The sequence below is a fragment of the Drosophila suzukii genome, chromosome 3 (genome assembly GCF_043229965.1).
Source record: "Drosophila suzukii chromosome 3, CBGP_Dsuzu_IsoJpt1.0, whole genome shotgun sequence".
Classification (NCBI taxonomy): domain Eukaryota; kingdom Metazoa; phylum Arthropoda; class Insecta; order Diptera; family Drosophilidae; genus Drosophila; species Drosophila suzukii.
Window position 1 is genome coordinate 60,495,021 of NC_092082.1, and position 144,179 is coordinate 60,639,199.

The following is a 144,179-nucleotide window of genomic DNA, read 5'->3' on the forward strand; positions in this document are numbered from 1 at the left end:
AAACAAATTTAACTGAAATGTATTGGTCTAGTCAATACCTATCGATTGGTCCAAAAAAAAATTTGCCACGCCCACTCTAACGCCCATAACGCTTAAATCTGTATACCGCCAGTAGGTGGCGCATTTTAATCTCGCTTTGCTACTTGCATATAATGGCGTAAAAGTGGGCGTGGCAAACTTTTATGGGTCAATCAATAGGTTTTGACGAGGCTTAGGCGGTTTGTGGGCGTTAGAGTGGGCATGGCACCCTGCTGAAACAAACTTGCGCTGCGCTAGAAGCTCAGGAATCTATATACTTAATCTTAACTCCCCAGCTTTTGTAGTTTCCGTCCGTTCATCCGGACGGACAGACAGACGGACAGACGGATCAAGAATATATATACTTTATGGGGTCGGAAACGCTTCCTTCTGCCTGTTACATACTTTCCGACGAACCCTTTTACCCTACGAGTAACGGGTATAAAAACCACATATTTTGTTGTGGGGCAAAATATAACAAATTTTTCGTTTTTATTTTTAAGAAATTAAAATATTGGTGTTTGTGGTGATTTTAGAGAAAAAAATACACAAAAACGAAGTCAAACAGTCAACTACAGCTGGAGATATAGATTTATAATTCGAGGTACTTCTTGAAAGCTGGCGTTTTTATATTAAATTTTATAAAATTTTAGCTAAAAATAAAATTTTTTTTCAGCCAAACGTTTTAGTCAATTTAAATTTGTAATCCAAATGTGCTGCGTTTGTTGACAAGCAAAAAACAAATCAATTGGAGCAAACAAGAAAATTCTTGTCACAATTCTGGTGCACAAAGAACTTAAATTAAAAACAAGGAAGAACGCTATAATCGAGTACCTCGACTATCAGATACCCCTTACTCAGCTAAAGGGACCAAAGGGAAATGGAGATATGCAAGCAGCAAAGCGAGATTAAAATTCGCCACCTACCGGCGGTAGACGGATTTAAGCGTTATGGGCGTTAGAAAGGGCGTGTTAAATTTTTTTTTGGATCAATCGATAGGTATTGACGAGACCAATACATTTTTTATCTAGCACGAAAATTGTGGGCGTCACAGGCTTGGGAATGTGGGCGTTAAAGTGGGCGTGGTAAACTTTTTTTTGGGTCAATCGATAGGTATTGATGAGAACAATGCATTTGAGTTAACATTTTAATTCTAGCATCAAAACTGTAAGAGCCACAGTTTTGGCGTTTTGTGGGCGTAAGAGTGGGCGTGGCAATCTTCACGCCAAATCTCAATAGCCTAGCTCTTAGCGAGATCTCAGCGTTCAACCGGACAGACGGACATGGCTAGATCGACTCTGCTAGTGATCCTGATCAAGAATATATGTATGTATATACTTTACTCGGAAACGCTTCCTTCTGCCTGTTACATACTTTCCGACGAATATAGTATACGCATTTGCTCTACGAGTTACGGGTATAACAAGAAAGGCAAGCCGAAGTTTGTATACCCTTGCAGTTATAAGAACACCATGTTAATTTTTTAAGGATTGTTGCTAGCTTCAGTGATATTTAAAAACATTTCACATACTCAGCCCCAACACCACGTCAAGCATTTTTTAAAATAATTATTTCATTATTTCTCTGACCGTTTCTTTGACAGGTATATGTTAGAGTCATCCGATTTTTATTAAATTTTATTCGAAATTCTTAAAAATACAAAAAATGATATTCCCAATAGTATAAGATAATATTAAAAAAAAATTTCGATGCTATAATTTGTTTCATATTATTTTCCCACCAATTTCCGATCGTTCCTATGGCAGCTATATGACACAGTCGTCCGATTTTGATAAAATTAAGTTCGAAGTTCAGAACTAATTAAAAAATGTTATTTCCAAGCGTAGGTGGTTATAAGTTAAAAAACACCATACATATAATTTATAAAATTTCTTTATTCCGATTATTCCTATGGGACCTATAAGATATAGTGGTCCGATCCGGCTGGTTCTGACTTATTTACTACCTGCAAAAGAAATAAGAATTTTGGGAAAGTTTCAGCCCGATAGCTTTAAAACTGAGAGACTAGTTTGCGTAGAAACGGAAGGACAGACGGACATGGCTAGATCGACTCGGGGTCGGAAACGTCTTCTTCACTGCGTTGCAAACTTCTGACTGAAATCATAATACCCTCTGCAAGGGTATAACAAGAGAAAACGCTATTGTCGATGGCCTCGACTATTAAATACCCGTTACTCAGCTTACGGGAGTGCGAGAGGGATGGATATATGTATGCTTAAAGCAAATCTGCTTTTTTTAAACTAACACACCTAGGATAAAGCCCCACCTAGCGCCACCTATCTTCTTCTTTTAAAGCGCCACCTAAATGGTGTGTTAGTGAAAACAGCTAATTTGCTGCATGTGTTGTGCAATTTTGATTGAACTGCAAAATAATGATTTTTAATTGGATATAACTTTTAAATGACTAGATGGGAATTGATAGTAAGAACAAACTGTCATTTAAATTTTAAAAAAATGTTACAAAATGTGGGCGCTAGACGGGTTGCAGTTGTTTGTGGGTGTTAGAGCGGGCGTGGCACCCTGCTGAAACCAACTTGCGCTGCACAGTGGTCGCTGCCATAGGTCATAAATGAAAAAATTGATTTTGAGCTATTCCAACGAACAGCTTTTCGAACAGCTGATTGTCCAAACTTAACGACACAATACCGTTTGTTTTGCAATTCTAAAGGGACTCTCTAAAAGTAGAACGAAAAGATCGAGCACGTGTTTACGTATTTGCAATTTGCCAGCAGTGAAGTGCAACAGCCCAAATTTAAAAAAGGGAAATTAATTTAAAAAAACCCGTAAAATCAATAGAACTCAAATGAATATTGTTCATAGTGGTATATACTTTATTTATACAGATAAATATATAAATATTTTGTTCTGTGTCTTGTCTATATCTATTTTTAAAGAAGTGCGTCTTTTTTAGTTTGTATTTGTTGTCCATTACAAAGTTTAGGTAAAGATTTAAGTGTTTTCCCCCCGTTGCCCCCCAATAAAGTACACATTATATTATTTATTAATATTTTTAGATTATAAAAATGTTTACTTCAGCTGCGAAAACCTGCGTCTGCACATGTGCCATTGCAAAATTCAACATAACCTCTTTTATTTTTCAGCAGCTCTATCTGGGAGGGACGCACTTTTTTGTTCTGTGTCTGTTATGTTGTTGTTGCCGTTGTAGTTTGTTGTTGTTTTTGCGTTATTTGTTATGTGTTTTATGTTTCTAGATTATTTTGTTGTTTTATTATTTAATTATTACTTATAACCAAAAATCAACGCTACTAGAGTCAACTAATTCATTACTTAATGAAACAATTTAAAAAGAATATGACTTTGTTTTGTTGTTTGTTTTCCACATTAAAAATATTTGTATATATCTTAAGCTTTTTGTCTGTTATCTGAGAGGGTGTGCGTGGGGGTGGAAACAGGTAATCACACCCGTACATGTAGGTATTATAGATCTAGGTTGTTAAATAACTTACAGTAAAAATATCAGCCTGAATTTATGAATTTACTGAATTTATGACTGCTTTCTCCAGTAAGCGCAATTACTATGAAATCGTTCCCAAGGAAGCTACAGGATATAGTTGTACGATCTGGTCAATTTTTTTTACTATATATTTATAATATTTTGATAGATTTTTGGTGAAAGTTTCATAGCGATAGCACATCTAGAAGTATTTATGGCCGCGGCTCCATACAAGCCCGACCACAGTGCGCTGCACAGACAGAGAATCTGTATGCTAAGTCCCAACATTCTAGCTCTTGTAGTTTCAGCGTTCATAAGGACAAACGGAAATGGCTAGATCGACTCGGCTAGTGATCCTGCGATATACGCGAAATTATAAAATAATATAGGAATTATATTCTTAAGAGTAGAAGTTAATATGTCAAAAAACACCAAAGCTACATTTTTTTCGATTTAAAATCATTTAAATCATTAAAATTTAATCATCCCTATGGGAGCTATAGGATACAGTTGTCCGAACCAGCTCGTTCCGACTTATATACTACCTGCAATAGAAATAAGTCTTTTGGGAGTTTTCATCCCGGTAGCTTTAAAACTGAGAGACTAGTTGGCGTAGAAACGGACGGACAGACGGACATGGCTAGATCGACTCGTCAACTGATGCTGATCAAGAATATATGGTTTATTTCAGCATGGTTCACACAAACGTCCATAGCGCTTAAACTGCCTAGCGCCCACATTTTTGAAGATTTTTTAAAAGCGTAAATGGGATTTTTATTTGATTATCAAGATCCATCTACGTGTCAAATCGGACCTTTTTTTAAAAAGATAAAAGCAAATAAAAGTATCGACGCTAGGTGGCCCGTGGTGTGGAATCTTGGAAACAGTCGTTTTGCTGCTTGCGTATCTTCATCTCTCTCGCACTGCTCTTAGCTGAGTAACGGGTACCTGGTTGTCGGGGCCTTCGACTATAGATTTCTGTCGTGTTTTAAAATCATTTCTTCATCTTTTTGCTATAACAAAAATCTTTGGATCCCATTAACTTCTTAACGCCGCTTTCACTACTCGGATAGTTTTGTTTAAATCAAGCGCCAAACACTCCCACGACTATCAAATTCAAAATTTATACACATCTTTACGAAAAAGAAAAGATTTTCACAGGGTATGCTTAAGATTTTGTCGGCTAATGCCCTTGAAATAAAATTATTACTGATCTGCACTTGCCCAGAGGTCAATGTTACTGTTACTATTTTTTTGACTTTTTTAAATCGGGTTGAAGTCTGGCGACTGCGCGGGCAACTCCAAGTCGTTAACGTTGTTGATCGCATACCAGGATCAAGCTTTCCTGCTCGCATTCTCTGTGTCATTATCCTGCTGAAGGATAAAAAACAAAGGCATTTCGAACTCCGTTTATGGTAGCACAACAGTTTCCAAAACATCGACGTAGACATTTTGATACAAGTTATTTATACAGTGGAGCCCAAACAAATACAATGAGGTTGTATGCGTAATCCGAAGACGCATGTCGAAGCCACTCGAGCGTTTACAGCGTCTGCAGAGGAACTCTCAAGACTTGCGAGTCAGGACAGTCACTGATTATCCTGACCCTACACTTAGCTGAGTAACGGGTATCCAATAGTCGAGGACTATAGCGTTCTCTTTTGTTCCATTTTTTATTTAAAGTAAAAAACTTAAAGCTATCAAGTAGTAATAACACTTTTTGTTTTATATGTTAAGGGATCAAAAAAGAGTTTGCCAACTTACAGACCTCTCCCCTGCAAATAATAATGCGATATTTAATAAGTTTATGTTTTCAGTTTTTATTTATATATTCATTGCTTCTAGCAGAGAATAAAATTCACAATTGAAATACAAAATCAATTTAAAAAACAAGTGACAGTGTAACGCGATTTTTAATAACTCGAAACGATTGCTATTTCACAGACAAAAGAACAACACAAGGAAAGTATACATGTTTTATTATTCGCCGAGCTTTCCATGTTTTTATTTGCCTTAATTGACACAGTAATTGTCTTATATTTGAACAGGCATTGAAGATGAAACCAATTATTACATAGGGAACAAATAAATAGATAAAGTTAATCCAGTTTGATACTTCGTAATGCTAGGGTTACAAAATATGTGTATATTATAACTGGTATTTCAGTTTGACTTATACATATATGGATATTTTTAGCTTAGCATACACGCCGAATGGGAGGTTACATTAGAACTAGGCTATCTTAGAGCGGTTACAAAATATATCTTATGTTAGAGACATGGATGCAAATCTTACCTAATATTTCATTTTTTAGGTTCCCATTTAAAAGTAATAACGATTGTCTTTAGAAAACTAAATTCACGTATGCGATGCTTATTTCATAAATATTATTAAGTCTCCGCTATATTTACTAATTCCCACACAACCTAAATTCTAATTATTTCTTTGATTTTTTTAAGGAACATCGAGTACACATATTTCTTAGTAGTACATATTTCTAAGTTTAGTTTAGTTGAAAGCCCACACGAGTGACACAAAATGTATTCTGGACTAAAGGCATTATACCCGTTACTCGAAGAGTAAAAGCGTATATTAGATTCGCCAGAAAGTATGTAACAGGTAGAAGGAAGCGTTTTCGACCCCATAAAGTATATATATTCTTGATCAGGATCACTAGCCGAGTCGATCTAGCCATGTCCGTCTGTCCGTGAGATTGCTGAGGTTTTATGCCACCTACATGCCAAAACTAATGTAAATTGAAATTGATTTTATTGGTCAAAGCAACCGTGGCGCTCGTATCGGTGGTGTTCATTTTATTTGAACAGTCGACTACAGCATTTCTTGTTTTTTTAGTTCAGACCGCTCTAGAAAAGTTATCCTCCCCAGCCATTTAAGAGACTTAAGAAAATATTTGTTTTTACCGAAACAAATTCTTTTTCAATTTAATATATAAAAGAGGCTATCTTCGGCAAGCCCAAGATATATACGTTTGCAGCTAAAATCAAAAATTGGCTTTAATATCTTGCGTTTAATACATCCCTAATATAAAAAATTACAAAAATTTCTTAACACTTTTTTTCTTGCCAGTACTAAAAGTAGGTTTTGGACCTAGAAAGAAACTTTGAAATTCGATGATAAGATTACCATGGCTGACAGCGGCATTGTTTTTTCATGTAAATTCATAAGAATTCGCGGTCCCACGAGAATACCTTTTTCGCGAAATAAACTAGAGTACTGCCACCAACCGTAAGAGAAATAAAACTTTTGAGAAAGTTTCATCCAGAAAGCATTAGAACCGTTGGACGTATGTATGTGCAGAAACGGATGCACTGACAATAGAACATGACTTAATCGACAATCCTTCTCAAGAATACTCATACTGTACTGGATTGCAGCTTTTAGACTAATAAAACGACCAATACAACTAATCACGGACAATAAAAATAGCAGGGAACATATTTTGTAAAATAACTTCAATAGTTATAAACTTTAAATTAAATAACTTTTATTGCGAATTATAAGTTATTTGAACATTTGAAAGAGTCTTCGAGTAAGCGACTTTCGAGTTGAGAAAACTTCAGCTGTATATAGCTTCGCTTTTTCATTTCATTGCCCTTACAACACTTTAAAATGTACATTTCTTCTTCATACAAAAAAATCCAAGCCAATATAATAGTAAAACGGTCCCCAACCATTGCCCATCAAATAGATACCCTTACGTAATACGTAAGCCTAAGGATTACTATAAAAAAGAGTTATGAAACTATTAAAAAAGGTAGAATGGATTGATGCTAAGCAACTATTTTTATAATTATCCAACCAATAAAATGTAGTTATTATAAATTTATACCCATCAAGTTGATAAGTTTATTAATTCAATACATGTATATGTCAAGTTGACAAAGTAATTTGTAAGCACCATAAAAAAGTAGTTTTCAAATTTTTAATTTTCCGATTTTTCATTATTCCCATGTAATCAATTTAATGAACATTAATATTATTTTGATTCACATGAGTAATCATTTGGCTGACCCCCCAACCCCCTGTGTGATTACGTAGAACAATTGGATTGGCATATTAAAAAGTTTTAAGTTTTATAAAATAAGCAATTTACTTTAAATGTAAATGTAATGTAATCACCGTTGATTATAATAAAAAAACGTGACCTGTTTATTTTGTTATTGCAATAGTAAATAGTTGATTTACTATCAGAAATAGTTTGTCATTCCCAACTGGGTCTACGACGAGACCATTTAAACTGCAAAGCAAAACTCCGAAAAGAAAAGACTTTACTTAAAACATATGTTTTCTAAACTCGTCAACATACTTCCTCACCAGCTGGAAGTCACTGTGCAAATTTCAAAGTGCAATTAGAAATTAATTTTTTATTTTGCTTATAAATAACCTTGCTACAGTGACGTATCTATGAATTTAATTAATAATTTGATAAATTTTATATTCAATTCAAAAATAAACTTAACTGTATTTCATGAGTTGGTGGGTAACTATAAAAATAGTTATTTAACTACAATCCATGGTTTGGGTGTATTCTACCCCTTTCACATGTACATTATTATTTTTTATAGTAACCCTTAAATTTTCGTATTGCGTAAGAGTTACTATTTGATGGGTAAATTTGACAATTCGATGGTTGGAGACCGCTTTACTATTATATTGGACAATTTTACTAATCGATTATTTGTTTGTAGAAAAACGTACATATTACGTATTTTATTTGGCATAACGCTGATTTTGCCAATGAACAAAAAAGAGTGAGTTGTTCATCTTGAACTAATTTTTAACTAAATTGTACTTTCGTTTGCAGTTGGAACCAAACTGGTGCGCATCGAGGTACTTTGCTTTCCACATCACAACATTTTTAAATCGTTACCATTTACTTTCTCACTTGACACTTTGGGGCTGGGAAAAATCGTTTGGGAAATGCAATCCGTGTGTAATTTTTTACTATGTCACGTCTGGCTCTTCACTTCCGAAAGATTTGATTTTCACAGACCTGTTCCGAGCCTCACTTTCGAAAAAAACAGCACGGATTCGAATTTCCCCCTGTTGTTACAATGCCAACGCAAAGCATGAAAATGAATTGTCTAAAAATTCTTCGCTATAGCTTTGTATGCAAATGCTGCTTTTATCATAGTACTTGATGTTTAATGTTCATATGGTAAGAATTTACTAATGGACTGCAATTTGTGTATATTGTTTGTTTCTTGGATGTTATGATTTAAAAGTATACATCGTGTATGTATACATTTATGTTTGTATACATACATTGTATACACAAAATAAAATCGGGTCTTTGTCGAAAAACGAAGGCAAAGTTAAGTTCGGCAATTTTCCTTAGAAAATTACCCAACACGCAAACAAATTTGATTATGTGCATGGGAAATCCCACAATGCTAACGAACTCACTTCCGAGTGAAAACAGGAGCAGGCCTAAATATTTTGACAACGCATCTGTTATGAAAGTGACAATGGAGCATGGTGTAAACCACCTTTCCCCTATACGATATCCCGTCCACTCACACACTCGCACATCCAAACTGGGTTTGGATGAGACCTAAAGCTTAGATGGGCCTCCCTTCTTGGGGGCCTTAGATTGTGCCCTATCTGCTCAGCAGCTGATCCACATTGAGGGTTAGTTCTGGGCCTGGATGGGTGCCATTATTGTTGTTGGCCGCACCTTGGGACTGGAAGTCACTGTAGTTCGCACTATTGTTGCTGAGGGCATAAACCCCATTCAACGTCCTGGAAGGGGCCGGCGATGTGGGGGCGGAGAGCTGGGGCGGACTTAAGGGCGGCAGCGGCGGCGACCGCGCCTCCAGGGTCGAGGGCGGGCTGCGGTTGAGGTTGCTGTCGAGGCTACTGTGGTGCTGCGAGGAGGCCGGGGACAGCGGGATTTCCTCAATCTTCTCCAGGTCCTGGGTGATCGAGGCGGAGTTTTGCTTGTGGGCCCGCGTTAGCGTTCCCTTCGGACTTCGGGAGGTGTCGTGCAACAGGGGTATGTCCAGCATGGAGCTCTTCACCACCCCACCACCACCCCCCACCAAGGCCGCGTAAGTGGTGGCCTGCAGGGAGTGCTGGTGGTGCTGCTGCTCTCCCTTCGCGTGCTGGTCGTCGCGATCCAAGCTGAACTGCCGACGCAGCAGACGAGTGGAGCCGGGCTTGCTGTCGAATCGTGCGGCTCCTCCCCCACAACCACTACCGGTTCCGACCATCGAGGGGCAGGTGCCGCCCGCCCCCTGCCCACTTCCCGTTCCGCCCCCCGCACTGTTATAAAGGTACTTCCCATCGTAGAACTGTGTTAGATTACTCTCGCTGGGACTTAGGCATTTGTAATGGTTGTAGGGCGAACTGAGGTCCATCATCTCCTCTATCTTTTTGTACAGGCGGGAACTGGATCCTCCAGTGGAATTTGGCAACCGGTTGAAGCTGTTCGGGTTGAGCAGATTATCCGGCGTTAGTTCGGAGAGCTTGCGCGACTGTGGACTCGTACTGCTGGGCGTTATTTTTCCTGGAAACTCCGGACAGAGGGTCGCATTTGGGCTGATTGTGTTGGTGGAGTTGGAGTCCAGGGAGTACGAGTTGGGAAGATTGGCCCCGGAACCTAGATCCGCGTTGGTGGGTGGAGTTATCTCGACCTTTACCTCTACGGATTCCCCAGCCAGGGAGGAGCTCTGCGAAGATGAAGGATTCGTGCTCGTCCGAGATTTGTTGGCCTGAGCTTTCAAGGTTATTGAGTTGCGGATCAGGGACTCATCCAAGCTGTGGAGAAATATTAATGTGGGACTACTATTATAGCTAAAATACAAGAAGCTTTAACATACCCGTGCGACTCCCTTATATAATTTGTGAAATGCATGTGTTGAAAAGTAAACATTTGATTAGATCACAAATATCTTAGTTAATTCATAAATGATATAGACAGCATAAACAACTATTTATTTTTTTAAATTCTTAACATAAGGTTGATTCCCCTAAATGTTTCGATATTTTTGATATTGATATTAATATTATTATATTAATAACTAGATGGTTACATATTAAAGTTGAGATATTTGTTTAAAATAATTTTTGATGTTCTTTCTATATTATTTTACAAAAGTTAAGACAGACCTTAAAAAAAGGATCCTCTTCGAAATTATTAAAACCTACGAGGCTTAGGTTTCAACCGACAGTTTGTATCACAACTTTTTAAATTATATGACTTATTATTGATTAATTTATTAAGGTTTGTGTCTTTTCTTACTTTTAATTAAATTTAAAAGTAAAAGAGTTTTTGAAAAGCTTATTGGAGAAAACAGTAATACATCGATTTAGCTTTTCACTTTTGTACCGAGCTGGGTTGGTTAGTTTAGTATTGGAAAAAAAAACAGGAAAGGAAGTTTACTTAGGCAAGCCGAAGCTTGTATACCCTTGCAGCAAAAATTATTAAATTTAAAAATACAAAAAATGATATTCCCAATAGTATAAGATAATATGTCAGAAAACACCGAAGCTATAATTTGTTTCATATTATTTTCCCACCAGTTTTCCGATCGTTCCTATGGCAGCAATATGATATAGTCGTCCGATTTTGATCAAATAAAATTCTAAATTCAGAACTAATTAAAAAAAGTTATTTCCAAGCGTAGGAGGTTTCATGTTAAAAAACACCGAAGCTGTAATTTGTTTTATATTATTTACCCACAAATTTTCCGATCGTTTCTATGGCAGCTATATGATAGAGTCGTCTGATTTTGATAAAATAGTAATAACTAGTTTGCGTAGAAACGGACGGACAGACGGACATGGCTAGATCGACTCGCCTAGTCAAGCTGATCAAGAATATGTATACTTTATGTGGTCGGAAACGTCTCCTTCACTGTTCATAAAGCTTTAGTTCCTATATTAAGTAATAAGCAAGTGACGTAGAATTTTAGGTAGCTTGGCGCGCTGTTCTGTGTTGGTTTTAGTTCTACTCTTTTTAAAAAGTAAGAAAAGGGTTTAAAAAATCTATTTCTGCAAGTTATCTAGATTACAACCAAAATTATTACATACTGTTTTTTTTAATATTTCATTTACTTTACTTTTTAGTGATAATTACTAAGATTCGGGAGTTGTAGAACTTTAGGTATAGATTTTAAAAGTAAAATTTTTGAGAATGTGCGCAAAACTGCACTTTTATACTAACTAAGTTTAATCAGAATTAAATACTCTACAAGGTTGAACAGTAGTTCAATTAAAGTTTTTAGTTTTTATGAGGTTAGAACTTACACACGATTATACGAGCACAAAAATCAATTAATACAATATGAAGGTCACAAACTCAACTTAAAAACCCTTCTGATTGCGCTGTTTCAAAAACTGTACTATTTATTTTAACACTTTTTGACAACTTAAACTTTTAAGTTTTTTTTTTTTAATTGGCAACTTACCACCGTTGCCACCTCGTTGAAATACAAACATGCTTTGACAGCTGATAACCTAACAGTGATGCACACAAACCAATGTCTAACGACTTTAAAAAAATGGGTTTTGGACAAACAAAAGTGTTTAAACTACCCATAGTGCGATGGGAGTTATGGGAATTAAAAGATTTATTTCTCTATGACGCAACGCATTTCCATAGAGTTTTTTTTGGAAACCACGTCTTGGAAACCGGTAGACTCGCTTACTGAAAAAGTTTCTAAACGTTTTTTTTACAAATTCAACATTTCAAAAGCAAACAGAATAGTAGGAGATTTTATTTTTTTTTCTCATTTTAAAAACTAAAACCCCCAGAAAAAACACTACATTCGTTTTTTTTTAATTTGTAGAAAACTAATTTTTATCAAATTCCTTTGTTTAAGCACTATATTTTAAGACACACCAACAGATTATGATGATTTTGTACCAGCTATGATGTGCACCGTTATAAAAAAGTTATGAATGCTTGTTGCTGACCCAAAAACCATATGAAAAATTACTTTACATTTGTTCATGCTTACCCAATAGGTGGTGGTACCGGCAGCGGCTTATCGAATCCCTTTTTTCCCAGCAGCCAAAAGGTGTTCATCATGCCCTTGCCCTTAATGTCGATGAGGCCCCTTGGTTCGATGGCATAGCCACCGCGAGTCTCCAGACGATCCCTTGTCTCCTGGGACATATGGATGCGCCAGGAGGATCCTAAAATATAGATTTTATTCTCAAAAAGTGTGACCATCAAGAAAAGTCCGTCTGCAATTACCGGTTGACTCCATTCGGGATGCCGTGTTGACTGTGTCCCCGAATAAACAGTACCTAGGCATCGTAAGACCAACCACTCCGGCACAACAGGGTCCCGTGTGGAGACCAATCCTCAGTTGGAGTGGAACTCCCGGCAGATGTTTCACGTTGAAGCGACCACTCTGGTGCAGCAGGTCCAAGGCCATGGTAGCTATCTGCTCGGCATGATCGGGTATTTTCACGGGAAGCCCGCTCACCACCATATATGCATCGCCTATTGTCTCAACCTAACAAAGAAGTGGGAAATTAATTTAATAAACTCTCATCACTCTTATTTTCTCAACTTATAATTATAATTGACTGTCATTAGAAAAATAAATAGCTGGCACATATAATATTAGGGAGAGGGTTACAAAATCCTCAAAAATGTGGGCGTTCGACAGAATTTAGCGTTATGGGGGCTTGAGGGAGTTAGAGTACGCGTGGCACTCCCCTGAAACAAACTTGCGCTGCGTAAGAGTTCAAAGAATCTGTATATTTAATCCCAACTTTTTAGATCTTATGGTTTCCAAGATCTTAGCTTTCATAAGGCCGGACGGACATGGCTAGTTTGACTCGGCTACTGATCCCTATCAAAAATATATATTCTTTATAGGGTCGGAAAAGGTTCTTTCTACCTTTTACGTACTTTCCGACGAATCTAATATACCCTTTTACTCTGCGAATAAATGGTATAATAAGGGAGCACGCTTTAGTTGAGAGCTTCGACTGTTAGATACCCGTTACTCAGCTAAAGAGTGCGCAAAGGAGATACAGCTGTTCCTTACAAGCCGAACCCCTATTTTAGGTACACATTTATTAAAGTATACTATTGAAAATCTATATCTCCGGTTTTTGTATTTATTTCTCTTAAACCTCTACTTTTAAACACAAATGTTCTAATTTGTTTTAATTTTCTTGAAAAGAAAAAAAATTTTTACTTAAAAAAAGTTTTTTAGTTTTGCTCACAAAACATTTTTTTTTTTTTAATTTTTAATATAAGTCCCCGATTGTCACCTACAATGCCCTCAGAGGGCATTTCACATTAAATTCAATATCTTAAACACAAACAAACAATTGTTGATGACAAGTGGAGAAAAAAGTATAAATTAAGAGATAAATGTTGTATTAATTTGTTTTTATTTTATTTAATTTGTCCTTTTTTGTTCCACAGTGTTATATGTTCTTAATAAGGATCACTAGCCGAATGAAAGTAAAAACGCAGATATCTCGAAAACTGTAAAAGTTAGAAATAGGCAAGCAGATTCTAGAGATTCTTTCGCAGCGCAAGTGCCTTTCAGCAGGTGGCCACGCCCACCCTAACGCCCATAGTGCCAACTCCTGCCTTGCGCTCACATGTAAATGGGATTTTGATTTGGTTATCAATAATATTATTTTTTACTTGCCAAATCGTTCAAATCGAACCAACCATTTAAAAATTATAAGCAAATTATAAACAATCTCTCTCGCACTCCACCAACCTTCGTAAGGGGTATCGCCGCCACCGAATATAGCGCTCTCTCTTGTTTTTATTGAAAAGCCCAAATATTTCGGGTTATTTGTGGATTACCTCCTTATTCCTACGGCTGTTTCCGGAAGCCTTTCATCCTTTCCATAGCCAATAGGCCATCCGGTCGACCCAATGTTTATGATATCGTCCTTAATATAGACTTAAATCTCGTGCTTTAGGCCTTCAGTCGTCTCTGGCTGATTGCTATACCCCTTATTCTTGATGGCACCCCACAAAACCTGCTCCATCTACCCTCTTCCCTCGCCAGGAAGCGTAAAAAAATGTCTAGTTCAAAAAGCATCTGCTATCACACACTCTCCTCATGCACTTCATCACTCCGCGTTTTGTCGTTCAGTGATTAGAATAGTTTACCCGAAATGCTCCAAGAAGAATGATGGTAGTTCCTGGTAGTGGTAGACCCCTAGATCACAAAAAAAAACGCAGTGTTGTGAAACTTCTGTTCTTAACGTTCTTAAAATAGAGAATTGATAAAAACTACTTAAGCACATAAACATAATATTTAACTATACCTATACCGAAAAATGCGTATTTGTAATTGTTAAACAGTTTTAGCGATATTGCCGAAATTTCCAGATAAAAAAGTTTCACAACTCTGCCTAGGGGAATATTATGAACCCCTTGAGTTGGTCAATACTGAAAGTCAATTTTTTTACTTCTGTTTTGTGGTCTAGGGTAGGGGTCCAAATCTACAATGAACTACCATCATCCTTCTTCGAGCATTTTTAAAATATTATTTTGTAAACAAGTGTTAAGCATGTTAATCAATCGAATTACCCCCACCTTGCGATATTTGCATTTGTGTTGCGTTATTAAAACCGAATATCTTACCTTATAAACATTATAGGCATTGATCGTGGCATCGAAAATCGTGTAGAGATCGTTGAGCAAATCTACAACCTGTACAGGGCTGCAATGTGCGGCGATTGTTGTAAAACCAACAATGTCGCTAAAGTATATGGTCACGTCCGAAAATTCTTCCGGGTCGACGGCCAAGCCCATCTTCAATTTTTCAGCAACGGAGCTGAGCACAAGAGTTACAAGGTATATTTAGAATTTATACTTTTATATTGATTAGTTGGACAATGGCGGGAGCTTACCTTGGCAACATGCGATTCAGCAGCTGCTCAGTCTTCTTTCGTTCAATGTCCAGTTGTTCGGTGCGTTCCCGAATCAACTCCTCCAGGTTGTTTGAGTATTTCTCGAGCATTTGAAACATTGTGTCAACAAAATTTACCTTCCGACCATGGTTCAGCATTTTAAAGCGTTCGTAAACGCTTAGAGGCGAGAATGAAATATAACAATAATAAACTAATTGCAAATTGTATATAAAATATATTTCCTAGTTCTTACTTTCCACCTAAACAAATCAGAACCATAAAAAAGGAAGAGAAAATGCTATAGTCGTATAGTCGCACTAGGGGCTTTGGAGATAAAAATATATTCAAAGAATAAAACCACGAAAAACCACGCTACTCGTAGAGTAAAAGGGTATACTAGATTCGTCGGAAAGTATGTAACAGGCAGAAGGAAGCGTTTCCGACCCCATAAAGTATATATGTTCTTGATCAGGATCACTAGCCGAGTCGATCTAGGCATGTCCGTCTGTCCATATGAACGCTGAGATCTCGGAATCTATTGGGATTTGGCATGCAGATTCCTGAACTTCTTGCGCAGCGCAATTTTGTTTCATCAGGGTGCCACGCCCACTCTATCGCCCACAAACAGTTTTGATGCTAGAATAACAATTTTAACCGAAATGTATTGTTGTCATCAATACCTATTGATTGACCCAATAAAAAGTTTGGCACGCCCACTTTAGCGCCCAAAAACTTCAAATAATCGTAAGTCTGAACGCGGACATCTTGGAAACTATCAAAGATAGACAATTGGGATTTCAGATTTAGATTCCGTAGCCTTGTACGAAGCTCCAGTTTGTTACGCGAATATGCCTCGCTCATTCTAACGCACACAAACCGCCCAAACCTGTGGCGCCCACAATTTTCATGCTAGATAAAACATTTTAACTGATCTTTTTTAGTCTCGTCAATACCTATCGATTGATCCAAAAAAAGTTTAAACTCTAACGCCCACAACAGTTAAATCCGTCTACCGCCCACAAAACCATATATTAAGATCGCGGGTAGGTGGCGCATTTCAATCTCGCTTTGTGCCTTGCATATCTCCATTTCCCTTTGGTCCCTTTAGCTGAATAAAGGGTCTCTGACAGTCGAGGTACTCGACTATAGCGTTCTTCCTTGTATTTAAATCACACTTTTTAAAAGAGGCTTTTAACTTGTTTGGTATCTGATTTTTACATCTTCTTTGGTTGGTCGGCTTAGCCCCACCCTCCCCCACATTTTCCATGACAACATTTAAAAATGTGGTTATTACTTACGAGTTGAAATCGGGACGCATGTCGGGCTGCTCGGCCCAGCACTGACGCATAATATTTATTGCCTCCGGCGGAGCTGCTCCCTTGGAGACAGAGGGCCGAATCAGAGGAGGAGGTTTCTTGATTTTGGCTATTATTTCCTCTGGAGCCAGGGAGAGCATACAGTAGGGCTCTCCCCTCACTACCACCTCTTGCATGATGATTCCGAAGGAGTATACATCTCCGAGTTGGGTCCCCAACTGAATACGTCCGTGCTGGTGGTGATGGTGATGATGCTGTTGAAAGTGCTTCATGCTCCGAAGAAGTTCTGGAGCTGTCCACAACAGTTCCTTGGCACTTCTGGGCCTTGGCGGCAGTCCCTGCGATTCGTAAAAAGAGTTCAAGCCGTAGTCGGTGATCTTCAAGACCCATCTGGCATCCACTACGCAGTTTCTAGAGGTCAAGGCTCCATGAACCCTCAAGGGAGAGGTGTGTAGGTATCGCATGCCCCTCACCAGGTCGGTAAGTAAGCTCAAACGGAAAGACCAGTCCAGTTTGATCTCATCCATGATTAGCACATCCTGTAGCGATCCCCTCGAGCAGTAATCGAAAACCATGGCTGTGCGATTGGGATCGGATAGCCATCCAATTAACGGATTGATGTTTTCATGCCTGAGACCATGGGCCATCACGAGTAGATCCATCGCTTTGGTGCGCAACTCCGAGGAACCGTTCATATGTACCTCCTTGAGCTGCACGAGATCACCATTATATCGAGCTCTCATGTCCAGGTGGGCAGGATTGTGCCTGGCCAAACTGCCCGTGGCGGAGGATGCGCGTTTCCCATTTGCTGTTGATGCGATGGCTCCAGCTGAACTTCCCGGAGCAGCTGCACCCGGAATTACGAATCCTAAATTTTTTAGGGATCCTATGGAGCCTTTGAGGAGATCCGGCTTATCTACTTCCGGCCCACCGAACTCCTGCAGCTGCTGCAGCCAACAACAGAGCATGGCCTCTATGCCCTCATCAACCTAAAATCCGATGGAATATTTTAGAATAATATATAAAAAGTGGAGCGAGGATGTAGAAAGAGGTTTGTAATTTTGCTCACCCTTCGAGAATTCACGGGGAAAACGAAGTCGCTGGCGGAAAGCACTATCTTGTTGGGTCCCTTGGAGAGACGTTTACGTAAGAAGTAGTTCCTGCAGGAGTTAGAAATTTTATGGAATTAAACAACTTGTTAACATTTCTTCAATCTAACTGGGTAATCCATAAACTGAAGAGTTGATTCAACACAAAATTTCAGCAAATAAGGAAATTACCCTAAATGGTTCCTGTTAAAACTTAATAGAGCTGTGACTAGTTTCAGCCTTTGTAATAGTTTTTTAGCATATGCTAATAATAAAGTAAGAGAATAACTAAAAATATACTTTCTATCAGAACAAAATGATTAGAGCATTTGGTTGGTTTCATTTCCAATTTTTACCAATGGTAACTTTCTTTTCATTGCAAAGTGGTCGGATGGACTTAAAAAAATCTTTTCTCTCGCTAACGACCCACTCTATAGACCCATATACATAAGAGCCCTACTGCAAGCTAAACTGTATATGTACCTACTGGAACGTTTAAACTAAAATGAAGTCGTCAATCGACTTACCTCATGGTAATCCCTGCAGCCACAATACCCGCCAGGATAACGACAAGGAGGAACACGCAGATCGCCGCGATTGTCCAGCAGATGGCGCCGCACTGCCACAAAAGGACGCTGCTGACCAGCAGCCACTCGTCGTATCCTGGCTGTACAGAGTGGGTGATGTAGGTGTCCCTCGCTCCGCCCCCAGAACCACCCTCTTGCCTCCCTCCTTCACTCTCCAGGATGAGCAGAGGTCGGCACTTGTATCCGGCCGACTTGACATCCCAAACGATGTCCAGCACCACGAAATCGTATTTGGGACTCGCTTTCAGTGTGTTCGATTGGGTGGCAGTATCTACAACCGTGTCATAGAGTGGAAAGAGGTTGCGATACGGGTACAGTTTCTCCAGGCTGGCATGGCGATGGCCATTGGGCGGTGGTGTAGTGATGTTTCCATTTTCAACATTTCCGAGGGGTGGGCGAAAATTCCGCATTGTTGCCATCAGTCCGGCCGCATTCAGAAAGTGTCGATGTCTATCGCTTAGCAGAGTCAGCACCAACAGATTGCTGCTGACCCTTCCGGCCGGAGAGCTCGAGTTACCTCCAAAGCCGCCGTTCTCTGACCCACTGATCCGTGCCAATCGTTTGTAGAACCGATGCTGGATGTCCAATGAGCTGGCCGCCATGTCGATAAGTAGAATTTTGGTGTTCTGTCTTGAGGGCCCCGAATCCACCGCATCCTTCTTGGCCTGCTTCGCCCACTCCACCTCAATGCTGGTTAGCATACGTATGGCACTCGCATCGTTCAGCGGAGCGGTGATAATAATTGCTGAAAGGCGAACCGAAGTGCAATCAGCATTTGCTTTTTTTAGGTAAAATTATTCGCAAAGTTAAAGTCAATGGAGTAAAGGACATTTTTGGGTGTTCAGAAACCATACATATGGGCCGTTCTTTTACAACCCGAACGTATTTCACAAGAAATATTTTTTTAACATATTTGATTTACCTGAATCTTTTTTTTCACATTTTGACTATTCGATAATTAGGTAAACACGTGTATCAGGGCTATTGTCGTTTCTGTTTCTGAGGCTTTTAACAGTCTGTCTCGCAAACCCTATTAGATGCTTATGGCCATAAGTAAAAGAGTGAGCGGGATGAGTGACAGTGCTGCCATTTTGTCCTTCTTCCGGGCGGACTTGTCCATTTTTAAACTGCCTCAGACGAAAAAAATGAAGCATTCCCTGTCCGAAAGTCTGTCCTTTTTTCTATTCAAACAGAATTTAATTTTTTTTAATATAGACCTTTGGGTATCGTTCGATAGTTCTGAATAGCTATCAGTGTACCGTTTTGTGTTTGTAGTATGGTCAGAGTACACTTGCACCCATCACTATTTCTGTTCAATTTCAAGATGGGTAAGCCCATTTCTAATTAAAAGTTCAGTTAATCATGGTTAAAGCAATTTAATAACTGGAAGCATTGCAAATGTACACAAATCTATTTTCACCAACAGACAAGTTTATCTTTCCACCTACGCCAAAGGATGAAGTTTGTGTGCAGGAAGCACTATCCATTGGAGATTTGTCGGAAATATGTTAAGGTCATCTTGAAGCAACCGAAGATGGCGAAATTATTGACTCGGTCACCAAACTAATATAGGTCCTGTGCTTTAAATTAAAAATTTAAAATATTTTCAGTGCTCTACCATAATAAAAAATTAAATTTAGTAATGATTTACCTTTGTCCGTAATTTTGTCCTATTTTAATAATTGTTGTCTTTTTTTGTACGATTTCTCAAGCTGAGTAATGGCAGTACTGTTGAAAAACACAAACAACATTTCTATATCTTTTAAACAAAAAAAGGCTCTAATTTAAAAAAAACAGATTGTAGGTAACATACTGGGGCGTATATTAAAATTGAAAAAAATTTTAAGACTTTTATTAAATTTCATTTGGTTTTGATTTTTAAGAAATTAAACAATTAGTGTTTTCATTTTGATAGAGGTTTTACTCAGTTACAATCGGATAACTTTAGCTGGAGATATTGATTTTCAGATAGTATTCTTTAAAATTTTGAGTATATTTTCAAACTTTAAAAATTTCTAACTAAAGAATAATTTAAAGTGTTTTCTTTTGGTTCACTGCAGATTTACCAGGCACCAGCAGATACGGTACTCACCTTTGCCCGGCTTATCCTTTGAATGCAGGTCACGTATTGTCCTGCGAATTTCGATGCGATACGGTACATGCAAGTTGGCGGCTATGGCCAGTCCTAGACCCCAATTGTCGTCTGAAAAATACACAGAGGGAGAGGGTGTGAGGCGAATAAGGCGTTGGATGTCGAAATTAAATTGCGTTTTTGTGGCACGTAAAGACCCGGCGTCATATGTGTCCTGGATGTCGCTCAATGCACCCCCTCTTAGCACCCACATCAACTGTTGTGCTCATAATGAGCGTTTTCATTAGATTTTTGTGGTTCGCTATAGCCGAGTGTCTTGTCTATCATACGAGTATACCTGTTAATCAGCAATTTACCTTCCTAGGTAATGGACCGACTTAATCTATCTTGGCACACTAATAGATATTGACATATTAAATCAAACAAAAGTATACTCAAAAGAAATCGATAAAAAAGACACGAGCTAAATCCGCATGTCGAACTTAACTCTAGCTTCAAAAATGTAGGTGCCATACAGAAATAAGGCTTACGGGCGTTTGTGGGCGTGCCAAGTAAAATCTATCATTTACATTACATACATGTACCGCCCAGTGCAAAATTTTTTTTGCTTAGACACATGACATATTTAATTTGTTACTTTAATTTATGAGTGCGAGCGAGTCAGGAATAACTTTAATTCGCCGCACAATTATTGCGACAGCTGTCTACGGAAATTGATTCCAGTAATTTCAATATTAAGGCTAGACACAATATCTAGACATACTGTATGAAAAGTGCTGTTACGGTACAAACCTACCTAAATAGGCAGCACTATACACATAATAACTTAATATTATTTTCATTAATTAATTAGAAGCGCGCAAAAAGAAAATAATTAGTTATCTGTCAACTGGTTGTTTGTGATATTTGAATTATGAAAAAGCTGTGATTGGATAAAATAATAAAATACGGTGTGCAGGGTTTAGCCATAGGCTTCTGCGCGAAATAAATGGTGAAGATGGAAAACTATACAATCGATTGTGTCTCTTTTGCTTTTTTACAGTCTAGCGATGGTGCATCCCAAATATAAGGTGCATTTTGCACAACATCAATGAGTCAATTAATGTCGTCGTTCCGGCAGAAAACCGTTTAAGTCGCTTTAACTATTTATTTGCAAGTCTTGGGAAAAGTAAGTGTTACCGTGAGTAATGAAAATTCTTTAAAAATATTTTAAAAAACTAAGCAAAAGTTCGCTTAATGGGGAAAATTAAACTTATCTAGGTACTGTCATTCGAATTCGCATGGGTCGCAACTCATCTTATTGATGCTAGAAATGGAATGTGTCATCCCTGCCATAGACCAATAAGAAAACATTTACTTATAACTTAAATACCCGGTAATTGCTCATGTGATGTTCATAAACCAATTTATGTTTTTTCTTCTGCTAAAAAGACCGATTTCTTATAAAAAATTTTAGAAGAAATGTTACGTTTTTGGAGTCCCGCTAAGTGACGCCCACCTTTGTATACCTGTACTCGTAGAGTAAAAGATAAAGTCTTCGGAAAGAAGAAAGCGTTTCCCACTCCACTCCCAGGAAAAACAAGAAAGGAAGTTAACTTCGGCAAGCCGAAGTTTGTATACCCTTGCAGTTATAATTATTAAATTGTAAAATACAAAAAATGATATTCCTAATAGTGTAAGATAATATGTCAAAAAAGACCGTAGCTATAATATGTTTCATATTATTTTCCCACCAATTTTATGATAAAACCATTCGATTTTAATAAAATTAACTTCGAAATTCAGAACTAATTGAAAAATGTTATTTCCAACCGTAAGAGGTTGTATGTTAAAAAACACCGAAGCTATAATTCGCTTCTTATTATTTTCCCACCAAATTTCCGATCGTTCCTATGGCAGCTATATGATATAGTTTTCCGATTTTGATAAAATTTAATTCAAAATTCAAAACTAATAAAAAAAATGTTATTTCCAAGCTTAGGAGGTTATATGTTAAAAAACACCGAAGCTATAATTTTTTTCACGATTATTTCTATGGGAGCTATAAGATATAGTGGTCCGATCCGGCCGGTTCCGACTTATACACTACCTGCAAAAAAAAGACTTTTGGGAAAGTTTCAGCCCGATAGCTTTAAAACTAAGAGACTAGTTTGCGTAGAATCGGACGGACAGACGGACATGGCTAGATCGACTCGTCTAGTCATGCTGATCAAAAATATATATACTTTATGGGGTCGGAAACGTCTCCTTCACTGCGTTGCAAACTTCTGACTGAAATCAATATACCCTCTTCAAGGGTATAAAAGTGGGTATTTTTTAGTTAACACATCAACTACGAAAAAGACCTAAAATCATTTTTAGAAATATGGTACATTCCGACCCTACAACCAGAAAATATTAGGATTACTTTTTACGTAACAAATGAACTATGAACTTAAAATAGACTAAAATCTTTTTAAGAAATATATTTTTTTTACTTTTCAGGTTAATGGTAGACTTCATTTGTATGCCAATAATTACTTAAATTAAGTCCATATGTCCTAGAATTCTAGTGCTATAGAATTAAAAACAAGGAAGAACGCTATAGTCGAGTACCTCGACTATCAGATACCCGTTACTCAGCTAAAGGAACCAAAGGGAAATGGAGATATTCAAGCATCAAAGCAAGATTGAAATGCGCCACCTACCGGCGGTAGACAGATTTAAGCGTTATGGGCGTTAGAGTGGGCGTGGCAAACTTTTTTTTAGGTCAATCGATAGGTATTGACGAGAACAATACATTTCAGTTAAAAATTTTATTCTAGCATCAAAACTGTAGGAGCCACAGTTTTGGGCGGTTTGTGGGCGTTAGAGTGGGCGTGGCACTCTACTAAAATAAACTTGCGCTGCGCAGGAATCTCAGGAATCTGCATGCCTAATCCCAGTATTGTAGCTTGTATAGTTTCCGAGATCTCAGCGTTCATACGGACAGACGGACATGGCTAGATCGACTCGGCTAGTGATCCTGATCAAGAACATATATACTTTATGGGGTCGGAAACCCTTCCGTCTGCCTGTTACATACTTTCCGACGAATCTAGTATACCCTTTTACTCTACATTTAGTACTTATTTTGGTAACTTTTCGAAATAAAAATGTTTGTCCATGTGGGTTTGCATGAATCCCTTTTATTACCCGTTACTCGTATAGTAAAAGGGTATATTGTATTCGGGGAAAAGTATGTATCAGGTAGAAGGAAGCGCCTCCGACGATAAAGTATATATATTTTTGATTCGGATCACTAGCCGTGTGATCGCCGTGATCTCGGAAACTATACGAGCTAGAGAGTTGCGATTTTATATTTCTCAATTTCGTACGCAAGTTTTTTACACGAACATGCCACATTACATTAAATTACCTTTCCATTGATGGCTAGATCGACTCGGCTAGTGATCCTGATCAAGAATATATATACTTTATGGGGTCGGAAACGCTTCCTTCTGCCTGTTACATACTTTCCCACGAATCTAGTATACCCTTTTACTCTACGAGTAACGGGTATAAAAATACTTATGCCTACTATTGTAGGCAGTGTTTAACCGAATGTGTAGGGTAAGAATAGACGGTACTAAATTCATTTAATAACACTAAATGTATGCGAGTTTAGAATGATAAAACTGTTACTTTTAATAGCCTCAGCTCTTAACTTATAACTCAATTTTAAATTGCTTTAAACATACTTTTTCCGAACAACTCTAATAAAATTTGCAGTGACAGTTACGGAATCCAGGTTTTTGTGGTTTCTGGGCCGGCTCAATCGCACCTTGCTCCACTTGGGTCTTGGCTCCCTCGGGAGGCACATCCAGGTCAGTCATGAAGCCGCAGTGCTTCCGCGCTTCCCTGGGACAAGGACATTTGTCCACACTGGCACCGGCCACTCCGGCATTGTACTCCTGCTCGGTGGTCGGCGGTCTGAGAATGTACTTATTGGGATTGCAGGCCATAACCCTCCAGTTGGGATGCGGCGCCAAGTAATCAATTCCCTTTTCTAGAATCTCCTTGGCTAATCTCTTGCAGGCAATTGGATTATCCACAGCGGCCATCAGACGACTGTCAAATCTTTTCTCTTCCTCCGCCTGGATGCGCTTCATCTCGGTGATTTGTGCATCCAAATCCGCCTTATATCGGATCTGGCGGCACACAATCATTTGATGAGTGACCTCCGGATGAACAAACCGGTTCTCCATCATTTTGTTCTCCCGAAGCTCAGCATCAGACCGGATTCTGCGTTCGTAGTCCTCGCAGACCTGTTTCCGGAGGGCATCGTAGCACTTCTCCGCAGCCTCCCGTTTCACCCGAACCCTTTCGGTGATGTTGACCTTTGTGCACATGTCCAACTGGTAGAGATCGGCGGTGCGCTCGTCCATCATCTTCTCGATTCCGAGTTCGAGCGATTGCATGCGTCTGAGGTAGGCCAGGTATTCCAAAGTAGCTCGGTTGAGGTCCTTCTTGGACTGGGCAATCCGGGCACGAGCTTCCGCTTCCAGACGCTCCGTTTCCCGGCAGAAGGCCAGGTGGTCGGCCCTGTCCGCCTCCCACTCCGCCAGACGGGCGCACCTCTTTCGCTCTATCTCCTTGAGCAGCTCGGCCTGGTAGGCCAGCTGGTCCAATGGAGCGGGCTGGTGTTCCTTCTCGAACTCCTCCAGGCGGATCTCCTCCAGCAGGGCGTTTAGAACGCGCTCTTCCTCGTCCCGCTCCGCCTCCGCCTCCTTGCGTTTCTCCTCGTGCTCGGCTACCTGGATGGCCAGGACATGATTCACCTGTTCCTGCATCTGATGGCGTCGCAGGTTCTCCTCCGCCTGGTTACAGTCGAACTGGGCCCACCGGCGGCGATTCAGCTCTAGCCAATACTGGTCCTGCTGGCACTCACGCCGCTTCTTCCGCTGGTTCTCCAGAATTTGCTCCTCTTGGACAATCTTTGTCTCCACGAGATCCTGCTGCCGCAGAGCCTCCCGGATCTCGTAGCAGTCGAGCATAACCTGCTGGATGTGCTTCTCCTCCAGAAACTTCTTTTGCTGCTTGGCCACTTGCTCCTTGATGGCGTGCAAGTGCTCCTTTCGCTCCTTGATGTCCTGGTCGATTCGGGTCTTCACCGTGTTCGAGAACTCCTCCTCGTAGCGCTTGTCCTCCTCGTCCAACATTTTCTTCAGCCTCTGGCTGCGTTCCTGCAGCTCGGCTGCGGCCACCTGTTTTGCCTTGGTCACCAAGAGGCCGATCTGCGTGTGCAGACTTTTGCGGTCCGTCCGCGTGATAAAGTTGAAGTGGTCCGCACCACGTCCGGAGTTCTGCATCTGGACTATCGAAATTAACAAACCTAAATATGTATACAAGGAAGACAGTGAAAATGCTCTGGTAATTTCAAAGGTGAGTGTAGGATCTGTTCCAAAGGTTTTGGTGACGGAAAATTCAGAACGATGGGACGGCCGTTTCGTGTATCGAAATATTATTTTCATTAAATTTAGCACTGCAATAACGCACAATTGATTAGTTACCCGTAAGTTCATTTATTTATTCCTTCCAATGCAAGGCAAAATAAAAACGGAATACTAAGAAGACTGAATAAAAGACTGGGTAACATGTTGATGTCTCCATTTGATGAATGTTAATGTAAAGAAAATTCCCACTAAGTACATTTTGCAGCGCATTTGCGTAACTTAAATTAAATTATGATTATAGAGTTATATATTTAGAAGTATTTAAGTTTATGTGACTCAGCAAGACATACGAGTACTTGGGCTCCTTCTATTACCTTAATAGCAGTGCAGCTGACAACACGCTAATTAACTGAAATGTAAGCTGAAATCCTTGCCAAAACTAGAAGTCAGTCACGTGAAAACGAAAAGGGGTCAAATGCCTGGTTTTTCCGTGAGGACGGGAAAATGAATTGTAACAGAGGATAAAGACTTTTTCAAAAAGAAAGATAGTTGGGCCAACTTTAACCGCCAAAGCTGCAAAATCAACGAAATGCAGCAGAATTTAGCTTAAGTAGTAATTGAGTAATTGTTGAAAGATATTTTAAAAAAAGGCAAAGTTCTAAAATATTGAGTGTTCAATGTTGTTAAAAATTTTAAATTTCAATGTTATGAGTAACGGATTGGGTAAATTCTTATCGGCACCATGCGTAGAGTACAAAATTGGTTTATGTATATTTGTAAAATGTACAATACTTTTCCAAAGTGTAACACGTGACTTTATTGTAGGGTGGAGGCGTGACGCGGAGTTCCTTCTCCAAGTTCATGTTTGCCCAAGTGCAAAATTGTGCGATTTCGCAGCGCAGCAGAAACTGGAAGGACGAAGATGGAACGGAGGCTAGGACCATATCCTGCGGTGCCTCAGCTGAAGGCTTAGCCATATGCACTCCGCCCGCGATTTTCTTTTTGTTTCCATTCCGACAGTGCCGCATTCAAGCTCACATTGTGTGGTTGAATTTTCAGGCAATTTGCATAGCTCTCCGCGAGCAATAACAAAATGTCATAACTGCTGGCAAAGATAACCAATTTTCGCGTGCCGGTGGAATAAGTAGCTGCAGCTTTTTCAAGCAAAGACAGCCTTTCAACACATAACCTTTTTTATATTAACTGCAAACTCTTGTGAGGTTAATTTCCCGCATTTCTATGTACCGCCCAGGTTCTTAATACACACACACTCCCATCGGTGTGTGACTATGGGAAAAGCGCATATTTAACGCCAACTGTCTGCTGCATTTACACTCATGCATTTGTGCAAGGCACTCTCATACGAACGCAGATGAGTGCTCTTCTTGCCTTATTTGCATTTGTGCTTTTTCATTTTATGCATTTTAATATTCATGCGCTTGACTCAAAATTTAAATTGCGGCGCGTTCACTCGTAGCTGCTGCTGCATGTGTGTTTTTCTACACAAATTCCCGCCATACATATGCGGCCAAAAAATTAGTTATTTCATTTTAAAAACAGAGAGAGAGCTCTATAGTTGAAGGACTCGACTATCAAAAACCCGTTACTCAGCTAAGGGGAGTGCGAAGGAGATGAAGATAAGCAAGTAGCAAGGCGACTGTTCACAAGATGGAACACCCTGCAACAGCGCCACCTAGTGTCGTGTTTGATGCGGACGGACAGACGGACATGGCAAGTTCAACTCTGATATGGGTCCTGATCAAGTATATATACACATTATGGGGTCGGAATCGCGTCCTTCTACCTGTAATATACATTTTCCCCAACACTGGATGTCGAGCTGTGCAAGTTGGCGTCCAACACTTCGATGGGAAACTTCTATCGAGGACAGCAGAAGGACTCCCGTGTGGTGATGCAAAGCTAAAGGAGGCATCCGAGTACAGCGTGATCGGTCATTTATTGCTAAGTCCTCGAAATTTTCTTATATTTGAACCGAAATATATATAAAGTAAAATTTAAAACAAACTTATGGATTTTTAATATTTATTAAAATACAAGATGCAAAAAGTTAAAACAAAACTGGTTAATAATGATACTACCAACATATCAATCTGATATGAAAGAATATCAGTATGATATGAAAGTTTGATATGAATGAATATCAGTTTTATATAAATTGAATTTTCAAAATACCATACTGGTATTAAAAACACCATAGTATGGTCACAAATTTGATATGTGGGCATATATTAATGGTATGAAAAATATCGTATTGATATGTTCGAAAATATCAATTTGATATTTTCCAAAATATCAATATTACATGGCAACATGAACCAAAATTGACACGCAAAAATACCCGAATAATGACCAGTTTTGAAATTTTTTTTATCTGTATAGATATGTTCTTGATCGGGATCACTAGCCGAGTCGATCTAGCCATGTCCGTCTGTCCGTATGAACGCTGAGATCTTGGAAACTATAAGAGCTAGAATGGTGGTACATGGCATGCAGATCCTTGGGCTTCCTGCGCAGCGCAACTTTGTTTCAGCAGGGTGACATAACACTAAAACCCGTCCACCGTCCACATTTTTAAAACTTTTTTTACAATTAAAATGAGATTTGGTTCTTCTTATCAATACCCATATACATGCCAAAAAGGATTGAAATCGGACTAGTCATTAACACTCACTAATACGTCACAAAGCCTTTTGGGCCGTTAATAACGCTGCGTTATAGACTGGCGCTTTAAAAGAAGTAGGTAGGTGGCGCTATAGGCTAGGTGTGTTAGTGAAAAAATCAGAGTTGCTTTAATCATATCTCCATCCCTCTCGCACTCCCTTAAGCTGAGTAAAGGGTATCTAATAGTTAAGGCCATCTCTTGTTTTTGATGAAAAATATTCGTTATACCATGTAAAACGGTAAAATTCAGTTATAAGGCTATAAGTATACAAATTATTACAAATGGGCTGATTTTTTACAACCCGAACACATTTTTGGGATTACATTTTTGAATTGCCTTACAATTTTTTTCACCTATACTATTCAGTAAATAAGTATCAGGACTTGGCCAAAGAAAATTATTTTTATAACCGTTACTCGTAGAGTGAAAGGGTATATTGAATTCTGGGAAAAGTATGTAACAGGCAGATGGAAGCGTTTTCGACCCCATAAAGTTCATATATTCCTGAAGAGGATCACTAGCCGAGTCGATCTAGCCATGTCCGTCCGTCCGCCTGCCTGTCCGTCTGTGCGTGTGAACGTTGTGATCTCGGAAACGATACGTGTTAAAGGGATACGATTTCAGATTTGGGCTCCTTATTTTCGCAAGTTTGTTACGTCATGCCACGCCTACTCTGACGCACACAAACCGCCCAAAACTGTGGCTAGAAAAAAATGTTCACTGAAATGTATAGTTATCGTCAATACCTTTCGATCGACCTAAAATTTGTTAACGCCCACTCTAATGCCCAAAAGCCGCCCACAAACTTCGAAAAAATCGTAAATTTGAACGCTGATATCTCGGAGCCATCAAATTGGGATTTCAGATATAGATTCCCTTTGCTTTGCTTGCAGTGCAAGTATTTTACGCGAAAATGCCACCCTCACTCCGTCCAAAACTGTGGCGCCAACAGTTTTCATGCTAGAAATAAATTTTAGATAAAGTGTATTAGTCTCGTCAATACCTATCGATTGAACTAGCTGAGTAACGGGTATCTGATCGTCGAGGCATTCGGCTGTAGCGTTCTTCCTTGTTTGTTTTTAAGAAATTTAATTGTTTCTAACAAGACCTCTGATTTCTTCTAGGAACGCACGATGCATCAAGCAGTCTGCTCCCACTCAGTATTACTAGAGGCTTAAGACCATGCGTGGATCCACGGGGGATATAGGGTATAGATCCCCCCACTCCAGTTAAAAAGTACACTCAGAAAAAAATCAAGTATTTCGTGCTTGAACCTAGTATTTTCGGTGTCAAAACTTCGCCAAGCATGGAAAATACAGAACGCGAGAACGAAATACTACTTTCGAGCACGAATTTTCAAGACCCAAAATTCTAGATTTAAGAACCTTTCGGTCTTGAATCTAGTATGAATAATTCTTAAATCAAGTCATATTTGGACTAAAAACAAGAACGATTTAATAATAAAGTAAAAAGTTGCAGGCATGATTTAAGGACGAATAATTCTTAAATCAGTATATAAATATAATGAAATTAAAATGAGTTTTTATTTTATGCTAGTAAGAGAAATATGTATTGGAAACTGAAACGAAATAATCGGGATATATATAAATAATAATAATATTTTAAGTTTACTTACGACTTGCCGTTCACGGCCATTAAAACTGTCTAATTTATGCGCCTTATATACCGAGTACTTTCAGAATAAACAGTTGGGAATTATTAGAGTTGGCAGACATTAAAAATATAAAAAGTGCTCAATATGAGAATTTTTTGAGCACGAACTTTCTTAAATGTTAAGCATGCCATTTTTCTTAAATCAAGGCTGTTTGTACTTGTTTTTAGCACGGTGTTTTTCCCTGAGTGTATATGTAATATGTATTCTATTCCAAATTATTGATTTCTACTTAACAACCCCCACAACCAAATTCTGGATCCGCCACTGCTTACGGCCATTTTCTCATAATTTCCCAAACGTGCTCTTTAATATTTAAGCCCGGGCTTTGTGGAGGTGAACATATTTTTCGGGGAGCATAATACAGTAGTCAATCCTTCACGATATGGGCCCTATGCTCAGGATCATTGTTCTGTTGGAAAATTCATTCAACTCGACGAAGACCAAATTTAATACTCTCAAGGCTACAACTGCTCCCCACTATAGAAAAATTAGCCCTAAAAAGTATTTTCAAGTTGACCTGCCTCGTATTTAAGACGAATTCTTTGTTTAAAAAACTTTTGCCGCTTAACGACTATTTTTTGGCCGATTTTCTATATTGATACAATTATTTCCATGTAAAAAGATTTGGGTTAAAGATCTAGCCATGTTCATATGTTCGTATGATAAAAGCTTAGGCAGCTCAGGTTTGTTTCAGCGGAATGTCACGCCCATAACGTTAAAATCTGTCTGGCGTTTTTTAAAATCCGATTTTCTCCGATCCCAAATTTTTGTACAAAACCAAAATTAGATAAGGCCTAAATTGAATCATAAATGTAGCTAAATACCTGCTAGATCTTAATAAAAAATAAAAGTTCTTTAGACTAATTTTCAAAAATTAGTAAAAACAAGTTAATACACCCCTTATCAGGATTTTAAATTTGCGAAAACTAACCGTCCCAAAAATCATTGGAAATTTGCGAGACACAATTATATAGTATCCGCTAAAAATGTGTCTTGAAGAAACAGGGCTGTTGTTTCTGCCTCAACTGTAAAAATAAATATATAGAGAAAAGCTGAATGCACTGAATGTTGTTTCTGTGGGCAGCGAACTTGGTCAGTCAAGCTTTGTTATTTACAATGAAACCACCAGCATTGGCACCACATAAAAAATGCACCTCCTAAAGAAACAAGTGGAATGAGAAAGCTGCATTTAAAATTTCAAAATATAGCAGATGCCGCAGATTCAGCGGTACTTCTCCATTGCAGGCGGGTAAACAAAATAAATGCGACGTGCTGCGCTTTTAGCCTCAGTTAAGGTTAGTTAGAAAGTTATTTGTTCTTGGTTTTTGTTTGTTTTCGCTTTGCTGCCACAAAAAACAGAACATCGAAACCAAAAATATGTTGGTGAAAATGCGCAGAAGAACAGATAAATGCAGGGCTGGTAAATAAATTGGCCAACGCCATAAAAGGGAGGGAAGATGAATTGGGTGGGTGCTTAATAGAACCGCATCCATTTATCTAAGCTGCGCCACGTTTTTTTCCCCCTGAAATGAAACCAACGCGTGCCACACATGGCGTATAAGATAGGAATTTGCATAGGCATACGCCATAGGAAAATGTTAACACTTCATTGGCTTGAGTAATTGCAAGCTCTGAGCAGGCTGTGGAAAGTTTGCAGTCAAGTGAAATGCGGGAGATCTTGGTAGCCAACTCTCACTTCACAGGCCAAGCTAACCCCTACCACTGGCCACTAAATTATCATTATCAACTTGTTTGTTCATCAGAAAAGGAACTTTGGGTTTACAGATGGCTCCGCACACATGTCCCATCAAACGGCGCTCAACAGAACTACCAAAAAGGAAGCTAACTTCGGCAAGCAGAAGTACCCATGCAGGCCGTTCCTATGGGAGCAAAGTATAATTATGTTACATCTTAATTTAACAGTATAAAACGACTTTTGTATTATTTTGACATTTTTATACCCTTGCAGAGGGTATATTGATTTCAGTCAGAAGTTTGCAACGCAGTGAAGGAGATGTTACCGACCCCATAAAGTATATATATTCTTGATCAGCATGACTAGATGAGTCAATCTAGCCATGTCCGTCTGTCCGTCCGTTTCTACGCAAACTAGTCTCTCAGTTTTAAAGCAATCGGTCTGAAAATTTCCCAAAATCCTTATATCTTTTGCAGGTAGTATATAAGTCGGAACCAGCCGGATCGGACAACTATATCTTATAGCTCCCATAGAAATAATCGAAAAAAAAATTCAAAAAAATTATATCTTTGGTGTTTTTTATCATATAACCTCCTAAGCTTGGAAACAACATTTTTTATATAGTTTTGAATTTCGTATTTAATTTTATCAAAATCGGACGCCTATATCATATAGCTGCCATAGGAGCGATCGGGAAAATTATATGAAACAAATTATAGCTTCGGTGTTTTTAACATACAACTTCCTACGCTTGGAAATAACATTTTTTAATTATTTCTGAATTTTGAATTTAATATTATCAAAATCGGACGACTGTATCATATACATAGCTGCCATAGGAACAATCGTAAAATTGGTGGGAAAATAATATCAAACATATTATAGCTACCGTCTTTTTTGACATATTATCTTATACAATTGGGAATATCATTTCTTGTATTTTTAAATTTATTAATTTTAACTGCAAGGGTATACAAGCTTCGGCTTGCCGAAGCTAACTTCCTTTCTTGTTTTTCGATCGTTCCAATGGCAGCTACACATTCCAGAAAAAGTGTGTGTACAAACATGTTCTGCCACTTTGGTATAAAAAAAGTTAGAAATTATTCTTTTATTACTTACAAAATGTCATGATCTTCAATCAGAACAAGAAAGAACGATATAGCATAGTAAGTCGACTATTAGATACCCGTTACTCAGCTAAAGAGAGCAAAAGAGAGATTTCAATATATGGTTATGCGGGCGGCAGACAGACGTTTGTTGGCGTTCGAGTGGACGTGGCACACTTTTTTAGGCCAATTTATAGATGTTTACGAGACAAATACATTTTTAGCTAAATTTTTTTCCCTGCATGAAAACTGTGGGCGCCACTGTTTTGGGCGGTTTGTGGGAGTCAGAGTGGGCGTGGCCTGTTCTCAAATCTCAACCTCATCACAGCGTTTACACGAACAGTCGGACAGACGGACTCGCCTTGTGATCCTGGTCAAGAATATATACTTTATGGGGTCGGAGACGTTTCCTTCTACCTGTTACATTATTTTCCCCGAATAAAGTATTCTCATTTTACTTTTACTTACGAGTACGGGCAAAAAGGTAAGCGTTCAAGTTATTTTTCCTATAAAAATCCGTATTATATTTAAATTTAATACGAAGTTGGGATACCTTTTACGTTTTACCACTTTACTTAACAAATTTGCCATTGACTGGACCAATTTTGTTGCATCCTCTACCGAGATTTTATTCCATTTCTCGTCATTGACTTTTTTAAGCATATCCTTGGATGTAACGGTGTGTAGTCGGATCCAGCGCTCCAAGAGGTCCCACAAATGCTCAATGTGATTGAGATCTGGGGATAACGGTGGCGAATTTCAATGGTTTTTCACAATGTTTAGGGTCGTTGTCAGGTTGGAACTAAAAGTCATTCTGCAGTCCCAGTATGGAGTACATTTTCTTTAAGGATGTTGATAAATACTTTGTGATGTTGGTTCAATGAAAACAAGATTACCAACTCCACTGGGCGTCATACATCCATAAACCATAATGCCGCAACCATCGTGTTTAACAACCACCACTCTTTAGCCACACATGGGGCCGTAAGCTTGTTCCGAATAAGAAAAACTTGCTTTCCTCGCTACAAATCAGAACTCCCGGGGAATATTACGGATTTATCTGCGAGTTCAATACGTTTAATATTGTTGACTGCTGATATGAGTGGTTACTTCTTGACAGAACGGCTATTACAGCCTTCTTTCTTCAGAATTTTACATACAGTGTCCTCATGAAGAGCCTTATTAAACTTGTGCTTAATATCCTTGCAATTTGGGAAGCTCTTTTTTTTTGAATTGTCTTCAAAACGCTTCGCACGCTTTGGTCGTCTACCAGAGCGGGGTTTTGAATCACAGGTACCAGATGAACTGTGATTTCTAGGACCCTTTTAACAGAAGAGTGTGGTTTGCCAGCTATGCCGCCTATTTCCCGAAGCGATTTCCCTTCGTCACGTACTTTTACTATGAGCTTTTGATACCGTTAAGTGTCATTTCTTGCTTTTGTAAGCATACTTTTTCTGGTTGATAATAAGGACATTTTGTACCTTTCTAGTTGGATTTTGATAAGTGCCAGAAGTTAATGAGTTACTTCAAATGGAAGCTTATAGCGTTTCCGACCTCATAGAGTATATATATTCTAGATCAGCATCACTAGCCGAGTCGATCTAGCCATGTCCGTCTGTCTGTCCGTACGTATAAACGCCATCGAAAACTATAAAAGCTAGATAGTTGAGATTTTAGATTTAGATTTCTAAGCTTCGTACGCAGCGCAAGTTTATTAACATTAACAAGGAAGAAAGCTATAGTCGAGTACCTCGACTATCAGATACCCGATATTCAGCTAAAGAGACCAAAGGGAAATAGAGATATGAAAGCAGCAAAGCGAAGCAAAGATTGAAATGCGCTACGATCTCAGTATAAAGTAATGTGGGCGGTAGACAGATTTATTGTACTTTTTTCGGGTTAATCGATAGGTATTGACGAGACTAATATTGTTCGTTCCCAAGGGTGCTCAACATGACCAGCACCCAACAAATTAAGCAGAAGCCACGTTGGGATCAGTATTAGGCGCTCAGTAGCGCCCAATGCAGATGAGAGTTTCTGATCAGCACATTATATGTCTCACACTCAAAAAAAAAATCACCATAAATATTAGAAAATCGCCAGTGATTTCAAAACGCCATTGAATTAAGAAATATTTTCTTGATTATAGAAAAAATACCTACAATTTAAGGAATTAGCCATAATTTTTTTTTTTTGTAATGAAGAAGAGGAAGAATCGCAATTTTTTTCTATAACTAATGGCGAATTTTTCTTGTTTTTTTTCTTGAAATAATGGTAAATTCTTACTTAAATTTAGGAAAGAAATACCCATATTTTAAGAGAAAATGACTTTTTTTATACATTTTGATGGTGGTCTAGATGGTAAAGACGTCCGGTCAATAAACAATCGAACAAAAGTACCTGGTTCGAGCCCCCGCCACGGCAAGTGTACCCTTTGTTTATTTATTTTTCTTTTTTTTTTAATTTATGTTTTTTTTATTCTTATTAGTTTCACTTTTCTATTTACCAAAATGTTTAAACGGTTGTTAAAAAGGTTTAGATTAGAATAAACGTTATTGGTATGCGGAAAGCTGGACCAAAAACACCTTAGCCCTCTTTAATCATTGTATGACAAGAAGCAAAAACATAAATTAAAAAAAAAAAAAAAAATAAATAAACAAAGGGTACACTTGCCGTGGCGTGGGCTCGAACCAGGTACTTTTGTTCGATTGTTTATTGACCGGACGTCTTTACCAGCTAGACCACCATCAAAATGTATAAAAAAAAGTCACTTTCTCTTAAAATATGGGTATTTCTTTCCTAAATTTAAGTAAGAATTAACCATTATTTCAAGAAAAAAAATCAAGAAAAATTCGCCATTAGTTCAAGAAAAAAATGCTATTCTTCCTCTTCTTCATTACAAAACAAGGAAGAACGCTATAGTCGAGTACCTCGACTATCAGATACCCGTTACTCAGCTATATGGAGATATGCAAGCAGCAAAGCGAGATTAAAATGCGCCTCCTACCGGCGGTGTACAGATTTAAGCGTTATGGGCGTTAGAGTGGGCGTGGCAAATTTTGTTTTGGATCAATCGATAGGTATCGACGAGACCAATACATTTCAGTTAAAATTTTTTATCTAGCATGAAAATTGTGGGCGTCACAGGTTTTCGCGGTTTGTGGGCGTTAAAGTGGGCGTGGCATGAAAATTGTGGGCGTCACAGGGTTTTGCGGTTTGTGGGCGTTAAAGTGGGCGTGGCAAACTTTTTTTTGGGTCAATCGATAGGTATTGATGACAACATTACATTTCAGTTAAAATTTTCTATCTAGCATCAAAACTGTAGGAGCCACAGTTTTGGGCGGTTTGTGGGCGTTAGAGTGGGCGTGGCAGTCTACTGAAACAAACTTGCGCTGCGTAGGAAGCTCAGGAATCTGCACGCCAAATCTCAATAGCCTAGCTCCCATAGTTTCCGAGATCTCAGCGTTCATCCGGACAGACGGACAGACGGACAGACGGACAGACGGACATGGCTAGATCGACTCGGCTAGTGATCCTGATCAAGAATATATATACTTTATGGGGTCGGAAACGCTTCCTTCTGCCTGTTACATACTTTCCGACGAATCTAGTATACCCTTTTACTCTACGAGTAACGGGTATAAAAATTATGGCGAATTCCTTAAATTGTAGTCATTTTTTCTATAATCAAGAAAATATTTCTTAATTCAATGGTGTTTTAAAATCACGGGCGATTTTCTAATATTTATGGTGATTTTTTTTTTGAGTGTGTCTACTTCGGTTAGGCACAAACAAATAAATTTCAGTTAACATTTTTTTCTAGTATGAGAATTGTGGGCGCCACTGGCTTAGGTTTGTGGGCGTGGCAATCTTTTCTTTGGATTTTCAGTTATAATTTTGTATCTAGCATGAAAATTGTGGTCGCACAGGTTTCGGCGGCTTGTGGGCGTTAGAGTGGGCGTGTCATATTTGCGTAACAAACTTGCACTGAGTACATGGCTACGGAATCTAAATCTGAAATCCCAATTCTCAATCATTGATAGTTTCCGAGATATCCGCGTTCATATTAACGATTTTTTTTAAGTTTGTGGGCGTTAAAATGGGCGTGGTAAACATTTTTTTGGGTCAATCGATAGGTATTGATGATAACAATACATTTCAGTTACAATTTTTATTCTAGCATCAAAACTGTAGGATCCACAGTTTTGGGCGGTTTGTGGGCGTTAGAGTGGGCGTGGCACTTTGCTGAAGCAAACTTGCGCTGCGCAGGAATCTCAGGAATCTGCATGCCTAATCCCAGTATTGTAGCTCTTATAGATTCAGAGATCTCAGCGTTCATACGGACAGACGGAAAGACGGACATGACTAGATCGACTCGCCTTGAGATCTTGATCAATGATATATACACTTTATAGGGTGGGAATAGCTTCATTCTACCTAATACATACTTTTCGACGATTACAATACACCCTTTCACTATACGGATAATGGGTATACAATTTAAGCTATAATTTACTCAGCAAGGTTTCCCAAAAAACGGGGGATAGGGGCAGAGCATTCTTTATATACAATTGGACATTTTCGATTGTTAGCAGCACAGCATTAGGCCCATAAGAACTTCGAACTCAGAACTTATAATTAAGTTAACATTCGTGCGTGGGGTTTTGTGGTTGATGAAAACTTGCAGCATACTTTGTAGTTTTATTACTTTTAACAGTTTTCATTGTTAATTGGGGTGGGGGGTGAAAAAGTTGGTGCAGTCCATCGAAACGCAATTAAAGTTGCAAATTGCTTTTATTCGTATACACAATTTACATAATGCAGTCGATACAATCTTCGAGCAGAAAACTACAGCCGTGCTCAGCATGGTCCATTGATTGGATTTTTCTTGTTGTCGCCGCTTTCGTCATCAGTTTGATTCGCCAAACGTACAAAGATCGCACGAAGATAAGATGAAATGAAAATTGCATGTTTACTTCAGCTTTCAGGACAAAGTCAAAGTGAAAGTCAAACCAATCAGGGCAAATGCTGGCCGAATAAAACGCAGGCAAATGGCTTGCCGTGGGTCACTTTTTATGGTCCACCATAAGCTGTCAATTAGGGTAAAGCAAACCGTAAACAAGACACGAAAGCAGCTCTTACTAATTATGTCGTCATAAAACCAAATGTTGATGGGCGTTACCCAAAAAAGGCCGGCCTTTCCGGCCCGTCATGTTAATTGTTAAGCAGTTTTAACGCTGATGAGTGTGTCCTGCAGGATCCTTGGTTAATGGGGTTTTTATAAGCAGAGATGTTGCAGCACACTTCATCAAAATTGTTTTAGTCCACGTGGGGGTGTATTACAGGGTATTGATCTTTTTTTCCACTCAACAAGTTTTGTAAAACCAAATTCTAGAACCGCCACTGGTATAAATCTTCCTTTTCCAATTTTGCAAGACACCGGTACTAAAGGTAACATCGTTCCTTCACCTCCCATAACGCATTTTCAGATGTGGGGCTCCTCTGTGTGAACTTGACAGGGTCACGTCCTACAGATACCGAATCGTCTAGCATCACTGCTTTATTAAAATGTCATATAAGTATCAGTAATTCTTTAAAATACCTTTCCTAAAGTCATGAATATGTTTCCGTCCTATTTCTACATAATCCTTAACAATCTTTTTAAAAAACAATAATAAAACTGACTTATATAATAGTTCAGTAAGCCCATTCCATCGCATTGGCGATTTGATCCATTAAATAGTTACTTTACGTAATATATTAACGTAAGGGTTACTGTATAAATATATTTATAACTATAGTTATGTAACTTTAGAATGTAGAATGTAGAATGGTCCCAAACCATCGATTGTAGTTAAATAATTATTTTGTTTATTTAGCCACCCATAAAACATGGTTAGTGAAATTAATTACAGTTAATAAATAAGAATTAATAAACTTAATTAGATTCATCACTGTAACATAGTAATTAATACATAAAATAAGAGAAAACGCTTCGATTATTAGATACCAGTTATTCCGCTAAAGGGAGTTCGAGCGGTGGAGATATGTGTGCAGCAGATTGGTTGTTTCCCAGACTGCTTACCACACCAGCCCGCCACCTAGCGTCTATTCCCTTATGTGCTTTAGTTTACAATATAATATTTTGAAAATACCCCAAGAAGGATGAAGTGGAATTGGACTTATAGATTACAAAAGAGAAGCCTTTTCCAAAAGATAAAATTTGCAATTATAAAATCTTAGGAGGAACTTTACATTGTACTTCTTTAAAAATTTATTATTTCACTTACAAAATGTTTATTTTAAGTTATTAAAAGATGTGATGACAAGCGATTACTAAGTTGATATTTTTGTTAGCTTTTGAGTTTGTGCATTTATTACCTTTCTTCATATTTTGCCTTTTCTTTCTGCCTTTTCTATAAGTCTACTCTCAGAAAATAGAATTACCTAAAAAGTGCCCAAATTACCTTACATTTTAGGAATTATAACCAATAAAGCGAGCTACCTTCCTTGACCTGTCTTACCTTATACACAAAAAATTATATCACAAAATTAAACATTTTAGGCAAAAAATTAGGTAAATTATTACCTAAAAATGATTGAAATTTTTGGATATTTTTTAGTAACTTAATAGGCTATTTCAGTGTTGTAAACTATATATTAACGTTTTAGTCAAGACCAAATAGTTTTCAGCAGATCATTCTGTGCTCGATTAATTTAAAATTGATTGCCGGCGGCTCCTAACTGGTATTTGCTTAACTAATTGGGCAACATGCGAGAAATTAAGACATGACGTCACTGGCGGGGTTTCGCCTTATTCGCGGCGGTTTCCGAGTTAAATTTCAAATGCAGAGTCAACTTAATGGGGCTCTGTTGCCCTTTCTAGTCCTTCCATATAACCAACATATCCACTTTACCGCGCTATCTTTCTGTGCCTGTCAGCGTTTGTGCAAACACTCAGCAGGCAACCCACCCAGCGTTAATCATAATAATGTCACCACTAATTGCATTGCGTATACGCACACGTGTACTTAGAGTTACAAACAGCCAGCGACAAGCACCTACCCCTCGCCCACATTCTTCGTCTCGTTCCCTTCTAATTCCGGATGACCCCACATTTGGCTTTAAATGGGTCGAGTTCCCCTACCGCTGTCTGAGCTCAACGGCAAATGTGTTTATTTAACATTTAGGCAACCAGCATTCGCTTCCGACTCAGAACGTTAAAGAGCAGTATATTTAAGTGATTAGAGACATAAAAGAGATGTATATTTCATGTACTCATTTACCAGAGATTAGTCATTTCACACGATGATTGACTAATTTTATTTGTTTGTTATAATATTTTTAAAAAGGTGCGTTTGCCATTGTTTTTTTGGCTTTTTTAGTAATTTGCATCAAGAAAAGTGTTGCTATAGCAAGTTATAAATAACTTGGTTTGCAAAGCGCAGAGCAACTGGTGATAAATTTAATACAAAAAGGGTGATTATACTTATACTGGTCTAAAAAAAAGAGGTTAAAGTAGGGTGAAAGTGGTATTTACTTACCGCCGACATAGATATCAACTTGTGACCAGTTCAACTTGGTGGAAATGCTTTGCACGGCCAGGGAAATTGCTTCTAGTGATGGAAGAAAATTGCTGGAGATCTGTGAACACGAGATAGGTATAAGAACTAAGAACTAAGAACTAAGAACTAAGAACTAATTACTAAAGATTTTCTGCCCAGTCTCTTGCTTTGAAGTGGTATAAATGAACAACCGCAAGCTTCCGACCCCTAGCAGCTCTATTAACATAACTCTCCACTGCCTTCAACCCTAGATTCCCATTGTGTTTACTCTGTTGTTGGCTCTTTGCCCTCCCATACCTACTTATTCCAGTTCCACACTTTAAAACCTTTTCTCTCTGTGGGCTGCAAATGAAAATCAAAACACGAACTCTAGTGCTCAGCTGCCTTGTTTGTTAAAGTGAAACAAATTAAATCCACAAGCAATTAAAGTATTGTAAGGAATGGGAAGACAGGAAGGGAAATTCCTACTTGGAAGAAGGCAATGAAAAACGGTGTGTACTTTCCATTTGCGAATTTAGTAGGTGTGGAGACTTAGACGGCACTGCAAAGGTAAAGGGCCTTATGGATTTAAGAATATACTGCAAATTATGTTCTTCGATAATTGAGTCAAATTACTCCCTCTACGGTTCCATCTGCTGCCTTGAAATCAACATTTTTCAAAGTTGCCTTGATAGGCATTCCCAGGGATCTTCTGCCGACACCTTCTTTAACCCAATGACTTGACTTCAAAGTTGCATTAATATCGAAATATAAATAAGAAAGTGCGAACTAGTGTGTCGAATAAGTAATTTTTAGACACTGTGTTTATTTTCTCTCATGTAATATCATGGTTAATAGAAAAGGCTCGTGTTGGTAGAAGCCCTAATATTTTGCTGAAGCAGGCCGAATGAGAACATTTTTGATAGTGTATTTATTTTGTGAACACATATTTCTTCGCAAAAGTTAATATCAAAACTTTGGTTTGTTGAAGGTGCGAACGTCACTATTACCCCATTAAGAGGTGTGTTTGGTTGATATGGACATAACAATTTTAAAAAGAAATTAAAGTTTTTTAAAACAAGTGATGATATAGTAACAGACTTTTAAAACTCGGATAAATAGCGCGTTGAATTTGTAGTATGTTAACACCAAATGCATTTTTTCTTTTACATTTATGTGTCTACGTTTTGATGATCCCTTTTTTAAAAGATGTAATTTATATTTTGAACTTTTCTATGACTTTTCCTTTAATACCTTTAAAAACAAATACATAAACTTTAAATGAGCTGAAGAAATATAACCCTTATAAGTAAAATTTTACACCAAATCTTTAAGTCGCTATACTATCCAAGACCTCTGGTCCCTAAATGGTAAATACGTAACAACAAAAACCATTTAAGTTATAGCTTAAAACACTTTTAATCTTTTAGAGTGGTATTGTAAGGAAATGAAAACGATTCGACGTTACTGAATCGTGTACATATATGGCAAATTTCAGACGATTTGCTTATGATTTTCCAAATTAACTAATATACGCTCCAAGTCAAATGGCGCACAAATAAACTTGCAACATGACCGTTGACAATTCAATCACGTTTAATCAGAGCATTAGAGCAGACATCGGACTTTAATCAATAATTCTGTCCGACTCCAATATATTTTCGTCTCCTTTTCGTGCCCCTCCATAACAATCATCGTCGTGCCCAAGCATAAAGGGTCCTTGTTGGGGGTTGGTTGGAAAAATTCGATTTTCCATTGGCATTGATAAGGGGCAGTTCTGAGGGGGAGAGGGGACTCTGTTTAGTCAATTGCCGGCAGAGACCTAGTTATAAGTTGGCTTTTGTACCTTTTGACCTTTTTTCTAGGCCGGCATTTGGTTAGCGTTCCTCCATCTGTTTAGACTTGATTTCAGTTTGAGCCTGGCAGGGCAGCTGCCGGTTGTATGGTCGTTTGGCTGCATCATTATTTTTACAGACGTAATAAATTGAAAACCGTTTGAAAAAATTCGTGTCGGGGCTTGGACACATACAATTTTGTACAAAATTGAATTTCAAATGCAACAACAAGGGAAACAGCATTATTAGCGCCGGAAGCAATCAGAGAGACAATTTTTAACAGAAGGCTTCGAGGCTTAAAGGTTTCCAATGATTTTTCACATTTTTGTACCCGTTACTCGTAGAGTTTTTAGAGCATTTTATTCGGGGAAGAGTATGTAACACGTAGAAGGAAGAGAGTCGAGTCGATCTAGTGATCGTGAACACTTTGATCTCGGAAACTTTAAGAGCTAGGGGGATGAGAATTCAGATTTCAGCGCAGGTTTGTTACGCTAATGTGCCACGCCAACTCTAGCGCCCACAAATCGCCAAAAACTATAGCTCGTACAGTTATAGTGCTAGAAAAAATTTTATCTGAAATATATTGGTCTCGTCAATACCTATTGATTGCCCTAAACATAAGTTTGCAACGCCCACTCAAGCCTACACAAAAGCCCATAATGTTTAAATCTGTCTATTGCACACATTAACATATATTGAAATCCGCTATAGGTGGCGCTTTACAATCGCTCTTTGCTGCTTGTATATTCCATTTCCCTTTTGCTCCCTAAAGCTGAGTTATGGGAATATGATGGTCGAGACGCTCGACTATAGCGTTCTTCCTTATTGCTATTTTTTCCTTGTTTCATTTCTTCATAATGGACAAATCAATTTATTAAGCAAAATGACGTCGATTTTTTGGCCAACTGGTCATATATATACAATGTGGAACTGAATGGTGTCCATTTTGAAAATAAAAGAAGCAATCATTTTAGCAGTATAAATGATTTGGAGAGTGAGTCTGACACAGTTACGGATTTTAGTTAATTTACGAAGGCCAAATTCAAAGGAAACCGTTAATTATTATTAGCAGCCTGAGCGAAGTTTGCTTTGCTTTTATATACTATAGAAACTCTAAATTTTTATTAAAACTGTAAAATTTATCAGTAACACAAAATAATATTTCTATTAAATAATGTCTTTATTAATTAATTATTACCATCTTTTTTAATTTGCATAAATTTTAAACAACTAATTATTTTTATTATAAAGATTTTTTTCTCCATGTATAAAAAACCTCTTGTTATTGGTTTTTGGGCCACTGTTTCTTTGGCCACCAATAAATTGTGCCAAAGTTCGAAAAAGTCCATTTACTTTCATTCGTGTCCAAGGGAAGCAGACAGTCAGAGGCATCGGATGCTCGGGTAACGCAGCAGATTGTTAAAACAATTGCAACAATTTGGCATCGAAGTGCATTTCGGAAGTCTATTGACACAACGTGACCAGCCATCGTACACGGAGCATTTACTGGTATTACACCCCTTAGAGTCCCCTTGTGCTCTATGTCAATTTTCGCCTCTAAGCCGTTGTCTGCTAATTGCACCTCGGAAAATAAAGGGAATTGCGGGGAAACTGGACTTTATTTTGGTTTTATTGTTTGGGCTTCGTTTTATGGCGCGGACAAATTGTTTAACGTTTAATCAGTTTAATTAATTTGCCCAGCAGAAGGAAATACAAACATATACATTTTTTTTGTCAAGCAGCGGAAAATTAGTTTTCCTTCCGCTTTTTCTTTCCCGTTTTCTTGATTTATTTGTTGTTCCTCGGCATTTACTTACAGGTGAATTGCTGCTGCCCCTCAGACGAAATGTTATGCAAGGATCCAAAAAAGAATAAACATTAATCACAGCTCAGCCAATATTTGACGTTTGCAGGCCTCTTTGGATTTTCCAGTGAGCAGAGGAAGGAAAGATACTGCCACCTCCACCTGTGCAAAAACCAGATGTTTGGCTTATCCCCATTCAACTCAAGCGACCTCTTTTGCAGCTGTATTATATATTTTTGCTGTGTATATCTTTGGCTGCTTTACAATTCGCTACACACAACAGCTTTGTAAACTTATTCACATGTTAATAATTTGGATGGGGCGTGTGCATATCTATACGAAACATTTCAATTCGTTTTTTGTGGTGACTTCTATGTCTGCTCTTTAAGAAAGAAGATATCTATGTGGGCTTATTATGTGCTAAATGTATTTCGTTAAAGGGTTAACAAATCCGGGAGCTATATTTACATTTAACATACCCTTTAGTCGTTAAACCCTTTAAATAAACTTTTTAACAGTTTTTAAACACCTTAGGAGCCACGAGACAAACTGTACTTCACTTGTGGAATTTTTTAAGGATTTTAGAAAAAAGTAAATGGGCTTTTGTTTTTATTTTGAATGTCAATCTAAGTGCCAAACATTTTTCAAATCGATCCCTTCACTAAAAAGTTATAAACAAATGAAGTGCGCGATCTTGGCTACAGTCGATTTGCTGCTTGCATATCTCCATCTCTCTCGCGCTCTTCTTAGCTTAAGAACAGGTATTTGATAGTCGATGGCATCGACTAAAACGTTCCCTCTTGTTTTAAAACAGATAACTGTTATAGTCCTTGGTTTAAATAAGTACTAAAAACGTTTTCAGTGCTGGTCAAACGTTACCTTTTACATAACATTTCGAATTCCCTGTCCAATTAAAAAGTACGAACTTCTTAGTCCTCAAGCGTAAAACTCAATTTCTTGTGAGAATTTCATCACCGACAGCTGGTAAATTTCGGATTTTTATTCATTTTCAATAAGAAATGACCAACAGCTGCCCTTGTGAGATAAAAATTAATGGGGAAATTACTTATTTTTTGAGGGCCGTCATTATTATCAATATACAATAAAAGAAAGGCACAACTTTGGCGACGGGCACTTATTCTGCTGTCATTTAACCGAGGATAAATTGCTGGGACATGCGGCTGCAACAAACCCATTAAGATTCCACAGAAGGAGCAAACTACGATGAAGTTTTGGCCTACATTAGACAGCTCTTTTTCAGGCCAAGAGAGGCAGATAGCATTTTTATTGTGTGGAAAAGTGGCAACGAACATTGAGGTGATATAAAGTTACACACAGCAGGAGCAGCAGAAGGAGGGCCACAGCTGACTGACTGTCCAAAATGGGTGTCATCTTGGCTAACACACACAAATCACAAGCGCACGTGCTGCCTTTGGCAAATTGTTTTCACTCTCCCCTAAGCACATGGCAATTTCAGCAGTTTTCATCCTCAGTTGTGCCGTCTTGTGCCAAATTGAATGCGATTTGAATTACGAAATGGTAGGTTGAGGGATTTTTTGTTTCTTGTCATTTATGTGATGTTTATTTTAATGTAAGGCCAATTTTTTTTAGTGCTTGGCAAATATTCAAGGTGACAGCTTTGGTTAAAGCTATGGAAGAACATTCGTTTCTTTCAAAGAAAGATATCATAATTTGGGTACCCGTCACTCGTGGAGTAAAAGTGTATAGTATATTTGTGGAAGAGTATGTAACAAGTAGAAGGAATCGTTTCCGACCCCATAAGGTATATATATCTTTGATCAGGAGCACTAGTCAGTCGATCTAGTCTCTCAGTCCGTATTTCCGCATTTAATTTTTTTCCCAGCCGATCATGCGACCGGATCCAACTCCCAAGGTCTTTTTATATTTTGTACCTTTGGATAATTTTTATGTGATTGTATCCGTTATATTATAGCGTCTAGTTCCCACAAATTTTAATGTTTTGTAAAAATGTAAATGAGATGCTGTTCTCTATCAATATCCATCTGTATGCAAAAAGTTAAAATTCCAATCTGACCATTCAATAAAAGGTTATAACCAAATAATATTAAATAATCAAACAAAAACACCTCTTTACGAGGTAAGGGGTCGTGGCGATCACGCACCATCAACATACAAAAGTTCTGATATCGACTTTAGTGACGGATAATGCTTGCACATTCGACTAAATAAATACATTTTTAAATACATGCATGCATATATTCTATAGCTCCCATAGGAACGAACAAAAAAATGTTAAGAAATTTTAAGTTTGGTGTTTTTTAACATATAAAATTCTACTCTTGGGAATATCATTCTTTAAATATTTTAGAATTTTAACTAAATTTAAAAAAAATCGTAATATACCATATAGCTGTCTTAGGAACGATCGGACGATAAATAATACAAAGACCGTTATATTTCGTTTTCGGCAAACATATACGTCAGTAAATTGAAATGGGACGTTATCTTTATATTTCTGTATCTAGTTTTTAGTTTTCTAAAAATCGGAAAGCTCTTCATCTACAGTGCTTCTACGGAAACGACATGCAGGGGTATGGAAAATTCGGCTTGCTGAAATTAGTTTCCTTTCTTGTCCTAAAAATCAGTTATAAAATGGGAGTTTCATTCACTTTTGCTGTAATACTCATATATGAGGTATGGTAATAGTATTATATAAAATTATTTGTGCTTTTAATAACTTATATGCCAAAAATTCTAAATGCTTCCCTTTTAATTAAAAAAATCTAACAAGAATTTGATCTCAACAAATTACTGCTGCATAGTTTTGGACAATCAAGTAAGCAATGAAGTGTTTTTCATAATGAGCTGAAAGGGGTTGCACTTTTTCGTTTGAACCAATTTTGAGAAAATACTCAAAGTGGTTTAAACAAAAACTTATTGCTACAACTCTAAATACTGTATATTCACACAATTTCAGTATAGAAAGAGTGTTTAGCAAATTGAATTATCTTTTCAGAGACATGAAACACAACTCTGAAGAGATACATTGTTGAAATGAAAAGAATATGTGAGTTAAATTTTCCCTTAATCCGAATTCATTTTGCTAAATATTAATTTAAATTAGCATACGGAGCAAAAATAACTTAAAGTTCGAATTGGTATGTGTGCCAACAGTAAAGTTCGTAAAAGCGATCGTGGCTGAGCGGTTAGGACATCCGCCTGTACTGCGTGAGGTTGCTGAATCATTGAATCATTGGAGAGGTACATATGTGATTTGTTTCGTAAGTATAAAACACAATTTTATCTACTAAAATTTATGGTGTAAGATTATACAAAATAATTATGGTTGACTAATAGTCAACAAAAAGACTTGATTATGGTTTATGAACATTACATATTTAATTTGTGTATAACTTATACTTGATATTCATTAACAAAGATTATCGGATAATATTTGTACGAATCATAAAAAATCACTTCATTCTATAGAAAATTTTATAAAATTCCTTTTATTTTTAAAATTCAGAATGGGTACGAGAAGACATCATAAATTCTTAGTTTAAGAACATTTTATGCTTGATTTTGATCAAAAATGTTTCCAGATTAAGAATGCTTGTTTAAGAGTGCCAAACTTCAAGTCCGCTTTCTTCCTCATATTCATGTATTATAAAATTCAAAATGTTTTACATAAGGGGAGTATTTAACTACAGAATTACTTTTATTTCATAAATGTGTCTATTAAAACTTATTTTTTTAAATCAAAATACCAAAAAAAAAGATGATTTTGCCCGAACAAAAGTATTTGCACACTTTTTTCCTTAAAACTTAACCGACTTGGTTTTTTTTGCTAATTAACCTTTTTTACCTGTAAAGAAAAAAAATTTGGGAAGGTCTTATCTTCTTTTGCTGTTTCTCGTGGTAACCACTTAATGTTAATAATAGCAACTGAATAAACAGCTAAAAATCCCCAACATTACGATAAAAATCGTTAAAAAAAATAATCACTTTCGGACATTTTTAGGTCTATTACTTTGACGGCTGTTGCAGGACTATTATCTCTGAGTAAGCTCCTCGGCCCATTTGGTAATTTATTGGTTTATTAGACTTCTTTTGCTTAACAGTTTGAGCTCGACTTTCGTAAATTAAATCATCGAGACAGCTGAAGTCAGTTCATAATAATTTACGACTTTGAAGGCAATAAAGACCGATAGCTTTAGGCTGCCAGAATTTGGTGTGCTTTGCACAACCTGGTAAAGCCGTATAAAGTATTTTGACTGCTTGTTAAACGGTTTTATTTCTGAAGGTGCTTTTCCCCTTCTGACCATTAAGGCCTCGCTTTTGGCCACGTATGTGCAGTACTTTGTTGGGCCAACTTTTTGAATATTTGAGCTGTTCCTAAGTGGCAAACTCTTTGGGGCGCTAGCCTTTTCATGGGCAACTCTCTCTCGCGAAATAAAGGACGGAAAATATTGGAGAAAATGTGCGAAGCGAGAGGGTTTCATGCAAAATAAGCATCATTGAATTTATTATGATTTTTATGTAAATTGCAGCATCACCAAAGGACGGGAGATGAATGCAATTAATGTGGGAAGCGACGCAAAAAGGTTTTATGTCCCTGCCACTTACCCTAACGAAGGGCTTTTACCAGGTTGTATGAAAGGTCACCCTCTGCTTTCCCAGATTTCCTACTTTGTATGTATATCCGCATGTATTTTTACACCACCTGCCTTAGCTTGAAGTCGGATCTCCCAAAGAAATTCTAAGAGATATGACTTAGCTGCGGATAGCTGTGGCTTGCAAACAATATTAACAAGTTTGAATATGCAAGAAAGCAGTAAATTCGCTAAAAAATTTAAACGGTTAGAAACTGTTAGACTCAGGGAAAAATCTTTTTATAAATAATAGGTATTTTGTTGTGAAATCAAGAACGAACGATAGCAAAAGTTCAGCAAACGCGAAAAAAAACTTCACATTAAGTATGAATATTTCAATATTATGGTTTTGAGAACGAACGTTCTTGATAAATAGACTAATCGAAATAAGTAACACACAATATGGTTTTAAGAACGGACAATTCTTAACTTAAGAAAGAAAAATTCTTAATTTTAGAACACTTGTGCTTAACATTTTTCAAGGAATAATTTTAGTTTACAGTTAAGCAAGTACTAAATTTATTTTATGTACAGGAAATCGTTTTGCATAGATAAAAGAGATAGTTAGAAAAAAACTTTAATCCCGACCTTGGTAAGAACCTGAGGTCGCTCGCACTGCAGACGCCTTTACGTTCGCTTCTAAAACAGCGCTATCTAAACTAAGCACAACTACTCTCGTCCAAAGGAATAGCATACCAGTTCTATTTATTTTTATTTAAACATTTTTGTTCACGGTTTTAGTAAATAAAACATACAACTATTTTAAAGTATTTCAAAAATACACTAAACAAGATAATTTTAAGCTAAAGTTTCATTTTATTTAACTACCATATATGTTCAACGAAAACAAAATATAACGGTCTATGTATTACTTTGAAATTAATTGTCCGATCGTTCCAATGGCAGCTATTTGATGAAGTCGTCCGATTTGATTTATATTTTATTCAAAATTCTTAAATATTAAGGGAGTGATATACCCAATAGTAGAAGGTAACATGTCACAAACACCAAAGTTAAAATTGTTTCATTTAAAAAAATATTATTTTGATCATTCCTATTGGAGTTGTAGGATATAGTTGTCCTATCTAGATCGTTCCGACTTATACCTTGCAACAGAAATAAGACTTTTGGAGACTTGTCTGCGTAGAAACGGACAGACGGACATGGCTAGATCGACTCGCCTAGTGATGCTGATCAAGAATACATATACTTAACGGGGTCGAAAACGTCTCTTCACTCCGTTGCAAACTTCTGACTGAAATTATTATACAAGGCTAAAAAAGTGAGAGTTGTATTCACTTTTGCTGTACTACTTACATACTTTCCGTTGGCAAGGCCACGTCTACTTCGTTGCTGAATCCCGTACTTATTTATAGAAATATTTTTTCTTGGAATTTAAAAAATGTTTGCGGGCTTTTAATAATTAATTTACAACAAAAAGTATAAGTCGATGACAAACTTTTAAACGTTTTTATTTTACTTAAAAAATATCTAATAAGAATTTTATTCATTCAAGGTATGCAAGAAATGTTTTTTATACTGAACTGAATTGGGTTGCATTTTTTATCGCTCAATAACTCCCAAATGGTAGTTCTTATGACAAAAAGCGGTATCTGAAGGAATCTAAAGGGCTATATAGCTTGAAATTTTCAAAGATATCGTTTGATCGAATTTTGAGATAGAAGACAAAAAGTGGTTGAAAAAACATTTCGCCAAAACTTTAAATTTATTGTACTGGAGAATATGGCAGGGTGATTAGCATATATAGCTTTTACCTCAAAAACTAAAAGCCCTTAAAATCTCTATATTTTTATTTGATTTTCCGCTAAACCAACGGGTTTTTCCCAAAGTCGCAAAACAAAAGTTTTCATATCGAGCTTCATAATAAAGCCATGAGGACCTCAAGACCCTAAATCTAACAAGAAAGGAAGTTAACTTCGGCAAGCCGAAGCTTGTACACCCTTGCAGTTATAATTATTAAATTTAAAATTACAAAAAATTATATATCCCAATAGTATAAGATAATATGTCAGAAAACACCGAAGCTATAATTTGTTTCATATTCTTTTCCAACCAATTTTCCGATCGTTCCTATGGCAGCTATATGATATAATCGTCCGATTTTGATAAAATTTAATTCGAAATTAAAAACGAGTTAAAAATTTTCAAGCTTAAGAGGTTATATGTTAAAAAACACCAAATATATCATTTTATTTTTGCGATTATTCCTATGGGAGCTATAAGACATAGTTGTCCGATCCGGCTGGTTCCGACTTATATACTACCTGCAAAAGATATAAGACTTTTGGGAAAGTTTCAGCCCGGTAGCTTTAAAACTGAGAGACTAGTTTGCGTAGAAACGGACGGACAGACGGCCAGGCGGACAGACGGACATGGCTATATCGACTCGTCTAGTCATGCTGATCAAGAATGTATATACTTTATGGGGTCGGAAACGACTCTTTCACTGCGTTGCAAACTTCTGACTGAAATCATTATACCCTCTGCAAGGGTATAAAAAGGGATTCATACAAACCAACAAACAAAGGGGACAAACATTTTCATTTTGGAATAACTTTCAAGCGGAGAATTGGTTTTTTACAAGTGGTGTGGTGGTGTTTTCCAAATTTGCTCTTATCAAGATAAGCAATCTTTTTACTTTTTGCAATTTATTTCGATTGGTGCATCACTAGATCACTGGGGTATTTCAACTTTGCGGCTATATATAGTATTCCCCTCCGCACACTCTCCTGGTGCGCGTTCGTCACTACGTGGACTGCCGTCTAAGTACAAATGCTTGTCATGTTACATTTTTTACCTGAAGAAATCGCGTCCAGTCAATTTTTTGCACACTTTTTCCTGATCCTTGCATCCCACTCTCCCGGCTGTCTGTCAGGCTCGTCATTGATTTAACACTTGTTGCAGTCCTTTTTCCTGTTGTTTGCATCGAACCATTGATGCAGTTTCTCCTGCAACGCTCTTTTATTGGATGTCCATGATTGATTGATGTTTACGCGGTTCGGCATCGCCCACCGATGGGTTCTCGTGGGATGCCTATGGTTTTCAAAGGAGGGACAAAATTGAATTTTTGCATTTTGGGTGAATCCTGATCAAACTTTTGGCCTGCACATTTTTTCTATTGTAATTCGACTTGACTGACCTCGCACAGATAGAATTTGGGTGTTGCGTGTGGCTGAGTGTCTTTCAATCTAGCACACACGGTCTGCTTATGGTAAGATTACCATTTCAAAGTCATGCAAAAGTAAAATCCATTGTGAGTCAACAGAGAACAACACATTTAAGTGCAGCGTCTGAATTTCCCTCTCTTTGTTTGTTGCTATGGAGTTTACCAAAACTTGCAGCACATCTGTCAACATGCAACCACACACCCCAATCCCCTTTTAAAGTTTTGCCCGATGTATTCCTGTTTTATAAAAGCTACCATTACCACCCCTGCGTAATACCTCGCACTAAATTGCAAAGAAAATTGAGCTTTGTTTGCCAGCATCATCATCTAAAGCAGCAGCATCATAAGCACGGTAGATGGAGGGGGAGCTGGAATTGGCTTATTTATTATGATGATGCCATGTTTAGGTCAATGCACCGTCTGATATCCCGCCCTCTTCTTTTTAGGGATCGCCCCCATGTGGTAAACATTTATTTCAATAACAGCGTGAAAGATAAAGGACATAATCCTAATATTACCGGCAGGGTTCAAAATGCTATGCTATATTTGTAGGTTTTAATATTTGGTATTGCAATTTGCTAAGGCTAGAATGGCTCAAATTCCAAGAGTCACAGTTCCCAAACGCCTGAGGCTAAGCACATTTAAGATAACACTTTACTTTGACATAATTGTAAGAATTTGAGATTCCTCAACTTTTGAGAATTACACATGATCAGGAAAATTCACGTTTAGAGAGTGAAAAACTAAAACTCAGTTCGGAGCAGGGAACTCTTTAGGTTTTATCGAACGCGCCGAAAAATATGCAACTCCAATTTGTGGAAGATAACAACTTCTTTGGTACAAAAGAACACAGTTCGGAACTGAAATAACAATAAATAACACTGTGGAAAATGTTGTGTGTCTTGAAATGTGACCACAATTTTGACTTCATATGCAAAAAGCACACATCGAAATTAGCCAAAGCACGTTTAGGTGTCTCTGGCTTAGATCGCAAGTTTATCTGGGTATGGACAAAATAAACTAAAATGCCAAACCTAATTTTTTAAAATGTTCATCTAGGGCGTTAAAAATCGAAAACATAACATTTTTTCGTTATATATTTCGCGTATCCTCAACATGTGATCAGTCTTCTTCTTCTTCTTCAATATTACAATGGGTTTAAAAGTTAACATAAAAATTTAAGACTATAAGACCAAATTAAACTAAATGGTAGGAAGGAAATATACCGACAAACAGTCAGATAAACTAAGTATCGATCATCCGAATGTTGTTCAGGTATACTAATTCAAAAACTAACAATGTGAAATTAATTGACTTTTTAAAAACTTCTGATATCGAACAAAAACACCTTTTAAGGAGGTTAATAACTACACTCAAGGCGCATGCATAGTGTTAATGCCCGTGGCCGGATACCGTTGTCGAATGAGAAAAATTTTGAAAGTGTATTTATTTAGTGGATTGTTACGTTTTCGTTACAAAAGTTGATATCAGAACTGTATGTTGATGTTGGTGCGATCGTTACTAGTTTTTGTTGTTATATAAAGTTTATATTTTCTTCACTAGCCGATTCGATCTAGCCATCTCAAACTGAAATCTCGGAAACCATTAATGATGAAAAGTTTGTTTCAGCGGAACTCCACGTCCACGACGGTAAAGTCTGCCCAGCGCCCAAATTTTTTAAAATTCTGTAAAAACGTAATGAGATTTGCTTTTGTTTATCAATACCCGTCAACATGCCAATAACTACAGTCGGACCATTCATTAAAGACTTAAAAGCAATTAAAGTTTTCGCAGCTAGGTGGAGCAGTTAACGAAAGCGGAACCATACTTATTATCCGAATGTGCCACGCCCAAACTAACGCCGACAAACCGCCTAACACTGTGAGTCCTACGGTTCTAACTTAAGTGTTTCGGTTTCGTCATACCTCTCTATTAACACTAACGCTCACGTCCACAAACGGCCACTATCTGAGCCCACATTTTTAAGTATTTTGTGATAATAAATATGGAATTTTGTTTTGATTACAAAGGTTGACGGTGAGATCTCGGAAACTATAAAAGCTAAAAGGTCGGCAATAAGCCGGCATATTCTACAGATTCTCGCGCAGCCCAATTCGATTCAGCAAACACACCCAATCTAACGTCTAAAATCACCCATATTGCTAAATTCTATGTGGGTCCCACATTTTAAAAGATTTTATTTTAGTGTAAATTGAAATTGATTTTATTAATCAACCAACTATGTTAAACAAGCTTCGGAAAGGTAGGTAGTACCGCTAACGACCGCTAGGTGACGTGATGTGGTGGTAGTCGGTGGGGGAGTGTGCTAATCGAAATGCCCTGGAATTTTGTTTTGTTTGAAGCAGAGTAGGCGACTACTATATTTAAAAGAAAAAATGAGAATCTACTGTGATGGTCGAAAGAGAAAAGATAAAAAAAAGATTTTCTTCTCAAAAGTTGGTATCAGAACTTTTGTTTGTTTAAGGTGCGATCGTCACTAGATTTTTACCTCATTAAGCCTGGTATTTTTCAAGTTTTGCTTGTGTCCGGGTCTTATTTACTATATATGAAAGCAAGATAGAACGCCATAGGCGACGGCTTCGACTGTCAGATACCAATGTATTCAGATATCAATGTAGTTTTTCCTTCAAATTTAGTTTTCACAGCCATGGTTAGGCAATCCTTGCTGGGAATACCATCCTCCGATTCCCCGCCACAACCAACTGGTCATATCAGTTTGAGACAGAACCGATGTCATCGTTATTATTGATGCAGCTCTCAGCTTACTTTGCAATTGTCAATTGTCAAACTGATTGAGTGAAAGGCAAATGCTCAGTGGGACAACAGGAGGTTATGGTTGGGGATGTCTGCTACTGCAAGTGTTTGAATCCACACTTTTGCCTTGATAAACTGCAGTGCCAGCTGACGGACTGAATGAGTGACTCACTGCATGAACAAGTGACTGACTGTCCCATCTCTGACTTGACGGACCGAATCGACTGACTAAGATAAATGGCAAAGTCGTTTCAGATTGGCAATACATAGGTGCCGGGGAGCGTATCTTTTAACGCTCAACCCCCGCCAAAAGCCGCAGTGGATTGAAAAGCAGCATTAATCTTCATTAGCCAGTTATCAAGCTTTATCGGGAGGATTACAAATTGTATTGTGCACTCATATACATTCTTATCAATAATCGCCCCGAAAACCCATTTACTCGTAAAAAGGTTTTCATTAAAAACTATTATGGCTAAATGTAAACCGGATTTCCTTATTTTTAAAGGGTATTTACTTTTGAAACATGGGTTTACTTTCTTAGAGTTCTGATAAGTTCAATAAAATATTTATACATGGTTAAATGGATTTTGGCCGTCACAAACTTTAGCGATTTGCGACATAAGCAGCTGGCGGCTGTGATATTAATTACTCATAACTTTTAAGTTAATGATCCGATTTTAACCGTTTTTGGAATGTAGATGGGTATTTTTAAGTATATCTAAACGTCACGTTACACGTTTAGAAATTTAATTATCAAATATCAAACGACTTGGCTAGATCGACTAGGCAGTCAGGATTACTGTCAAGAATTTATATGCTTTACAAGGTCAGAAAAGCTTTTTCTTACCTGCAACATTCTTGTCGATGAATACACTACTCTCTTTTACTTCACAAGTAACGGGTATAAAATAGGGGACTCAAATTATGTAATTCATGTAGTTGTATGTTGTATGCTCTATTCCTGTTGGCAACCACCGCGTTTAGCTGACGCTTCTAGTTCCAGCGATTCCGCTTAAAATGCATTTCCATAGGGATCCCGTCCCAAGACGGTGGCAGTTTGCAAATTTTCGCAGTGTCCGCAGGACCAGGGAACGGTCCATGGAAAAGGGACTGGGAGGGTGGCAAAAAGCATCAATTGCAACTTTTGTGCGGCATTTGTGTCGCTGATTTAAGGCAGGTCCCCACGGTCACAACGTGGGTAGGCGTATTTTGTTGCACATGCATCGCATAAATATTGCACAGCGCATCACACTTAATTGCAAGTTGTGTAACTTTGTCGTCGTTCCCCTGGTCCGTTGTTGGTTGCCGTTGCCGGTTAAGAGTTAAGAGCCGCGTCGGGAACGGCTTGACTTTTATTCGTTTATTTTACCGGCTGCGTGAATTCTTATGTATACCAGAACCGTGCCTAGGAATTGGTTGAAGGGGAAGGCACGAGTTCGAACCCACGAAATGACAATGTATATTGTATTCGTCCGAAAGTATTTAAAAGGTAGAAACAAAACAAAATCCCATTTACACTTTTACAAAATCTTTAAAAATGTGGGTAGATAGATTATACTGTTACTGGCGTTTAAGGGCGTTAAAATGGGCATGGATATTTTTTGTACGGCAATCGGTAGATATTGACGAAACCAATACATTTCAGTTCAAATTTTTGTTCTATAATCAAAACTGTGACCACCAGAGCTGTTGTGCTTATGTTTAATCCAACACTGTAGACTTTAACTTAACCACAGTTTTGGGAACCTACACCTGAAATCCGAACTCTCTAACCTTTAGTTTTCGAGATCGCAGCGTTCACACGGACAGACGGACTGAACGTCAGGGCTAGATCGACTACCATAGTGGATTGTTACATACTTTTCCCCGAACACAATATACTCTCTTACTCTACGAATTTAGAAGTGTAACTGTAAGTATTTAAAAAAAGACCTTCATTCGCTTTTTCTGATTGCCTTTTAAATTGAGTTTAAAATGTTTCTTATTTTAAGAACGTTCGTTTTAAATTTGAGAACGTACGTTTTAAATTTGAGAGCTTTCGTTCTCAAGTTATTCGTTTTTTCTAGGTGTACATACATATATTCTCCATAAGGATTCCTAGCCCAGACGATCAAGTCTGTCCGTATGAAAGCTGAGATCTGGGAAACTATTAAAGATAGGATGTTGAAATCAAGCATACATATGCCACGGGGGGATGCAGACCTAGTTTGTTTCGGAGAGACGGATACCCACTCTAACGCCTCTTAACTTTTGCCCTGTTTCAATTATATGTAGATATTCGAGATGTTAACATGACAATTTGTAAATATCGACACATTATCGATACAGATATTTTTTAAATATCAGAAAACCCAATGTATAAACTAACAAGGTTAAATGCTTAAGCGAAAAAGATGAGTCAGGAACAAAAGATCGTTAAATTAGCTATTTAATCCATTTATATAATATACGAAACTGACGGTATATGTAAACACTTACAAGAATATACCTTTGTCCTTTTTTTTGTCCTGTTTTAATTTTTGTTTTACTTTATTCTGATTTTTTTGGCATCTTTAGAATAACACATGTCAAAGTGGCAGTGGAAATGTGAGGCCTGACACGTGCTTAAAACAGCAAGCAACTTGTTGAGTGCACATTATTATGGTGAAATACTAAAGAACATTATAACCACAAGCATCATCCTCAATGAAACGGGCCTTATGCTATTTTTCCTTTCACCCATCTGTCTATTGATTTGCCCGTGGCCAATTTCTAAGCAGAACTCTAAGCCGTACCAGTTGTCAATCATTTCCTTACAGTTTGTCACACTTTTTCAGGGCGCACAGATTTTCATTAATAACTTTGTTGACATTCTCAACAAGTTAAAAAACTTTTGGAAGCATTTCGCTCAGCACTTGTCAATCAATTGTCAAGAAAGAAATTGTATGCCAGTCAGACGGGCCAAAAAATATGCAAAAGTAACGAGCAGAACTTTATGTTGCACAACTTTGTGTGACAGTTGCCCAAGGCAGAAGCATGCGGGAGCAGTGGCTAGCGGATCAAGCCTGATGTTGCAACTAAATTAGGAAGTTGGCAAGACTTTGGCGGGAAGGTGAAAAAGGGGCCACACTTGCCGCAAAAAGTAATTTCATGCCTACGTTGACTTTCGTCTACAATTTTCCGGCATATTTTGGATAGTTTCATCTTCCCCGCCTCTAACCTACAAAACTCTTATTTTCCTTGAACCTTTGGCTCGGTTTTCCATTTCCTGTTTTCCTACAAGCCACAGCAAACAGCCACGGAATTGACTTGATGAACTTTTGGAAAATTGCAAATTGCTGCAGCAAAATGCCAGCGGCTCTCAAAACCATGTTAATCTCTATTTCGCTATATATTTGACTGCACGGTTCATGCAGTTATACCTGAATAACATTACAAGCCTGTATGAATATCGAGTAGTAACAAAATGAAATGAAAACAAGGAAGAACGCTATAGTCGAGTACCTCGACTATCAGATACCCGTTACTCAGCTAATGGGACCAAAGGGAAATGAAGATATGCAAGCAGCAAAGCGATATTGAAATGCGCCGCCTACCGGCGGTAGACAGATTTAAGCGTTATGGGCGTTAGAGTGGGCGTGGCAAACTATTTTTGGACCAATCGATAGGTATTGACGAGACTAATAAATTTCAGTTAACATTTTTTATCTAGCATGAAAATTGTGGGCTTGGGCGCCTTGTGGGCGTTAAAGTGAGCGTGGCATATTCGCGTAACAAACTTGCGCTGCGTACAAGGCTACGCAATCTAAATCTGAAAACCCAATTATCTATCTTTGAAAGTTTTCGAGATAACCGCGTTCATACTTACGATTTGTTGAAGTCTGTGGGCGGTTTGTGCAGTGTAATCAGAACAAAATCCCATTTACACTTTACAAAATATAAAAAAGCGTGGTCTTAGGGTTTGGGCGTTAGGGTGGGCGTGGCACCCTGCTGAAATAAACTTGCGCCGCGCGAGAAGCTCTAGAAGCTGCATGCCATACCCCAAATTTTTAGCTTATAAAATGTCGTCAGATTTCTACATTAATTAAATTCGAAATCTTAAAATATTGCTATACTTCAGAAAAGAAGAGAGTGTGATTAAAACAACGAAGCTATAATTGGTCGCGTTAAACAGAACAACATGATCCATGATCAAAAAGTTAACGACCAGGTAAACTTGACGAACTTCATTATGACAACTGCAAGGCTCTATGATTTTCGGCACAGAGTTGAGCTGTCAAGCTGGGTTGTTTTCAGTATTGCATAATCCATTAAGGCTTAAGTAAAACGCAAAGACAGCTGTCATTAAAAGTTCGTGTACTCCTACTTTAAGCGATTGTCCTCCACTTAAAATATTCCCAAAAAATTCTTCTTGTGATTCAGCGGTCTTTAAGTAAGGACATACTCACTTTCATTCGCGGACAGGGCCACAGGACGACGGTTTTATTGAAATCGAGGGCCAGTTGTTCAGCAACCTGATGGCAGTGACCCGAGAAGCTACGGGCGTCGTTCCACCGAGTATCTGAAGTTCCGTCGGATGATGAGGAGGCCCCATCGCCCGCTGACAACTGATTCGCCTTGGAGTCCTGCTGATGATGGCGATGGGGCTCCTGCTCCCGCTTTTGCTGCTGCAAATGCTGCTGACGTGGCTGGCTGGGCGGGTCAACGTCCACATTCGCATACGAACTCCAGGCCCCTGTGCCCCCTTGGACCTTGTTCACATCCACGTTAAGGTCCAAGTTCACGTCGCTGTCTACATTAATGCCCGCATTTAAAGTCCTTACAACGCTCGTGTATTTGGGCAGCTCGAGTAATTTAATGAAGCCACTTAAATCTGTGCGCCGTCGTCGACATCGTCGTCATCATCAGGAAGGGCGAAAAGAAAGAGAAACATTTAATGTGGCGTATAAAAAACTTCTGCATATTTAAGATGACTTGGAGGGGGTTTTCTGCGAGTGTATGTGGGCATGCGCTTAAGCGGTGTAGTAACTGTAACTGCTGATGAAGGCAGCCATGCTCACAGCGCACTCTGTCTGCAACGTTAGCAGTTTACCACTGCCTTCTGGCCAGTGATGAAAAATCTCCAACTTTTTCCGCCCCACAATATTTTTTTTCAATGTAATGTTTTTAGCGATAAAATCAAGTCAGTTTTATCTTAGTACAATTCGTCAATTCAAAATTATGGTTAAATATTTTCAAAATTGAATCAGATAGCACTACCATTATTAGGATAAGCCCAAGGGGTTACAAAAATAATTTATTCAACTCCCAAGAGTCCGAAAAAGTCATTGGAATTATGAGTCATGATAATGAACTTTAAGTTACATTAGCCTTCAACTATAAAATAATTTTACTGTCTCCCACAGATTCACACAGAGAATTATCTACTTTCGCGGTCCCGCAACTTCTTCAGTTAATGATTTTTAGGATTGGTTCTATGGAACTAAACGTTGATTGTTCGTTCGGTCATTTTTATATGTAAAAAGTTAAGATAACAAATGTTGACCTCATACAGGGCTAACGTCTCCAACTCGCAGACATATTTTCAAACCCCTTTTTTTAATTTTTAAGAAAATATTTACATCTTCCTAAACCCATCAAATTCTAATATATATTTGGCTTTAAAAAGACTAAACTGCTATATCTCTTCTGAGGCTGGCCCTTTTGTGGGCTCCAAGTGCCTCTCTGTGGGTTTTGCCATGGCCGCCAACGGCTGCCATTGCAAGTAACTGGCCAAGTATCCGACAAGGGGACAGAGTTATGAGGGCCAGAGATTCTCGGGCCCTTGCACCGAAAGTTCTTGACAGGGGACCAACCGTCCGGGAGTTATTTCTGAGGTATGGTAACTATTAGGAACTTAAGATATCTGGGAGATTTGAAGCCCGTAAAATGCTGCTCATGAGCTGAGTCCTTCTAGCCGGCAGCTTAACAACTTTTCTCGGCGAGTAATGATCTCTGAAAATTAAAACTTTGCCTTACAAACCCTCAACTTATGTTCGTGAATATTTATGCCGAATTAGGTTTGCCCAAGTGATTAGCTATTTAAATAAATTTGGCCTTAGATCGCGATAAGCAGAAAGTTAATTCAGACTCTCGCACTTCCCCTTGAAAAAGTTTTCTACCCTGCGAGCACTTTCTTTATCTGGCTATTTGCCTTATTATTTAACTTGCTTTCTAGCGCTTAGTTCTTTTGAGTTATTTCCAGAGTGAGCTCGGGCATCTACACACGGCCAACTTTGTCGTTTACTTAGTTGGCGCCAGAGTTTTTGCCGATTGCTACAATTTTCTTGTTGTTCGCACAGCGAGTAGGTTAAGTTTGATATCTTTAAGTTACAGGGCTTCTCGAAGGTGGCATTAATAACAGGCAAAACAAGCTGGCTACCACAGCCATTTAAATTGATTTAAGTGCCCGACTAGAAATTGAATATGCAAACCAATATCGTAACTTTTTCTTTCCGTACAAATGAATTTCATTGCCGTAATTTAACATGACTGAAATGGATTCTAGTTGCATGTGGCCGTATGCCATTCGGCTTTCTTCCTTGCCCCAGTTGTAATTTATGTCCGTAGAAAGGTCTGCGAGTTTATTTGCTGACCACCATTGGCAACGGCACAAAAGCGGCTAAAGTGGTCCATATACTGCTTTTTGCCCCAGGACAAATTGAAAAAAGACTTTGTCAGGGAAATAGTTGCATAACGTTCTTATTGTACAAAAAAGCTTACAAAGGGCGGTGTGGATTGATTGGATGCCTACACAGGTTGCAGGTTGTGTAAGTTCGAACAAAAGTCTGTGCGTTGCTGTTGCACTCCCCATGCTGTCCAATTATTCTGAAAATTGAAATCCCAGCAGCAACATCTGCTAATCCTTTTAGAGCTCAGGCTGCTTTCTTTTGGCATGAAACCATTGACTTTCAAAATGTTAGGTTCAAACCGGAAATTGTAGGTTGTCACTAGCAGGGAGCAATGCCCAGCAAAGACAGCTAAAATAAGATGGAACTTTTTTCGTAATTAAAGAAATAACTTTTACTGCAAAACGCGCGAAATCTTGATGTCTTTTTTCCGTTTCCCTTAGGCAAATAAAAAGGCCGAGGACAGGACGTGCTAAAATTAGTTTAAATTGGCACGAGAAAAATAAGGGCTATTAGTGGAAAAGGGAAAGACAGCGAAAGGAGGAAACGGAATCAAAGCATTATGCATGTAAATTGGGTTTGCAGACAGTTGAAACCCAACGCCTTCTAAAGTCTGCAAAAGATAAGTCATTTGGAGTGGCTCCTCCAGTCTAGATAACTTCAACTTTAATTCATTCGCTTGATTTGTATTTCCTCACTCAATTAGCAAAGTTTCCCATAACTTCCGCCCTGTTGGCTGCCAGCAAACATTTACCCCCAGCAAACAGCCGGCCAGGCCAATTCATCTTCATAAACTGCCACCTTCAGCCCCCGGCTCATGTGGAATTTTTCAAACGGAAAAAGAGGGAAACTTGAGCATCAGGCACACACAAATCATCGATAAAACACGATGTCTAAATGCATGTTGGCAGGGATTTCCAGGGCTGTGGCAACAAAGAAGGCAAACAAGGCTGCTTGGCCTGCCTCTGATGGGTTTGTTTTTCGGCTTGTGTGTACTCACCCACATCACGTAGAAAATCGACGCTGACATCAGATAAATGCAGTTGAAAGAAGTCGAGGAAATTCTGAAAGCCCTGTTGCACATGCGTCATGTCAACGTGCAGCGAAGAAGGTATTAAAACGGCCATTCGTTGACTAAGATGTCGCTCTTGCTGCTGCTGTTGCTGCTGTCGTCTTTGGCGTTGCTGTCCCAGTTGCTGTTGCTGTTGCTGATGCTGATGCTGATGTTGCTGTTGCTGCTGATGTTGCTGTTGCTGCTGTTGCTGTTGCTGTTGCTGTTGCGTTTGCTGTTGCTGCTGATGTTGCTGTTGCTGTTGCTGCTGATGTTGCTGTTGCTGCTGAAGTTGCTGTTGCTGCTGATGTGGCTGTTGCTGTTGCTTTTGCTGTTGTTGTTGCTGTTGCTGTCCCAGTTGCTGTTGCTGTTGCTGCTGCTGCCTCTGACGTTTCTGACGAGCAGCCTCACGCGCATTACGTGGACTCTGCGTTTGTGTTGCTGTCGGCCAAATTGAATTGCTGTTGCCGCTGAGTGTTGCTGCCGCTGCTGTCGCTGGGGAGGTCCGCGTGGCCGCAACTGATTTTGTAGATGGCGTTGTAGCGAAATCTGTCGCTGTCTTGGCCGCTGACAGGACAAGGACACCCGCCGCTTCTGGCCGGAAGGAGGAGGAGGAGGGGGAGGATGGGGTGGGACTCGAGCCGAAAGCTAAGAAGGCTGCGCGGGGGGAATTGAGAAAGAAGAAGGCTGTCAACAGCAGAAATAATTTAGCAATTTGACAGATTGTTAACTTCATTTATGTTGCGTATTTTGGTAAGGTTTTTTTTGACGTTGCTGCTGTTGTTACTGCGCTTGTTGTCGGTTGTTGCGGTTCAGTGGAAGCTATTGCTGTTGCCCGTGACCGTTGCCGTAGCCCACTGCAGAGCGGAGTGGGCCCCTTTCAATTCCGCGTCCTGGCCCGATTACATTTTGCGAGCCGTGCTGACGCCGATGGTGAAGCTGCATTTGATGTTTCTTCCCCAACTATTCCTGTTAATGAACTTTGACGAGGCTTTGTTCGAACTCGCCATAAATGCGCTTGTATTGCTGGTAGATCGGAGTCGTTGCCTGCGAAAAGAGGGACAGAAATAAATGCATTTCTCATTAAAAGTTTTCAGTCGAAAGACTTAAGTTATATTTTAAATGGGTGTTGTTAAGGTGTTGAGTGTTCATACAAAAAAGTCACTTTGACCAGATGAAAAACAAGAGAAAACGCTGTTGTCGACTACCTCGACTAAATAACGCCACCTATCGTTCATTTATATCGGCTCTTTACGAAATTTCACCAACACCGCACATAACGTGAAGCCTAGGTGGCGCTAGTGAAATTTCGTAAGCAAACGATTTTCTTTATAAACATATCATCATTCCTCTCGCACTCTATTTCTAATTAAGTTTGGCTATAACTTTTAATGAATGGTCCGATTTAAATAAATTTTGGCATGTAGAATCAACCTATGTGGAGTTAGAGTGGGCGTGGCACCATGCTAAAACAAACTTGCTCTGCACAGGAAGCCCAAGAATCTGCATGCATATTCCTAACATTCTAGCTCATATACTATGTTTATGCTAAGGGTTTCACGATTTCTTGAAAGCGTGAAATAAAACTTGTCCCAGTTTATGCGACGCGGCCGAAATCATGCATTTTATCAATCTCAGCTGGCAGAGATGCCGGACCGGTGGAAAAAGGTACGATCGATAATTAAAAAAATTTTTTTCGATTCGCATGAAATAATCTTGCTAATATTAAAGATAACGTGTGTGCAAGCCAGTATAACATTTTTTCTACCATCAAAATAAAAGATAAAAACTAGATTCCATTGGCACTGAATTAAAAAATAATTTGTTAAATGTAAGGTGTATTTATGGATTTATATCGATCTGGCAACTCCGATAGTTATACAGAGTTACCAGAGTTTAATTGTGACCATTTCACGCTTTCAGGTTGAATTCATAGTCAACTTTCGTGTGTTGCCGAATTCACGAAATGGCGTTTATGCACACACGAATCGGCTGAAATCGCGAAATGAAAGCGTGAATTCGGCATCGCATAAACACAGTAATAGTTTCCTAGATCTCTGCGTTTATACGGACAGGAGGATAAGGGATGACGAAATCAAAGATTCTATTCTTCCAATTGGGATTCCATGTACTGCTGTGGGCAAAGAGTAATCTAAATTTCGTTTTAAATATTGCTGATTTTTGGGAATAGCCAGTAGACACAAGGAGCCATATCGAACTTTTGGCGAAATAGTCACAAAGAACGAGTGAGCCGGTGCATTATCGGGATGCAACAGCCAAGAGTTGTTGTTGCCCACAATTGTGTTTTTTTTTTGCTTCACGTAAACGACTCATAACGCTCTAAAAATATTTCTTATAAACGCTTTGACCACAACACGAAAATCAAAACAAGGAAGAACGCTATAGTCGAGTGCCTCGACTATCAGATACCCGTTACTCAGCTAAAGGGACCAAAGGGAAATGGAGATATGCAAGTAGCAAAGCGAGATTGAAATGCGCCACCTATCGGCAGAAGACAGATTTAAGCGTTATGGGCGTAAGACTGGGCTTGGCCAATTTTTTTGGATCAATCGATAGGTATTTCCGAGACCAATTCATTTCAGTTTAAGTTTTTTATCTAGCATGAAAATTGTGGGCGTCACAGGCTTAGGCGGCTTGTGGGCGTTAGAGTGGGCGTGGCATGTTCAAGTAACAATCTTGCGCTGCGTACAACGCTACTGATCCTAAATCTGAGATCACAATTCTCTATCTTTGAAAGTTTCCGAGATATCCACGTTCATATTTACGATTTTTTGAAGTTTGCGGGCTGTTTTTGGGAGTTAAAGTGGGCGATTGGTATTGATGAGAACAATACATTTCTGTCACAATTTTTATTCTAGCATCAAAACTGTAGAAGCCACAGCTTTGGGCGGCTTGTGGGCGTTAGAATGGGCGTGGCACGCTGCTGAAACAAACTTGCGCTGCGCAGGAATCTCAGGAACTTGCATGCCTATTCCAACTATTGTACCTTTTGTAGTTTCCGAGATCTGAGCATTCATACGGACAGGCGGACATGGCTAGATCAACTCGGCTAGTGATCCAGATCAAGAATATATATACTTTATGGGGTCGAAAACGCTCTACGAGTAAAGGGTATAACAACTGCACCTTAGCTTTTGACCACAGTAAAATGAAAACCGTAAGGCTTAAATACATCTATTTTTAAAAATTTTGCATTTTAATTTGAGAATGCAATCCTGAAGCGAGAACGATTTATGTTTGATATTGAGAAGAGTCTAATGTCAATAAAGGACTGACTTTTGCTCGAATCTGAAAACTATTAATTTCAAAATCGCGACCGATTTGCTGTTGAAACCAAGGAGACTTCATATCTAAATCGAAAACTCACATTCTTAAAAGCCATTCGCAAGCCGAGAAGAAAGCGAAATGTAAAGAATATATCTTGATATTAGTTTTCCTCTCTTTCCTATGGAAGGCGACAAAAAGGCTTGTACTTTCGATTAAATAAATATACTTTCTAAAATGTTTTTATTCTTCCCGCTTCTGCAAAATATCTAAGTTCTCGCGTACAAAGGCATGTTCCATATGACAGTCGTGGCACTCGAGTAAAGCATTCTCTGTAACGCATTCTTTTTTGGTGTACGTGTACTGCCTTTCATTTAAAGTACTTGCAGGAGAACTGAAAAAGACGACGTCTGCATAAGTTAGGTCGTAATTTTTGAGCTCCCGCTATAAAATTCAAAAGGGCATAAAATTGATTTGACAAAATAAATATTTTGTAGCTTTGTATATTGTATTCCTTGCTGTGCCGCCCAACTCTTTCTGAATTTGCTTATTTTTATTTTTATTTTTATTCTCCCTTCCTTTATTTGAAAAGCCACCCGCACTCACGTTAACACACCTTCTACTTTAGAGAATTTTAAAGCGCAAAGTTCAGGCTGAGCTGCGTTTATTCCTGGAGCACCTTTTCTTCCGGCTCAGCCCCCTGCAATTTAATGCTTGATTACCTGCGTAACGCATTCGTGCGGCAATATTTCAATTCATCAACATGAGAGTCTGAACTTTCACTTATATATTTAAAAAAGTGCCTCGGCTATTAGACACTCTCAGCTAACCAAGTAAATATATAATTATTGTCGCCCGATGGAGATAAAGGACGGGTAAAACAAGGTGACACCGAATTTTAGGCTTCTGTAAATGTGAAAAAAATTCGGCGTGGCCGCCTTTTAGTATTGATGGCTGGCAAATCTATTTTACAAAATATACAAGTTTTCGTATTGGACGGTCGGTTTTACTTGTTACATACTTTTCAACGAATACAATATACCCTTCTACTATGTAAGCCCGTATTCCTTTCACGGGAAAAAAAAGTGCTTCGTTGGGGCCTACACCTTCTGGTAGGTTTAGAGCATTGTCATCCGATTGTCCGGAAATGATTGATGCTCCATTTTTGTTGTCATTGGGCCAAAATAAATAATCTCTGGGCGATTTTTATAAATGATGGATTATGTTTGGTGTGTTTGGACTATGTGGGTATGGCAGGATTAAAATATTGCCCCTCTTAAATAGTGACTTTAGGACAAATTGAACTCTATATTTATAATACTAGCATTAGACTTGGCGGATATTAAAGGAATATAAATCGTTTAGGGATTTTATATATATGAGATTGAACCTGGGCATTTCCACAAGTCGCGAACGAACGTTCGTACGCACTTAGTGCAAATAAAAAAAAAAAAAAACGTTTTCTGATTTTTTTTTGCTGTACGATAGCAGTTTGTTAGATCTTTGCTTAATGTAAATGATAGGGTTTATTGAGCTATCATTTTCATAATATTGGCTAAAAACATGCGGTCGCGAACGAACGCAAAATGGAAGTCGACTTCGGCTTAATCTAGTAAAATGCAAAAATCTGCGAGTTGGGCCGGAATATTCAAAAGCAATATCTTTACTTTCAAAATGGATTCATGTAGCTTTCTATTGAGTCTGTTCCCAAGGAAATATCTCCATTTGTTTTTCTATTGAATTAGGTACCGGTCGCGAACGAACGATTTTTCCATGTAGTTTTATTAACAGTTAATTAAACATTTCTTATCTTAAGTTAAGTGTGTAAATTTTAGAGTGGGCCTGGCAACCTGCTGAAGCAAGGTTCAAACTGTCAGTATATTTAACTTTTGTTTCGACGAAATACTTATGCCGACTAGTGTAATTATTCTAAACGAAACAAAATACCATTTACACTTTTGTGCTGAGTAGGAATCTCTAGAATCTGCATGCTAAGACCCAATTTTGTAGCTTTAAGAGTTTCCGAGATCTTAGCGTTCATACCGACAGACGGACGGACTGACGATCTGATAAAAAATATATACAGTTTTTATGGTCGGAAATGTTTCCTTCTACCTATTACCAACTATCGGACGAATCTAGTATAACTGTGTGAACAAATTAGTTTAAATATTACTGTTAGGTAGATTTATATTTGTACATTTAAGCACCGTAGCCAAACGCTTTAGTAATAATTTGACCGAAGCGAATCATTGTATTTCTTTTTCGAATAGGTAAATAAATATTATTAATTCGAACACCGGTAATAGGGATGATGATGCTCTACGCTGTGCTCCTCTGTGGTATGTTAAAACAGGTTTTGATTTGGTTAGAAGACCTAACATTACTATATCTCCAATTATCCTGCTTAAAAGGGCTCTTAATGTGGACACTCCTGTTCTCGGTCATGGGCTTGCTTGCGAGCAGTGAACTCAGGCTAAAATTCCGCATCTTTCATGAAGTTGCTGTTCAGGCTCACAACAAAACCGTTGACCCGATCGCAGTTGCCCAGTTAGCTGAGGCAAAGAAGAGGATATTGGAGGCCGAGCGAAGTCCTCACATGATGCCGATGAACCGCCTCCAAACGAATCTTTTGGAGATCTGCGATATGATCAAGAGAAATCCCTGTGAGATCTGGCAACCAGACAGTTGCCCCTCCTGGAGGCCGGGTTGTTACAACCGCCCTCCTGCAAAAATATGCCCTCCCTGGATACCGAGCTGCAAAGTACCCATTCCGCCAAAGACGTGTTGGTATAAGCCAGGTCAGTCCTGTCCGCCGCCTTTGGGTGCATATTGCCACGGAAGTGGTTGGTGTCAACCAGGCAGCAAATGCCCCAGTGTTCCATCGACACTGCCAGATCAAAAAACTACGAAAACGGCAAGCACATCGAAAACTCAAACTTCAAAAAGCTTGATTACAACTAATCCAATAACAACAACTTCCACAACAACGGGCCCAACAACCAAAACAACTACAACTACTACTACTACTACAAAAACAAAACGAAGTTCAAGCACTTCCACTTCAAAGCATAAAATACAATATACCACTGTTTCCCTAACAACTTCATCCGAACCAAACGAATGCGGAAGACCAGGAGCCCCAGGGGGACCCTATGGTCCAGGCGGTCCTATGGGTCCTGGAGGGCCTGGCGGTCCTGCAGGTCCTGGTGGTCCGGGGGGGCCTGGTGGACCGGGAGGACCCGGCATGCCTTGGGGTCCAGGAGGACCAGGAGGGCCTGGTGGTCCAAACGGACCAGGAGGACCTGGTGGTCCCGGAGGGCCTAGCGGGCCGGGAGGTCCAGGAGGACCATGCGGTCCAGGATGTGAAAAAATCATAGGAAAAAGGACACCTCGAAGGCGAAAATGTTGTACAAAAACTAAGCATGCATTTCGTCGATCACGAATACATTTTAACCACTCACAGAGAGCTCACTTACCAGTTGGTCCACTTGCAGAAGAACATTTTACTAAGGATCCTTTAAATGACAGTGGAAGCAGCAAAAATATTCGCCAAAATGGCACTTTACTGCAAGTAAAAAAGACTTTAAAGTCGGACAGCCCCAATCGGAACGATGAACTATGGAGATCTGCTCATAAAAGGATTTCCGTTTTCGATGCAACATCACGCAAAATAAATAGAAATATGCATCTATTTAGAAGTGAAACTCAAGAGAACTGCATCGTTGCACATGTCCTTAAATCGTTCAATGAGGAAGAGAAAAAAAAGTTAGGTTAAAATGAAGATGGCATTTAATAACAAATAAAAAGCTCGTTTTTTGTGGCAAGGTGAGAAAAATAAGGAACGATAGCTATAATCAATTACCCCTATTGTTTTGCAGATGGGCAGCATAATGATAGCAAAAAATCTATCATTGCCTGATTTCAGCAACAAAGTGTGCAGTGAGCATGGACATTCCCCCGTAGAAGTTTTAAAAACTGTACGAAATGAGAAAATATGGTATTTTGCAAACTGGGCGTCGGGTACGTATCATCGGGACAATCATTAGAAAGGATTGCAAGGTTCGCGTGGTTGTTACACAGACAGTCGAGGAGTTTCTCGTCGCCAAGCTTGCAAAATACTACCCTTTCTTATTTCGGGCAGTTTATAAAACGTATATAAGGCAGAATTACCAAGTCGTATAATTGTCGCCCACATCCACATTGTCGCTGAAATCAGACAATGATCGATCACTCTTCTCTTCTTAAAACTCATTACAAGCAATTCTCTTATAACGCACACGACGTTCATTCAATTTTGAAAGCATGTTTCAAGTCTTTTTACAGCCGTTAGTCGTAGAGCTGAAAAGTATGTTACAGGTAAAAGGAAGCGATACCGACCCTATAAACTAAACATATATTTGATCAGGATCAATAGCCGGGACGATAAAGTGTTTTGACTTTCTGGTGGAAGTGCCCATTTCCGTATATCATTATATATATTACACATTATCTTTAAAAACAAAAGTTTCGACTATAGTAAATAATTGAGGTGTAATGTGACGAGTAGGGTAAGGTGACGAAATCGTCAAGTCACACACATGACGTCACGTCAAAAATTTTAAGTAAATGTAATGACTAAGAGGAAAGAGAAAATATTAACAGCTTTGTGATAAACCAACTCAGGTAATTACAAGTATTAATTATATCTCTAGCAACATGTGTTGGTACTTCGTTTTTTTTCAACAGTACCTTGTAGGGTATCGTGACGAATGTTTTGATATGGTGACATGGTGACGAACTTTGTTTTTTCAAGAATTACAATTGTTATACCCCTTACTTGTAGAGTAAAAGCGTATTTCAGATTCGTCGAAAAGTTTAAAACTGGTAAAAGAAGCGTTTACGATCCTACAAAGTATATATATTCTTGATTAGAATCACTAGCAGAGTCGATCTAGCCATGTCCGTATGTCCGTATGAAAGCTCAGACAAAAAAATGTGGGCGCTAGGCGGGTCTAGCTCTAATAGTTTCAGAGGTCTCAGCGTTCATACGGACGGACGAACAGGAGGACATGGCTAGATCGATTCGTGCGGGTCGAAATCGCTTCCTTCTACCTGTTACATACTTTCCGACTAGTCTAATATACTCTACGAGTAACGAGTATTGTAAACTTCCGCGCGAAAGTCCAATCTTCTACCCTATAGAGCCAATTAGGGGATCGCGGCAAAACCAAAGACTACTTCTAAGGGCATGAGCGATTTGTTCTTAGATTTCTTTAGCACCGGGTCTTTATGACATGTGGACTTATATTATGGTAATTGGCAATAAAATGTAGTCCACTACTACCTCAAAAGTTGGAAAATAGTCCACATATTGTAAATTTTTGGTAATCAACCACATAAGTCTAAATATTTGTCAATTTATAATTTTTAAAAAATAGTCATTTTTTCTGTGTGCACTAAAGGCCCTTCACTTGACCCTTTAACCCGCTTTTTTATGAAAAGGAGCACTCGTAGTGTAATCCAACAGAAATGAAAAACCATTCAGCCCATCGAGGGAACGAACTAAAGTTAAAGTATTTGCAACGACAAAATTGCTTTTAATTTTATGGGATTCTAGGAGAAGTGTAATAAAGCTGCAAATTGTAGTGGACAACCCCTACTTAAGGTGGGTGGTAAAAGGGTTTTCATGGGATGAAAATGGGTCGGATGGGAGCAAATAATAAACAACAACAGCAGCAGCAATAAACAACATTGACGACGCAGCGGTGGCCACATTGCTGTGCGTTTATATAAATAAATGTATTAAAAACTTTCAAGGATGTATAAAAATGGAGAGGGCGGCTCAGTCGCTTGTACAACAAAAATGAGCTTTAATTTCATAGCTGACATATCTTGCGGGAAGGCGATTCCTTTCTCCTCCGAACGCCTCATTAGTCCCCGACACTTTCCCTCATCTTGGCCGCGTTTACGTTTACTTTTGTTTTATTTTATTTCAGTTCTGTTTTCTTTTCTACCCACTTCTGTTTTGTCTCTTTTTGTTCTGCTATTGAGCTTGTATTGCTGGGTCCTTTCTTGAGGGCAATATAATTACGGAATACCCCCATACAGACTCCTTTAAAGGGTTTTGCGTATGGGTTATTTTTGGTTGACGGCTTTTGGTGTCTATGGTGCGTATACGCAATGCTGTACACTCGGTCGCCTGGCATCATCATCCTTGGAAATTTATAACCACTTGTATCCCCGGTTATTTACATACATATTGACACAGGCCAAACGGCAGTTAGTGCGGTAACTGTGTGCGACTGTGAGTATCTGAAGCATCCCTCAACGCACACTTAGGCATTGGGCCGTGACTTGAGGTCGTAGTTCGGCGTAGAATCGTGGACGTCTCCGTCGCCGAACTAACAATCTGCGGAGGGCATTGGGCAGGCGGAGTAGGACGGGGTACGGGGAGTGGCACTTAGGACCAACACTCAGAGCCTCATCCGCAGCAACGTACATATTTCAGGAGGGCCTTTAGGTGTCTGGGGTGTGTTTGCGTTATTTATCATATGCTCTGGGTTATGAACGTCTTCTGTTAGTCCTACACTGAAACACGATATGGGACTGTTATACTACGTTGAAAAATCATAGTGTTCATTCTTTGATAGGAGAGTGTTGACTTTCGTTATAAATGGTGAAACCGATTTTCAAAGTTTAAAATTGTAGATCTCAGATTATAAAAATTGTATTCTGTTTCTATATTTTTTATATTTTTCAATTGGGGGCTCATTTAACTATTTGTACATTTGTTGGTACTTATTTAATTAAAAAAGTTGAACAAAATAAAACTATTTTAATGCCTGAAATGCATTAGGCTGTATACTTTTCCTAACATTTGTATAAAAAGTCTTTACAAATTCATGTATAACCAAACTCTTTATTGGGCATACGATGTCAGATACTTACCCCATCTGCCGAATTTTTTTTTTAGTTTTGCCATTAAAATTTTATTTTATTGTGGTCTGAACCACTGAATTTTATTTTTGGTCTTGATATACCCTTAAAAAGATTTCACACATTTTCATGCAGTTTCTTTTCGCCACACACGCCGGTCCCATCCAACTTCTCTGTTTACTATTTTTGTTTTTTCGTTAGTTTTTGTGGCTGCTCGTTGAAGTATATTTATGTGAACCATGTCAGTGAGTGTAATAACTCAATTATGTGGTTACCCTGGTTACAGCGACAAGCGTTACATCCCATTCTCAATCTCCTGGGGCTGTCTTTGTTCTGAGTGTTTTATCTCTTGGGTGTCCCATCTGAGGGGCCACGGCTTTGCCCCCAGTCACACTTAACTATTTACTTTTTTTGACAAATATATGTTTTTGGTATCTATTTTTTAGGCATAATTTTGCAAAACGTGAACTGTCGTGGAACATGGTCTTTAATCACCCATGCATAACATATAGCTCATGAAAAATACATGTCCTCTTAGGATTTTAGGGCACTCATTTTAATTTAAATTGTTGTTGACGCTGTTTCCCCAAAGAGTTTGACGCGCTAAGTGCGGCTAACCAAACTGTCGCTGCCACCGGAAACGTTTTCCGCCTTGATTGCGGTAAAAGAAAGCTGGAGATAGGCTTTCTGCTTGGTTCTGGCTTTGGTTTGGGTCTGAGTCGAGGTCTTGGGCTTTCAATTGGACTGTTCAACGATCCAACTCGGGGCACTGGTTAATGGAAAGAAAACATCGCTTTCAACTGCCCCCTCTTTGCTTTAATAGCTGGACAGAAGTCTTTAAAGGAATGTCGGCGACAACCTTTAATATAAAAACATTTTTGAAGACTCTTTGACTTAATTTTGATACAAACGGTGAGTTTTTGGGGTGCTAGCAAATATTAAAGTTATGAGCTAGCAGTGATGTTTAGCTATGGCGGCTAGGGCTTTAACAAGTGAATTTATTTACATAATAGCTTAGTAATATAAAAGGCTGATTTTTTATATTTTGGATACAAGCATTTTACGTTACCAGTTATACAATTATCCGAGTAAAACTCTTTGAGTTACACAGATCAACACGGAAAAAGTAACAGTAAAATTATCGACTAAGCGTGGAAATCGCAAAGTAATTGGATAATTCAGTGACTTACAGATATGTTGTAAAACTCGATTTATAAGAGTTACATTTTTTAAAGCGATTCTGATGACATCTTACCCAAAAACATAGAGAAGGAATAAGGAATATAAATAATTTGCCTTAGAACATCGGAAATCGGTCACCCCCTTTTATTTTTATTTTTAATGTACGCATTATCCCTTTGAGATCTAACAACATCGTGTTCAAGATTTATCCTCATACCTATTTCGAGGTCAGATAGTTTACAATAAAACTTTTATATCTGGGGAACGGAAGACACGATTTACATAAATCAATAGGATGTGGATTTGTCTTTACATAGCCGAATACTAGAAAAATAGTGGATTTTATGTAGCCATTTAAGACTACGCAAAGGTCGTATCTTTGCCGAGCAACTAGTAGTGACTCTTTTTAAATAAATTTGTTGCATTTTCTAAAGGCATAATACAAAAGCCATACCAAAGTGCCTGCTATGGAAATTTGGTTTTCTCGAGTGTCTATGTGATTCCTAACTCTGACGGGGACTCGACTCCCTGTTAAGTCTTTTCGGTTAACAGCTCAATTTTGTGATTGATATCACTAAGTAATAGTTTATCGTTCAGATCACTGTGGACTGCATTACACGTAGTGGCGAAGGGCACCAGAGAGTGTGCGAAGACAACTGCTATATAGGCCCCGAAATCGAAAACTTGTTATGATGGTAACGAGTGACACACCAACTAAAAGGTATCGCAAAAAAGTCTTCTTAAAATGAAAATGATTGTCCCTTTGTTTGTGGGTTTGATTTAAGGGTCTTGGGAACCTAATGGGTGTACTAAGTAGCTTGTGATAGAAAACTTTTGTTCTAGGACTTTTTAAAAATTCCTCTAGTTTGGCGGAAAATCAAAAAAGCCAGATTTGAAAGGCTTATAGTTTTTAAACAACTTATTCTTCAGAGTTGTGTTACATGTCTCTGAAAAGGTAATTCAATTTGCTAAGCCCCTTACCTATACGAAATTGTCTGAATGTAACAGATTTAGAGTTATGGCAAATATTTTTTTTTTAAACCAGTTTTTGACTATTTTTTCAAAATTGGTTCGAACGATTTCTTTCTTATAGCTCATGAAATTGCTCACCTTTTTATCTACAACACTTTTTGTCATGAAAATTACGTTTTAGAAGATATTGAGCGATAAAATGTGCCACCTTTTTCAGTTCAGCATTTCATTGATTACTTGAATGCCCAAAACTATGCAACATGAATTGGATAAAAACAAATTGTTATAAGATACCCTTGCAAGGCCTTGCAGAGGGTATTATGATTTCAGTCAGAAGTTTGCAACGCAGTGAAGGAGACGTTTCCGATCCCATAAAGTATATATATTCTTGATCAGCATGACTAGCCGAGTCGATCTAGCCAAGTCCGTCTTTCCGTCTGTCTGGATGAACGCTGAGATCTCGGAAACTATAAGAGCTAGGCTATTGAGATTTGGCGTGCAGATTCCTGAGCTTCTTACGCAGCGCAAGTTTGTTTCAGCAATATGCCACGCCCACTCTAACGCCCACAAACCGCCCAAAACTGTGGCTCCTACAGTTTTGATGCTAGAATAAAAATTTTAACTGAAATGTATTGTTCTCATCAATAGCTATCGATTGACCTAAAAGTTTGCCACGCCCACTCTAACGCCCATAAAGCTTAAATCTGTCTACCGCCCACATAACCACAAACTCGCTTTGCGGCTTGCATATCTCCTTTCTTTTTTGGTCCCTTTAGCTGAGTAACGGATAGTCGAGATACTAGTCGAGATACTAACTGCAAGGGTATACAAACCTCGGCCTGCAGAAGTTAACTTCCTTTCTTGTTTTTAATTAAGAGGAAAGCATTTAGAAGTTTGTCATCGACTAAAACTTTTTGTAACAAATAATTTAAAATTTTCTCATTCGACACATTTCAATAAAATATACCTTTGTTTTGAGAAGCTTAAATATTTTGCTGAAGCGGGCAGAATATGAACATTTTAGAAAGTGTATTTATTTAGTCGAATGTACAAGCATTATTCGTCACAAAAGTCGATACCAGAACTTTTGTATGTTGATGGTGCGTGATCGTCACGACCCATTATCTTGTTAAGAGGTGTTTTTTTTGATAAACTAAAGAAACCGAGAAAACCAATTGCCTTTACCACAAGTTTATATGGTCATTAACCTTTTCGGACAGGTACCTTGTCAGGGGCTTGATGTCCCAGTCGGACCGTCAGGCATGTGGTGCTTGATTCCACAATAATTTCCATAGGAAAAATTCAGGGGTTGGCACCACGTGAACTTTTTCAGGGGGTTTCAGGCCTTTTTCCATAGGGATATCCTATGTAAAGCGGTCGCGAACGTTTCAGTACTGAAAATTTTGGACTGCCTTAATAAAAGCGAATGGACTTTGTCCATAATGGGGATGTGAAAGGGACGGGTCCGACTGGGGTAGGATGATTAATTTATCAATTTTTTATCCCGATTGTTTAAGAACTGACAGTAAAGTTTCGTATAAACAGACCGACGGACATGAATCGACTCGTCTGGTGATGCTGATCCTGAATATATATACTTTATAGATACGTCTTACTGCGTTGCAAACTTCTGACCGAAATCGTAATAGCTTCTGCAAAAGTGTAATTACAAGACCAAAAAATTCTTCAATTTAAAGTTTATTTGGTATTGTTTAAAGAAAATATCATGGGTGGCATAGATAATGACACAACTGTGTGTCTTTGTCTGTCCTTAAGTCGTTTAAGAAACATTCCGCGAATTTAAAGAGGAAACTTTGTGTGCAGCTTAAAAGTTATATGCAGAGCGCCATTTCAAGTATTAGATTAAATTCCCATGTGTTTTAACTGGGTTTTAAGCAGTCACCTTGGTGGAGCAGACCTTACCAAAAGGAAGGACGTTTTTAAGAGCTTTAACGGCAATCAGAAATTGTTATTATGCTGCTCCCAGTATCGTTCTGATTGCAACCAGTGGCTCGAGTTCGAGATTGGGCCTGTAGCCGATGTTTTTGAGTTTTATGCGGCAAAACTTACATAAGAATCCGCCCGGAGGGAAGCCGCTGATCCAACTTCTGCGGCACCGCGCACGAATCTTGTTTTATCCGCCGTGTGTTCCTTTTTTGGGTTGGTTCTCAATGTTTTTACAGCGCCGGCAGTTATTCATGTCCGGTTTCATGGACAGGGAACTGCTGAGGGGAAGGGGGAGGCTTGGTTGGGGCGTGTGACACATGTAACGCCTGCAGCGTCTTACAACATTTTTTAACATTCTCGCTCTTTTATCATTTGCTACCGACTTTGTTATTCTTTTTTGCGTGTTTTCGTTTGTGCGCCTTTTAACTGGATGTGAGCAGAAAGTAGTGCTATTTTTTGGTATACTTGTACTACTAAAGAATAAAAATAAAAGTCAATTCATATTACTAAAAGTTCCTAAAATGTTACACCTCATTCGCTTTGATGAACAATGTCGCTGTGGACGGCAGTCCACGTAGTGACGAATCGCACCGGGAGAGTGCTTGAGGAGTCTACTAAATATAGCTGCTGAATTGAAAATCAAACACTGATTGAAAGGTATTATTATTCTCTTAAAATTTCATGAGTCTATTGGTTCAAGAAAAATAATGGTAAAAGTATAAAACAAAAATACAAATTTTGTAAACTAGAGCTGGGAAGACCGGTGGAGCCGAATGAAATTTTTATTTATTTTTAATTTATTTTCATTTTTGTTTTATTTTTGTCAAACTATCCCAATCACAAATTAAAAGGTATCAAATTTGTAAGATTTTTAATAATTTTCAAATTGAAATCTACAGTGGCTCACAGTTTAAATGATGCAGTGCATACTTTAACTTTGACGATTAAAATTTACCTCTATTATAATATTTAAATCGTGTTAATGACTGGGCTAAACGCTTAAAAACGGAACGTTTTTACATCACAGCTTATTTGATGCAGTTTTATAAAAATGCACCATTTTTTATGAGTTTTTTATACACTGGTCGGCATACGTATTTTGACAAAACAAAAGTTAAGTATACTCGAAATTTGAACTTACTTCTTGTAAACTTTTGGCATCAATGGAAAGGTAATTTAAATGCCGTTTGAATGATACAATACATTTCTTAACCCATTCAGTACTTATTGAAAAGGACGAATTTGTGTAAGCATCTACTTTTAAACTTTTTTCCTCGACTTGAAAACTTAAATTTTTTGATGCAAAAAGTTTTTTTAAACAAAAATAATAGTAACTGCAAAAAGAATTTTTCAAAACTCATTTTTCTTATATTTTTTTTATCTTTTGAAGGTAACAATGATCCCGATCGCCTTGGAACTGAGAGACTAGTTTGCGGAGAAACGGAAAGACGGGCAGGCAGGCATAGCTAGATCGACTCGTTTAGTGATGCTGATCAAGGATATATATACTATCTGGGGTTCGAAACGTCTCTTCACTGCGCTGAACAAAGTATGCAACAAAAACACCTCTTAACAAGGTAAGGGGTCGTGACGCCTTATGATATCAAATATTGTGACGAAAATTGCTTGTACATTCGACTAAGAAACTTATACTTTCTAAAATGTTTTCATTCAATTATAAAATGGCAGTTCTATTTACCTTTGCTGTAATACTTAAAGGAGCAACTGTACTAGCATTATAATGAATATATATATTTCCGTTGGCAAGGAGAAATGCAATTGGTTACTGTATGCCGTATTTAAGTATATCAGTTTTTCTGGGAATTTACATAAAGTATGCGAAGTTAGACATCCAAAATTCAACCTACAAACTTTTTTTAGATGTCGGGCTTTAAATAATCAATATATTACAACAAATATTTATTTTTCGTATCTGTATACCGCGCTACTAGCGGGTTTTTCCAATAGTCGTAGATCAAAAGTTTTCTATCTCGAGCACCAAAGAAGTCCCCAAACCAAAAAATGAACTCTTACAATCCCACAAACATTTTTCTTTTTTAAAGTCCTCCAAAATCTTCATTTTCGAAATTTCGAAAAATCTTCATTAACAAATGAGGTGTTAATCGACGTATAACAATTGTGCTAGGCTTATAACGTGGGTTATCCCCCCCGGCCTCAATAGACCAACAAAACAATTGAAATTTTGAAAGTTTTGGTATGCAATCCTTTTAGTTTTTGCGATACCTTTCTAGTGGTATCAGGATCACTAACCGAGTCAGCGATCTGAATTCTGTGATCTATGAGAGCTAGAGAGTTACGGTTCTAGATTTAGATTCCTTTAATTTTTGTTGAAGCGTGCCGAGTGTGTGAGAAGAAAGTTTATTTATTTTCGTCACAAAATTTGATGTCAGTTGTTTTGTATGTTGAAGGTGCGATAGTTTTTGTTTTAAGCATCAATCATATAATTGGCCTACTTTCCCAAAAGTCGTAGAACTGAAGTTTCATATATAGAACTGTTTAAAAGAGTTTAAACGAGTTTGAATCCGCGCATACAAAACTCAGTGCTTAGGCGGGTTTAGTTGTTCTGAAATGGTAAAAATCGCCATTGTTGTTGATTATTAACTTGCAATCGTGACTTTTTACAACATTATATGTCAATAGTTTAGGAGTCTCCAAGGCTTTACGGCTTGGAGCTTAGATGACCATCTGTCCGTCTGTCTTGCATGCAGATTTCTGATCTTCTTGCGCAGCGCAAGTTTGTTTCAACAGGGTTCCACGCCCACAAACCGCCCACAAACTTTAAAAAATCGTAATCATGAACGCGGTTATCTCGGAAACTATCAAAGATAGAGAATTGGGATTTCTGATTAAGATTCCGCAGCCTTGTACGCAGTGTACGTTTGTTACGCGAATATGCGACGCCCACTCTAACGCCCACAAACCGCAAAAAACAGTTCAATGCTTGGTCAGTTAGTGGTTCTGGTCTGGTAAATGTGGCCATTTTTGTTTAATAATCGGACTAAACATTTTTTTCTAAACATTTTTAAACGATTGTACTTAAACAAATCATGTGCACAGTTTTTCAAAATACCTCTCCAAAGACGTATAGCACATGCTTGTAGCTTTAGTAGTTCACAGGCGTTTCGCGTTCGCTTTATGTAGCTAAAGTTTCTTATGTTAAACGGTTTAACATCATTAAAAATTTTATCCCCTAAAATCTTGTTTTGCGTGTAACTTTTGAACGGAATATCGGATTTTAACAAATCAGGTGTCATCCGACGCGTATTTTGAGTGAAAATACAACTGAAGTGGTAGACATGAGCATTTATCCTCAACGCCCCAACAAATAATTTTAGATTAATTTTCAAATTTTTTTTTAACGTGTAGCTATCTGTTGTAAGGCGACGAAACTGAGCGTTGTTGTACTGGTTGTTTTTGTTTTGGTTGATGCTCTGTTGTTTATTGCCGTCACAGCTGTTGGTTGTGTGTGTGCGAATGTGTTTGTGTGGGTGGTGGGTGGTTTGTTTTTTCCTTCCGTGTCGCTTGTTGTTGTGAAAAGATTAGCAAGCGCAAAGGAAAAACATAACCTTGGGGGCGTCTGCACAAAATTCGCAACACGAACGAAATAGTTCTCAACATTTGGGCCGGGAAAGTTGATTTTCTTTGTAATGTTGCTGCTGACCGGCCTTTCTGTGTCGTAATTGCGGGCAAAAAGAAAAGTTTGGCCGTTAGTTGGTTATTATTTGTGATATCGTTGGTTGTGCGTCTGATTTTTGTGAATTCCGATCGACATTAATCAGAGTTGCTAGTATACCATTGGCTTACATCAATTTCAGATGTGTGGATTGGTTAAAATTGAGTTTCAAGGATTTGTTTTTGATCTAAAAACCAGAGGTCGCATAAGAGGGATGGTTGTATATTGGCTTACTTGGTAATAAATTTTTAAATTAATATTTTACATATGAGTGAGAATTGAAAATCAGTTCACAATTTCACCTGCAAGGTTATAAAAAAAGCTCCATAGTGGCACCCAAAATCTAAAAACATTTCCATCGCCGAAATTATGCAAATTTTGTTGTGCTCCACCAACGCACACACATTTATACTTAACGAAGATACATACCTTAGGGTATGAAAATGATTGGAACTTTTCGTGTTCTCAGCTTGGCACTTATCATTAGAATATAGGAACATAAATATGTATGTGCTTTATACAATGTACATAAGAATTTACGTATACATTTATTGTTATCTATGAGCGAACTTTGAAAACAAAAAGGTGGCTTCCATATACCCTACGCTTTAAAATAACTTTGACCATGTGAAAACCAAAGAAATAGTTAGGCGAGGTAACAAATGTTGTAATGAAAGTGGAAGAAATTGTTAGGATTTTCTTTTACGATTTGAGATTTGTTTTTCCTTTCGCCCACACACATACATACATACGTAACTCAAATTATGAATATATGTATCTATAAACTTGGCAGGGGGATTTTCGTTTCAGTCTTAAACAAAATCAACGTTGAAAGCTATTTGCATATTGACGAAATTGCAAAAGCGCTTCTCGCTTCTTAACGTTTTCATTCGCATTTTATTTGATTTTCTGTTGCTCCCTTCTTCGTCTCTTTTTCTCTTGGCCCTTCTTTATACATATATATACCCCCCCTCCTTTTGCTTATCTAAGTCGCCAACTTGCGCGAACAGCAAAAAAGCAAAACAGCACTTAAAGCGGGAAAAGGTAATCAATGAAAATATCTGATGGATCTGCTTCAATTTGGAGAATATTTTAGGGAATAAGGGTAAAAAATGCTGACGTAAATTTAGAAATTTATAAACTGCTTTTGTTTATAAAAAAAAGGGTATTACAATTCGCTGTAGGGGCTGTCTTAATATTACGCAATCATTGTTTTGCCGATTTTTGTGATTTTTGGCGCATGAAATCAATTTCTGGTACAAAAAGTTTCATTTGTTACACGTGAGTAATCATTTGACTAGCACACCACCCCACACTCCCTATGTGATTGCGTAATACATGGACAGCCTCGTATTTGTTTCATACGAAGCACTTATCAAAGCCAATGCACAAAAAGATGAAATTTGTTCTTAGTTGGTACATTTTTAAATATTTTTTAAGACCTTTAAAGAATTTGTAAGCAATTTATATAATTATAGTTTCTTGAAACGAGTCATTTTATTTGTTTTCTGTTAAGCACTAAGGGTACCAAAAGGAAGTATATAATGGAGTGAAAGTATGGCCTTAAAAGTGTCACACAAAAAGTCCCCTCCGATGCCCACAGATCCTTAAAACACGATGTGGCTTTATCCGCCTTCAATGGCAAACAGCCAAGGACTCAACACACACGCAAGCGAGGCTAAATGAAATTAGTTGACAGCCAGATTGTCGCAATAAGCCATTCCCGAAGAAAGCCGAAGAAGTTCTAGTCCAGTGAACTAGGAAAAAGAGAGTGCTGAATATATGTGAAGCCCGAAAGGGAGGACATCCCATGTACAGCTCGAATGAAAATTCAATTAACCCAATTGGCGCAGGACTGAAGGGATGAACCTTTCCTTAAGAGAAACCCAAAGGTACCGGCTTAAAGCCGAGGCCGCAGTGAATTAAAAACGGATTGGGAACCCTGGCGAAAAGGGTTCTTTTTCGTAACAAAAAGTCATTAAAGAAGCACACAGCGCACTTTAAAGTGCAATAAAAATGGCCAAAGCCTAGGCGAAAAACTAATAGCATTGGTAACCAAGACAAGAGCCAAGAAAAAGGCAAGAAAATAGGGAAACGCTAAAGAAGGAAAAACAATTTGTTGCGTGCGCATAATTAAATTTCCGGACAGCTAGTGAGAATGTGAAAATATTTTGCGGATCTGAAATGAAATTGCAAAATGTTTATGGTCGGAGAAAAGGGACTTCTGCTCCATCCGCTGAAAATGTATGCAAAGGACACTCCGTGCAGACAAACAAACAATTTGGCTGCATAAATTTCCGGGCACTCGCCCAAAACTTTGGGCTTGTAGTCGTACCCAACTAATGAGTGGACCACAAGAAAACTCCTTTTCAGTTGTGTTTGAGTTCGTGGCATTCGCCGACTGTACATGTCACTTGGGTTCCGCCCTGCCAGCGTCAGCTTAAAAGACAGGAAAATAGGAAAACAAAAATTAAAAAGCACTTAAAAAGGGTCAAAAGTAACTTCTGCATTTTTTCTTTTAAATTCAAAATCGAACATATAACAATGGATTGAATAAATAGTTTAATCACGTAAAGATATTCTGCTCCTGAATCACCTTCTAATTTATTCATGCTTATACGTAATAGTCTAGTGCTATTCCAATCTGAAACGCATTTTAAGTAATTGCAAAGAGAACCTGGTTTCACGATGATGCCAAGCATCCAAAATCTTCTCATCCCATTAAATACTTTACATTTCTTTAAATGTTTAGATAAGTAGATGTTAATCAATCGCCTGACTGTAAGACTGATGTTTATAAGGTTTTTCCGAGTATAGAAACCGGTTGATACAGCCACGACTAACAAAACTTAGGGCCATTCACATAGTTATTTTCTAAAAGGACAGATATCCGGATAACGCCGTTTGATAAGATAAAATGGCTAAATGGCAGCACTGCTAGGGTTAGGTAAGATGCCTAGACCTGAAGCAGAACTAATTCCATCCATCCCATGTTCAAATGTTTTTTCTTTCGAAAGAAAGTTTGGAAAATATTAATTTTCCTTTAAAATATTAGGTATACGCTTCGTGTTGTTGGCAGCAAACATCCGCTCCGTTTTCTAATTGAAATACCACCAAACTATGCGTAAAACTAGTTGAGCAAAGTTTTTGCTGCTCTCCAGAAGGAAAACAGCGCCAAATGCATAAAGGCTGTTGGCCAAAAGTGGCGTGTCCGCTAAACATGAAAGGTTTGCCTCTGCAGACTGCAGTTGCTGCTGCCAAAACATCTGGGCCACGTGCTCCACCATGTCCCGCTGGCTCATTTACATTCCAAATGGAAACTGCGGAACTGTCGCACATTTCCTGCCAACGTGTGAAAACTTTTAATTCGGCACGAGAACTTTGCATTTTTAGTGGTAAACGAGCAAGCCATAATCACGTTGAAAGTGCTTTAATGAATTAATTTGAGTGCGACATTGACATATCGCAGGCGATAATAAGTGGTCACGAGTGTGTGTATCTGGCGGGTACGGTCCGAGTTAAAGGATTCCATCGTCAAGTCTTTTTCCTAACGAAATGCGATTACCGCTTTTTCTGGCGAAAATCAGTACGCTGCTTTGTGGCAGCTGGCCAAGTGGAAGGGTCGAGAAATGGAGATACACAGATACTGCGCTGGATCAGAGATAATTCACCGACCGCACTTGCAGATTGCAAAGTGTGTGACAAGTTTATGACTTTTTATATCTTCTGCCTTTGTGTCAGAAACTCAGGAGGACCCTCCGTGCCTCCAACCCGTATGTAATGAGCTGCCGCCCCATTAATATTTTTGCTGCTTGACATCTCGGTTTCCATGTCGGTTCCCTTGTGGTTAACCCAACGTTTTAATGAGTTCGTTGAACCTGCATGCGTGACATTAATTATGCAGGAAGAGCATTCACGTTACAGCTATCAAAAGGGTCAACCGGGAAAACACTTAAATAAAGTTGGTAAAGAGATCGTCGTTCAAATATCAAAAGTCCTATTTGTAAATTGATAATGTTGTTACCTATTATTCCTCTTCCAAGTATTTATTTTAATGACGAACCATTTAAATTAATGTTGTACGGAAAAGGGTAAGAGTTCCCCAACCAATGAAACTCCCCTTAGCACGACTTTGCGCATCCCTTACTTAGCTGAAGCTGGCTTTTTTCGAGCCTTATTCCTTTGCCGTTAAATAACTTTATTCTGTGTTGACCTCGCATTTCCCATTTGCATACCACATATCTCTTTCAAGTTAGCTCGCATAAGCCAACCCGTCTAGGAAATCTCTTTTCGGCACTTTTACAGACCCATGTCGTGCTTTTGAGCCAGCCAAGTTTGACCCTTTCACTTCCAACCAACACGCCCATTTTGGGGGTGTTCCCCGTGGCAGCCGAAAATGAATTTTCCTCAGTTCAAAAGGGAGCAAAAACAAACAAAGGAAAAGTAAAGTTGAAGAGGGACCAAGTCGCCTGTGATATTTTGAAGACTTCGTGCTCTGCTATCCAGCGCATTTCCCAAATTTACGTGTTCATTTATTGCTCTGGTGCTTTGTTGCCCTACCCCAAGTCTTGATTCTGCTCCTGGTTCCCGAATGCTGTGTATTACGGAGCCTATACAAAATGGCGCCCTCAACTGGTTTTGGCTTTTCCTGAGTCCTAACTTTGAATCTGGGTTTGTTTACGGCTTTCCAAAATTAAACTGTTTGTCTTGATGCTTTTTCCCAGGTCTTATCCGAACGGGAGCAATTTGCGATGCTCGCCGTTTTGTTAACGCTTTCAACTGCAATTTTGATTCCGAGAAAGTATTTAATGAAAGGTATTTATTTGCAAAGGCTTATTTGTGTTGACTCGCCAACAGCGGCATCAGCACACCGACCTTCGGGGGCATCCGCTAATTAGGCGCACTTAATGTCATCGTCAGCGCCCAGTCCTTGCCGTTCCCCGCGCCTCTCCACGGGATCCGGGCTCCTCAAGGCGTGTCCTGGAAATAACTGACCGCCATTGGAGGGGTGGCTTTCAAACCGGTCTTTACCCTGCTGCGAACGACTGTAGTCAACATAATAGCGCCTAAGATATTGCATATACACCCAAAAAAAATGAGTGTCAATTTAATAAGTGTGGGTGAAAATGACAAACACCTAGGATCAAATTTTTGGGGTCAATTTGATCCTAAATAAGTGTCAAAAGCATACTACATTATATTATAAATCTTATTTTACTCTAAATAATGTATTTTTAACAACATCCGTAAATACTTCGATACCGATAAAAGCTTTCGAACTTTGCTAAGTATCGCTTTTAATGGCATTTGAACATAGTACCCGCTGGAGACGTTGTGCGATAGACCAACTGGTAAGGTGTCTGTCTCTGATGCGAAATGTCCCAGGTTCGAGTATGCGCCAGTGCGTAGTACGCTGTGAAATTTTAAAGAATATTACCTAACATATTCTTATCAATTGTAATAACAAATTTGTATTTAAAACGTTTTCAGATTTCAAAATAAAAAAATTAATAAATTTACACATTTACTACATTTTTTATATTGCGGCAGAATGCTTTTTGTGACAAAAAGCTTTTTGGTAAAAAATACTTCTGCCAAGTCTCAAAGTGATTCTATATTATGGTCAATTTGATGACTATCATATCAGAGATTTTTTGACACTCAATAGGGTCACACTGACACCAAAATATGGTCATATAGATGGATTATTTTGTATACATAAACGTGCACTACTGCGTATAGCACATAGGATTTTAATCATCAGAACGTTTTTATAATAATAAATTACAATATTAACGAATTAATGGTTCCCCCACAAAAATGCTGTCTACCGAACAGGTAGGTATGATCCGAGGCAATCGTCTTTAACGTTTCGATGTTTAAGAAATAAAGTACATTTAATTTGAATGGGACGGATTGTTATATTTAATATTAAATTAAAAGTGTCTACCTTACACACTTGCGATTGAAGGTTAGTTCAATTATTTCAACTGCAATTATATATGCTTACACACAAAAAATGTTCTTAGTCAACTTGGCCAATGCCGGTAGGTACATTTTTAACTATAAAATATAGGACTTACCATTTAAATAGATATATGTGTATCTGTTTTTGTTTTGTTTACTATTTAATATTTAAATTACTATTAACCTAGTCTCGTTTTGATGTGTGTATTTCGTTATAGCAACAGAAAATAGTTAATAAACTAACTAAAACAGTTACCCTAACGTTACCTTCTACACAAAAGTATGCAACAATAACTTTTCAAGTTTTTCCCAATGTGATGTTTATAATTTCCAACTGGGTCTAACTCTGAAACTTTAAGACTTAGAACGTATGTACTGTAAAGTTTTCAATATACTTCCACCTTAGCTGAAAGTCAAGTGCAAACCACACCTTTAAAAGGTATAGGATGAACTTACATTTGGAAAAGATAATTTGAAATTTTTTTTTATTTTACTTATAAATTACCATGCCTTACCTAATTTTATCAATTTTGTAATTATATATTTACTAAGAACAAATTTCCATTTATTATTATATTACACTTTTAAAAAGGTGCAAAACTATTTTTAAAGAAACCCTTACGACAACATATTTTGTAATTGTAACTATTTAATGGGTCAAATCGAAACTTTAATGGGTTCGCCCCGTTTTACTATAGGTAAATTCTACCAAGCAGTTTTTTGTGTGCAGGTACAATTAAGCATCTGCTGGATGCCTGGCACCTGCTCAGACTGCATAAATCAAGGTCTGGACTTCCTTAATTTATCCTCGGCTCCGACCCTAATTTTACTGAAGACTGTTAATTGCCCCAGGACGGGCGAGAAACTACAAGACAGCGACATGGGGTAATTGGCATTCATAATCATTATCAATCCTTGGTGACAGCTCTGATATTGAAGGTATTTATTGTCATTGGCATTGGCTATTCAAACACTGGGTTAAATAAATAAGTTTATGACTGAAAATTCATGTCAGAACGAGCAAACAAAAAGCTTGACTACAGAGTTTTTGTTTAATTTCAAAAGATAACTCTCCATCATCAACAGGAAAGCAATCCATCCTTAATGAACGCGTTTGCCAGACATTATTAATTTTTAAATGCATATTTAAGTTAATTACGGCAATTAAATTGAGTGCACTTTATATCCATATATACACAAATAAGCCCTTTGGACAAATTGGCCAACGAAATACTTAATTGGACCAAAACCACATAGTTGTCGATTTGACCCAACTCTTGCCTAACTCTTCCCTCAAAAAGGTAGGACCGACACATTAACAAACTATTTTTTATAGTAAGGTTATTAAACCAAAGGAACTTAGTTCGCTAATTTGTTTATAGTATATAAATGCATTCACAAAATACAATTTATAGTTACGCCACTGTAACATAGTTAGTTATAAATACTATAAAAGGGGACAGTGGAATATTTCCATTTTCAAAAAAAGATTACATTTTACAGCTTTTAATGATTTGGTATGCAATTGACTTCCAAATCCAGTCCAGCTTAAGCCATTTTTGGCGAGCCGTTAGGTATTGACAATAAAATGAGGATGGCATTCTGCTGTAATAAACTTACACTGCGCAAGAATCGGGTAATCAAGAACAAATATATATGTTTTATAGGGTCATAGGTTGATATGCAAAGTCGTCCTATCCTATATTTAAGATAGTAAGTTTACTTCTTTAACAAATTTAAGTAGAATAGTAGTTACTAAGTAACGGTTATGTAATAGTCGAAGTACTCGATTAGCGTTCTTCCTTGCATTTGGGCTTTTTAATTTATCCAGGACCTTATTTACTGATTGGACCTTATTTAAATTAGCAGAAGTAAAACACATTCCCAGGAGGGGCTGTTCCTTTCTGCCGTTCAAGCTGCAATCGCATAACAACTTACAGAATTCGGAATACATTGGAATTTTTGTGAGGGCGTGGCTAAACTGTAGTTATTAACGATACGCTTATGCGGTTGCTGCGGCAATTCTTCGTACTTTGCAGTTCGTTGGGGGGGAGTGGGCAATTGGGCATGGCAGGGCATTAAATCATATTTGATGAATTATCACTGGAAGCGAGCAGCGAGAACGAAAACAACAAGTGCAGACAAACAAGTTTGTATCTTTGGAATAGTGCACTAAGGCAAAAAACAATGGACGACGCAGCATTCCTCTGTTCTCGAAGTTATGCACATCCCTTCAGCACCTCCTACGCATCGAAAATTCCACTCAGTCTGCTTTAGAATTTATATAGCTCCAGCTCTACTTTCGTATACTTACAGCGTGATTTAATTTTTAAAAATTGTGACTGCTTCTGTTTCCGTTTCCCCTGTTTCCGCGCTTTCCATCGTCCTTTCGTGTGAGTATGCGCGGCATTGCGAGTCTGCCTTTTTCCATTTTGTTTTTCAATTCCATTCAGCTTTCCCTAATACGGCATTAAAACAGATTGCAGTGCGAGGGCATGTGTGTGTGTGGAGTAAACAAGTGTGCTCGGCAATACAATGCGTGCCAGCGAATTAGATGCAGATATGCAGATGGGTGCCGAATGTGAAACGGATATGTGGGTCAGCGATGGAGCAAACAGCTTTCGATTTTTCGCTCTCTCTTCTAATGGAAAAAGTCAACACTTCAGTGCATAACCGCATCGTAAACAACTGCATATTACTCTTGCAGACAAAAAACAATCTCAAAGCGCACGGTTTAAAAAATAATTTCAAAATAGGAGACATAAAAATGTAGCATACACAGAAAAAAAAGAACGATACCCGTTGGATATTGCTTCCTTAATTTTCTCGAAGATTAAAGTTAATAAGTTAATAAGTACGTAACAGGTAGAAGAAAGCATTGTCGACACTATAAGGTAAATATATTCTTTATCACGGTCCCTACCCGAGCCGATGTAGCCATTTCCGTCTGTCCCTCTGTCCGTGAGAACTTTTTGATCTTGAAAACTAGGGACAGTAGACACTATCGATATTATCGATACTATCGAAATCTTAGAAAGTAAACGACAAATTATAAAAAAATAAAAATAAATTAAACAGATTTTTTAATATTTATTCTTACAAAAAATCAATCTAAAAACTCTTTTTTATTCTACAAAAGTACCAAACAAATTGTTTTGCTGAGCGGTATAGGGCCCAAGCCATACATGTTTCCTAAATTTCAAACCCATCGATAGTATCGATAGCGCAATCGATCGATTTGATTTGAGACTTGACATGCAGATTCCTAAGCTTCTGATTCAGCGCAAGTTTTTTATCCCAACTTTCCACGCTTCGGACACGCCCGACTAGAGTCAGAAATTTAAAAATATTATGAAGGGCAAACAATTTGTTTTATAATTTGGATTTCATAGGCAAACATAAATGAAAGCTTAAGAAATGTAGCCACTGTACAGGGAAATTAAAAACTACCACCGAAAAAGTTTAATAAATAATGTTATAGTCCGCTTATTGTGTACCACATAAATTAAGAACATACGAAAGCATTTTACATATGCATATGAACGCTTAAGGCTGCAAATTTGAATAAATATTCAATCCAATAAAGGACACGTATTATGATGTTATTCGCCCATTCCCAAAATTTCGCAACGGAGTTATGCCTAATTCGCATTTGCCGAAAAATATGAAAAAATGTTAAGGCGTACAAAAGCGGGAAATACATCCGAAAAAGAAAATTTAAAAAAATGCATTGGCAGCCTACAAATGATGTTTTAAAAGATTTTCAGTTGATTTGCAACGGGGAGGGCAGAAGCAAGAGCTAAAAGCTCCTAATACAAAATAATTTGAATTAAAGAAGAAACCGTAAACGATGTTAAAACCAGGCGGGAAGAGGAAAAATTAACATAAAATATTTGTAAAGCCGCTTGGGTCAAATGAAAGGCGGCCAACCTGAATGGGTTTGGCCGAGCCCATCATTTTATTACCATTCCATTCGGGTCTTTAATTTCAATATTGACTTTATTTAAACATAACCTTAAATATAAAAGTTTGGCACGGTCAAGCACTCCCTCCCTATGCAATATACTTTTCTCGCAAATCGACGAAATCACTGAAAAATATATTAATTGTTTAGTTTAAAATATTTCTAATTTTATAAAATAAGTGCTTAAGACTCGAAAGATTTCGCTGACTCTTTGACCATTCCACTCCACCATTGTGACGTGATAATAAAACAAGAAAGGAAGATAACTTCTAACTGAAATCTTTATATCTCCTGCAAGGGTATAACAATTAAAGGGTGACATTATAGTTGTAAAACAAGAGAAAACACTGTAGTCGATGGCCTCGACTATTAGATACCCGTTACTCTGCTTTTTTCACTAAGAAGGTGCGATATTACCTCATGAAGAGGTGTGTTTGTTTGATAGATATGGACATGAGGCTTTCAAATAGAAACAAGAGAAATCAGATACCCGTTACTTAGCTTAAGGGAGTGCGAGAGGAATGGAAATATGCTGAAGACAATTCTGCTTTTTTCACTAACACTTTCTTCTATAGCGCCAACAATCAACTATTGATATTTATACCCGTTACTCGTAGAGTAAAAGGGTATACTAGATTCGTCGGAAAGTATGTAACAGGAAGAAGGAAGCGTTTCCGACCCCATAAAGTATATATATTCTTGATCAGGATCACTAGCCGAGTCGATCTAGCCATGTCCGTCTGTCCGTCTGTCCGTCTGTCCGTCTGTCTGTCCGGATGAACGCTGAGATCTCGGAAACTATGAGAGCTAGGCTATTGAGATTTCGCGTACAGATTCCTGAGCTTCTTACGCAGCGCAAGTTTGTTTCAGTAGACTGCCACGCCCACTCTAACGCCCACAAACCGCCCAAAACTGTAACTCCTAAAGTTTAGATGCTAGACAGAAAATTTTAACTGAAATGTATTGTTCTCATCAATACCTATCGATTGACCTAAAAAAAGTTTGCCACGCCCACTTAAACGCCCACAAACCGCGAAAACCTGTGACGCCCACAATTTGCATGCTAGATACAAAATTTTAACTGAAATGTATTGGTGTCGTCAATACCTTTCGATTGATCCAAAAATAAATTTGACACGCCCACTCTACCGCCCATAACGCTTAAGTCTGTCTACCGCCGGTAGGTGGCTCATTTTAATCTCGCTTTGCTGCTTGCATATCCCCATTTCCCTTTGAGTAACGGGTATCTGATAGTCGAGGTACTCGACTATAGCGTTCTTCCTTGTTTTTTTTTATTATATCTTTTAAATGGTCCGATTTCAATAATTTTTTGCAAGTAGTATTGATAGTAAGAAATCTCATTTAGATTTAAACAGGAAGTTAAAATATGTAGGCGTTTTAGTATTAAAGTCGTTTGTGGGCGTTAGAGTGGGTGTGGCACCCTGCTGAAACAAACTTTGGCTGCGCAATTAGCCTTTTCCCAAAAAATGCTTGGACTTTTTATCGATAATAGCTTCATAAAACTTTTTCATGAGTGACCACGTTCGATATCGATTAATGATTAACCAAAAACTTACCTCGACAGAAAAGAAAATTAAGTCGTTAACATTTTCGTGCAATAATTTTTCATAACTTTCGAAATGGATTATCACAACAAGAGTGCATCGATGAACTTAAATCTTTGTATGGCGATGAAGCACCATCCTATAGCACTGTGAAAAGCTGGTAATGAGTATCGCTCAAAAAAGGATCATGTGGATTGGTGCAAGGACTTTTGGAAAATATACACTCATGGTGTTTCAAAAAACGATTATAAGATCGTCAAAGCTGACGAGTCTTTGATCCATCCTTATGAGCCCAAAACAAAACAGCAATCGATCGTGTGTGTCTTTGAAGACAAGCCAAATCCAACGAAAGGTGGTCGTGATAGAAGCACTTCGAGTCAAATGGTCGGTCATTTGGCGACTGTTCCGCTTGAGCAACGTAGAACGGCCGATTCTGAGTGGTACACCATAATTCGTTTGTCTGAAGACTTCGGATAATTTCGAAAAACAAACAATGGAAGACGGGTCATTGTGGATCATGAGAATACGAGCTCTCACACATCAGTTCAAACCAGAGCATTTTTTACCGGCCAAAACGTCGAATTGATGGTTCATCAGCCGTACAGCCCTGACTTTGCACCCTATGACTTCTCTTTATTCTCGCACGTCAAAAGAACAATTCGTAGTCAATGATGTTTTTATTGTAAATGCCTAAGATGTATTGGAAAATTAATAAGTCCCAAATGAGTAAAACGATTCACAATGTTTATGTAACTTTTAACCCATCTTATTTTTCTGAAGCACAAATTTAATAAAGCATCCTGTTGCATACTCAAGTGGGTAGTCAAGAAATAAGTTGTAGCTATACCCACAAGGGGGAAGTTGTAAAGACTATGAACACAAACGTCTCACTTGGCTTTTTGACAGCCTCTCGTAAAGCGCTCCAACTTGAGGACACCACAAAATTTCTAAACAAAAAGTGTCCTTTCAGAGAACTTTTTGTCTTGGGTAGGCCATGTATACATACTTATAGCGAAGAATTTGTGTATGCGCTAGGATTTATGTCGCGTGTTCAAAAATTTGGTAGGCTAGAAAACAAGCAGTCAGCACGCAGGCAAGGTTCTAGGGGCATCTTAAGTTCTTCTAAGAAGTTGGGCGTTCTTGACAAGAGCCTGAAAGCAAAGTTAGAATGAATTTTCCGAGACTGCTAAGTTGCTTCGTCCTTCAGGATTGTTACGGTGGTAGACAAGCTAGGTAACTAGGCTAAATACAATACTTAAAATATGTCGTTCGAAGGATTTCTTAAGCGAATTTCTCCAAGGCACAGTTTTAAAGGCGTGTTGAATAAACTACTTTACCAAGGTTAGTGCGTGGAATCCATATCGATAAAATATATAACGTTATACACTGTCAAGTTATCAACTAAGTCAACTCTTAGTCACTACCATTTATTTACGTTTTCCATTCAATTTGAGGACTTTTCCGCCCAAGTCTGAATGATTTTATGTTAACTGCCAAGTGGCATGCAAATGTAGACCTCAAAAAATATTATATATATGTCCTCGGACATTGTATGTTTTCCTGGAAAAAGTTATTGGGGTAATCAGTCCTGAGCAAATCAAATTCTTTTTATATGTCTGTGTGACTTTTGGGTGACTTTGAAGCACAAATACCACACATAGTTCGTTTGGCCTGGCTTTGTTTTTTAAGCTTTCTTGACTTTATTTGTATATTTTGTTTTTATCGTCGTGGCTGCTGCTTAACGAACAGAATAATTTGCATAACAAACAGTAATATTTGGCTAAAAAGGAGCTGAGAACAGCAGCCACACCAGTATCTTGGGTCAGAATACAATGTATATGCCTTGGGGCTACGTTTTGTATACGTTACTTGGCAATACAAATGATAAAATCATTTTTAACACATTTTACGTTTTGTTGGAACTGGGATACCCAATTAAACTATTTTGAGTTTCTCACATTCTTCCAGGCTGTATCCAATTATGGGCAAAAAGAATCAACTTTTTTTTGAAAAGCTAAATAAAGGATTCCGAAATCGAAAAGTTTCATTTTCAGTAATGTGTAAAACGATACGTGTTGTGTTATTTTGTACTTCAGATATATGAAAGCATAATATATAAAGCTTAATTTTTAGAAATGACTTCGGTCTGGTCTAACAATTTATGACTAGGAAAAAGTGTTCATGTGCCCAACTTCCATTTCCGACTGCGAAGCTATGAATCCCCGCTGTGGGACATGGCGTATACGTAACATAAGCTAGTGGCCTACAATTTCAAAGCATACTCACCCAAAGTGGGCCCCGATGAATGAAAGTGCGTCCGTTTGGCCTAGGAGCTCACTCGAACTCGATGCTGGAACTTTAAGCCGCTTTGAAGACTGTCGACAGCCGAAAGGCTTGTCTGGCAGGAGATTTGGCCTGTTTGAGGTCCTTTGCCCTGCTGCGACACGCGCACTTCGCTCGAGCTCACACACACGCACTTCTAGTGGGCAGGAAGTCCCTTATACCGGAGGCAATTAAAACGCTTCGGCCATTTGACTTTCTCCACGTACCACCCACTGCCATCTGGTAATTTTAAACTCAAAGGTTCATATATCCTTGACTGCCACAAGTTTCGCTGAAGAATGTAAACGTTCTTTCTTTTCGGGCTGGCACATGGCTGAAACGCTTTGTTGTGCCGCACACAAATATTCGGCAATTAAGCGCTTGGGCGGCACACGGTGCGTATGAGCGATGGCGAGCGCGGTGGAATTGGTACCGGAATGCCTAGAAGTACTCGTAATGTAAGCAGGCGTCAGCTGGCTGGCGTGTGTCATCTTTAATGGCGGCCATGGCGACGGCAAAGTTGAAGGAGCGGGAAGGTATTTCCCCGGATTGCTGTGCTGCCGGTGTTGCGGTTTGTTGTGTGATCAGATCACGTACTGGCCGGGTCAGTACCCACGACGGCGACACTTTATGGCTCCCACAAGGGACGCGTTCTCAAGTGAGCCAAGTTGGCTTTTGTAATCCTTTGGAGTCAATGTGGGCTACTACTGAGCAGTGCCGGATCCAAGATTTTGATGTTCAGGGGTTTTCAGAACACAATTTGCCGTGGCATACATTTTCTTTCACTTCTTACCCGTGTGAGGGGTATTTATCCTCAAATTTGGATCCGCGCCTGCTATTGAGGTGCTTCAAAACTGAGAAGCACGTTAGTTGAATATGACCACCTTATGGCAGGGATTGAAAACTGAAGGTGTCAACTTTCAAATGATGACACGAAATACTCTTCTAACATAAAATTAGGTGCAACTGGAGATTGTCAAAGGAGGAGTACTACAAAAAGCATTGATCGTTCGACTATAATGTGGTAAAGTATTGTTTTAGCTAAAAGTTGCGAGCATGTGTTATATGGATTGATACAAACACCCTAATGAGACCTCACAAGAAATTATTAATCATTCGACTAATGAAAATACTGATATCCGTAATTTGGCTTGTTTACGGTGCGATTGTTAAAGGTACCCCTTAAAGAGGTGTGTTTTTTTGATAGCTTAGGCTTTACTTAGCCCATATTTATTCAAAATATTTTATTAGGTTAATAATTTTTGAAGTCTTATAACATGCCTTGCTTGTTTCACACTTTTAGCACTCTTTCCTTAAATTCTCCCGGAGGAATATGGAAGGAGTGAGAAAGAAACAAATTAATTTCAACTTATTTCTCCGAAAGGGGTACATATATGTTTATTAATTGGCTTAGAAGACACCTCGTCGCGTTATCCCCAAAGTGAGTTTATCACTGTTTTCATTTCTCTAGGCAGGCTGTAATGCCCATCGAAGAGCTATTACCAGGCCAGGCACGCCCGGATTTCTCACCGCGCACCCGCCGCCCAAAATATAGCAACCCGCTGCCGACCGAGCGATCCATTCATAAAAAACTTTCACCCAGCAAAGTTAAAGCTTTAAACACTGACACACGCGATTGGGGTTTCCTGCACAGTTGCCTACTTTTTGGGGCGGCAGAAGCCTGAGAAGCCTTAATCGAAATCAGCGCGACTTGCGCCGGAACTCCGAGTGAATTTCGCACGGACACGCAACCAGACGCTCCGAGATTTGCACGGGAACTGAAACTGAAATCGAAACGGACCGAGTCTGATTGGGCCGCAGCAGCCGCCAAATGGAAGAAGCTGAGTTACTTCGGCGGCAGCGAAAGTGAAACGTAACGCATACGCAGCGTTGACCCGCTTCCCCACAGGGCCAACAGAGAGCTTTCGCCCTCGCGAGCTTTCAGAGCGGCACTCGGGAGAGCAGGACTCGGAACAGCTGACTTTTGTTTTTAATTCTGCGCCTTGCCGGGTGGCCTCCAGAATCGCTGTTGTCTGGGTCCACTTTTCTTTCGCCAAGCAGTTCTGCTTATGCAAAGTTTTGCTTGGGAATTATCAGTAAGTGGTTCTACTACACCACTATTCGCCCACGACTTCGGCTGTTGTTGACATGGCCAAGGTCACGCTAAGCCGGTTCGCCAAATATATCACTGCTTAAGCCAGCGGACATTTCATGTCAAATGTTGTCAGCCAGCCGAGCTTATATCGTTATATTAAACAAACGATTTATTGGTAGTGAAGTTCCACGAAGAAAATTAGTGTAACAATCCTAGAAGTATGTAATTCCCGAGCATATATGTCTAGATATTTCGACGTTCAGCTCACATTCCCAATGTGTTGACAACCAGTCAAAACTTGCAACTCCTAAGGAGTCGAGGTTCACCAGTCAGTATGATAAATGCTAAAAACGATGTGTTGCCAGTTTAGCTATATATTCAAGTAAAACAAAAGACGTGTCTTCCATATCACTGTGGACGGCTGTCCAAGTAGTGACGAAGCGCACCGGGAGAGTGTGCGTAGGTGACTACTATATAAAGCCGCAAACTCAGAAAAAAATCAAGTAATTGGTGCTTGATTCAAGTATTTTCGGTGTCAAAACTTCGAGGAAAGTGCAGCTTAGGAGCACGAATTTTCTAGACCGAAAATACTAGGTTTCAGAACCTTTCGGTACAATCAATAGTCATATTTATACTAAAAACAAGAACGATTTAATAATTAAGTAAGTAAGTTGCAGGCATTATTTAAAGACGAGTAATTCTTACATATATTGTTAATATAAATTTGTTTTAAATTATGGGCTAGTAAGAGATTATTGGAAACTGAAATAAACTATATATATCTAAAAAATATTCATATTTTATGTTTACTTACGACTTGCCGCTCACGGGCATTAACAGTGGGTAATTTATGCGCCCTATTAATTATATTATTAATTTCGAGTCGTATACGCATACTTTTGGAAAAATCCGCTAGTTTAGCGGAAATTTACAAAAAAGTCAGATTTGAATGCGTATAGTTTCTAAACTACTAATGCTACAGACACGTGCTATATGTGCTGGCTAATCACACTGCCTTTGTTAAATTGACTAAGTATAATAAAACGAAGTTATAGATAATATTTATTTTAACCACCTTTTGCCAACTTTTTCCGAATTGGTTAGAATGATTTATATTTTCACCTTAAATTATGCCCGAGTAGATTGCTATTAATTAACTGATTTGTAAATCGTAGAATATTAAAGGTGATATTGATTCCGTAGATTTGGTAAGCCGCTTAACCTTTAATGTTCCTGCTAGACTAACTACACAGAGGGAAATATTCAAGTACATTATTTATGAATTGAGAACATTCGTTCTTTAAAACTAAGGAAAGTAAATTTTGGAATCAATGTTCTCAATGCTAGAACGAAATGGTGAGAAGAGAAAAGTTAAATTGAGTTTATTTAACAGTAGTGTACACTACTGACTGGACTAATAGTTTATTTGTTGAGATACACTATGCAAATACCGCCATTTCAACTTGATTCGAGCAAAGTGAAAACATTTTCATCTTCAAAAATGTCGTTCTATTTTTAGGAACATGTTCAACTCAGATGAGAACATCAGAATTTTATCTATGTACTATTCTATTAACTAACATCTTAGCCACTAAAATCTTAGCTCATTTGCTTCAGTCTTAGTTTCTCTTTGTTTTATCCCGTCTTTGTTTGTTCTATGTACCTTTTTCGAGAATCGTATTCGCCCCAAATGAAAAATGGGATCCGCGTACTTGGTGTCGTTGGGCCACTTGATTGCATAACGTTCAATAACAACAATAATAAATATAATATATAGCCCTTGACTTTGACTTGATTTTTGACGTATAACACTGTTTGTTATAAAAAATACCGTTTGGAAGATATTGATCGATAAAGAGGGCAATCCGATTCAGTTCAGTATGAAAAGCATTTAATGCTTGCTTGAATGGCCGAACACTATGAACCATTAATTTGAATTAAATTAATGTAAAAAAATTCTTATTAGGTATTTTTTAAGTATAAGAAAAACATTTGGAATTTTTTATTGAAAACGAAGGACTAAAAATTTCTTGTAATAAATTAATTAATAATAATAAGATTAAAACTGAAAAATGTTCTAGGTTGAATTTCCGACCTAATTACACATACTTTATTTAAATTCTTAGAAAAACTCTTTCTATACTTAAGGACGTTAGGTATTGATAAAAACAATAAATTTCAGTTACAATTTGTATTCTAACATTACAACTGTAGGAGCCACAGTTTTGGGCGGCTTGTGGGCGTTAGAGTTGGCGTGGCGAAACAAACTTGCGCTGCGCAGCAATCTCAGGAATCTGCATGACTAATCCTAGTGTTGTAGCTTTTATAGTTTCCGAGATCACAGCGTTTATACGGACAGATTTTTTAGATTTCGTTCGAAATTCTGAAATTAAGACAATGAAATTCCCAAGAGAAGAAGTTAATATGTCAAAGAACACTGAAGTAATAACTAACTTACATTTTAAAAATAATTTTTTTATCATTTTTGTGGAAGCTTTAGGATATAGTGGTCCGATCTGGCGATTATATACTTCCTTCAATTGAAATAAGACATACGGACAGAGGGACAGACGGACATGGCTAGATCGACTCGGCTAGTGATCCTGACCAGGAATATATATACTTTATATGGTCGGAAACGCTTTCTTCTGCCTGTTACATACTTTCCGACGAATCTAGTAAACCCTTTACTCTACCAGTAACTGGTATAAACAGCACACAATTTCAATTAAATATGCTTACTTTATTGGAACTTTAAAGCTGGCATACAAAATGTTGTTCAGCATATAGAATAAATAGCAAATAGTTTGCACATAATTAAAAATGTTATTCGTTTTTAATGATCAAATTTATAACTATTTACAAGAAACCAAAAATTGTATAAACAATGTTTCGTGACTTGGGAGTCCCTTACAAATTTAGTTAGTAAAATTCACTATTTAATAATATAACAACAGTAAAGTGGTAAAACTACTGTATAAATAGTAAAACAACTCTAAAAATAATAAATTTACTGTATAAATAGTAAAAATACCATTTAATAGTGAAATTACTAAAAACAAGAAAAAAAGTTAGCTTCGGCAAGCCGAAGAAGCTATAATTATTAAATTTAAAAACACAAAAAAAGATGCTCCCAATAGTATAAGAAAATATGTCAAAAAACACCGAAGCTTTAATTTGTTTCATATTATTTTCCTACCTATTTTCCGATCGTTCCTATGGCAGCTATATAATAGAGTCGTCCGATTTTGATCAAATTTAATTCGAAATTCAGAACTAATTAAAAAATGTTATTTCCAAGCGTTGGAGGTTATATGTTGAAAAACACCGAAGCTATAATTTGTTTCATAATATTTTTCCACCAATTTTCCGATCGTTCCTATGGCAGCTATATGATATAGTCGTCCGATTTCGATAAAATTTAATTCAAAACTCAAAACTAATTAAAAAATGTTGTTTTCGAGCTTAGGAGGTTATATGCTAAAAAACACCAAAGATATAATTTTTTTTAATTTTTTTGTCCGATTATTCCTATGGGAGCTATAAGATATAGTTGTCCGATCCGGCTGGTTCCGACTTATAAAGTTTCAACCCGATAGCTTTAAAACTGAGAGACTAGTTTGCGTAGAAACGGACGTACAGACGGACATGGCTAGATCGACTCGTCTAGTCATGCTGATCAAGAATATATATACTTTATGGGGTCGGAAACGTCTCCTTCACTGCGTTGCAAACTTCTGACTGAAATCAATATACCCTCTGCAAGGGTATAAAAATTAAAACTACCATAAAACAAAACAAGAAGAACTCTGTAGTCGAGTACCTGCATGGTTAAGTGGGCGGTAAACAGATTTAAGTGTTATGGACATTAGAGTGGGCGTGGCAATTTTTTTTGATCAATCAATAGGTATTGACGAGACTTATATATTTTAGTTTAAACTTTTTATCTAGCATGAAAATTGTGGGCGCCACTAGTTTAGGCGGCTTGTGGGCGTTAGAGTGGGCGTGGCATCTTCGCATAACAAACGTGCGGCTCGTACAAGACTACGGAATTCAAATCTGAGAACCCAATTCTCTATCTTTGATAGTCCGAGATATCCGCGTTCATATTTACGATTTTTTGAAGTTTGTGGGCGTTAAAGTGGGCGTGGCAAACTTTTTTTGGGGCCAATCGATAGGTATTGATGAGAACAAATTATTTCAGCTGAAATTTTTATTCTAGCATCAAAACAGTAGGAGCCACAGTGTTTGGCGGTTTGTCGCCGTTAGAGTGGGCATGGCACCTTTCTGAAACAAACTTGCGCTGCGCAAGAATCTCAGGAATTTGCATGCCTAATCCCAGTATTATAGCTCTTAAAGTTTTCGAGATCTCAGCGTTCATACGGACAGACGGACAAGGCTGGATCGACTCGGCTAATGATCCTGATCAAGAATATATAGAAACGCTTCCTTCTACCTGTTACAAACTTTCCGACGACTCTAGTACACCTTTTTACTCTACGAGTAACGGTAATAAAGCTACCATAAAATATTAAACTGAATATAAAATATGATTATACATTAGTAAAACGTCTATACAACAGTAACAAGTGTGTACTTTGCGCTTATAAGAGTAATTCATGTTTTCACAAAGTAACAATTCCATGGGTGTGGATAATTTACCTGTTGTATTGGTAAATATGTCCAAAGGGTTTTTTGTATAGAAAAAAAAAATCAGTTTAAATTAAACAAGCTTACTTTATTGGAATTTAAAACTAGGCACACAAAATGTTGTTCAGCGTATACTATGAATTTTATAAAGATTGCACTTAGTTAAAAATGTTCGTTTTTATATCCTTGCAGAGGGTATTATGATTTCAGTCAGAAGTTTGTCTGTCGAGGCACTGAAAATACTTAAACAATTTTAATTAAATTTTATTTTATTTTATAAAGATCGATTTAGATTTAAATGACAAAAATTAGTTTTAGTCTCGTAAAACCAAATTCTACAAATGATGTTTAGTGACTTGGGAATCGCATACAAATGCGATGAGTAATATTTACTATTTAACACTTAACTGCAATAAAGTACAGTACCAGTCCAAACCTCATCGAGTAAAGACGTGCTATCAGCAGAACTCCGCGAGTACCAGCAGTTACAAATACAATATTCTAACAACTTTTGTAAAAACAAACAGGTGCTCAAAGAAAATTTCAAAAAAACCAAAAACAAAAGTCACATCGCAACCGTTACAGACGCGCATAAGTGCCTTGTGCAGCGGGCGGCAGCCCAGGCACAACAACAATGCATCGACCACCGGACTTAGACTTCCCCCCTCTGTCTACAAAGACAACATTATACGAAGCGAAATTTCTCACGATCACCAGAACGGACAATGAGACATTTGAAAAAGTTTCACCATTCGTCATTGAAAAGGTCATTGACTTCACTTGCGGTGGAGAAGTGGAGTCTTGTAACAAGAATAGAAACGGAACCTTATTAGTTTAAGACAAAGGCGCAACCCAGGCATTTAGATTACTAAAGCTAACGCAATTCCACAACTTCACTGTTTCCGTAACTGAGCACGAAACTTTAAATTTCTTAAAAGGAGTCATCTACTCTAATGAACTTCGAAACATAGATGAATTGGATATACTAGCTTAAGTCACAAAAGGTAACTAACATTGAAAAAATACGAATCATGAGGAACAATATTCTAAAAGAATCAGGACTCATAACCGTCACTTTTGGATCAACGACCCCACCCGAAACCTTGATAGGATACGAGAGAGATAAAGTTCGACCACATATTCCACGCCCACTGAAATGCTGTAACTGCCTGAAGCTTGGACACCCGACCAAAGCCTGCAGAAGCCCCAAAACCTGTACCATCTGTTCCGCAGAAGCACACACCACAGAGGACCCCGAATGCGACAAACCAAAGTTTTGCATAAACTGCGAATATGACATAAGCAACCAGTTCAACCACAGCCCACTAGCTAAAATATGCCCCGCCTTTATCAAACAAAAAGAAATAACAATAAAAACCCTACAAAAAGTTGACCACAAAATCGCCATAAGAATGTATAATATGCGCCACATCCATCAATCTACTCTGTACTCCAAGACAACGTCCAGCAATCAACCTACGACCTCTGAAAATGAAGCCCAAAAGACTGCCAGCACCCAAGGACAAGACAGCACAAGCACCAACCATCAGATAAGGACATACAACGATATCATGGATCACCAAGAAATAGAGACTGAAATTTCATCAGATTCCACTACGACCCTTCCTAAGAAGAAGATGACTGAATCCGACCGTAAGCTTGGAAGCCAAAATAACAATAAGACAAACCTAACATCAAAACCCCCTCTCAAGGCCAAAAACAAATCAGACAAGACAAAGCCTATAAATACAACCAAATTAGCTGACGAATTAAGCAGACTAGCCAATCAAAAAAGCTCTGAGAAAGAACTCTAAGTAGATATATAGTAATTAACGGTTTAAATTATCACAATGGTACTAATCCTACAAAGGAACTGTAACGGGGACATAAACAATTACGACTAACTGCAACTATTACTTAAATGCTATAACCCAAAAGCCATTTGCCAGCAAGAAACTCAAATACATTCCGTTCATAACATTCCCATCCCTACACACAAATAACTCCCACGGCGGAGTAGGAATTCTAATCCACAACTCAAAACAGCACGAACAAGTTCATCATAACAACTATTTTGAATCTGTCTGAGTTATTATTCACTCCAAACAAAAGTTTCGTCTCATATCCACACACATTGCCCCAAACAAGAATTTTGAATTAAGAAATTTAGAAAATATGTATGGTAACCCTAACCCTAACCATAATTACCCCGAACCTCGCCACTCAGACCAAATGGAAAAACGATCATGAACTCTTCGGTAGTGATCATTTTTCCATCCATATAAACCTTTTTGATAATGATAATTCCAGTAAAAGCTACAAAGTTCCCAGATACAAGCTTGAAACCGCAATCGGGCCTCTCTTTACATCACTCACGAAAATTTTTCACAACAAAAGGCCACCAAGCAACCAAATAAATCAAGAAGCCGCTAACATTATAAAAATAATCCATCGAAGCGTAGGCACAGCAATCCCGCAATCAAACTCAGTATTTAATAAAAAGAAAACAGTCCCTTGGTGGAACAGATCCCTCGAACAACTTAGAACCAATAAAAACCAATCGTGGTACTTGCTAAGAAGAAATATACCTCTCGAGAACATTATACAGTTCAAGAAAAACAAGGCTTTGTTTAGAAGAGAAATGAAACAAGCAAAACGCAGCTCACTGCAAAAGTTTACAACTCCCTCAAAAATCTGGACCAACAATAACACATTCTGCGGAAGAAAAACTAGAAGTGATATACACTGCATAACATCTCCCACAACTCCATCCATAAACATTATAAATTCAGAACCCATAGCCCAAGTCCTCGTCACTCACTGGTCAGAATCGTCTTCGGACTCTAAATTTACCGAATCATTCCAAACTAATAAGAACAGAGTCTGCTTAATGAATTTAACCCACAACCCATCACCGGAACCATTGTTAATAGAATCTAAAATCACATTGATTGAGTTTAAAGCAGCCTAAACATCCTCAATGGCAAAACACCCGGTCGTGATCGAATATCATACCCAACGATTAAAAACTTTAGTCAGCCGTTAACAAGCCGGTTAATAAATATGTAAGAGTACAACAACATCCCAGACAGCCATATCCCTCAGCAATTTAGGAACAGTATTATAATACCGATCCATAATCATAATACGTACGTACCGTCCCATATCGATCAACCTTGCCTTTCGTAGGTGCTAGACAAAATCATAGCAAACCGACTCTGGTGGCTTGCAATAAACGGAAAGCTCCTCGATAGTCGACAGCTTGGTTTTCGAAAGGGCATGTCCGTATCTGAATGCCTAACTCCGTTAGACTACCAGACTACCGCAACCCTATCAACCAGAAGCCACCTCTCAATTATTAGTCTCGACTTAAAAAATACTTACGATAAAATAGGAATCCACGCAATAATAGACGAGATACAGAGATGGAAAATCGGACCAAAATTGCTGAATTTCGTATCGAACTTCCTTACCAATCGCAAGATCAATGTCAAAGTGAGCAACACTTTTTCTGAAGACAGACCACTGTACAATAGGATCCCTCAAGGTTCACCGCTGTCTGTGATTCTCTTCTTAATATCGTACAACAAACTATGCCGCACCATTGAAGTTCATAGGAGATTCAGATTCTTTTCCTATGCAGATGACTATAAAAAATGTCTATAAAAAGTCTATTCACAGACATATTAAGCTGGTGCGACTACTCAGGAGCATTTGCATATCTGCCGGAAACATAGTTGCAAGTTTACGATTACATCACAAGCATACTCCCTTAACCAAGCTAATTCCCTTAAAATCCTTGGCCTTACCATATCAAGTAGGTACAGGTGGAAAGATCACATATACACTCTGGCAGTAGAATTATCAAAAAGACTCCACATATTTAAATGGTTAGGAAATCGTAGATACAACTGCGATACCAGATCTTTAAGAAATACAATGAATGCTCTTTTAATGTTCAAGATTGACTACTGTCTCCCATTTTATGGGAATTGCCCTCTCTCTTTTCTAAGAAAACTCAAAACTATTTACCATGCAGCTTTAAGACTTGCTTTTGGAACACCACGTATAACTCCTATCAATACCTTTCTAATTGAAGCCGAGAATACGCCTATCGAGATTAGACTTAAGGTGAACACTGCGTGGATTTGTAAGGTTTTCTCATTCGCCAAAAATACGCCACTTCAAACCGTCCTTCAAAAAATAAAGAACGCTAAAAGAAAACCCAGAATCCTTTCAATCCTACATAAAGCATCAGAATTCTTTCTCGAAAATGGAATAAACAGCACTTCAGCTAAATTAAGGAAACAGAAACATCCACCATGGTCCTTCTCAGAAGATAAAATAGACTTAACATTACATTACACAACTAAGTCTAGCACTCCAGCAACTGTATTCCAAGCAAAATTTCTCTCCCTTAAGGAACACTACCATAACTATAAATTCATATACACAGATGGATCCAAGTCCGGGCACGGAGTATCTTATAGTATCACTACGGACACACGCATTATTAAAACAGCACTCCTACCAGCACGTAGCTCTATCTTCACGGCAGAAGTGGCAGCTATTTATGCAGCGTGCGAATACGCTGTATCACAAAAGAAGTGATTCGTCATTTGCTGGGACTTACTATCGTCACTGCAATCAATAGCCAACATAAGCAATCAATCCTTCTATACCGCTCGAATCAGAGATATTCTCAACAGAGATATTCTAACAGGACACTCAAACATAACTGGATACGACACAGCTGACGCAGCTGCCAAGGAAGCTCATTTATTTCCACACTTCTACGAAAAAAAATACAACTACAAGGACAGACAACTATTTATCAAACAGAAATTCAAAAAACAGCTCGCATCTCTATGGGAAAAGACTTCAGACCACTATAAACTTTAACCGCCAAGACTTCGTTAAGTTTTCAAGACTAAGGCTGGGACACTCTAAGCTCACGCACGAACACATAATAAACAAACAAGCAGCACCGCAATGTGAACGCTGCAACACAACGATCACCATCAAACACATTCTCCTAGAATGTCCTCTCTTTCTATCGGAAAGAAACAAGTTCCTACCCTCAAACCCGTCTGAACTCCTTACTCCCAACATATCATAGCTTCCATTAATTTCTTAAAGGCAATAAAATTATACCATGTCATTTAAAACCTGGACATAGTCTAAATCTAATGGGAAGAAAAGGAAATGGAGATATGCAAGCAGCAAAGCGAGATTGAAAAGCGCCACCTACCCGTGATCTCAATATATGGTTATGTGGGCGGTAGTCAGATTTAAGCGTTATGCGCGGTAGAGTGGCCGTGGCAATCTTTTTTTTGGATAATACATTTCAGTTAAAATTTTTTATCAAACAAACTTGCGCTGCGTACAAGGCTACGGAATCTAAATCTGAGATCCCATTTCTTTATCTTTGATAGTTTCCGAGAAATCCGCGTTCATATTTACGGTTTTTTGAAGTTTGTGGGCGGTAAAGTGGGCGTGTAAAACTTTTTTTTTGGATCAATAGGTATTGGTGAGAGCAATACATTTCAGTTAACATTATTATTCTAGCAGGAGCCACCGTTTTAGGCGGCTTGTGGGCGTTAGAGTAGGCGTGGGACATTGCTGAAACAAAATTGTGCTGCGCAGGAATCTCAGGAATATGCATGCCTAATCCCAGTATTGTAGCTCTTATAGTTTACGAGATCTCAGCGTTCATACGGACATGGCTAGATCGACTCGGCTACTGATCCTGCTCAAGAATATATTTACTTTATGGGGTCGGAAACGCTTCCTTCTGCCTGTTACATACTTTCCGACGAATCAAGTATACGCTTTTACTCTACGAGTAACGGTTAAAAAAAGCATAGGGTAAATAAATAAATAAGCAATAAAGTAATAAGACTACTATACAAACTACTGTAAAAATAGTATAAGTACTGTAAAAATAGAAAAAATACAATTTAGTAGTAAAATTACTATAAAAATATTAAAACTACCATAAAATATAAAAAAATTCTCTAAATAAGTAAAACTACATGAATTGGGGAAAATTCTATAAATTAGTAACTGTTGGGGCGGGGTGGCTTGATCGCTGAAAATAGATGAAGCCCCAAGATCGAATGGTACGCAAAAAACACGGAGGTACTTTGGGGTTTTATGCGCGACGTGCATAGGTGTTTATTAGTACACTTTGAAATAAGAACTGCTTAAGCCTAACTTAACTAAAGCGCTCCAGAGCAGAGCGGAGACTTAAGGAAGACATGGAGATGTAGACATTGTAGCGATAAAACTGCCGCTCGACACTGCCTCCTGAAATTAAACGCCCTTTTGACGTAAGCATTCTCCCCACCTCAGGATAGTAGGCTCAGGAATATGTTGGAAGTGAAGATCGGTCGTCCGAATGTAGGAGAGTGTGGTGGCCCTTTCCAATCTTGTGGCAGGGATGACCACTGCGGCAGAAGTCCTTGGAATGATTGTGAGCCAAGCAATTCTTTTATTCTTGGACGTTGATGCACTATGGTCAGTACAAACAAGTGGCCCTTACGACACCAAGCAATGCTTGTTACGCGCGGAGCCCTAAACCGATTTGGGCAAGAAAACGAAATCGCGAACATGGAAAAAGACGACATAACAATAGACAGTTTAAAATACATGCTCACATAGAATGGCTAGTAACATAGAAATCTACAAATTATTGGAAGATAGAAAATACATAAGTTTATCATAATTAGTTGCATTAGGGCTATCAAACAGTAAGACGTGACACAGTGCATTATAGTCGCCACAAAGAACCCGAAAAGGATCATGAAGGGCATAATTGGATCTACAAATTGGCAGGGACAACGGACGAAAACGACGAACTGTTCTACAGGGTACATTCCAGTTGAGGGAACTAAGAAGGAAGGGAGAGTCAACATCACCATTAATTAATTTATGCAAAAACATAACTCCATGACACTTTCTACGATGGTTCAGGGTTGGTGAGTCCAGCAGGCGCAACCTCGCATGATAAGAGGGCAATCGACTTCCTGTGTCCCAGCTTAAACCTCTCAAAGCAAATAAAAGGAATTGTTTTTGAACGGACTCTAACATATTTTGGTAACAGCTAATTTGAGGTGACCATATACACGAGCAATATTCCATTGACGGACGAACAAGAGAAACATACAAAAGCTTTGTTGTGTATGGATCATCAAACTCCCTTGACCAGCGCTTCATAAACGCCAGGAGACTTTTGGCTTTGTGAGTTATAGTAGATATATGGTCTTTAAAACTAAGTTTATGATCAAATAGAACGCCAAGATCCTAAACAGAAAAAATACGTTCAAGGGCGTTATTACCGATAGAATAAGAATACAGAGATGGATTACAACGATAAAAGGTCATAAAGTTACATTTAGAATAGTTTAAATTCAACATGTTAATCATGCACCACGTATACAAACAATCAAGATCTAATTGAAGGTCATTATATGAATTAAGTAAACACATAGACAAACATAGCTTGACATCATCTGCATACATTAAAACAGTTGACGATTTTATAACATAAGGTATATCATTAATCATTAAGCCAAAAAGTAAAGGTCCCAGGTGGCTACCATGTGGCACTCCAGAAGTAACATTAATTATTTTGGAAGTTTTATTATTAAAACAGACCATTTGAGTTCTATTAGAAAGGTAGGAAAGTATCCACTCTAGTAGGTTGGGTGGAAAACCTAAATGGGACAATTTATAAATAAGAATCCTATGGTTCACTGAATCAAAAGCTTTAGAGAAATCGGTATAAATCACATCAGTTTGATGATGTGTCAGAAAACCTCTAGTGATTAAAGACGTAAATTCAAGTAGGTTTGTAGAAGTAGAGCGACATCTAGTGAAGCCATGCTGACAAGGTGAAATAATAGACCTGCAATGATGCTGCAACTGACAGGTAATAATTTTTTCAAAAAGCTTAGGAATAGAACTGAGTTTAGCAATACCGCGATAGTTTGAGATATCGGACTGGTTCCCTTTTTTAAACAATGGGATAATAAAGGATTCCTTCCATATGGATGGAAATCTACACTGACTTAGGGACAGATTAAATATCAATGTTAAGGGAAGAGCAAGATAAGATGAACAATTCCTAAGTATACAACTTGGTATTCTATCAGGACCCGGTGAAAATGAGAGTTTAAGAGTATTAAGACTCTGAAGAACATCAGATACATCAATCACTGGTTTGAAGATAGAGTTCGAATGAGGTAGCGGGTATGGATAATCTTTGATAATGACATTATTGCATTTTGTATAAGTGGATTGAAAAAAGTCTGCGAATAAGTTGCAAATATCATTATCATCAGATGCTACCTTATTATTGAGAAAGAGAGAGGGAGGAAAGCAGCTAGATTTTCGTTTAGAATTGACGAAAGAAAAGAAAAGCTTAGGATTACTTTTGAAATCCCGCTTACAACGAGACAGGTAATTTTTGTAACAATCAGTATTGTACTGGACAAATTCCACCTTAGCTGCGCTATATTTGGAGAAGTCTGTCTGTAAGCCGGATATTTTGAACCGTTTAAATAGTCTTGTTTTTGTATTCTTCAGATAAGATAGTTGACGGGTAAACCATGGAGAGCTGTAAGAATTCTTTATGGAGGAAAGAGGGACATGTTCTCCATAGACGGTAAAGGATCTCATAAAAGTACCTAACTGCATCATCAACAGGAAGGTCAACTAGAAAGGACCAGCTTACTGTCGATAAAGATTCCACTAGTCTGCCATAATCAGTCCTCTTAAAACACAAACTAGGCTGTACATTTATTGCAGTCCTAGGATTATTAAAAAATCCATTAATACAGAGCTGAAGGGTAGGATGATAACAATCTTCAGGTAAAGATAGTGGCGAAATACGACTGACTTCAGCATCGCTACTATCAAAAACAAAGATTAAGTCAAGAAGACGACCAAATGATTGGGAATCCTGTTAACTTGCTGCAAAGATAGATCAACCAGACCATCAATAAAATCATTTTGCATCTTAGGAATCATTGCCAATGAGTCCTTACTCTCCAACCAAGAGATATTGGGAAGATTAAAGTCACCAAGCACAATAAGTTGGTCAGTTTCAGTAAGCAACAAGGAGATAGAATGTATGGCGGACAGGTGCAATAGATACACGTTAAATTCAGAGCCAGGAAATATATACGAGCAGGTTAAAAAAATTTTTCTTTTTGGGAAAGATAATTTTACGGAAATAAATTCAATACCTGATGATTCAGAAATATCAACAAACTCAGAAGTTAAATTGGATTTGATTCCAATAAGAACGCCTCCTCCTCGACGGGTCTGACGATCCTTCCGATAAACAAAAAAGTTATTAGACAAAATCTCACTATCGTGTACAGATGGGTTAAGCCAGGTCTCAGTGAGTACAATAACATTGGTCTCAAAAATTGAACTATTTATATAAAGCGTAGAGAGTTTACTAAGAAGTGAATTAGGAAATTTAGTTTTTTGAATTTATATCAGAGCTGGGCGCCGACAAAGAAGTCATGGAAAGGGATTTTATTTTTTATATACTCGTGGACAACTATATCAGCAGGCCAAAAATTGGGGCAAAGAAGTTTAGAGGACAGCCCATCCGGAACAAGTATTTTAAATGAAGAGTAATCTCTTATCTGTTTAAAATTAAATTTGGTGATGACAATACCATTTTGATTGGGAAGGGAGAGGTTTGTGACAATATGATGCATAACGTCATTTACTGTTATTGCTGCATTCAACCTAGACACAAAAATAGATTTCCTAGGTACCATGACAGTGAGTGCTACCGAAGAAGAGAGAGCAGGGCTATGCGTGTTTTTCCTAGGGATCATGCTAGTAAGTGGGACAGGAGGAGGTGCAAGGGTATTAGCTATAGGCAGTACGAGGTGCGGCCGAGCCCCGGAAGTGGCAACAGCCGGTGAACGGTTAGTAGGCCTTAATGACTCAGGCGAAACTACAGTCCCCAAATCTGGCAGCGATTGCCCCGTGGCGTCATTCGTTGATGCCTCGATCCCATTGGGATCATCCTCGTCGCACGACACATAGCCTGCAGTTGGTTGAGAGATCTGGAACGTGTAAAGAGACATTAGGCAGTGTAGGACTACGATTTATATTTAATGAAGATTGACTTAGAAGAATCCGACCTTTAAAGTTGGTGTCGCAGACATTAAATCGACTTAATAAGTCCGTAAATCCAGCACGTAATGCCTGGAACTCCAGCTCCGTTGGCCTCATAAATGCTCTTAAATTCGATTTAGCGTCGCTTGTGAACGGTTGTGTTTACTCTTGTGCTCTGAATTTTTTGTCTATTCTGTGATTTTTTGCGAGTGTTTTGTGTTTGTTTATTAACAAAGCTTAGTCTAACCGCTGGGTTAGTGTGTTTAGTGTTTTTTACTAGATCTCCCAGTGATTATAGTTATTTTAACATTTATATTAGATTTGTTTAATCTACTAGCTTTGTTAGTGTAATTCTTATACTCACTAAACTTGCTAAAACTCTTCGATTCTCACTCTCTCTCCCGCTCTATATTACAACTGTAACTTAAACTCTCTCTGAACCTGCCAAATTTCTGGTAGACTTTTGGTGTGCTATTCTCTTGTCTCTCTCTCTCTCTCTCTCTCTTGCTTGCCTTACATTGTAACTGTTCCTGCGTAAAGTTGTCAGTGTCCCACAAGCAACGCTCAATCGATAGAAGATTTTTTCTCTCGTGCTCTCTTACGTTTAAATTATTACGCGATCTCGCGCTCTTATTTTTTTTCGTGTTTTGTGCCTTTGTGGTTTTGAAATTTGATCCCAGTGCCAAATTTACTCGAGGTATTTTTCATATATTATTCTATTTTATTTAATCTCCTTAAAATGGCTCTTGTGTGCTCTAAGAAAAATTGTACTCTTTCGTCTTCAACTAAAGACCCTTTTATTTTCTGCTGGCTCTGCGAGTCGATAATGCACGTTAAATGCGCAGGATTTACTGGTAGAGTCAAAGACTTTATTGATCAGAATTCTGGACTCATGTGGTCATGTGGATCCTGCAAGGAAATGGTTGTTGAGATGAGCGGCTTTATGAAGCAGACCCGAGACAGCCTTTTGAATCTCTCTGGTGCTTTTAAACAGCTCAATGAGGGGTTCAATTCCGTTTGTGCCCAATTTAATAATAAAAAATTACTAACTGAGTCGCCTAAACGTAAAAAAACCAGCTCAGCGGCAGTTAATACGGTCACGGTATCCACCCCAAATCCGAACTTGGTGGCTGCAGCAGTCTCTGTTGACACTGTGGTAAGTGAACCTACTGCGCCTATGGATACAGCTGTTTTAGGTGAAGTCACTGCTTCTCGAAGTCGGGTGGTAAAAAAACCTTCAGTGCCGACTACGGTGCCGACCGTACCTATAGGTACAGAAGTTACCGTTTCTGGCTCTCAGCTTAGTGAGGTGCAATCTGCTGCTGGGGGTCGTAAGAAATTATCAGTTGTTCCACAAAGAAAACAATTATTTGTTTCGAGATTCACTCTAGATACCACATCTGAGGATGTTTTGGAATTTATTCGTGAAAAATTCCCATCCGAGAATATTTCAGTGGAACAATTTAGATTTTCATATGCTCGTAGTATATCGTCGTTTAAAATATTTGCTCCGCCTGATGTGTTTAAGGTACTACTTTCTGAAAGCTTTTGGCTTAATGATGATTTAGTAATAAAAGAATTTGTTCCCAATAAAACGAGAACAAATAACAGACCGTCCACGGCGCCAAAAAACTAAAAAGTTTATTTTTGGCCTATCAAAATGTTAGGGGACTAAATATGAAGCTACCCAAGCTTTATGCTGACTCCTCTGCATTTACTGCTGATATTTTGGCTTTTACGGAAACTTGGTTGAAGCCAGAGATATCTGACAATGAAGTTCTTTCAAACAATTTTAATGCCTATAGGACCGATCGCTCCTCACGTAGGGGAGGCGGTGTGCTGATTGCCGTTAGCACTAGCCTAACTTCCGAGAGAATTCACTCTGATACTCCTAATGAAATTGAATTTGTTAGTGTGAAAGTTTCCTTGCAATCATTCTCAATATTTGTTACATGCTCCTATATTCCACCTGGCTCTGATTTAATAATTTATGAGCACCACCTGTCTGCGATAAAATCTGTTCTATCCCTTCTTTCTAACAGTGACCTTTTGATTGTTTTGGGTGACTTTAATCTCCCTGGTATTTCTTGGTCTCCTCCTACTGACTCACTAGTCGCTATACCTCTATCCGCCCATGATTTTGTTGATGGTCTTCTAGAATTATCGTTACAGCAAGTAAGCTTTATACGGAATTCATTAACTAGACAACTAGATCTTGTGTTTGTTTCAGACCCGTCTGAAGTCACGGTATCTAGAATTGACGCTCTTGTTGTACCTGAAGACCGATATCATCCAACAATGGAATTGACAATCTGCCTCCCATGCGTTGATACCCTCTCTCCTTTAGTTTCTCAAACTAAAGTGAGATGTTTCCGAAAATGTAACTTTAAAAAACTTAACGACATGATTTCTCAATATAATTGGACAGAATTGTACAATTGTATGGATGTTGAAAGCGCCACTGAACACTTCTATATAGTGTTAAATACCTTTTTTAATGAATGCGTTCCTGATAGGTTTCCTTCAAAGACAAACAGGCCACCTTGGTTTACCAATGCGCTTCAAAGACTTAAAAACCTTAAGACAAACACTTATAAAAAGTATAAGAAATCGGGTAAGCCATCTGATTTTTCGAAATATGTGGTGGCTCGATCGGATTTTAATGTTCTTAATAGTCATTGCTATTCTATGTATTTAAGTCGATGTAAATTTGAATTTTCGAATGATCCGAAGCAGTTTTATAACTTTGTCAATGCCAAGCGTAAGTCGTCAGCATTGCCTTCATCGGTACGTTTTAACTCAATGGAGGCATCGACGGATTCTGAAATTGCTGATTTATTTGCCGAGTTTTTCCAAACTACTTATAGTTCGGCTGCTTGGTCAAATTCGAACTACCCTAATCCCTTAAATAAGGCTAATTGTATCTTTACCCCTGAAATTACGGAAATTTCTCTCGTAAGAGACTTAGAAAAAACAACGCCAACTTATTCTCCCGGTCCTGATGGACTCCCCGGGTGTGTGCTTAAGTTTTGTGCGTCAACCATATGTAAACCGATTCTTAAACTTTTTAATTTGTCTATTTCATCGTCAGTTTTTCCTACTATCTGGAAGGACTCTTTTATCATTCCACTTCACAAAAAGGGTGCGAAGGCGGATGCCCAGAATTACAGAGGTATTTCTAAATTGTCGGCAATTCCTAAAGCATTTGAACGTATTATTACTTCTCATTTGCAACATTTATGTTCCTCGCTAATATCACCGTGTCAGCATGGTTTTGTTAAGCGAAGATCGACTACCACCAACCTTCTGGAATTGTCATCTATTGTAATAAATGGATTTAAGAATAAAATGCAGACTGACGTTATATACACTGATTTTAGTAAGGCCTTTGACTCTGTCAACCACTCTCTTCTCTTATTCAAATTAAATCAGCTTGGGTTTCCATGTAATCTATTAACTTGGATTCCAAGTTATTTGAATGGTAGGACTCAGAGGGTTATATTCAAGAACGCTGCCTCAAAACTGATCTATGTGACATCTGGAGTGCCTCAGGGTAGTCATTTGGGCCCTTTGCTGTTTACTTTGTTTATTAACGATCTTCCCTCTATCATAACACACTCTCGTGTACTAATGTATGCTGATGATGTTAAGCTTTGTTTATCACATAATGATATAGCGTCGGGTTTCAACTTACAGTCAGATATTGATTGTTTTCAGGGATGGTGTGAGTATAACCTTTTAAATTTGAACTGCCTTAAATGCAACGTTATGACTTTTCATAGAGGTACTCCTACTTTTGTTAGTTACTCTCTTCAAAATACGCCACTCGACCGTATATATTCAGTTAATGACTTAGGCGTTCTTCTGGACCCAAAACTTAAATTTGACTGCCACATAATGTCCACTGTCAGCAAGGCCATGAGTGTTCTTGGGTTTATAAAGCGTTGGTCAAAAGAATTTGATGACCCTTATACAACCAAATTATTATTTACCTCCCTTGTCCGTCCTATTTTGGAATATTGTTCTTCGGTTTGGAGTCCACAATACCAAGTGCATATTGACCGTATTGAGTCGGTACAAAAAAAATTTCTTCTTTTTGCCCTTCGTAGTTTGAACTGGGATCAAAACATAAGGCTACCTTCCTATCAGAGTAGATTACTATTGCTTAATTTACCTACCCTTGCAAATCGTAGAACAATGCTTGGTACTATTTTTATGCAAAATCTTATAAGAGGTGATATTGATTCTGTAGAACTTGTAAACCGCCTAACTTTCAATGTTCCTGTTAGACTAACACGAAATTATTATCCCCTAAATTTGCCACGATGTACATCTAATTTTTGTCTGCACGAGCCCTTTCGCGTTCTATGTAATAATTATAACAACCTTTATCATTTAATTTGCACTTCAACTTCTATCCCGGTATTAAAAACTAATATTCTAACTCATTTGCTTCATTCTTAGATGCTTCTTTTATTTTCATTTGTGTCCCGTCTCTATTTGTTTTTTGTATCTTCCTCGCGAACTCGTATTTTTGCCCAAATTGATAAAAGGGCCCCGCGCGTAACAAGCACGTGCTTGGTGTCGTTGGGCCACTTGTTTGTACTGCTCGTAGTGCATCAACGTCCATCATTATATCAATTTTGATATGTAGGCATGTAGGGCACGTCCAGTCCAGGTTAGCATTAGATCTAGTGCGACCAGCAATTTGGGCAGCACTATGCCCAAAGTCTGCACATTTTGCGTACGCAATGTTCTCACATAACCAGCAACTAACAATTGGCTGCCGAGAAGTGATTTTACCAACAAATTGGCAACCAACAACACAGCAGGCAGACATTTTTTACAAGTTGAGGTCAGTTAAATGTAGAATGTAGAAAAAGTAGGAAGCTTTAGATGAGTGCCAACAAACAGCTGTGTGGCTTTGCAAAACGCAGAGGAAAGATAAGAAAAGAGAGCGGTAAGACTAATTCAGCAAAGACCCGTTAACTCGAAAATGAGAGCCGGTGACTGAAGTTGGGAGAATGTAGCAGAGCGAACGGTGCGGGAGAGCGCCAAAACAACAATGTAAATAAGAAACAACAACAATGCACAAAGCACCCGCGTCTTTAACTATTATCCAATATAATAATAAAGATAATGGTTTTAACACAAATAACTAAATTGCATGCAAACGGCGGCCTCAACCGAGTTGAAAATGAAACTTTGGGAATATATGTATCAGATCGGTAATTTAGACACTAGGCGAATAAATGTAGGAGCAAATATATAACGTGTCCGTGTACAACAGAGACCGAATTCCGAATTGAGCAATTCCAATTGGAGCAGTACTTCTGGATATGTAGAAAGTGGTGGCACTTCCGTAGAGGATGGATCTTTTGGCAGACTCGGCATTGGTAGGATTTAATACCTCGAGTTCGTCTGCCATCCAAGGCGGGGTATGGAACCCAATATTCGGATGGAGTCTTCTTAGGAGGGACTTTTTGTACGGAAACTTGCGCTGAATAGGACGAAATGATGTGTGAAACTGAGGCGGGTAATGGCCTTGGAGGGTCGGATGGAATAGTAGTAGGACCGATCTAGGCAAGTGAGACAGTTGTGAGCGCTTGTGCAATCCCGGTATTGATGGTTGCTTTCAAAGCAATTGGAGCACAACTGCTTCCTTTGAATATAGGCTAGGCGATCGTCTACCGCCATTTGTAGGAAGCGTGGACATATACGCACGGGGTGGTTCTTCTTCGAACACAGATCGCAGCCTTTGGGTATCGGAACTAGCCTTGTGTTGAAGGAATCTCTTTTTAGAAATTCTGCCACTCGATTTGTGTCCTTGGACTGGACGTGGTGGAGATTGGCAGATCGGAAGCTATCGACTGCCTCAAGAGTTCCATGGCGCTCCGTCAAATAGTAATCAAGCTCAAGCCACGTAGAAATTTCGGCATTATTTTTGATGGATTGCTCCCATAATGAGAGAGTGAGCTTTGGTAGTTTTGTCGAGCACATATAAACCAGTATAGGGTCCCAATCCTCAATATTAGCATCGGAAAATTTAAAGAAAGTTAAGCAACTGTAAGCTGTGTAATTCCAGTGCATAATGTTATTTAGTATATTTAGTGCAATCTAGTATTAGTCGATTTAGTTTAGTTTACAAATAAGCGACGCCGATCAAGAAGAGCAAAAAGCGCAACCAAATTTGAAAATTTTAAATAAAAACTGATAAGTTTACAAATCAGGTGTGGGGTTTGCCCAAATGTTGCGCAATGTTATCATACAGTGAGGTTGTTAAGATGTCCAAAGACGAGCTGCTGGAGCTCCTTTCCGAGAAGGGCATCATGTTCGGGGCTGATGCAACAATTTACCAACTCCGTGCTGCGTTACGCCGTGCAAGGAATCTGGAGGCTAACATCGAGGACGCCGAGGACACAGAGATCCAGGGTCAAGATGAGGAGCAGGATTCCCCGAGCACACCGAAGCTTGCAAACCGCATGCTAACGCTGATCGAAGACCGTGAGAAATTGCAAATGGCCGACGCTGTGGCGCCGTTATTGGAACCTTCTGGAAGTTCGCAGCAAACCGTTATGAACATGTCGAAGCAAGAACCGATTGAGCAGAACATTCGCTCAATGACTCGCGAAACGTCGGAAATCAATCAGATGATGGAACTGTACACCGCTAGAAAGAAGCTAGCCGAACTCAAATTGATAGTCGCCGAATTGGAAGGCATGACTACAGCGAATGCTTCCATACATCAAGTCGATCTGAAGGATGTGGAGGCCATGATCCCGGAGTTTTCAGGAGACGACAACCTGTCGGTCCAGGTTTGGATCCGTGAATTGGAAAAAGCTGCCGAGGTTCATAAACTAAGCGTTACACAATGCCTATCTATTGGCACCCGTCTTCTCCGAGGATCAGCTAGGCAATACATGCTGTACCGAAAGGTGTCTTCCTGGCCAGAAATGAGCGCCACGCTCACCCAAGTTTTTGGAAACAGAATGTCAAACCAGGAAATTGCGAAACAACTGCAAAAACGCACAATTGGGAAGTCCGAGACCTTTATGCAGTATTTCATAACAATGCGTAATATCGCCCAGCACGGCAACTTCGATGAAGTAGACGTCATGAAGTACATCGTCGATGGACTAGAGGACCACAGTGGACGCGCTGCTCCACTCTACTATTGTATCACGTTGGATGAGCTACGTCAAAAGTTAATGCGATTCCAGTCTGTACGTCTGGAGTCCAATCGTAAAGCCGTCACCATGATCCCTCGCCCAGGAGCCGTAATTCCGAAAGACACTAGATGCTACAACTGCCGACAAATGGGGCACACCGCCAAAGATTGCAAGAAGCCGAAAAGACCGGACAACGGATGCTTCATCTGTTTCGAAGTGGGCCATATGCACCGTCAGTGTCCCAAGCGCACCGTGGGCTTTACCTTGCCAGAAGCTGAAGAAACCATGGATGAAAAGCCGTATATTCAGTTAATACCGGAAGCCCAATAAGCTTTTTGAGAAAGTAATACTTAAATGAAGATCATCAGCTAAAGAAAAGTCCCTTTCGCGGAATTGGTGGCACATCAATACCAACGTACGGAAAAGTACCCTGTTCAATTTTGTTCGAGAAAAAGTATCACGATTTAGAAGTATACGTTATTCCCGATCTCATCTTACCTACAGCGCTTCTCCTTGGCAGAGACGCCCTTAAGTTACTCAATATTAAACTTTTTGTGAAAAGAAATCATGAAAGAACTGAATTAAATTTAATTTCAATAAATAATCGTATTGCTTTCGTTAATGAATCATTCTGTGCATCCTTGCTTAGCGATATAAATAATAGATTAATTTTAGACAAAACGCAACCCTTTAAACTAAGTATTGATTCTGTAAACCCGAATGCACCCTTGGTTCCTGATGATTCTCTCGCGGATTGGCTTTCTGATATGAAAAGCATTTGTGGAGCTATGTCTATTGACCTTGATAATGTAGATATAGGCCGCGATTTTGGTGTTTCTTCAGCTGAGGAGTGTAGTAGTATCATAAAGCATTACTCGGATAATATAACTAACGCGTACGGGTCGCCTAAATGTTTATTGAGCATACGATTAACTGATTCTACACCGTTTCATAGTGCACCGAGAAGATTTTCATACTTAGAGAGAGACGTTGTTAATAAAACAGTTGCCGAGTTGTTAGCCTAGTCAGTCCCCTTATGCATCTCCCATAGTCCTTGTCAAGAAAAAGAATGGAGAAATCCGCATGTGCATCGATTACCGAGCGTTAAATAAATTAACAATTAGAGATAACTTTCCGTCCCCATTGATCGAAGATTGCTTAGAATATCTCGAAAGTAAAAAGGTTTTTTCAGTTGAAGATTTAAAGAGTGGATTCCACCAAATCGGTATGGACCCCGAGTCCGTGAAATACACCGCATTTATAACACCTGACGGACACTATGAATACCTGCGTATGCCTTTCGGTCTAAAAAATGGCCCTGCCGTTTTCAACGATTTATTTCCAACGTACTCCATGAAATGATACGTAATCGTCAGGTTTATGTTTATATGGATGACATCATCCTGGCGACTTGTACGGTAGAAGAACATCTTGTTTTACTTTCCAAATTACTAGACCGTCTTAATGAAAACCGTCTTGAAATTAATTACAAGAAAAGTGTATTCCTAAAAAACCGCATTGATTATTTAGGATACAATGTCTGTACGAATGGTATTCTTCCAAACGAGACACACCTAAAGGCCATTCGTGAATACCCTGAACCTCTGAATTGTAAGTCCCTTCATTCTTGTTTAGGCTTATTCTCATACTTCCGTAAGTTTGTTCCGTCATTTTCACGTATTGCTAAACCGTTGTCTGATCTGCTTAAAAATGGAGGTCCGTTCCCGATGGGAAAACTGGAAATGGAAGCTTTTACTAGCTTAAAGAAAGCATTGTCAAGTCCGCCCGTTCTTTCCTTATTTAACCCTAATAGTGAAACCGAACTGCATACCGATGCGAGCTCCCACGGGTTTGGAGCTGTGCTGATGCAGCGCCAAGATGATGGCAAGTTACATCCGGTCTTTTTCTATTCCCGTAAAGCGACTGCCGCCGAATCTCGTTATCATAGTTTTGAGCTTGAGACCCTTGCGATAATATATTCTCTCCGTCGTTTCCGTGTGTATTTAGAACACAAGCCGTTCTGTATCGTTACCGATTGTAATTCTCTTGTTCAGACGTTAAGTAAGAAATCCATTAATCCCCGTATTGCACGATGGTCCTTAGAATTGGAAAATTATAACTACTCTGTTGTACATAGACCCGGTGCTAGTATGACGCACGTTGATGCCTTGAGTCGGCAAACCGAATTGTTAGATACCGTGATAGATGAAATTTGCGATCCGTGTGTGCTTCCAACTAAGCCGAAATCCCTTCATGATAGTGTCTTAGAACCGATATACCCGTACGATCCTTTGAAACCGATAGATCCGTGTGAATCCGTTAGCCGTATGAATCCGATAGATCCGTGTGAATCCGTTAGCCATATGAATCCGATAGACCCGCGTAAGACCGTTAGATCCTCGAGCCCGTACGATAATGAAAAACCGTTAGGTCCGTGTGACTCCGTAAACCAGTTAGATCTCGTTAATCGTCTCGCGATAGCTATTCCCGAAAGTTCCGTGAATCTGTGTGAAGCGTATAAACCGTCTCTTCCGTGCGATGTAAATATGGATACCGTAGTAAATGTAGTTGGAGCTACCCCTGGGGATATAGATTTACTCTTACAGACCGAGCAGATTAGGGATCCGGAAATTGTCAAACTCCGTGATAAATTAGAAAGAGAAGCCGTTGGTTGTTTTGAACTTATTGATGGAATAATTTATAGAAAGAATGATGCCGGAAGGTTATGTTTGTATGCTCCAACTCAAATACAAGAACAGTTGATCAGATTATGTCATGAAAAGTTGGGTCATCTTGGTGTTGATAAGTGTGTTGATGACCTGAAAGATTGGTATTGGATTCCGTTGTTGAGAAGCAAAGTTGAATCCTTTATCCGCAATTGTTTGCCGTGTTCCTGCATTCAGTACCTAAAAGTGTCCATGACCGTACCCTTCATAGCATTCCGAAAGCCCCAATTCCGTTTGATACCGCTCACATTGACCATTTGGGTCCGTTGCCGTGCATCAATTCGAAAAGAAAACACCTGTTAGTTGCTATCGATGCTTTTACCAAGTTCGTGAAATTGTACCCGGTTAATTCTACCAGTACCAAAGAAGTTAATTCCAGTCTTTTGAAATATTTTGAGTATTATAGCCGACCACGACGAATTATTTCGGATCGTGGTACTTGTTTTACATCATTTGAGTTTTCTAGTTTCCTAAGTGAGCGAAATATAGAGCACATTAAAGTTGCTACCGCTGCCCCCCAGGCGAATGGTCAGGTGGAACGCATAAACCGAGTGTTAACCCCGATGTTAGGTAAATTATCCGAACCGTTGAATCAATCCGATTGGTACAAGTTGGTCAACCGAGTTGAATTTGCAATCAATAATTCCGTTCAGAAGAGTACCGGAAAGACTCCTAGTATTTTGCTTTTTGGTAGCAACCAACGGGGACCTATTGTAGACGAATTATCCGAGTATCTTGAGGAGAAGTTTAGCCTTTCTAACCCGCGTGATGTTACCTCCGAAAGGATAAAAGCTAGTGAAAATATAAAACGGTCACAAGAGCAGAATGAGTTTCGATATGCTTTGAAACATAAGGCACCCCCCCGTTATAAGGTTAACGATTTTGTAGCTATCCGAAATGTTGATGTTACTCCAGGATCTTGTAAGAAATTCTCGCCGAAATATCGTAATCCTTATAAAAGCAACCGTGTATTTCCGAATGATAGATATGAAGTCACCGACATAGAAGAGTGCCAGCTCACCCAACTTCCTTACAGGGGCATTCTTGAAGCCGCCAGACTTAAACCTTGGGTGCAAACGTGTACGAAAACCGTTAATTCTTGTAGTTGACTATGTAGTTAGTAAATATGTAAAGATCGAGGTCGATCTAGAGTCAGGATTGGCCGAATGTAAGCTGTGTAATTCCAGTGCATAATGTTATTTAGTATATTTAGTGCAATCTAGTATTAATCGATTTAGTTTTAAGAGATATTGTACATAATAATGAACGGGCACACTACAATTAAGCGACGCCGATCAAGAAGAGCAAAAAGCGCAACCAAATTTGAAAATTTTAAATAAAAACTGATAAGTTTACACAACCTTGAAAAGTGCGTTAAAGGTTCTTTAAGGCTGCTCCCGACTCCTGTGCTATGGATTGCACATTGAAAAGTGTTTACAGGTGACTGTTCACCTGCAATCGCTTATTTTCGAAACGCTCAGTTAGGTTATTTCAGGCGCGAAAGCCGTCATTGGTGAGAGGGGATCTTGAAACTATGGAATGAGCTTCGCTACTTGTTTTTGAACTTAAGTGGAATAATTTTTCAACGGGCGTTAGACTCGGATTGTCTATGTATATTGCCGTGAAAAGGTCCCGGAAAGTCGGCCAGCGGAGATAATCGCCAGAGAAAACCTCTGTGTCGATAGGAGGGAGCCGACAGCCATAAGACGTGGAATTTTGGGACGGAGTGGCTGGAGCTTGAGGGGAGGAGCCTTTTTGGTTTTTGTTCCAAATATTTTATAAGTGGAGTACGTTTGGTTATACTTGGACGTTAGTATGGATTTCGTGTCTGCGGCGCTCTCACCTGCAGCTATAATGCAGTCGAAGCATATGTCGTATGCTGCCTTTACCGTTTGCCACAAGGAATTGAAGTGATCTCGTCGGATTTTACAGGCGGATAACGTTGGGCACCTGGAGCGTTCACAGTGGCCTCAAAGTGGATCAGACAGTCAGATGTGGCCATAATATCGAGTCAAAGCGGATTTTACTGATGTTGCCATGACCTAAAATAATTTAGAATTCTAATTCAGAAGTAAGGAAACGGGATTAAATCCAATTGGAATTTAAGAACCAGTCAAGATTGTAAATATATACGGTCACACTGTCGGATAGGCAGAGTCAATAAATATTTATTATGTCGGATGGTCGGACTTTTGTAAAGAATTACGGACTTTAATTTTGTTTGTTTGGAAGGAACATTTTTTATGTATGTACACTGTACATATGTACATACATATGTGGGGTGCGAATATTGGAATAACGGTGCGGGAATTGTTTGTCGGTGCGTTTGTTTTCACCTGCACAACTAAATTGCAAACGATTTGCTGGATTTGTGGATATTGTAACTTTCTTTTTAATTTTAGAAATAATTTAGCCGTATTTGTAGGTCGAGAAAAGTAGTTGGAGTGGACTGTGTTAGAATATTTATGTAAATATACACACGCAGCTGGAACACACAAAAATTAAAGAGTACAAATCTTAAGGAAAAATTTTATGATCGGAAATTTTTTTACTGTAACTGAGTTATATTTTACACACAATTGGAATTGAAAATATATTTTAGAAATTATTATTATTATTATTATTATCTAATGTTAAAACTTTAAGCTAACAGTGGGTTTATTCTAGATCTATAGCAGCAAAAGGTCTTAAGCTCGCTTATGGTAATTTAGTAGTGATGATTATTATTTTTATTATATTTTAAAATTTATTATATCTTATTTCGAATTATTAAGAAAGATTAGGATTTTCCGGGTTTTTTTTAAAGTAGGATTTGATATAATGTGGATAGGGTTTTGGGAGTTGAACGATGCAGTTCTTTGGAGAGTAAGGGCGGGGCATGAGGTAATAATATGGGTTAGGCTTATTGGGCTGATGTTGCACAGGGGGCAGATAGAGGAAAGGTTTCTATCAATGTAACGCGCGTTGGTGAACTTGGTGTGTCCAAGTCGTATTCTGTTGATAATAATTTGTTGTCTTCTATTCATTTTGTATTTGTGTGGGAATGTTAGGGGTTTTACAAGATTGTACCAAGGAGATGCTGTTTCCAAAGTGTTTATCAGTTCATTGTCTAAGCATTGTTTTAGGTGGCAAACGATGTCAGTAAAATTGTAGTTAGGGGTGTATATAAGGGGGGATTGAAGGCTAAGTTTGGCAAATGAGTCAGCAGTTTCGTTGCCCTTTATTCCTATGTGGCTAGGAATCCAAATAAGGCTTATTTTTGGGAAGTTTTTGGTTATGATGTTTCTTATTGGTGTGATATAGGAGGAGTGTTTATTGAGGTTTTTAATCGAGTTAAGGGAGGAGAGGGAGTCAGTGCAGATTGCGTGTTTTCCAGACAGTAATACTGAATCCAGTTATACCATCAGCCTTAGAACCGTCAGTATATACAAAATTGTGTTGTGGGTATGAGGATTGTAAGGACCTGAAAAGTTGTTGGTAAGTTGTTCCAGGGGTATTTTTATAGCCTTGCAGAGGATATATTGATTTCAGTCAGAAGTTTGCAACGCAGTGATCAGCATGACTAGACGAGTCGATCTAGCCGTCTGTCCGCCTGTTTGTCTGTCCGTCCGTTTCTACGCAAACTAGTATCTCAGTTTTAAAGCTATCGTTCTAAAATTTTCCCAAAAGTCTTATATCTTTTGCAGGTAGTATATAAGTCGGAACCAGCCGGATCGGACAACTATATCTTATAGCTCCCATAGGAATAATCGGACAAAAAAATTAAAAAAAATTATATCTTTGGTGGTTTTTAGCATATAACCTCCTAAGCTTGGAAATAACATTTTTTAATTAGTTTTGAATTTTGAATTAAATTTTATCGAAATCGGACGACTATATCATATAGCTGCCATAGGAACGATCGGAAAATTGGTGGAAAAATAATATGAAACAAATTATAGCTTCGGTGTTTTTCAACATATAACCTCCAAAGCTTGCAAATAACATTTTTTAATTAGTTCTGAATTTCGAATTTAATTTTATCAAAATCGGACGACTTTATCATATAGCTGCCATAGGAACGATTGGAAAATTGGTAGGAAAATAACATGAAACAAATTATAGCTTCGGTGTTTTTTGACATATTATCTTATACTATTGGGAATATAATTTTTTGTGTTTTGAAATTTTAATAATTATAGCTGCAAGGGTATATAAGCTTCGGCTTGCCGAAGCTAACTTTCTTTCTTGTTTTTATTATGAGATGAAAGACTAGTATCGATAGCTTTTTGTATGGTAGTCATATTACATTTTTTACAGTTACTGATTCGGATAGGAAAAACGGGGAGGGATAGGTGGTTGCATGCTTGGATTATTCTGTCTATGGTACTAGGGTATCTGTTTTTTCTTTTGTGTGGCTTTATTAGTTTAGTTATATGGGTGACGTGGGCGAAAAGCAAGGAAGTTTCGTTTTTGTTCTAATTTGTTTGTTTTAGTTTCTAGTAGTAAGTTGTTTACTGGAGCCTATCGAACCACATAGGGCTGATCTTAAAGCTGCATTTATTGTTGTTTTTAAACAGTTTAATTTAGATTTGGGAGAATATCCTTAAATAGGCAGGCAAAAATCGATTTTTGAAATGAGGATAGATTTAATAGTTTTGATAAGAGTGGTTGTGTTACTGTTATATTTAAGGGAAGAGAGATGTTTAATAATATTTAGAGTTTTTGATAGTTCTGTTTTTAATTTTGTAATATGGGTGTTCTAGGTGTGTTTGTTGGTAATAGGAAGTCCTAGTATTCTTCTTCGGTACTGGGAAGATTTGTGTCGCCTGTAAGGATTTTGGCAGAGCAGTTATGTTTTCTGCATATGTGAAGGACTTGGAATTTTTCTTTTGATAGAATTGATCCAGAGTACGTCTATTTGAGAAAACAGGGTTTGGTAGTGGCGTTTTTGTGTTTATTGTGTTCGATTATAAGATGGAAGTCATCGGCGTATGCTGTTAGTTTTATTTCTTTGTGTAAGGAGATAATATGGGAGAGTATGTTGTAAGCTATGAGGAAGAGAATTACTGAGATTGAAGACCCCTGGGGTATGCCATTGTTAAGTAAGTAGTGTAAGCTATGAGGAGGAGAATTACTGAGATTGGAGACCCCTGGGGTATGACATTGTTAAGTGGGAAAAAGCTTGAAAGGTTGTTGCCGGATTTTATGATTATTTTTCTGTTTGTCATAAAGTTAAGGTATTTTCCATTCCTTCAGCTGGATGCCTATTTTATCAAATGCCTTGTTGAAATCAAGAGAGATCAATGTGACGTGTTTCTTGAGGGAAAGGGATCTTGTTGCTATGTGGTCTACTTAGAGTAGACTGTCTATAACAGATCTTCCCCTTCTTAATCCAATCTGATTGCTGTTGATTAGATTGTTGTTTAAAACAAACCACCACAGTCTCTTTGCGATAATTTTATCAAGTGTTTTGGCAAGGCATGAATTTAGGGATATCGGGCGGTACGATTTAATGTCTGTTTTGAGTTTTTGGTGTTTTAAAATGGGAAGTACAAGGTTAAAGGAAGTAAATGGTTAAGGACTCTGTGTTTGAATGATATGGGGGAGTTGTTGATCATAATGTAAGAGATGCGATCTAAACCTGGAGTTTTGCCTTTCAAGGAGTTGAGAGCGCTGCTAAATTCGATGAACGAAATGTCTTTTTCAATTTCTAGTGCAGTTTTGGAGGGTTGGTAGTCTAAAGTGTGGGTTAAGAGGAATTTATTAGTGCGAAAAGTTGGAGAAAAGTTAACGTCGTCGGCTTCTTTGGACAAGGCAAGTCCAAAAGAGTTAGCGATTTCACTTTGGGATGTTCTGGAGATGGGGAAAGAAGAGTCGTTAATGCAATGTATGTGCTTTGTGGCGTTAAGGCCGCAAAGTCGCCTGATGTTGGACCATGTTCTTGCTGGAGATGAGAAGGGACTAATATCGGATGTGAAATTGAAAATAGAGATTCGTTTGGCTTCTCTAAAGACTTTTTTTAGTTTAGCGCTGGCTCATATGTATTCAATTATATTATAAGTAGTAATGTTACGTTTTAGTATTGACCATTTAGATGATTTGGCTTTCTTTAAAACTGATAAGTTTTGATTCCACCACGGGACTGTTCTAGGAAATTGAAAAGTAGAGTTCTGGGGGATTGATTGGTGCGCTCTGTGGATAATAATTTCTGGGGCTATAGTGGATGAAGAAAAGGATAGGTCTATATGTGTGAAAGAGTTGTGAGTGGAGAAGTGGGCGGGGCTTTTGTCGTTTAATAAAATGTAATCTGAACGGTCTAGGAATTTGGCAATAATATTGCCTCTGGTATTAGGGCTAGGAGAGCCCCAGTAGGGGTGCCAACTATTAAAGTCTCCGAGGACTAAAGTGGGTGTGTTGTCGAAGCAGAGTACGTTTTCTAAGTTACTTCTGTTAAAGGACTTAGTTGATGAAATGTAGGCTGATATTATGTTTAGTTTAAGTTTTGTATCTATTGAGACTCCAGTTTCTTCGGAGTCTTGGGTGATTGAGATTTGTCTTTGCGATATTGAGTTATGTATGAGAAGAGCTGCGCCCCTGTAAAAGTTTGTGCAGCATTGTTGGTAGAGTGTGTAGTTAATGAAAATAAGTAGAGAGTTAAAGTTGGTTGTGTGTGTTTCTTGTAGGGCAAGAATTAGGGTGTTAAAGGTCTTGATCAGGGTTTGGAGTTCGATGTAGTTATTTCTATATCCATGGATGTTCCATTGAATAATTTTAAGCATTAATTGTAAAGAGAAGGTGTATTATTTAGTACTAATTTGAGTGATTAATTAATATCGTTCCTTTGCGGTGTTTTTGGGTTACTTCCAGTGTTTTAGTTGGTTTGTATTTACTGGTGTATAGCCAGAGGTTTGGTTTTTTCTTTGTTGTAGCTTCTGAGAGTGCGGTCTGAGATTGTAGTAAATTTAATGGTTCTGTTAGATTCTGTTGTATCCATTTCGATCTCGTCCTCGCTTGGAGTTTGTGGGGTAGGTTCCATGATGTCGTCGTAGGTCGTGATCTCACGAGTATCAAATTTATTCAGAACTGGGGCGATAGAATTTGAAGGGGCTTGTGATGCAACTTGGGAGTAAGGAGTGGACTTGTGGAAGTGACGTTGAATGTAGATTTTTGATTCGCTTTTGAAGTCAAAATTTTCTATTGTTTTAATAGCCATTATTTCTTTTTGTTTAATAAATTTTGGGCACTTATTGTCCAATGGGCTATGATGAGGGTTGTCGAGGTGTTTGCAGTTGATGCAGAATTTAGGCTTGGTGCAGTCTTCATCGTCGGGGGAGTCAACTTCAGAGCAGTTAGAGCAAGTTTTCTCGTTATTGCAGGCTTTGGTGGGGTGATTAAATTTTTGTCAGTTTCGGCATTTAAGAGGTCGAGGAATATGTGGTCGAAGTTTGACACGTTTATATCCAATATTTATGGTTTCGGGTAAGGTGGTATTGGCGAATGTGAGAATGATGAGTTCGGTTTCTTGAAGATTATTATCTTTCTTTCTGAGTATTTTATCTACTTCGGTGACGTTTTGCGCCTTGAGTTGATTGAGAATATCTCCTTGCTTTTGTATCGGAGTTCATTCCCTGCAAGCATTTTCTATCGCGGAAGGCTCTATTAAGTGACTTCAAGAAGATGAAAACGATCGTCCGCGATATCGCATTCGGATCGCGGAAGTGACTCTCGTCGGGAAGAAATGTGCCACTTCGGCGACACTTCTCGAAGTCACTGCTGCGTTACTTCTGGAAGTGTCGCCGAAGTCACTTCTGGAAGTGTCGCCGAAGTTACTATAACGTTACTTCCCCGCAGCATGTATAGTCAATAACTTTTTTGATGATGAATGGACTAACTTCTTCAAAGGATGCATTGTTGTCTTTTATTTTAATGACGATGAATTTGGGTGTTTGCAAAGGAGTTTTTTCTCGCGGTGTGGTTTGGTTTATGTCTGGTGGTCGTGTCATGGTTGTTGTTGTTGGGCTGCTGCCCGATGCACTTGCACTTTTGTAACTGTTTAGATGCAGTAATTGTTTTTGCTTTAGTTGGCGAGTTTGCTTTATGGTCTTATTTGTTTTGACTAAATTGGTAGGTAATAGTTGCAGATTACACTTGCGTGAAATATCTAGTGGAATTGTTTCAAGTGTTCAATTGTGCGCAAAGGAAACTGGAATATTGTCGGGCACAAGTAACGGAATTGAAATACATATATTCAATGCCGTTGCGTCGGATTAATTACTTTTGGATTTAGACAATATATCATACAGAAAGTTAGTCGAAATAGGGTTCGAAAAACTGGCTGTATGACCGGCAAATATTAGTAAGTGGCACTTATCTGGAGCGGTTTGAGCCTGCTGGAAAAATCAAAGGAAAATCCAGGAGAGGGAAATCCAAAGATTTTGAAATCCGGCTCGAAGGACCAAAATGTTGGGGCGGGGAGGCTTGATCGCTAAAAATAGATGAAGCCCCAAGATCGAATGGTACCCAAAAAACACGTGGGTACTTTGGGGTTTTTTGAGGGACGTGCACAGGTGTTTATTAGTACACTTTGAAATAAAAACTGATTAAGCTTAACTTAACTTAAGCGCTCCAGAGCAGAGCGGAGACTTAGGGGAGTCATGGAGAGGGAGAGTGGTCGGCAGTGCGAGCGCGCGAGATGTAGACATCTCTACAGTACAGTAGTTTTACTATTTGTATAGTATTTTTACTACCTTATTGTACTTATATTATAAAATAGTGCATTTTACCAATCAAGTTTGTAAGCGATTCCCAAGTCACTAAACATCATTTGTAGAATCTGGTTTTATGAGAAGAGTTCTAAATTTGGCGAATTAAAAAGGAACTACATATTTCATTATGTGCAATCTTTATTAGATTCATGCTGTACGATGAACCACATTTTGTGTGCATGCTTTAAAATTACCAATAAAATTACTTATTCAATTTAAATTGTTTTCTATTTTCTTAAACAAAAACCCCTCGGTCAATTTTACCAATATAACAGTTAAATGGTACACACCCATGGAATTGTGCCCAGTAAATTAATTACTCGCATAACAGCAAAGTACACACTCGTTACTGTTTACGTCAAAACGGCGTTTAATTTCAAAAGGCAGTGTCGAGCGGCAGTTTTATAGAGATGTCTACATCGCGCTCGCACTGCCGTCCGCTCTCCCTCTCCATGACTCCCCTAAGTCTCCGCTCTAAGTAAAGCTTAATCAGTTCTTATTTCAAATGTACTAATAAACACCTGTGCACGTCGCTCAAAAAACCCCAAAGTACCCACGTGTTTTTTGCGTACCATTCGATCTTGGGGCTTCATCTATTTTCAGAGATCAAGCCACCCCGCCCCAACAGTTACTAATTTATAGAATTTTCCCCAATTCATGTAGTTTTACTTATTTAGAGAATTTTTTTATATTTTATGGAAGTTTTAATATTTGTGTAGTAATTTTACTACTAAATTGTATTTTTACTATTTTTACAGTACTTATACTATTTTTACAGTAGTTTGTATAGTAGTCTTATTACTTTATTGCTTATTTATTTATTTAACCTATGCTTTTTTTACCCGTTACTCGTAGAGTAAAAGCGTATACTTGATTGGTCGGAAAGTATGTAACAGGCAGAAGGAAGCGTTTCCGACCCCATAAAGTAAATATATTCTTGAGCAGGATCAGTAGCCGAGTCGATCTAGCCATGTCCGTATGAACGCTGAGATCTCGGAAACTATAAGAGCTACAATACTGGGATTAGGCATGCATATTCCTGAGATTCCTGCGCAGCGCAATTTTGTTTCAGCAATGTCCCACGCCTACTCTAACGCCCACAAGCCGCCTAAAACGGTGGCTCCTGCTAGAATAATAATGTTAACTGAAATGTATTGCTCTCACCAATACCTATTGATCCAAAAAAAAAGTTTTACACGCCCACTTTACCGCCCACAAACTTCAAAAAACCGTAAATATGAACGCGGATTTCTCGGAAACTATCAAAGATAAAGAAATGGGATCTCAGATTTAGATTCCGTAGCCTTGTACGCAGCGCAAGTTTGTTTGATAAAAAATTTTAACTGAAATGTATTATCCAAAAAAAAGATTGCCACGGCCACTCTACCGCGCATAACGCTTAAATCTGACTACCGCCCACATAACCATATATTGAGATCACGGGTAGGTGGCGCTTTTCAATCTCGCTTTGCTGCTTGCATATCTCCATTTCCTTTTCTTCCCATTAGATTTAGACTATGTCCAGGTTTTAAATGACATGGTATAATTTTATTGCCTTTAAGAAATTAATGGAAGCTATGATATGTTGGGAGTAAGGAGTTCAGACGGGTTTGAGGGTAGGAACTTGTTTCTTTCCGATAGAAAGAGAGGACATTCTAGGAGAATGTGTTTGATGGTGATCGTTGTGTTGCAGCGTTCACATTGCGGTGCTGCTTGTTTGTTTATTATGTGTTCGTGCGTGAGCTTAGAGTGTCCCAGCCTTAGTCTTGAAAACTTAACGAAGTCTTGGCGGTTAAAGTTTATAGTGGTCTGAAGTCTTTTCCCATAGAGATGCGAGCTGTTTTTTGAATTTCTGTTTGATAAATAGTTGTCTGTCCTTGTAGTTGTATTTTTTTTCGTAGAAGTGTGGAAATAAATGAGCTTCCTTGGCAGCTGCGTCAGCTGTGTCGTATCCAGTTATGTTTGAGTGTCCTGTTAGAATATCTCTGTTGAGAATATCTCTGATTCGAGCGGTATAGAAGGATTGATTGCTTATGTTGGCTATTGATTGCAGTGACGATAGTAAGTCCCAGCAAATGACGAATCACTTCTTTTGTGATACAGCGTATTCGCACGCTGCATAAATAGCTGCCACTTCTGCCGTGAAGATAGAGCTACGTGCTGGTAGGAGTGCTGTTTTAATAATGCGTGTGTCCGTAGTGATACTAGAAGATACTCCGTGCCCGGACTTGGATCCATCTGTGTATATGAATTTATAGTTATGGTAGTGTTCCTTAAGGGAGAGAAATTTTGTTTGGAATACAGTTGCTGGAGTGCTAGACTTAGTTGTGTAATGTAATGTTAAGTCTATTTTATCTTCTGAGAAGGACCATGGTGGATGTTTCTGTTTCCTTAATTTAGCTGAAGTGCTGTTTATTCCATTTTCGAGAAAGAATTCTGATGCTTTATGTAGGATTGAAAGGATTCTGGGTTTTCTTTTAGCGTTCTTTATTTTTTGAAGGACGTTTTGAAGTGGCGTATTTTTGGCGAATGAGAAAACCTTACAAATCCACGCAGTGTTCACCTTAAGTCTAATCTCGATAGGCGTATTCTCGGCTTCAATTAGAAAGGTATTGATAGGAGTTATACGTGGTGTTCCAAAAGCAAGTCTTAAAGCTGCATGGTAAATAGTTTTGAGTTTTCTTAGAAAAGAGAGAGGGCAATTCCCATAAAATGGGAGACAGTAGTCAATCTTGAACATTAAAAGAGCATTCATTGTATTTCTTAAAGATCTGGTATCGCAGTTGTATCTACGATTTCCTAACCATTTAAATATGTGGAGTCTTTTTGATAATTCTACTGCCAGAGTGTATATGTGATCTTTCCACCTGTACCTACTTGATATGGTAAGGCCAAGGATTTTAAGGGAATTAGCTTGGTTAAGGGAGTATGCTTGTGATGTAATCGTAAACTTGCAACTATGTTTCCGGCAGATATGCAAATGCTCCTGAGTAGTCGCACCAGCTTAATATGTCTGTGAATAGACTTTTTATAGACATTTTTTATAGTCATCTGCATAGGAAAAGAATCTGAATCTCCTATGAACTTCAATGGTGCGGCATAGTTTGTTGTACGATATTAAGAAGAGAATCACAGACAGCGGTGAACCTTGACGGATCCTATTGTACAGTGGTCTGTCTTCAGAAAAAGTGTTGCTCACTTTGACATTGATCTTGCGATTGGTAAGGAAGTTCGATACGAAATTCAGCAATTTTGGTCCGATTTTCCATCTCTGTATCTCGTCTATTGTTGCGTGGATTCCTATTTTATCGTAAGTATTTTTTAAGTCGAGACTAATAATTGAGAGGTGGCTTCTGGTTGATAGGGTTGCGGTAGTCTGGTAGTCTAACGGAGTTAGGCATTCAGATACGGACATGCCCTTTCGAAAACCAAGCTGTCGACTATCGAGGAGCTTTCCGTTTATTGCAAGCCACCAGAGTCGGTTTGCTATGATTTTGTCTAGCACCTACGAAAGGCAAGGTTGATCGATATGGGACGGTACGTACGTATTATGATTATGGATCGGTATTATAATACTGTTCCTAAATTGCTGAGGGATATGGCTGTCTAGGATGTTGTTGTACTCTTACATATTTATTAACCGGCTTGTTAACGGCTGACTAAAGTTTTTAATCGTTGCACCCAGAAAAAAATCCGTTCGAAACGTTCAAAAATCAAGACCAAACGTTGTCAAAAAGTGCGTGAGCCCGTTTGTTGACAGTTCATAAAAGGTCGTTCGTAAAATGTGACCGAAACTTTAGGGTCGGACTCCGAACGAATGGTGTCGGTTTAAGAACATTTCGTGCTTAACCTGAAAACATAAAAATCTAAAAAAAAAACGAGGTTTGTGTACACGCTAGACTTTCTGGACGCCTGGTAGAGATTTATTTAATTTCCCAAAGTACTTGTAATTTCTATTACAACTTTGCAGAATTGCTGGCTTTTTATACTCGTTACTCGTACAGTAAAATGGTATACTAGATTCGTCGGAAAGTATGTAACAGGCAGAAGGATGCGTTTCCGACCCCATAAAGTATATATATTCTTGATCAGGATCACTAGCCGAGTCTATCTAGCCATGTCCGTCTGTCCGTATAAACGCTAAGATCTCGGAAACTATAAGAGCTACAATTCTGGGATTAGGCATGCAGATTCCTGAGATTCCTGCGCAGCGCAAGTTTGTTTCAGCACAGTGCCACGCCCACTCTAACGCCCACAAACCGCCCAAAACTGTGGCTCCTACAGTTTTGATGCTAGAATAAAAATTTTAACTGAAATGTATTGTTCTCATCAATACCTATCGATTGACCCAAAAAAAAGTTTGCCACGCCCACTTTAACGCCCACAAACCGCGAAAACCTGTGACGCCCACAATTTTCATGCTAGATAAAAAATTTTAACTGAAATGTATTGGTCTCGTCGATACCTATCGAGACCAATACATTTCAGTTAAAATTTTGTATCTAGCATGAAAATTGCAGCCGTCACAGGCTTGGGCGGTTTGTGGGCGTTAAAGTGGGCGTGACAAACGTTTTTTTAAGTCAATCGATAGGTATTGATCAGAACAATACATTTCAGTTAAAATTTGTATTCTAGCATAAAAACTGTAGGAGCCACAGTTTTGGGCGGTTTGTGGGCGTTAGAGTGGGCGTGGCACTCTGCTGAAACAAACTTGCGCTGCGTAAGAAGCTCAGGAATCTGCACGCCAAATCTCAATAGCCTATCTCTTTCCGAGATCTCAGCGTTCATCCGGACAGACAGACGGACATGGCTAGATCGACCCGGCTAGTGATCCTGATCAAGAATATATATACTTTATGGGGTCGGAAACATTTCCTTCTGCCTGTTACATACTTTCCGACGAATCTGGTATACCCTTTTACTCTACGAGTAACGGGTATAAAAACGTAGCATCACTCAAAATACTCGGACTAACTATAAGAAATACAACTGGAACTCACATATTGACACTCTCATACCATCACTCTCCAACAAACTTAACACCATAAAATGCTTGGCCAGCCCCAAGTTTAGCTGCAACACAAACACTCAACTAAACATCACATACTTATATCTAAAATTGACTATGCACTTCACACATATGGGTACGCCCCAAAAAATATACTAAGCAATTTAAAAACCACACTAAATGCAGCTCTAAGAGCAGTCCTAGGTGCGAATCCAGCATTCCAACCATCGAGCAACGGCGAGACCCCATTACAACCAAACTCTTCAAAAACCTCATTTGCTCTAAAGATACACCAATACACAAATTTATCAAACCAATAACCAGAAGAAAAAAATGGACCTCAACACTTGAACGAGCTATAGGAAATTGTCAACTTCTTAACCGCCATGGCAACTACAAAATAATATAATCAACACCTCGCTGCACAACTACAAAAAAAAACAACACCTCAACTGAAACATTCCAAAAACTTTTCAATGAAAGAAAAGAAAACTACAAAAACCATACATTTATATACACGGACGAATCTCAACAAAATTCAAACACAGCCTTTGCTATAACCACCGAAACAGAAACATTGCACTACGGAAACTGCCACCTTATTCATTAATTCTAACAGCAGAGATCATTGGAATCCTCGAAGCCATTAAAGTAGTAGGGAAAGACGGGTTCTGGGACAATTAGCATATTAATGGCCCCCGCCCCCTTACTAATTAGCATATTAATGACCCCCGCCTCTCACTAATTAACATATTAATGACCCCCGCCTCTTCATTAATGTATGCGGGTTCTGGGACAATTAACATAATCCATAAATTATCTGATTTTAAGGGGTTTAGATGTCATAAAAATGTCACGATCATATCCATAAAGAGTATACTAAATTGCCACCCCCCCAACCCCACACCACCATGTGACAATACTGATCACGTGACCTTTTTGCCTCATTATCAGCAATTAATATTCAGCAGGTGTTGCTGTACACGGGAGAAAGGTCGCACACTTTCCCCACATCTCCATGTGACAATATTGATCACGTATCCTTTTCCTCATTATCAGCAATTAATATTCAGCAGGTGTTGCTGTGCACGTGAGAAAGGTCGCAAACCCAAAACATTTAAAGCTGGTTGCCTTAGAGGGACATGTCCGATCATGTTGGGGAATAACGTTTCCTATGATTGTAAAACTAATTTAGAAATCAAAAGAACCCCAAATAAAATAAATCCCACAAGTTAATGATTCTCAGATGTCGAATATTTTCAAACAGACTTTTTTTTTCGCCCCAGAATGTTTAACTGGTAAATTTTTTCAAGATCTCTCCTTTCTACAAACGGGTCATAAACATATCATAAAAGGGATTCAAGCAAGAGCTACCCGAACATGCGCACCTGTCTATTACCTGACCGGAATAAAAGGGACACATGCACAAGTCTGAAGGCGCACGCCCATTGACAAAATCATGAGCCTCACGCCAACGACCTCACGGCTAAGTGCGAGCTCTAATACGTTCCCATAATAGGGGTTGAAGTCACGACCGCGCAACAACTCGCAAGTAGCCGACATATCTCAGTCAAGGAAATACTTTCCATTCTCCGTACCTGTAATTTTAACTCGAAATAAAATGTCAGAAGTTTATTTTGTACCATAAAAATACATTTATTCATTTACATTTATTTATTTTGGTATTGCGAACATTTTTTTTTATATATAGAAATTTATTTTCTGCTATGATTCCGGCGATTTGCATAGAAGAAGCAGGCGCACGTTTCCGACGTCATTTCTGGATTACAAAATGTAAAGTGTTCACCATAATTCGTAGTTTTGAGGTCATGACCACCTCGATTCATGAACATAGTTTTTGTGTTTAGAAGGTATTGAAAATGCTGACCAATTATCTCTCCTTTAAATTGTTCAATAAATTGGTCAATTTCCTCATGAAACTTAATTTGGTTAATTTTGTGTTCTTGCTCATCCTTACACATCTAGTCTCAACTTTAAAATAATGTATAAAAATTATTTTATTGTTTTGAAGCTACTTTTAAAAAATGTCAAAATAATGTATGCATTGTTTAGAGCACAAGCCCCGCCCTTAAGGTGTGTTTCACAATAGGGAAACCGGTTTCCTTTAAACCTGTTTAATGACGGACAGCCCATTTCCTCGACATTAATGAGCTGACGACTCCCAAAAAACGTCTGTAGAAATCGTTTCTTTTCCACACCTTTACAAATAATTTGTTTTCCGCTTGTAATTGTCCTTAGATACTTTCGAGTTTGTGGAAAACTATTTTCTCCATCGTTCCAAAAAATGTTGTGATGTGTATTGGTTAACCAAATTGCAGTCTTTCGAGATTTTGTATTTAGCAAAGTAAAATCATATGGTGGTTCTATTAAAAAACTATTATTCAAGTTTGGATCTTTTTCGAATACAATTCCAATTTCCTTTAGAATAAAATTATTATTATTATCAAAGAAACCTTGAACATCAATCGAAACAGTATCTTTCAACATTTTTCTAATGTTAAACAACTCGTTGTACTAGTCCGTTTAGTGGGTTATATTCAACTAAACGGTCTTGTATGAGGAGACAATAATCTTGGGTATTTTCATGACTTGGTGTCTTTAGTTCTATTGAAATTCTCACATCAATAGGACCAATTTTACTGATTCATTTTGATATGAAAGATCAACCACAATAATAGGGGTCTTCAATTTAAATTCATTTGGGGTCAAAAATGGTTGTGATTCACGATTAACTAGATTGAAATCTTGTATACATTTCATATAGGTGAGCATACTAATTCTTACTAAAATCAACATTCAGATTATCACATGGATATGACTCAGAATTCAAGTGAACTTTCAAGTTTGATAAGTTATTTGTGATAAGTTCTCCATTTAGTGTAAATCCAATTATGGCAAATCTTGGTTTTTTGCGGTTAGCCGACAGTTTCACATTCCAGCTGTGTTGACTTCCATACCCCAATTTTGCGTTAACATATGAATCCCAACTCCGGAATGCGATTGGTAGGTTTACACCACTTTTAATAATATCGTACATCTTAATTTTTTGCAAAATCGCTCAGAGTTACATGGGGAATTTTCCAGATTTTATTCGTAATTACCAACTTAAAAGTTTGTTCATTTCTGGTTTGCTCAAACACATCACCAAGATTCTTAGTTAGCATCAACACTAGTTCATGCTTACAATTTAACAAAACTTTTTTATAATCCTCAGTCAATCCCAACAAATTTTTTAATGGTACAGAAAAATTTTAATTGGGGATCTCGTAGAAATTTCGTCTCCACTGCTCCATCCAGAATTTAATAGGTATTGACTTTGAAGATTATCCAGAGATATACAATTTTTAGGGTAGTAGCCATACCGACATAGACTTGACACGTTGGACTCGTTGTATTTAGTTGTTACCTAGCAGTATTTTGATGGTTACTTTCTTTTTAGTCTTGCTTTTGGATGGTTACTTTTTGTATAGTACCTGTACAGTACTTGATTTTGGATGGTTACTATCTGTATAGTATCTGTAAAGTACTTGGTTTTAGATGATAACTAAATGTTAACAAGTATTATGAGTCGCTATAGTCTCTTATTAAGAACTATCAAAGTACACAAGTTAAAGTTTCTAAGATGTGTTAGCCAAACACACTTGCAGTGAACTATCATTACCTGACCGTCATCAAAGTCACATGCCCAAGACCCAAGGACATTGAATAAAATACTTCCCCTTCATTTGTACCTGGAGTTTTAATTACAGTCAGATACAAAATTTGTAGGATTATTCAATATTTCTTTATATATTTTATTATTGTAAACATATTTCATTAAATTCATAATTAATTATATTTTATGTATATTTGTATATAATTAATTTTCTTACTTCAGCCCTCTGTAAGAAACATGTCGCTTATTAATCTTCGTTCCAAGCGTAGATTTTCGCTTGGTTCCCATAGATAGATGTAAAATAGTTCTCACAATGTAATCTTTCTCAGATGCTGAATTATTTTTAAAGCATTCATTTGCTCCATCCCATAATAATATTGTAACATATTTCGAAGGCATCATTAGCTAGCATAGGAGCGCCTATCAATTTAATTTTTGATTGAAGTTTATGATAGAGGTGTTGGGACCTGGTAATATCGGTTTTTGTTGTCAACTATTTTTCTAGTTCTAGTTTATTAATTCTATTCTATTTGTATACTATTTGTATGAGTAAGGCATCATTGTCTAAGATTCTGAAAAAGTTTAATAAACTGTTTACTTACAATACTGATTAGCTGGTTACTATATATTTAGTATATGTATACAAGTTGTTTAGTATCTGGTTTGATATGTTTAATAGATGTATACAAGTTGTTTACTAGATGTATACAAGTTGTTTACTAGCTGTTTAGTATCTGGCTACTATATATTTAGTAGATGTATACAAGTTGTTTAGTATCTGGTTACTATATATTTAGTAGATGTATTCAAGTTGTTTAGTATCTGGTTTCTATATGTTTAATAGATGTATACAAGTTGTTTACTAGATGTATACAAGTTGTTTACTAGCTATTTAGTATCTGGTTACTATATATTTAGTAGATGTATACAAGTTGTTTAGTTCTGGTTACAATATATTTAGTAGATGTATGCAAGTTGTTTAGTATCTATGTTTAGTAGATGTATATAAGTTGTTTACTAGATGTATACAAGTTGTTTACTAGCTGTTTAGTATCTGGTTTCTATATGATTAGTAAATGTATACAAGGTGTTTAATAGATGTATACAAGTTGCTTACTAGCTGTTTAGTAACTGGTTTATATATCTTTAATATCTGTTTACTTGATGTTTACTATTTATTAGCTGGTTACTAGTTGTTATTAACGTCTACGAGCTTTTATAGTCTTTTGTTAAGAATGATCAAAAATTCTTGATCACTAGACGACTTTCGATGTGAAGTAAAAACTTACACTCTGATTTTCAGTGTGTTTGCTATGTACGTAAGAAAGAGTGCAAAGCCAAAATAGCTCAAGATTGATATATAAATCTTAGAGGAACATGTCCGATTATGTTGGGGGAAGATGTATCCTGTGATTGTAAAACTAATTAAGATATAAATTGTTCACAAGTTGTCTAAAAGCTGTGTAGAAGCTGCTTTGATAAACAATTTTGATTCATAATTACAGATATTAAGAATATATAATAATATCATCCACTTTAACTAGTATATTGTTAAAATAAAACATTTCCATTTTTCATATTCTTTCATCTTATGTAGGTATAATAAATGTAATCTTAACTACGATAGCTAGCCTTACATCCCATAACTATAGTTATTAGCTACAATAAAATGTCTAGAAAGAACAAAATATATGAATGTCCAAAAACCATTTAAAACTAACTATAATTGGGAAAGTAATTGAAATCGCTCCGGCGTAATACAGTAAAAAACAAAAAACACTGTGATTATCCCATTTTCTATCACCATAACAAATATGTATACCCACACCTAAATGACCAATTATATCCTTTGTCCAAAAATGTCTGTGACTTTCACTTATAAATTTGTCACCGATAATTTAAATCCCATTAAGCAAACCACCCATTGCTAACCGTACCATAACCCCAGAGTCAAGTTGGTTACCTACAATAAACATAGGTGGTGGTGTAAAGGATTGCTAAAATGCCTCGACGCAGGCGCAAATGTCATAAAAAATGATCATAAAAATATAATTAGGAAAGTATTTTTTATTTGCGAACCATTTATAACTGTTACCAACAACACAAATAGTTATGTTACAAAAGATTTGCTTCAATGCCTCGACGCAGGCGCAAAGGTCAAGGTATTGGAAAAAAATTCATGGAATATTATCCCTTCATAAAAGAAGTCATATAATATATAATTAGGAAAGTATTTTTTATTTGCGAACAATTTATAAATGTTACCAACAACACAAATAGTTGTTACAAAGGATTGCTAAAATACGTTGATGCAGGCGCAAAGGTCAAGGTATTGGAAAAAAATTCATGGAATATTATCCCTTCATAAAAGAGGTCATAAAATATATAATTAGGAAAGTATTTTTTATTTGCGAACAATTTATAAATGTTACCAACAACACAAATAGTTGTTACAAAGGATTGCTAAAATACCTTGATGCAGGCGCAAAGGTCAAGGTAATGGAAAAATTCATGGAATTTTATCCCTTGACCAAAAACGAAAGTTTCTTCTATTTGGATAATAAAAAAATATATATTAATTCAATACTTTGATTTTTCCATCAAAATGCTTGATAAATCTAGTTGTTTGATATTCTCTAACTAATTGAGTAATATGTTTTCATGTGCCTATTTAATTTACCAAAAACAGTATTAGTCTTCTCTCATAAAATCCCTCTAATTCCCCACCGGTGAAATATATGTTCCTCATATTTCATAATGATGGTTTGTCATAGATGGGTACTTGTAATTCATATTTAAGATACTTACATCCTTCTCTAACTAATATCCTTTTATCCATCATGTAAACAGGTTTAGAATTGTATTGCGTGCTTCAACCCCTAGCCACACCCACCACTGTAACAGATTTCACTTTTCCAATGGCTGCCCCAGCTACCTAAACTGTACATTTCTTTTGATTTTCTCTTTTCCTTTCTAAGCAATGTACACAATTTTTAAACTGGTTCTGACCTCCCTCTTTAATGGCATCCTCTACTTTATTTTCGTTATATTTCTGATCTTTTCCTAACAGTAGGTTGTTAAACTTTTATTATTTTATGGGATTATTGAGCACCCGAAATCCCTGATATTAAGTCATAACATGTAACTAGCAGAATATAGTAAAAGACATCAGACTCTAAAAAGACTAGATTTACCTACAATTCAATTTACCATCTACAATCCCTGGAGAAGAGTTTAGTATTTGCAGTTTAATTTTCAAATTTATTGATTTCACAGATTCCCGCTGGTAAATACCAATTTTTAACAAATGGCTGCCAACTCCATACCATTCAGACACTGGTTTACAACCTCATAGAACTGACTCTCAAGGTATCTGTAATGCACAATATATTTCTGTGTCTTTTCTTCTAATCAATATTAAAAAATTTCATAAACTGGTTTTGGAGTTCATTTTATTCTTAGAATTAAATTATTAAAAATTATTAAGCCAACAGAGATAATAATGATTTTGTGATAGTATCCCGTTAATAATACATAATTCTTATTTGTATATTTTCAAATTTTTTTATTTTAGAAAATTATTCATTAATCACATTCAAATAATATTCATAATATATCTTACAATTTTTTAAATTTATCAATAATGTTTCCCAATTATTAATATTAAATGATATTGCATCATATCTATTTTTAAGATTATATATTAAGATGGGGTCGTCCTCGCGAGACATAGCGCTGACCAACTCACATTGGTCTGCCTCACCATTAAATTTAAGATACTCTAAGTCTGATATTGAATCCCTTATACGAAAAATCATCTCCTTAACTTCCAGGAGCAGTCGTGACAGCGGATTATTTTCGATTTCCGCATCGTGAAGATCAATTTGCTGTTGAAACTTGGTTGTCTCCATCATCAGCTCGGTGATTCGATTTTCCACGTTCTCAATATCAAAGAGATGGGAATCGTTCGCTCTGCAAATCCACCAAGCGCCATTTCAGGATGTCCAACTCTTCTATAGTATCATAATAGATACTACCGAATTCTCACCGCGACTCTTTGGAAACTTTTAAAATTTCCTTGAAGATTCCTATCTCAACCAACAAATCTTCATTTATTTTAAAATCACAGTGGTTGATTTGCTTGTTGATTTCAGTCATCTTATGTCCTTCGATTCAAATTTTGTACTGTTTTAGGTTTTGTAATCTCATCAACCAGGAAAAGACAGAACGTAGAATCGAGCAGGTACTTTATATCCAAGGATCAAACCCCCTCCCTCAAGAATCAAACCACCATCCTATGCGATTGGCTTAAGTAAAACCATTCCATACTGTGTCAAAGTGAGAAGAAGAATACATAAGAAACCGGAAATCAAAGGCAAAGTAAGATTGTAGGCCATCATATATCGATATTGGGAACTGTTGTTATATGAGTACGCATACATTTAATTGTATTTAATATAATAGTTGTTGATAATTATAATTTTATAATGGTCATCATTAAGTAGGAGGAGTGGAAAAGAATTTTTGTTCTTAATATTTAATCTTAAAAATAGATATGATGGAATATCATTTAATATTAATAATTGGGAAACTTTATTGATAAATTTAAAAAATTGTAAGATATATTATGAATATTATTTGAATGTGATTAATGAATAATTTTCTAAAATAAAAAAATTTGAAAATATACAAATAAGAATTATGTATTATTAACGGGATACTATCACAAAAACATTATTATCTCTGTTGGCTTAATAATATTTAATAATTTAATTCTAAGAATAAAATGAACTCCAAAACCAGTTTATGAAATTTTTTAATATTGATTAGAAGAAAAGAGACAGAAATATATTGTGCATTACAGATACCCTGAGAGTCAGTTCTGTGAGGTTGTAAACCAGTGTCTGAATGGTATGGAGTTGGCAGCCATTTGTTAAAAATTGGTATTTACCAGCGGGAATCTGTGAAATCAATATATTTGAAAATTAAACTGCAAATACTAAGCTCTTCTCCAGGGATTGTAGATGGTAAATTGAATTGTAGGTAAATCTAGTCTTTTTAGAGTCTGATGTCTTTTACTATATTCTGCTAGTTACATGTTATGACTTAATATCAGGGATTTCGGGTGCTCAATAATCCCATAAAATAATAAAAGTTTAACAACCTACTGTTACGAAAAGATCAGAAATATAACGAAAATAAAGTCGAGGATGCCATTAAAGAGGGAGGTCAGAACCAGATTAAAAACTGTGTACATTGCTTAGAAAGGAAAAGAGAAAATCAAAAGAAATGTACAGTTTAGGTAGCTGGGGCAGCCATTGGAAAAGTGAAATCTGTTACAGTGGTGGGTGTGGCTAGGGGTTGAAGCACGCAATACAATTCTAAACCTGTTTACATGATGGATAAAAGGATATTAGTTAGAGAAGGATGTAAGTATCTTAAATATAAATTACAAGTACCCATCTATGACAAACCATCATTATTAAATATGAGGAACATATATTTCACCGGTGGGGAATTAGAGGGATCCAAAAGATAAATTTTATGAGAGAAGACTAATACTGTTTTTGGTAAATTAAAAAGGCACATGAAAACATATTACTCAATTTGTTAGAGAATATCAAACAACTAGATTTATCAAGCATTTTGA

The 144,179-nt window shown here is 38.0% G+C and overlaps 3 protein-coding genes across 4 annotated transcripts; 1 reads left to right on the top strand and 2 right to left on the bottom strand.

The window, feature by feature from the left end:
- Positions 1-5,288: 5,288 nt before the first annotated feature.
- On the bottom strand, positions 5,289-97,096 carry LOC108011645 (uncharacterized). 2 transcript variants are annotated; one of them, XM_065865963.2, is made up of 15 exons: positions 95,975-97,096; positions 94,277-95,166; positions 62,446-63,543; positions 59,226-59,650; positions 40,564-40,663; positions 20,446-20,556; positions 18,294-19,098; positions 17,748-17,838; positions 16,661-17,667; positions 15,363-15,539; positions 15,094-15,286; positions 12,718-12,982; positions 12,479-12,656; positions 10,337-10,348; positions 5,289-10,274 (listed from the first exon to the last, which is right to left on the bottom strand). In XM_065865963.2, the coding sequence occupies exons 3-15, from the start codon at positions 63,230-63,232 to the stop codon at positions 9,116-9,118; spliced, it is 5,310 nt and encodes a 1,769-aa protein (XP_065722035.2). In that variant the 5' UTR covers positions 63,233-63,543; positions 94,277-95,166; positions 95,975-97,096; the 3' UTR covers positions 5,289-9,115. The 2 variants fall into 2 exon arrangements, with proteins under 2 accessions (XP_065722035.2, XP_065722036.2); XM_065865964.2 differs by lacking the exon at positions 10,337-10,348 and having other exon boundaries at positions 94,277-97,094.
- On the bottom strand, positions 24,087-25,889 carry LOC108011643 (cilia- and flagella-associated protein 53). The gene has a single exon (XM_036817764.3). The coding sequence runs from the start codon at positions 25,773-25,775 to the stop codon at positions 24,180-24,182; it is 1,596 nt and encodes a 531-aa protein (XP_036673659.3). The 5' UTR covers positions 25,776-25,889; the 3' UTR covers positions 24,087-24,179.
- Mur82C (Mucin related 82C) lies at positions 68,097-69,559 on the top strand. Its single transcript, XM_017076836.4, has 2 exons — positions 68,097-68,123; positions 68,196-69,559. The coding sequence occupies exons 1-2, from the start codon at positions 68,099-68,101 to the stop codon at positions 69,557-69,559; spliced, it is 1,389 nt and encodes a 462-aa protein (XP_016932325.4). The 5' UTR covers positions 68,097-68,098.
- Positions 97,097-144,179: the final 47,083 nt, after the last annotated feature.

Excerpts from the sequence above, each read along its gene's own strand:
- LOC108011643 (XM_036817764.3), bottom strand. The coding sequence starts at position 25,775 with ATGCAGAACTCCGGACGTGGTGCGGACCACTTCAACTTTATCACGCGG.
- LOC108011645 (XM_065865963.2), bottom strand. The coding sequence starts at position 63,232 with ATGAAGTTAACAATCTGTCAAATTGCTAAATTATTTCTGCTGTTGACA. Across the intron at positions 20,557-40,563 it reads AGTTGATATCTATGTCGGCG|ACGACAATTGGGGTCTAGGA; the intron begins GTAAGTAAATAC and ends TGTATTTTTCAG. Across the intron at positions 17,668-17,747 it reads TCCCCGTGAATTCTCGAAGG|GTTGATGAGGGCATAGAGGC; the intron begins GTGAGCAAAATT and ends ATCGGATTTTAG.
- Mur82C (XM_017076836.4), top strand. The coding sequence starts at position 68,099 with ATGCTCTACGCTGTGCTCCTCTGTG. Across the intron at positions 68,124-68,195 it reads CTACGCTGTGCTCCTCTGTG|GGCTCTTAATGTGGACACTC; the intron begins GTATGTTAAAAC and ends CCTGCTTAAAAG.